This window comes from Eucyclogobius newberryi, unplaced genomic scaffold (assembly GCF_026437365.1).
Source record: "Eucyclogobius newberryi isolate DKJ021-1_F unplaced genomic scaffold, fEucNew1.0.hap1 SCAF_7, whole genome shotgun sequence".
NCBI lineage: Eukaryota > Metazoa > Chordata > Actinopteri > Gobiiformes > Gobiidae > Eucyclogobius > Eucyclogobius newberryi.
In genome coordinates this window covers 21,450,615-21,565,247 of record NW_027316389.1, presented here as the reverse complement: position 1 = coordinate 21,565,247, position 114,633 = coordinate 21,450,615, and the positions used below count along the sequence as shown (strand labels likewise).

Sequence of the window (114,633 nt, the reverse complement as noted above, 5' to 3'; positions counted from 1 at the left end):
CCTTATTGTGGTGCAGCTTTGTTTTTGAAATGAGGACAGTCAACGGTACATGTCACACTCAAGGGATTTCAGATGTGTGATCATTTTATATATTTTAGTTTTTTCAATTCACACATTCCATGAAATCATATTAATATTCGTGCTCATAATTTCTTATAAAGATATTGCTTGATGAACTCTGAACTGTTGCACTTGGGAAGGGAGATAAAGGAAGGGGAAAAACAAAAACACGTCAAATACTTAAAATAAAAATAAAAAAGCCGAAAGGCAATAAGGAAACATAAAGATGGACAAAGGTCCACTCATTAGTCCGTGAAGAAAAGTGCTGGCGTCCTCTTACTGGCTTTGCCCTGCTCTGCAACTTGTAGGGTGGCAAAATGAATATATATCTTATTCATTTAATTAGTATTACGTCAGAACGTAGCGAATACCGGTTCCGCGGAGCTTCCTTCTGATATCATCATACTAAGTGAACAATACTTGTAAAGCAACTTCTGGTGATAATTGTTCGTAAAGTAAACTAAGCATGAAGTCGACGGGACCGAAGAGACGTTACAGTCGTCTACAGTCGTTCACTAAGTCCGTGCGTAAGTGCGCACTGCCCTGTCCAGTCCGCACATCTCTGTGCCAGGTCTACTTACATCTAAAATCACCGAGATGCCTCTGCGCGGTTCCGGGGCGAAGAACTGCTCCTGGGCCACGGCCACCTCTTCCCTACTGGCGGCGTACTCCCGGGAGGCGGCGTTCTTGTTGTCGCTCATCTTGGTGACTATCCAGCGGACGAGCCCGTCGATTCCACCGGGCTGAGCGCCGCTGTTTCCGGACTGTGCTGCCGTTGCGGACTCGCTGTCCTGACCGGCTACGGGGTTGGGCTGGTCGCGGCTTTCTTGAGCACGAAGTTTGGGTTGTTCTTTGTTGAGCAGTTTGTGGACACCGTCCCTACAGTAACGCGCTGCCTGCTCACACATCCTTTTGCCGCGGAGCGCTCATGCTGCGCGCTATGGGGGAGAGAGAGAAGCCCCTGCCTCCTCCTTACATCACCGCACCAGCCCCAAAACACACCCACTGCTTTCTTTTCCTCACTATCTGAGACACACGGTTTATCCGTTTATTCTTGTCACTGGTAGAACAGAAAAACACCAAACAAGTTTACATGTGCAACGAGGAAAATCCAGCTCAAATTTAAAGGGATACAACAACAATTAAATCAATATACAACATAAGATAACATATCAAACATGAAGGGCGACACGACGGATGACTGACCTCTTCTCCACACGAAGATATTAAAAAGGAAGAGGAAGTCACGACCCTCAAAGTTATACTAGTGTATCAAGGGGAACACATGAAGAAGAAGTAGGGCTGGAGGACCTTGACAGCACAATAAAACAAATACCAGGTATGTTGAACACAATATTAAACCAAAATAATTAAGATTTTGTGTGATTATACTACAATAATACATGAACTGATTACATATGCCCGAATGCACTTACACTGTGAAAAGTAATAACGTTATTAAAAGGCAAGAAACAACATTTTAAAATAACCCGTCTCCTCCAACTGGATCCACGAGCGCAGGTTTTCCTTAAACGACAGTGCTGCCCCCGTGTGGCGGTAGCCCGCCATTGAGTAAGGAAAAAAAAACATTTTTAGGAAAGTTTTGACAACTTAAATGATTGCGTCTCTGTCCCTTATGTCTCTGGACTGTCGGAAAAACACAGAAGAATTTTAGCCAACACAAAATCCAATTTATTTTAAAACAGGCAACTTTAAGACAAAAACTGGTTCATCCTAAGGACAAGACGCTGACATAAACAGCAATGTAGTATATTCTATCCAATGCAGTGAAGTTGTAAAGAGCGTTACATAGGTGGGACTGGTCGGTGTAATCTCTCATTCATCCAGGAGTGTTCCATTGTAGAAATAGATTCAGTTCTAGTCGTCAGGATAAGACGTTTTGACTCTCATACATGAGTAATTCTCAATCTGCTGATCAAGTCTGAGAACTCACATATTTATTCTACTCTGAGTAGGCCCTGTCCACTGGGCAGAACCTGCTGATAATGGCTGTTTACAATTTTCAAACTTCCTATAAGTGATCTGTTCTTTTCTTCTGTATCTACCTCTGTATCTACCTGCGTTGCATCAATGAAATTTCCCCATGTGGGACAATAAAGGATTATCTTATCTTATCTTAATTTCACTTGAAACTACTCTTCTTTATCGATTGTAAGCGGCCTGGAGACCCCTCATCACTGAGCACCTGATAAGTATCAGAATGGCCGGTGTATGTAGGGCCTATGTGCCTATGTAATGCTCTTTACTTTAGGTGAAACTAAACAGCCACTTCACAAAAGGCATGCAAAGTCAGGACCACAGAGCACTGTTCATCTTCATCTCAAGGCCACAAACCAGTATTTTGAAGACACTGAGGTAAGATTCTTAGTAGGAGAAGAGATGGTTTGAAAGAGGAGTTGAGGCCATTTTTGTTTTTAAAAAAATCCCCGTTTAAACAGGAATGGAGGTTTGATGTTCAGTTTACTGGTCATTGTGTTTTGAGGCCATTCTGATACTAATCAGGTACTCAATGAGGAGGAAGTGACAGTCAGCTTACAATAGGATGATGGGCTGTTAGGATATAAAGAAGAGTAGTTTCAAGTGAAACTGTAAACAGCCAGATTGAAAATGACTCCAGGATGAAAGTCAAAACGTATTGTTTGTCCAGAACATAGTAAATCACTTTGAATTGCCTTCTTGTACGAATTGTGCTCTACAATTAACATTTGATTGATTGATTGATTGACTACAAGTGAATCTTTTTCTACAATGTATAAATAAAGTACATATTAGTCTATGAAGAAGGCGTTCTGCATCCTTTCAGGAAGAAGACCCAGCTGTATGGCTTGGTGTGGACCTCTGAGGGCTTACTGGAGATGGTCAGTTTGCCAAACCATGGCCCCGGACCACCTTTTGGAGGAGGGTCAAGGGACACAAGGACATTTGCACTCTTTTTGGTGAGTATTACGTCTTGTGCTTTGACTTTAAATGCTGGGTTGTTTACCTAAGAGTCAAAAAATAAGACAGAACATATACATTACTGTGCATAATAAATCATGCAATTAGGCACATGCAGTAACAATTCTACATGAATAACTCAAGAAGACTTTTGTGTGGTTGAACAGAATCATACCTGATAAGAAAATGCAGTGGTTTGCAAAAACACATTTCTGAAGGCTATCGCCAACGGTTTCCCCATACTGATGCTGTATGGCCCTTGTGGTTTGGGGGGCTGACACACTCCATGCAAAGGGAAGGTGTATTCACCTCCAGCAGCAGAGGACAGTGTCAGAAGGGCACTCACTTCTCCCAGCTGGAGAGGCTCAAAACACACCACAACACTGGCCTCCTGGAACCCAGCTACTCCAGTCACACTCTTGTCAATCAGGAAATCTGGGTAATCAGTCTGTAGCAAAGATAATTTCATTTATTAGAAGTCTAGACACATCATGCACACTTCAGGTTTTAAACTTTCCATACCTTGCAAGAGAAATCAGTCTTGGTGCGAGAAAAGTTGGTAAACTTGACATTGACTGAGTGACTGTTACCGAGGGAAGCAGTAAAGTGGACGCTTTTCTCCATGGCTGGAGGCAAAGCTTTAAGAATCAGGTCATAGTAAAAATATCCCAATTCATTACTGCTCAGAGTTAGCCGTGCTGTGGTCTCACCAACTATCAACGGCAGGTACCCAAAGCTCAGTGGGGCCTTGAAAAACACACATGCTTTTATTAACTTTTCAGACAGACAGATCACATATAAGGAACATAATACGTACTTTGGAGTGTCCAGGGACAGTGTGTTGGGGCGGCACACTGATATCAGAGCATTTGCACTCAGTATTGAAACGAACATTTGTGGCAAGAGGGTTCGTTATGTGCACTGTGGCTGAGACCGGCTGGCGGACAGCAGTTTCCAGCTCTAAAGTGGACTGAACCTCATAAGATGTGGCCTTGAAAGTGACGAGGTAAAACAGATATTCCCCAGACGCCTCATTACAAAACGTGACCTGAAGAAAGTGCAATATGACATAATTGGATCACTTATTTTGCAACTTTGAAATTAGAAGTATAAAGTATGAGATCTAACCTTAGTGTTGTATGTACCAGTCTTGTATGTGAAAAAAGACAGATTATAGTCTTGTTTGGTCAAAGCAGGAACATCAATGAACTCCAGACCACTAAAGGAAACTGTAGCATCAAGTTTGTCTGGTCTAACAATCTCCAACAAAACACGAAATCTAAGGTGAAAGGAAAACATGTCTTCATCCGAAAAACATTGCATGACTTCCAAATAGACTTGTATGACTTAAATATGACAACAATAAAATACTCAAGTTTGGTCAAATATAGCAAGATCATGTTCAAATTACAACAGACATATTCACTTTTCTCATCAATAGTTTAACGGAGTACGACAAAATGTATATTCCATTCCATTGAAGTCAGTTGTTTTACCGTTGAGGTTTCAGGAGCCAGTTCTCCACAGAGAGGAGCGCTTTGTGATGTGTTTTGGCTTGCAGCTCGTACACGATAGTGTTCTCAGCCTTGGGAGCCTCAGCGGTTCCCTCGAAGGAGTAACACAGGCCTGTCCCATCGGGGAAGGAGAAAAACAGTGATCCCTGGAGAAAAATAAGAATAATTTAGTATTGTATTATACTTACTATACTAATAAGTAGAATTGTGTAAGTAGTATACCAGGTGCTTGTTCCTCTCAGAAGTCATAGTAAAAGGGCAGTATTTGATTTCAAACATCTTATTCTGAAAAGGTTCAAGGATTATGGCAGGTGCACCTGTCCACTGCTCCCCTTCAATCACAGGTCTGATGGTGCAGCTCTGGTTTGTAGGGTTCACCACAGACAGGCTCTGGGTGTGAGAGTTACGCACTGGGCAAACAAAATTCATCACCTGCAAGTCAAGTAATTATTTAACATAAAGTATCATTCTCTGAATGTCAAATTGATGCAAAGAGATTTATTGAAATTGGAAATTTGTAATTAGTTTGAGTTGATATTGACTCTAAGTGAATTTACCTCTTTGACAGGGGCCATGACACATGAGCCAGTAACAGTAAGGGTTAAGGGTGAGCTGCAACCTTCCAAAATACAAGGCAGATTCTCAAATCTACTTTCATTGCTGAGCTGCACTGGGGCAAAGACCACTTCAAAGGGAACCTCCATCCCTGGATCAATGAAGCCTTTGGTTGGTGAAATGCATAATGAAGAGGGGAACTTCTCAGTTTTCCAACAAAACCTTGTGAGAAGGTAGAAGAAAACATGAAGTTAAAAATAGCTATGTGACATAACAATAAAAAGAGACTAGAGGAAGAGACAATGTTTAATACTTATAGAGTCACATGTCTTTGACCCCACTTAGAACAAGTGAGGACCAAAAAATGCTAAATTGTCACTTACTTCCCACCAATATCACCAGTGTTAATCATGACAATCTTTCGGCTGGTTTGACCATGTTGGACAACAGCTCCAAATGCAAGGTGGATCTGATCCAAGTGAACATCTATGCCCTGTTTGTTTGAAACAAGCACATATTATTTCACAGTATAAAATATCTAACATCTCTTTTTTACAAACACTGTAGGCTACCTGGCAGGACCCTCTAATGGACAGCAGGGGGTGTAATAAGCCTAGTGTTTCAGCCTGCAGCTCCACAGTAAACTTTGGTACATGTTGTCGGGGAAAGAACTGGATTTCTGCAGCGCATGATTCACCGGCTTTTAGGTTTAGCTGTCTAGTTGGTGACACTGATAGATCCTAAACACATTGAGGACAACAAAAAGGTTTAAGTGCTGCTGTTTTATGCTCTGTTAGTGAACTTAGTACCTTTGGGTCCAGAGGAGTGTTAGAGTTGAGGAGAAGAGAAAAACAGAGTCTGACAGTGCTGTGGTTGACCAAAACAATGCGTTTTATCGATTTTGTTCCAGGTTTCAGGGATCCAAAGTTGATTCTTTTATGTTTTTGATCCTCTACTTCCAGCTACGTAAATACACAAACAGCACTATGATGAGCCTTTGAGGTACATGATAAAGCATATGAAAGATCCACAATCAGTCGACTCTTCTCTGCAGGTTTGCACATGAGTTCAAGATGTAGCAGGATGTTGATCTGATTTCACCTTGATATACTTTTGAATAATGTACTGCATCCACATCAACTACTTTAGCTTTACTTCTTCCTCACCTTCAGCTCTATGCCCTGTCCCAGAATCTCCACTTGTCTGGTGACACAGCTGTTAAGAATAAAGTTCAGCTTCTCCTGGTAGCTGTGTGTCTCTTGAGGAGAAAATGTGATGGGAATTTTCAAGTCAGCCCCTGAAGCCAGAATGCTGGGTTGGAAGCCAATCTCCAGAAAAGAAGTGTTTTCAAAAAGGCATTGGATGCTGTGAACACGTAATACAATAATGTTAAAATGTCATGCAAAAGAATCTATAACATATTTATGGTACAAGGACCTACCTGATGTCCCGTTTGTCTTTATTTCTGATAACTAGTGTCTGTGTGGGTGAGAGCATCCCTGAACTGTGAACAAAGCACTTTCCAAAATTATGTTTGGTGAAAGAAAAGTCAAGGCATGGCGCAGTTCCTTTGCCTTTTACATCTAAAGTAAAAGTTGCTCCATCCTTCACCTGTCAGGATTCATGGATATAATATTATTTTTCATTGTGAATCTTGAACAATTGCAAATGTAAAACAGTTTAAAAGTTTTACGGGCAAGTCTGGATACATAGGGCTTACCTTGATACTCAGTCTAATATCTTGAAGGTTACAAACACTCAGAGGACAAAAGGAAAGGGATAATTGGAGCTGCTTCCCGACCTCCACAGTCGCATGCTTTGGCTTAGCATTTAAGTGTTGCACCAGGTTTCTGGGGCCTGCGACGTTAAAGGTGATGTTCAGCTCACATCTTGCAAGGTTGGAAATCAAGAACCGGAAAGAAGATTGCTCTGAAATCCCCACCTGAATTGATAAACAAAGAAATAGTAAGCAGAAACTTTACACCTAAACTTATTTTGCAAGTGATGCAAGACCCTTGATGCTGACCCTTTCGAAGTCAATGCTGTCGATGTGGTTAGGTCTCAGTTCTCTCAAACCACCACATGGCTTTTCAACTTCAACCAGTGTATCCAAGGAAAAACAGTCAGCTTTAACAGTTAGGGCAAGTGGCTCAAGCCTTCTTTTCACCTTCAGAAATACCCTGAAGCTAAAATATCCTTGGCGATTGGGTGCAAAGGATATGGCTAGAGAACACCTAGAGCATAACAAAGGTAATGTCACATTTAATGTCATGCAAAACTGACATAAAAACATGTAATAATGATAGTTTGAGGTGTAAAATCGTATATGTAAAGAGCTTGTATGTCGTGTTTTGGGAAAATGTAAATGTTACCTTCCTTTTGGTCCTAGTGAGCTACTCATGGGCTGAATGATGAGACTGGAGAGCTGATCTTCAGACAGAAGAGATGACTGCAGCACTGAGAAGTGAAAAGGCTCCTCCTCTGTGTTTACTAAATTCACTGTTTGTTCTGCCTTATTTCCTGTGCGTGCAAGACATTAATATTAAAATTAGATATGTACATATTATGTTTATGGAACCAATACCTTGATCTGCATTTGCAATTGTCCTATACATACCAACAAGCAAATCTCCAAAGTTAATCAGAGCTTTATCAAGATAGATATGTGGTTCTCTTGTTGTTCCCACAAACAGAAAAGGAACAGACACTGACAGTGTGTCAATCACAAAGCTCCATGATGATTCCACTATATCCATCTGCTCAGATACATACTCCAAGTGAACCTGCAAAGACACCGTTATCAAAGAAATATATTTACATGTTAAGTGTTCAATAGACAGCAGTTTCATTGTAACCTCTGCTTTCTCTTTGGGCTGAAGAAAACCACTCTGAGTGAGGCATCGGAACGAGCTCCCAGTTGAATCCTCACATCTCCACTTAAATGAGTAGGGTTTGTTTGTAGGGTTTAACACAAAGAAACGTCTGCAAAAAAAGGAGTATGAATGATAAAACGTTTTACATATATATATAATATAAACCCTTTTTACACTGTTTTCTTTGAAGCTTTTGTTCCTCCTTACCTTGTAGATAATGCCGATAATCCAACAGCAATGAATTCAACAACTCTTGTCTTAGGTTCTAAGGGACTTCTAAACTCAGGATTATGACTTCCACTGATGTAGTTTGAGTCTTCAAAGTCGAAATGGCAACTGGGCATTATACTGCCACCAGACACTGAGACAGAGGGAGACTGATCTTTTGCCTGCAAGTTAGGGATACTGAAGAAAAGACACACAAAACATCCAAAATAAACAACCAAAATACAGCCTGTTGCTTGAAAGTTAAAATACAAAATAACATCTACTACAGATTATTATTATTTTTATTATAACTGTTGAACTATGGCGATCAGCCTGTTTTTACCATGCTCATACTTAAATGTTAACGTTTACCTGCAGATAAGGATGCCCTCAAATTGGGATACTTCCAAGGGAGAAAAGTGCACTTTAAACTCTTGTGTGGCTCTTGGCTTAATAGTCCCTATACAGGGCTCAACAGTGAAGGGGACTAGCTCTGGGTTGATGCTCAAAAGGGACACCACACTCTCAGTTCCACTGGAAGGACGAGTCACAGCATTTGAGGACCCAAAGCTTGGGAGAGAGGTGAGATTCTCATCTATGATGCAACACAAGCACATAGCATTAACACCTTTAGATCCAAACTAAATAAATGTAAACTTGAAATAGACATTATTATGTCACTGAACCTGTTTGGCCATGATCTATTTGAACTTTCCAGGAAAATGCCAGCCCCACCTGCCCCTCATTAGATATCTGCAGTCTGTCAAAACGTTGAATTTTAATTATTGGGGTTATTTCAGCAAAATTAAACATTTAGTAACAAGTCTAACTTACTTTTGAAGCCTGGTTTGATAAAGCATAGTGTCTTTGAAGTTTATAGTGTGAGTGCCAGTGTCTTTGCCGATTATAGGGTCTTTGACGTTTATAGGGTGAGTGCTGCAACTAAACTTGGCATAGTCACAAACTGCATTGATGCGCAATTCAAGGCTCAAATTCCAGCCTTCCACCACAGAGCAGCTGGGCTCAGAATCTGTCTTTATAACCTGTATAAACAATATAGTATATATAATATAATAATGTAGTAGTCAATTGTGGTAAAATGTGAATATGTAAGAGCAGAGAACACACCTGATTTTTGGCAGGTTGTGGTGATGGTGCGGCAGAGGCTGGTTTATTGGCACTCGTCTGAATTGCATTTTGCTGGTCGTCCCAGTCCAACACCTGCTCCAGAGGCTCCTTGAACACCACCTGAGTCACTTTACATTTCAGTGACTTACTGCTCAAACTGATGGGCTGGGTGGAGTGGAATGAGACAACCACCTCTTTAGAGCATCCAGCATGAAGATGGCCCACCTGAATAAAGCACAGTCGTCTTCTGAATCTATGCTAAGTTATAAATATAATATTTGAAACACTTGTATCAATTTACCTGTGGTGAAAAGCGGACTTGGGGTCCAGCAGGGGGCCATTCAAACCTCAGCACTTTGTCTTTGCTGTGGTTGACCATTGTAAAGCTTTCTTGGTACGTCACATCGACATGGCAGTCACCAAAGTCCATAACTTCGTAATTTCCTATTAGCCAATATTTCCAAGCAATATTAATTGAATGTTCAAGAGGAATTGTTCTAAAATATATAGTTTTAATGTACTGACCATCCACAATTTCATCAGTTTCAAGTAATTGCCGTTTAATGTTCTCCAGCGAGACAATTTCTTCGCAGGCCTCACCCGTAACCAATATTGTGATGTTGTTGTATTCGCTGTCTTCTAAATACACCTTTGTATTACATTTTTGGGCCTTTTTGGAACAAAAGCTGACTTCAAACTCAACCGTCTCCCTAACATTTAGTTGGGTGATGGCTCTATACAAGGACTGAATCTGAATTTCTAAAAAAAATTAAATATAAAGCAACACATAAAATGCGACAGACCAGTTTTTTTACAGTATACATGAAAATGCACAAATACCTGGGTCAGAGCTGTTTTCAAGTATTACGGTGCTAATGGAGCTGCAGTTGTTGCCTTTGGCTGCATTGAGGGTAAACACTCCATCTTTGTCAGGCATGTCAATCCGAACCTAAATTACATCCATAACACAGTAAAATATACTATATCTTTCACGACAGGAACAGCTACATATTTAAGATAGACTCTTACTTGAGCTGGGTCATTTCCATCATTTAACAGTACAATTGATTGTGTTTTTCTTTGTCCAATCAAAGAACGTCTAAACTGCAGCAGTGAGTCACCAGTACTGTTCTTAAGGGCAGGATGAATCACACACACACTTGGCATAGCCCCTTCACCAATTACATTAAACTCCAGCATCTTGCCTTTATTTGTGTGTGTTGTTCTAAATTAAGAAGGGATACATGTTGATGAGTAAAATTGTTCTGTATATGACAAAATACAAATCAACAACTCAAAATACCTGTTGGCTCCATCTATTGAGGCCTCAAACACCCCATGGTAAATTGTCATTTCGAGCGGAGTGAAGGTGACCTCAATAAACCTGTGTGACTGGCCAGGTATAGAGAGAGATGTAGGAGACAAATAAAAGATGTCCTCATGAAGTGGTGTCTGTTGAGGGATAAAATAATCTGATTCATCTTATTTTATTTATAATGGTCAAATAGTCTCAAGGAAAAAGTTACCTTCTCCATCTTTGAACCAATAGATAAGTTGAGATGGCAAGGTATTTTGGTGTTGTTTGTAAGTTTGAAGCGTGCTTTCACAGTTTGTCCCACTAGGACTTTGTTGAAAATGAACATGTTTTCTTCTGTGACATAAATGCTCTTAGCATTGACAAATGGCTCAGAAGATAGCTGATTGCTGTTGTGACACAAAAAGTGCTCTTCAAAGATGGAGCTTGGGTCGGACACAATGCCTGAAAAAGTGATGCAGCAAAACGCCGGGTTACAGGTAATTGTGCAGTCAACAGTCAAAAGAAACAAACCAATACATTCTTATCTATGGAAGTGTTTATATAATGTGTAATATAGTGTTTTTTATGTGGTATGGATCCCACTGGTGGTCCTTGTGCTTCTTCAGGTTGTACCGAAATTTCCGCACTATAGGGCGCACTGGATTACAAGGTGCAGTGTCAATGAATGGTCTATTTTTCATATATAAGGTGCACCAGACTATAAGGCGCATTAAAGGTGGAATGGACGATTTTTTTCAGCAAATTTTTTATCATATTTCCTCGTGGCGTGGATAAATCATTAGTCCTGCCACGTATCAATCATAAAACGCACTTATCGCTCACCTCCAGCCGCGTGCGGTTCGTGCCCACGTTTCCGCGTGTCTAAGCGCATGGATCTTTCATAATATAGTTCCCTCAGTGTACAGGGCAAAATGAAGACGGAGAAAGACAGTTCGAGCTCGCGCAGAAGTGGACAGAAATCTATGGGAAACGAGACGTGCGATGCGCTCCGTTGCGCTAATAAACAAACGCACGTGTGTGTTGTATCAGTCCCCACGGGGAGGTGCGCATGCGCACTTCCGCCTGCGTTCTCAAATCGCCGAAAAATCGTCCATTGCGCCTTTAAGCTAAACTGAATGTGTACCACATAAAATCACTTCGAGGTCAGTAAGCACAACCAGAATTAAAGCTGCGCTAGCGATGATGGCTCTCGCCACCCACGCGACCGCCTTCCCGCTCGTACAGGTTTTCTGCTGCGTTTTGCTGCATACCAAACGACGCTCAGTAATTCACCGTTGATGATTGCGTAGTTTGCGGTTCAAATAGTTGTTTGTCCTGACAAATTGCAAGATTGTGCGGAACGCAGACCTGAGCAGGGAAAAAGAGAGAGAGACTCGGTGACCCGGCTGCACCCCCTCCTCCCTGTACCTCCGTCACCTAGCAACAGAGACCCACCGCTAATGCTAATGCTAATTATGTTAGCATTTGCGTCAGCATTAGCAGGAAATTAAGCTTTTTTTGAGGACGTGTTACGCGGAGACCGTAAGGAATATCATTTTTTTTGAATATTTATTAAATTTCAATGTCTCTAGATGCAAAAAGTGTTGTTTTGAGCTTGATCGGACAAAAAAAGTCAAATGTGGCGGCTTCAATTCAACATGGCTGACTATCTGTTTATCATACAGCAATGCTGCCAGGTGTGTTTTACTCGTCAAAGGTAGCTCCATCACTGTTCCAAGTTTCATGTGCCTAGGCCAAAAATAGGGAGTTTCATGTTTTTTCTTTTTTGAACTAGTCGGCACTGTTTCGAAGGGCGTTCTCGCAAGTTCCATTTTATTCGAGTTCGGGCCGAGCCGATCGAAGAATGCAGACACTCGCAATGGCTTCAGCCATTGCAAATTATCTAGTTAAAGATGACACTACTAGATGTTATTTTGCTTGTGAGGTTTGAGAATCACTGCACTTGAGTATACTTGGTACCTATCTTGTAGACTTCAGCCAGTAGCCTGTATGGTATTCCATCGGGGTGGTCCGAGGGATCACGGTCACATATGTCTATGATTAAACCCTGGTCCCAGCGTCCCAGCTGATCTCCACTACATTCAACATTGATCATCTGCTGAGACCCAGGCAACACCACTGCGGTGCAGGGGTACACAGAGAGCACCCCCATTGTCAGCCGTGTCTAAGTACAACAAATGTTCTGATGAGCATCAATGTTAACAATAACAGTAAGTGGATTTACAGTGAGGGCATACCTGTGCTGTGTTCATGTCTTTTTGCATATTCTCAGGTTTCACTTTGACACCAGGAACACTGAGTCTGCTTGAGGAGCCCAGGTGTGTTAAACACAAAACATAATACAATTTATAAGACACAAATGTAATATAGAGTAATCTCCAAATAAAAAAATCAAATGTGAAGATCTTTGATACAAATCTGTTATTGCATCTATCAAGCAGCTGTATTTACCCTGATCTCTCTGGCTGGATTGAATAGTGTGTCTCAAACACGCCAGTGTTTTCAATCATAAAGGACATGGTTTTCTTGCCTCCAAACACCAGGGGGCCAAAGTTAATGTCACAGGCCGGAGTGATTCTGTACCTGGAAGTACAAATTCAACAGTTCAAGAAAGATATAAACTACAACTTATTGTTTGTGAGATATAAAACTGACACATCAAACCTCGAGAAGACTGCTTGAATTGAAACATTGGTTCCTAAAGAGAAGAGTATTTCACCTCCTTCTCCAACATTGGGATCAATAATCTGTAGAAAAAGCATACACGATTCTTAGCACTTGTAAAACCCTCTTTATTGATGATAAGGAGAGTAAGCACCGACCTGACAACAAAGTATTTTTTGCTCTCTGATGCAGACTTCAGTCTGTGGCTTGCAGATTATCTGGACAGTTGCTGACTTGTTATGATGTATGTTATCACTTTGAGGTAAAATTCTGAAAAGGGAATCTAGATCTGGTTGATTTGGGTGTGTCCTCTCTAGTGTAAACCTTGTAAAAACATTCGGGACACACATTTTCAGGTCACAATCACAACATTTTACTGCATAACACGTACTAACATCACACAGAAAGCCTTACTTGAAAGCGATTTCATATTTTCCATGGTTGCGTATCTTGAGTGATGTCTTGGCTTCGTCCAAAACTTTAACGGTTCCAAAATCCAAACAACCTGACAATGACAAAGTGAAGAGAAAATAATGTATTGAGTCTGTGAATGTTGATCAAGCCATTGTCATGCATTTATCTTATATGTCATATTTATCATTTGGGACAATATATTTTTACCGTGTACTTTCTCATTATCTGTGAACTGGTACAAACATTCTTAAAGCTGACATCATTCCATTACATCGGACCCAACAGCTATATAAACCACAGTTAAACAGTGAGAGGACGGACTGAGGTCCAAATATAATACCAGCACCAAATAAAGACCCTGAGAACAATCCTTGCCTCTCGCAGTCTATTATAGACTAAACTTCAAAAAGTCTTGTCTTTGCGTTTGTATAATAATGAAGCAGAGTGGCAGTGGTATAGTTTATGTTAAAATTTCATGACATACATATTAGGGATAATGTATAAATTCTAAATTTGCAGTACAAGAAAAGGTTGTGTACAGTTGTGTTCTTACCCGGTTCTATGTTTATTGACACATCATAGGCCTCAGCTGAGACTGAAATATTCTCAGTTTGAACAATACCCACAATTTTCTCCACATCTGAAACCTAAATGAAACAATGAGCCAGTACTTGATGACCATAGTGATAGTGATTTATAGGTAACTCAACTAGTGGCGCAAGTCTCACCTCTATGCGAATGGCCTTCTTAATGTGTAATGGTTTTTTGGCTTTAAAGTACAAAGTTAAAGGACAAGTTGAATGAGGCGGAACAATGCCCTGATCTTGAGGCACACTGAAAAAATCCCCCAGCTCATCAATCCCCTGCAGCCTCCAGGACACAGGGAGAGCTGTCTTATTGTGCAGGTTCACAGTGCGACTGACACACCTAAGAAAGCAAGGACAAAATCATTTTGTACTCACCAATGATTTCACAATATACTATTATAGTATTAACATTTATACCTGCGTATTACAGTTTTGTCAAAGGACAGGCTTCTGGTATCAAGCTCCAACTCTGGCCGAACTCCCCAGCACGAAACATCGATAAGCAAAGGTTTACAATTATCTTTAATACGGCACACAATACTATCCTTTATTTGTCCCAGTTTAGTTGGATAGGCCCATATCATTAACTCCTAAGCAACAAAACAAACACATTAAGCACATATTCAAGATATCAATTAGATTGTACACTGGCTAATTATTTAATTGCTAAATAAACAATCTATTATCTATCTATATTATTATGATACCTGCTTCTCATCTGGTTTCAGAGTCATATCTGGAGGCTCGAGCAGATATGTTGTGGCCTGGATGTCATTTTGGAAGCTAAAGTTAATTTCAGCCTCTATTCCTGATGTGTTGTGGATGACAAGCCTTTCTATATTATCTGGGTACTTGCTTTCTTTGTATCTACAAAACAAAAACATACAGTGGAAATATTGGACAGGTTTGACTATATCAAATAACGCCATTCAATTTTTACCCGTCTCTTGTTTTGCCGCAGAGCAAGGGTCCAAACTCAAAATACCCAGGATTAATAATATATGTTTTGAGGAGGTCGACTTCTACATGTGGTGCCTTCTTACTGTATGAAAAAAGAGTCCTGGGAAAAATGGAAAACAATTATAGTAATTAAGTATACAATTTGAATATTTTTCATCTTCAAGAATCTGGACTGACATGTAGTCTTTGCTGATGGAGGGATATGCACAAGTTCCTTTACAAATAAGCTGCCATTGTGTCTGAGTACCAGCCATTTCAAAGTTAAATTTCTGCTCAAAAACCCCTGGGACTTCTGAGAAGAACCAGATCCTCAAGGTGACTTCTCCATTAGCAGGTGCAATCCAGCGGAAATTAGTCAATCTGGACATAACAACAATTGCAAAACAGAGTAAGCCAACATACAATTAGATTATCCCAAATTTAATAAGAGTAAGTTCACTATTTCTTTGCCTCTGGTTGCGTTTAGGCTGGTATTCAATGGGCAATGAAGACAGAGACGTATGTGAAGTGTTGCGAGATGACTCTGTGAGTTTTGTTTTGTCCAAGGGTCTTCTTTTGCCTTTCTGCGTTTCTTTGACCTTTCTGTCTTTTTCCTTTGGTGGCTGGGTCTCCTTGATAGTACTCTTGCCCGGCCCTTTAGTATGTGCCTTAAGCTTTACACATGGAAAGAACACACATGATTATCGGTATGTTATAATATGATAACCTTTGACAAAATATTACCTTTACTGATCGGATTGGTGAATCCTCTTCTTCCTCTCGCTCATCACTTTGCTCATTTTGCTCAGCGGGATCAAGGAATGTGAAGCACTCACTGCTTAACTGACACAAAGTTCTGTTTTTTGGAAATGGAACCAAAGAAAATGTAGCAGGAAGGGGAATAGGTGGACCACTTGGCCCTAACCCCAGTGCATCCAAAACCTGAAAAGAAAATAGACAACATAAATACAATTTTCAAAGTAATATTATGTAATTCTCAAACATCAGAATACCTCTTCTAGCAAAGGCAGTGGGTTTCTGAGGAGCAGATCTAACACACGGCAGTCTTTTTCCATCAGATTTAAAACAAGGTGTGGGATCACATGTGCTGGATTTAACTGCTCTTCAATAGGTTCAGTTGGACTGGGTTTTGGACCTCTGGATTTCTTGGTTTTGCCTTTTCCAACTGGGGTCTGAGTTAACATAGATATTGTTCAGTTGTTATTCTGATATGATGCAGTATTGATTATATGGAGTTTTCAAAAACTTTTAAATTACTGTTTTTTCAGGTGTGATCTCTTCTGGCACCTCTTCCACAGGCAATGGCACCAGCAGGACACCCTGGACACGGTCCCAGTGATGCAGAATGTGCTCCACCTGCACTTGACTTTGCTTAAATGCAAGGAACTCAGTCTGTAACTCATTCACTGGGGTCTAAAGAAATTAATAGTTATCAGAAAAGTTTGTTTACATATTCATGGTTTAAAAGTTCACAATTCAAAACTGAATATTATATATTTTGATTGATCAAAAGTCATCAAACTATCTTCCATAACAGGACAAATCATGATAATATTCCTTCCACATATAAAGTTAGCTTAAACCTTATGTCTGTCCAGCTTTTCAGTGTTCGTGGGAGTTTCTGTTGCCAATGCCTTTGCTTCTTCTGTTTGATGATTCTGGTCATTATTAATCAGCACTACATGAAAACAACAAATCATTGAATGCTTATGATTAAAAACAAAGTGATGCCCTAATATGTATATTATAATCATAGGTAAACTTGCAATTTGTAGGGCTTTCTTTCTTTACGTCTCTGGATTCACCCAGTGTCTCTCCAGAGTTCTGACGTGACATCTTTCGAGTAAATTTTTCATTGGACTGCAAGTTGAATTAAAAAATAAATATATATTATCAAATATTATCCAAAAGGTATACGGGAAGTAATGAATGCTTAGACATACAGTTTTTACATTCAGGAACTTCTTTTTCGGGGGCTCCTTCTGGTTATCCTTCTTTGAGCCCGTTTTATTACTTTTCTTCTGCTCCTCCTCTTTGAGTCGTTTCAATTCCTCCTGCTGCAGCTCTTGCTCTTTGACTAGTCTCATTTGGTCTTTTTTCAGCTTCTGTCTGTGTTGCTCAATAATACGTTTCTTCTCCTCGGGCAATGCGTCATATTCATCCTCATCCAACTCCAGCAGCCACTGCTTTTCATTTTCAGCCATCTCCAGCAGCCGGGCTTCTGACAGACCATAAAGTAGTGGCAAAATGTCAACGTCTGTGATAGGCTAATAAAAGTTTGCTTAAAAGTAATACGGTCAAGTTTACCTTCAGCATTTTTTTGTGCTTTCTTTCTGTTCTGCAGTGCAGAATAGGAATCAAACATGTTCACAACATAGATGTGTTTCCTGTTGTTAAAGGCTTTGAGGACCACTTGCAGCGTGTGTGCAACTGATGCAGTAAAAACAGACTTCAGTCCATTGACCACCATGCCACGATGACAGTCACTTGACTAGTGATACGGCAATTATGGAAAGAAAATATATAGTTGACTAGGAATTCACACAAGCAAATTAATGTATTGTGAGTACTGGATATATAAAATTAGTCTAGAGTAAATTAATAATTTCATGTTACAGTACAAAATTTAAATGGATTTATTATTTATTTATTTTTTAAACCTACTTGAAATCGTTCCGTTAAAATATCAAATAGCACATGTTCAGGCAGAAGAGTTTTGAGTGATGCCATGTCTCCTCCCTAAAACATGTTTTAATATTGTTTAAAATACATCAAATCATTAGCCATCAGTTTGATTAGAAATCATACCAAGAATAGAGTGCTCTGAGTGATTTCAGTGTCAGTTGGTTCTCCATTGTAAGAACTATCCAGGACTTCAGGCACTTCCAAAGAGGCAAGTAAAGCTATGATAATTATAACATTTTTAAATGAAGGGAACTTAGTCACTGACATAAATCTTGTAATTGACTTACATGTGTCCTCCACACTTTTTGAATACTCTGCAGCAGCCTGTTCATAGAGCTGTCTGGCAGTCATGGCTGCAGGAGAAGTCCCATTTAGCAGCGCCTCAGTCACCACAGCATCAATATTTAGTAACGCCCCGCCATAGTACTGGGCCAGAGACTCTGCTGTGCTACTTATACCTGTGCAAGAAGCATATTGGTAAACAACATTTCTACCATTGAAATAAATGAATGTATGTATTACTTTATATTTAAACATTAAAACAGGTTCACATAGTACTATCTCACTTGTATTTGGGGCTCCATACACAATAATGGCGATGCCCCTGCGGTTGAGTGCAGCCAGACTGTCTGGAGACAGGTCTACACCCATGTGGCGGGCATTGGCTCTGAAGACTGGGTCCAAGTTCAGTTGACCTAGTTCTTTACCTAAGCCCTCTCTGTTCTTTTCTGAAAGCACTGTAGGAGCAGAAGTAGACTCAGAGTGAAGAATATGTACAGTGCATATACAATAGGAAATGATAAGGCACTTTCGCATATTGAACTTACAGAATTCTGCTTTCTCCAGAGCTGTAGGAGGTCTTTTTTTTTCAAAGTTATGTGTTTGCCCGATCTGTGCGTCACATTCTGTGTCATTGTCTGCTAGAAGAGAAAGGTTTCTGTCATTTTCTTTTACAAGTGTAATTGGTAAATTTGCATTTCCCAATAATACCATTGTCTGTTGTGTTAGAAAAGTTGTGCTGGTAAAAGTCCAGCAGTTCTTGAGGAAGTCCTTCTCCAGGGATCCTTGGAGGAAGTAGCAGTCTGTTGTTCTCATCATAACCCTGCATCGAACGCAGTATCTACACAAAAGAGTAAATAGTAAATAACTTGGATAATACACATCAAGGAGAAAGAGTAGCACACACCAAAACATATTTCTTGAGGTACAGAGGCAAAACACTCAAAAATTCAAACACGGCGTCACATTCTTAGGTTGTAGATATCAAAAAAATTATTTTGTATGTTTGTTTTACTACAGCCTGAGAGTTCAATACTGTGTTTGAAATTTTAAATAATATACATCATGAAAATGAACATGCAGTTTTACAAAACACATACCTTTTCTTCTTCAAGATATTGTTTGTCAAGCTCCAGGCAGTAAAACTCAATGGGAAAGGAGCATGGATTTTTGACCTTCACCTCAGCCTCCACCTCCGGCCTAAAAGGTAGACAGGGTCCGAGCTGCAGAACTTGTGGGCTGAAGTCCAGTTTTGGCTCCTCTCCCGTACCTTGTGCTGTGATCAACAATTTCTGGTGGCTTTCAGCCACACTGACCACAAGGTTTTTGCTGTAAAACTCCTGCACAAAGAGATTCAGTGAACATATATTTAAACATATTCAGTATTTTGGTGCATGTTATTGCATGTGGTATTCCCTACCTCTTCTAATGGAGTGAACTTGACCTGAACATTGACCCTCTCACCTGGAGACAGCACACCAGAGTTGGGTACCATCTCAAACACCACTGGAGGAGGTTGTTGCTTTCGTTTGTAGAAAGGAAGAAACTTATCTACCTAAAACAAAGGAAAGAGGGTGAAATTCAGGGCTTGGATTTAATATTTCTAATAAGGTCATACCTTTTTAAAAATCGCACCGACCTTGAAAGGACTATTTATGCTTTTATCAGCTCAAGAATAGACTATTGCAATGCATTTTATGTCGGTGTCTCCCAGTCTGCCCTCAGCCACCTTCAACTTGTACAGAACCCTGTGGCGCATTTTCTAACCAACATACCCAGACGTCAGCACATTACCCCAGTTCTTTTTGCTCTCCATTGGCTTCCCGTTTCTTTTAGAATTGATTTTAAAATTGTACTTTTGGTTTTCAGAGCTCTAAATGGCCTGGCACCTCCTTATCTGGTCAAGCTTCTGTCTGCTCGTAACCCAAGCATAGCTCTAAGGTCAACAAATCAGCTTCTGCTAGACGTCCCCAGAGCCAGACTCAAGCACTGGGAGGATCAAGCCTTCTCTAAAATCTGTGATGGTGCCCCCCGACATGCGCACCATCACAGATTTTTAGCTTTTTAAATCTAGGCTAAAAACAACTTTATTCAGACTGACTTTTAACACCAGTGTTAAAAGCCAGTCTGAATAAAGTGTCATTACATTACAGATAATGTAATGATTCTTTATTTTGTAGTTTGTTTTTATTTAGTTTTGTTTTATATTGCCTTGAATTTATTGTGAAGCACTTTAGTTTTTTGGTTTTTGTAAAGGGCTCTATAAATAAAGGTTGATTGATACCTTCTTCAACTTCACCTCCTCAGCTATGCTCCATTGGCAGGTCACAGACTCAGGATTGAAGAGCTGCACTGCCTTCATCTAAAAGGAAAGGTTATCACTTATCACATTTGTGTCATAACAGAAGTCTATATTGAACTTGTGGATGGATGCTGTTAATGGCCAGGCAGATAAAATATGAATAAAAGGTTTATTTAGAATTCAAGAGCATTTTTCCCACAAAGTCTGTATGTTTTTGTTTTGTTTTTTCTTTGCATTATCAGCTGTAAAATCTTACCTGGCACATACCGCACGGGATTGTGTCAAACTCCAGTTTCTCTGTAGAAACTGTGATGGTTGGCTTGGTTACCACTGCACATAGATGCACCTGGACAGTGGGACCACCCTTGACCTTGAAAGCCACATGCAATCGGAGAGGTATAGGTGAACTGTACTATGCTTGTAAATGATCGTGATGATTACAACAGTTTTTCTGTACCTGTATTGGCAGTACAACACACACACTACCCAGGGGAAGTTTAGCTCCTTGAGGGTCAAACATTACAATAAAGACATGTGTCTCTCCACAGGGCAGGTTCTTGACTTTTTCAAACTCAATATCAAAACCTTTAACACAACGGATTACGGAACAAAAATGAATTATCCAGTACATGGTTGTTGTTTTAACTGTATTATACAACCGTAACATGGCTCACCTGTTCCAGCCAGCACCTTGTGATTAGCAGTTAGTGAGACAGTCACTGATCCATTGTTGGTGATATGCACAGTTTGGCTGAGTTTTCTGCCAAGGATCACTGACCCTAAATCTAAAATATACTCTGGGAGCAGACACCTGGAAATTCAGAAAAGTGAGGGAAATTCAGTTTTGTTGTAGAAGCCTACAACAGAGTAGGCTTCTACAAGAATATACTACGAGAATAAAGTAATTAATTCATGAGAAAAAGTCTTAATATTATGAGATTAAAGTCGAAGCCAGAAAAAAGTAATTAAATAACGAGAAAAAAGTCCTTAATTAATGAGTAAAAAGTCATTAAATAACAAGAAAAAAGTAATTCATTAATGAGAATAAAAGCCAGGGTCCGATACGTGTTTCACTTTCAGCACCACGGCCTGGATGCACATGGCGCTTGACTTGGATGGGTTGAAAGTTAATTCAAAATCCCACAATAGATGTCAATCTTTATAATGCCGGCCTTTTAGACATCACAAACAATCATTTCCCCCGTGCAGTGTCCCCATGTCCTTCTGGCCTAAGCGTGGTTCAGGTCCAGGACACTAGGCAGGACATGACTGTGCTCAGACCGCAGCATGGCAAGGGAGTCTATGAGTTTATTCGCATTAATTAATTACTTCTTTCTAATTAGTTCATTACTTTATTCTTGTAGTGCCCTGCATTTTTTGGGGGGGGGAAACAACTTTATGTTTCTGATGTGTATGTATGTGTGAACTATAGGTTCTGAGATTTTTTATAACCCTCCCACACACACATATCATTATGATTGACTTATTTCACATTACAAGCACAACCAAGTTCATATCTCTAGAGGGAGATTAAGGACAATTAAGCCATTGAAAAGAATCAGCCTGACAAGAGTCTGAACCAGGACCATGTCTGAGGGGTCCTAGACAGACCAGGACAAAATAGAATCATCTGCTCCCTGTTACGGTCTATGAAAAGGTACCAGGGCTACCTCACATATGTTGACCAGTGACACTAAAGGAGGGGTCAAATGCAGAGAACACATTTCTCAATGGGGACAATAAAGTGTTCCTTAATTATTATTTATCTATTTAAGATTTTTTTGGCCATAGACTGGACAGGGCAGCATGAAGTGGGAATGAGACTGGCAAATGACATGCAGTAAATTGTCGGGAACTTCACTTGAACTCACAATGCTGCAGTAAAAGTGCTATTCACTCAACCACGAGTTTTCTTTAACTTTAACCAAAAATCTGTTTTACACTGATTCTGCACCTGTTATTGGTCACAAGTCAAAGCTAAAACTATAGTCCTTACTTCACTTGGTATGACTGTTATCACAATGGGTTGATATTTGTTGCTATGTTGTTTGAAAATTTGTACCTACTTGCTGAGTTTGCTCCAGCTCCTCAAAAGCCCTTGTTGTTCTTTAAACTCCAGGCAGTTTGTGATCACAGATAACGCATTTTCTTTTACCAGGAATCTTTCCATTTCCATTTCAAGCAGCTCCTCACTCTGAGGCCACAGAAAAACATTCAGTGAGAGTTGCCAAACATCAGAGTACAGGGGTTTACATGAACATGTACTTAAATAATGTTAATAAATCCCACAATACAAAAATGCAGTATTTAATATTGTTTTGACTGACTGTTGGGCTATAGCTGGGCTCAGTTGCACACTCAGTTCTGTGTTCATCGTTACACCCCTCATTTGTCTTCACGGTCTCTTTAGCTTGCTTTACCAAATCACTGTGACAGTCTTGTGCTGTGGACGATCAGAAATAATCAAAGAGCAGCTGTCAAGAAGTTGTGATAAATCAATGCTTATGAAAATAATAAATATTGTTGTATTGTCATACAAAAGTTGCGTGGCAAATTCAGGATGACTCGTGGGAAAACTCCTTCTCCAATCACAGTGATCTGGTGTGGTGGCAAACAGGCCACCTGCAGCTGAAGCCTCCTCTCAAACATCTCAGGGACGCCAGGGAGGTAGAGCACACGCAGGATTGTTGCTGTGCCAGCTTCTGTGTAACCCTGAAAACATTAAAGAAACAAAACGTTACTATCAAATGTCACATGTTGTAGGTTAGATCGCATCAGTATTTATGGAAGTTATTTTACCTTTGAGGGAAAAACCAAGGGCTGGCCAGGTATAACGTTTTCATCATTTTGTTGTATGTTCTTATGATGTGAATTAATTTTCCGTGTGTTTTCAGAGGGTTCATTATTCTCAGTATTCTCCTTTTGTTCAATGCTCCAAATCTTGAAATTAAAGCCAACTTTTCCAGTATTCTTCAATATTACTTCAGCTTCTCCGACATGATCAAACAGCTGGAGAGAAAACAGAGAAAGTCTATGTAAAAGCAAAAGGCATTTGTGGATGGACTTCAAGTGCCAAAAAACAGCAATTTAGAATTATTGCTGAACTAACCCAAATCCAAAGTAAGGTCAGTGACATCTGTTGAATCTGTTTTACCCAAATCAAAAATGTATATGTCCTTGATTTGAATATAAACAATAACTGCTTCTTATTGCTTGGACAAGAGGTGAGCAAGAGGGTGTGAAACAACAAAGTGAAACCAACTGCTCAGTGACCTTTAGAGCTGATGTGCTTTCTCTGATGTCATAAGTGTTGGGTAAAAAAGACAAATCCGACTACATTGAGTGTCCAAACACTTCATCATTCACAATCAGACACATAAGCCCCACCCCCCTTAGGGTTAGGGTTAGACCAGTGTCCAATACGCATCAGTCCCCCAAGTTTGTTCAGATCTAATTAGTTTGGCCTGATATTGTTTGTCACACACGGACGAGCAATCAGATGGTGGAGGAGAAACGAGGACAAGAAAGATAACGGAACAATGTGGACTAGTTAATCCCATTTTCTCAGAATGGGATAAGAAGCATTTGCTTTTTCTCATATTTTGCAGAAAGATGAGTGTTATGAAAATACTAAATTACCTTGAGGTAAACGCTTTATGATTTATGATTGAAACTAGGCACTAGGCTTTGTTCCATTTTCTACTATGGAAGTGCATGGTTCATATAGTATATTTGCTAATTGAATTATACTGCTATCTTTGTCCTGATGTAAATAATAATAGAAATGTATGTATGTATTTGGAGCATTTATGTGGGAGCTGTTTGTATCCCACCCAAGCACAAACTGCCACCTCAGTGAGAGAAATGTGGCTCATGTTTAAACACACCAAATCGCTGTGGCAACCCCTCCTTAAAATACAGATGTGCCAAGTGAAGAAAGATGCACACAAGATTGAAACAGCTTTGAAAGTTAATGCCATCATGTATTGAGTACCTTTTGGCCAAAGTCGACACAGTTGTGGTCCAGACTAAAAGAGACTTGTGAGGCTTCTCCTTTAAGTGTGACTTTATACACAGGTCCATCCTCGACATGGCACTGAGCGACCACTTCTCTGCTCACATAATCACGGCCATAGAAAGAGAAGGCGGTCACCTGCAGCTCTCCAGGTTGCAGATGACCATGAATTGGCAGCACATCAAACATCTATAAAGAAACATAAAGCAGACAAAGACATTTATTATAATTAGGCCCGAGCGCCACAAACTGGCGAGAGGCCTATTAATAATCTCATAAGGCCGTGCGAAGCACGGCTGCGAAAGTGCGCACGTAGTGCGCACAAAATCGAGCGCGAGGCGCTCGCCCACTTCCAAACACTCCCTAACGCACTCCTTCACTCACGCACGCCCCGTGCATACTAATTAGTAGTAGGAAAATGGAACATTACCGTTGTAAACGGGCGAAGCCCGTGCAAAAGTGCGCACTAAACGAGCACTTTAAATTGAGATGACGACCGCGAAGCGGTCGTCATCCCCATATAAAGCACTCATTTGCGCTAAGTAGCTCACGAATACGTTCCCCATCTCTTGCATGTTCCGTGCATATAAACATGTAATGCAAAAATTGAACATTATTACTGTATAGAGGGCCAAAAACACAAAGTGGGCGGAGCCCACTCAAAATTAACGAAAGTACCCGTCAGTGACCAGGGACCCACACCATGAGGTAGGAAAGTGCGAGCGCTTTCCGAAAAAGTATAGTTTATGATATTTGAAAAATGGGAAACATTGTTTTCGCATCGGAATATTCTTCTTCTTTCTTTCTTTCTTCTCGGGACCAACCCCCCTATTTTTCACCCAGTGAACATTGACGAAAAGTCACAAAAATGTGCACACCTCTAAAAATCGTGCCTCTCTACATTCTGGCTATTTCCTTTTTCTAAAATTAAAAAATTGGCGCGTCAGCGCCCCCAAATGTACCAAAAATGCATTGAGAGATGGGAAATGACCCAAAAAAAATCTGATCGTAGAATCATGAAATTTGGCGCAGAGGTAGATGGTGACAAGAGAAGTAAAAAATATTATTACGGCAACGCCGTCCGCCCAACCAAATGTCGGCCATATTGCTTCAAAAATGGCTAAACATGACTTTGGAGTTTTTCCAAACTTTTACGAACTCCTCCCAGGGCGTTGGTCCTAAAAAGCTGAAATTTGGTGAAAATGCTACTGAGGAGTGGGACATCAAAAGTTATCCAAATTACATTGATACCTGTCACGGTCTCTGTGCGGCGAAGCCGCAAACTGTAGCAAGAATTTCAGAAATCTCCCAAATTTTACATTTCAGCCGTTTGCGCAGATAAAGTCCGAATTGCGTCAAATTAGAATCAGTTGTTAAACTCTTTGCCCTAAACCTACTTGAAGTGAAATAAATTCATTTGGCGCCACAGCGCCCCCTACAGATTTTATATGGAGGTTAAATTTTTAGTTTTGCGAAATTATATGAAATTTGACACACAACTCAATTTTAGAATCCCCATCAAAAAAGTCAATGAGACCCATGTCATAATTGTTATGGCGTTGCCGTAACGATGACCGAAACCTTCCATGTTATTCCAATGGGGAAATCGCCAGAACATGTTTAAACTTTAGACTTTCACAAACTCCTCTTAGGGCGTCAGCCCTATTAACCTGAAATTTGGTGAGACTCATCTTCAGGACCATCAAAAGTTATCCACATTTTTATTCAAAGAGTCACGGTGTCTGTGCGGCAAAGCCGCACATTTTGCCAAGAATTCAAAATAAAATTGCTTTTTGATGGTAAAACAAAGGGGAGAAGATGTGACAGCGTCACAGATTCAGCAGTAGGCGTAATAAAAGGACAATTGGGGCGCGTTAGCACCCCCTTCTCTTGCGGCGTGGCGGCGGCGTAGCGAGGGCCGATCATTGCCGCTTGCGGCTATATTTATTATTACATTTAGTAACAAAAACAACTAATCATTCATTCAGTCATATTCTTTTACCTATAGCAATTTAGGTGCACCTTAGATGAGTGAGAGGAAGACAAATAAAAACATAAATTTGTTAAAGTATGTGCCTACCTCCTCCACCTTGACTGGGCAGTAAGTACTTTTTTCTTCATTGTCAGTGGATACAGGACTAAATGGGGGCAATGAGACAGAAGAAAGAGTTTTCTCATTGTCTTCATTAGAAGGCCTTTTTCCATCCTCCAGCAAAAAACTCTGCTCCTCTGCCTCTCTGTAACGAGAAAATCCAAATATTTATCTTTCCTACCATAAAAGTACAAAACTGCAAAGTTAGCTAAACATTCATACAAAGGGAAAGAACGTGAATCATTGAACAATAAAAACTGAATTAGTTTGACTCTTTTCCAGGATTATTACAATAGACAGATCAATAAGAAAAATAATCAATTCAGCAATTCTTAGTTTGAGCAGTTTAACAACAAGGTTTCAACATCAAGCAAATGAAATTACCATCTAATTGTCATTGGAATATATCATTAACACATGACTGTAACAACTGAGGTAGAAAATCTTTAGTATCCACAGCCTCAGTCTTCTGGCTCTCTCATTCCCTGTTGGATCAGGGGTGCATCCATCAAGTTAATTAAACAGAGTGTTCTATAATTAAGAGGAATTTTAATAGGCAAGAGGCAGGAAACAGGTCAGGATAGATTGCATTGAAGTGCTGAATAAACATGGAAGCGAATGAAAGGGATTGAGTGATCTCAGAGCTGGCCTGACCAAGTTTGAGAGCTTGTCCACTTCACTGTATCTGGGTTCATTACATGCATTTATGTTCATTCAAGAGTTTTACAGTATGTTCTCTAAAGGCCACCAGTTTTCTATATTAACAACGTGACCAGCAGGGGGCAATGTTGCATGATTAGTCATAGTCTACTGAATCTACAAGGGACCTTGAGGAAAAAGTGAATATTGTTGGTTCACCCTTAACTAGGCATTTTACACTGTGGGTCCTTCAAGAGAGGTTTTAAAGCTAGTGAAGCTGACAAAGGAACCGATGGCACAATAGTATATGATGACTCCACAAGAGCTCATCTCCAAACAGAAATAGCCTGCTCTGATGTTCTAGACACACACATTTCTTATGTTCTTTCACCTGCATTAAGTTTCCCAAGAAAATCACCGAAAACCGACTGAAGTGCCAAATGCTCCTTCACTGCACTGCCAGGACAGAGGTGTGTGTGGATGTGAGGAGCAGAGCGAGAGTCAGAAAGATTTACAGCACAATCAGATAAAAAGATGATTTAAGATTTAATATAAAGTAAGTATAAAAATATTTCTACCACACTACAACTTCACTTGGACCCATAAGATGGTGTGTGAGTTTATTTAACGTGATGCAAAAGAGTTTGTTGAAGATTTCCATGTCATTAATTCTAAAGGCGTCACTAGATCTGTTTTACTAGCCACAGAGCGAGGCACACATTGAACACATAAAAAAAACAGAAAGCTGGAATTTTCCTTATGACATGACAGCATGACAAATCCAACTGCTTTTCAGTGATATATTCACCCTTTTTGTCGAAACCGGACCACAAACTCATTTTGATCACAGGCTCCAGAAAACATTCAATCCATTTTGTATCTTTTGTTTTTAGACCAGCTAATAAACTGAACAGACAGTGTTTGCTAATGTGTAAATTGTGTCCCCGTGGTAACCAGGGAACTGCCCAATTATTATACTACAGAGCTCACAAACATTTTATATTCTATGCAAGCGGCCATCGTATGTTGTATATGTTACTTGGCTTCAAAAAGTCTTTTCGTATGTGTACAACAAAAGATGCACTAAAGTGATTTATTAGTCTGAAACACCAGAAGAGATCATGAGTGGCCTTTGTAGATGCTTGAAGAAAGATAGGCATTGGTATTTAAGTGCATTGTTCTGCCACTATCACTCTGCCAAACAGATGGATATGTGGAGTATGGAGTAAGCTCTATTGAAAATCTCTTCCCCACAGTCTCTGGTGTAATTACTGATAGCGATGTAATTAGCTGGACATGGCTCGATAGTGCAGGTTTAGTCAGTAAGAAGACAGATTTTAGAAAGCGAGTGAGGTCTCCATTTAATTAGTAGGACAGCATTTGGTATGCACTGTTAAGGAAGGTCACAATCTGAGAAGACAGGGTGAGAAGAAGAGGAGGCTGATAAGGCAAGAGAGCAGAAGCAACAGAAGAGAGAAAAAGAGTGAGAGAGCAAAGGAAAAAGGAAACTCTGGAATGTTAAACTCTGACATGGGGGGAAAAAAGGGAAGAATAGTAATGTGTAATAGTGCTATGTGTGGACTGAAGTGATAAATCTTGTTGCAGCTATTGCATTAACTTGGTTCAAGGCCATGGACTGAGAAACTACTATAGAATTCAGTGTATATTTCTAAAGGAGTGGCCAAATCAGAGTACTAAAAAAAGCACACTGGAACACTGTAAAGTATACAATCAGTAGATTTGTCCCTACTGGAGCATTTATAATGGATTTGGCTTTCAATTTGGAAGGTTAAATCTATAGCTACTGTACTTACTTATCCCTGGGACAGTTTAAATATATGGCCAGGACCCATTTTGTTATTGTCTCAGAATCTTGTTTAGTCAGTACCACTGGCATCAGCCCTGGCTCTTTCATATGGATAGAGAAGAGTAAAGAACACATTGAGGAGGCTGTATTAATTGAATAATACATTTGCATTTGCAAAATCCTTTTTCATTTTTTGTTTCTTCAATACCAAATCACTTACACACTCCAATGCGAAAACATAAATAATATAATAAAACTATTTTGTTTTACTGATAATTTTCCTAGCATGCTCCTGAAACTTTTTATTTTCTCTTTCTCAAAGGAGTATTTTGATTCCCTATTTCAAGGCCATTTCATGATGTGTCTTTACATACCTCGGGGTACTGAGCTTTTGGTCCAGAAATGTCCAATGATACACCACAGGCAGAGGCGAGCAGTTACTTATTGTGATTTCTCTCTGAGTTTCAGTGGAGTTAAGCACACAGCCAAAATCCACTGATGTGCTTGAAAGGAACAGATTGGGGAAGTGAATCTCGCCATGCAGCTCTACAGTATCCTGCTGGGGATGTCCTCGGTACTTTATCTCAAGGAACTGAGAGAGAGAGAGAAAATACCAAGAGAAATTACATTCAATCAATATAATAATCTAGAGAAAACATATATAATGAAACTTCATTTTATTATAACATTGGAGTCCTGAAAAGACTCTCAAGCTAGGTAAAATGAAAGAGCCTCAGGCAAGACTATGAAAAATGTTACCCCATCAAGCACTCGTGACACCCGATCCTCACAAAAGCCTGGATTAAGACATACCCACAGCTCAGCGTTCTTTCCCTCATCTAAAGCCATCATCTGGAAAGAAATTATTTTAAAGAGTTGATAATCTGGCAAGAGAAACCTTCAAAAGTATGTTTTTGGTTGAATGAACTTAAATCACTTGATAACCTTTAAAATAATAGAATAATTGCATATAATACTTTAATAGATGCATTAGATGGGAAGTGAAATTGTATTTTAAATGATTTGTTATTTATATATTTGCAATCTAAATGTACCTTTGTAGTAGCAGAGCTCTGTGAACCCTGGGCCTGACAGAGGAAGAACGGCTCTACAGTTTGAAGATCCATGAATAAAGTGAGAGTTGAGACATTCTTTAGTAGCAGCCTTTTATATTGTGGCAAGATGCTCTTTCTTGGGGCCTAAAACATACAAAACTAATTATGTATATGCAGAACCTTGTCAATGTGTTTTTATGGGAGTTTACTCTGTTTTGTCAAACCTTCTCTAAGCAGAAATGCAACTGTTTGGGTGAAATACTGAGCATAGGGGCCACAAAGTAACAAGTGACATCTACAGTCATGATGTTGTCACAGGAGCCAGTGTTACCCACTATGCTGTTGCACACCAGACGCTCATGCACTTCCTAGGAAAAAACATAATGTCACATTTACTCAATGATGCAACTATTTAATGAAAGAAAACAAAAAAAACATTCTCACCATGGGAGTATTACACGATCCTGTTAAAATCATATCCACTGATTGACCGGGGAAGAGTTCCACACGAGAAGGATTTAGACTAAACACTGGCCTCTCCACTCGAGAGGACCCCCTGGACCCCTGGAGGAGCAGGTTCTTTTTCTTAGGAGGAATGATGGGGGGGAGTGAGGTTTGACTCCCTGGTTTATTTACCCTCTGGGTTTTATTCAATAAGCCATCAGTCCGCCAATACATACGGTGGGTCCTTAAACCAAGGTTGGTGAGCTTGAAGTGGTACTGGTACAACCCATGACTACAAAGCACAAGTTATGAAAATAATCAATTATGTAATTCATTGTAATTAATATAACAATTAACTTGTACCATTGTGGTATATGGTTTGTAATATGTACTTGTATCTATACATGCATATATGAACATCCTGTGTAGAGTCATATTATGTCATTATGTCACAAAACTAGGCTGTTGTCTGTGTAGATACACAAAAACAATCATCCTTTTGGGATGAGCTTACCTAAAGTGTGTCCCTAGATCAACATTTGGGGCAAAAGGCTTATCACTGACTATAGTGGTGCCAATGCCTTTTCCATACACTGAGACAATGAGAGTGCCACAGTCCTGGACAGACACTTCCAGTTCATCTTCAAAGTGAAGCGTGTCCTTCAGATGTGCCACGACCTGGAGCTCCAGCTGGCCCCCGCCTGGCACCTCCCCCTCTTTGGGCTCCACACACCAAAAGTACTTTCTCTGTCTCTGCAGAGAAGCAAATACAATCAGAGTGTCTGTGGAGTTCTACAGCATGCCCACAGAGTGGAAACAGGCATAGAGTCCAGGCAGACGTTAGACCACTGAAATGTGATGCTGGACACAATCTCAATTGTGGAGGTACTTTACTCACACTGTGCTGTCAGGCCAGAAGGACGATATTGACAAATTTAGGATGATGAATGTGTATATCAAATGACTGCATCATCAAATCAACAGTTTAGAGTGCTATGAGCCTAATTGCTTGTCTACATGAAGAAAGATAAAACCTAGAACCTACACACAAAACTGTAGATTCATCAAAATACTTCTAAACACTGAAAATGTAAAAATCAAATAAAGAAATAAAAATAATAAAAAATAAAGAAAATATTTAAATAAAATCTTCATGTGCAGTCATTCATAAGTGCCTTTGCAGTGCTCACTCTACATACCAAGCAGTAGTTCTATTTACAATTCTGCTCTATATGCCGTGTTGTTGAAATATGGAATATAAACATTGTCATTGTGATGTGGTGTGAAACAAAAAGAAAAGAAGCAGAATGAAAACAAAAAATGAAAAAACTATGTGATCTCAATAATCACATCAAACCTGCCTGATTTAACAGCTTAATTTGTATTGATTTGATGCAGCAGGTCAAATTATTTAAATCCATGCAGCAGTAAACTACAGTTTACTTCAGCTGTGCTATCTATTATTGATTGTACAAAGTCAGTTGTTGCTCATTTTTATTCAACAAAAACAGCTTTGGGTGTATAGTATGGTAAGTACTTCAACTACAAGACTCCCATGATCTCTACTCATTCGGTTTGTGTGCTGCAGTGCCAACTTATTGATCAAAATGTAATATACTTCTAACAGAATCTGCACTGTTTGTTGCGTGAGTGTGCTGGGAGAAACTCCTCAACTCACAAATACATTTTTACAACAATTAGAACGTCACAGTTTCATCTATATATTTGTTAGAATTTAAAATCAAATGCGCTCAAGACCAAGCAGACTGTGAAGCAGCTTAAAGACACAACAGTTGGTACTTACCATTAATACAGAAAAATGAGCTGGAATAGGAGACTGGTTTAGAAGTATCAGGGATTTTACGATGTCGTTCAATACTGGGATTCTGCCAAAGTCCAGGTGGGTACTCTGGACATGAACTATTGGTCCTTGCCCAACACAGGACAACACAACCTCCTATAGAAAAAATGAACACAATATGAGCAATATTGTCTGATAATGCATTGTTTAGGTATGGCTAAAATCATATTGAAAATTGTATAGCACAAAGTACAAATAGTTGTGCTGTGAGGTTGATATTGGGAAACCAATATGTCCTTTTTACAATTTTGTATAGTGTGTACTGCTGGGACTGACCAGAGGTGGCTGTGTACTGCCAAACACAGCAATTTGCATGTTACAATGCAATCTTCCCACAGCCTTTGCAATGACACATACAGGAAGGTCCTCTGAGCTGTGGGGTAAAATGACCCCTCTGAGTATGAGGCTCTTGAAATGTAACGATGAATTAGTTTCCAACTCCTGGGTCAAACAAAAAAACATGAACATAAATGAACAAAATATAATGGGACTGTATGCTACTAGACACTGTTATTAAAGGGGGACAAATTAGAAGTCTACCTGCTCTAGGACGCCATAACAAGCAGGAAGAGAGCTTGTGTTTACCAAATGTACTTTCTGTTCATAAGGGAGATCGAGGAAACAATTGTTGTAGTCCAAGAGTGGAGTATCTACTTCAAGGTATGGCACAGTACACCTGAGCATAAATACAAAAGGAGAAATGCTATTTGATGATGTTCCTTACTCAGGACTTTCCAAAATGTCAAGCTGTAAATCACAGATAATTAAAAGGTGTACGGCTTTTAAAACAATTGTTATGTTATACAGTGTTTTTTGTGTACTGATAGAAGAGCCAGCTGAAAAAATAGCCAATAGGATGACAGAAAAGTATACAAAAACACAGGTGATTGTGCTGTAATAGATCATGTTCATATTCATGTTCCAGGTGCTGTGTGTGATTATAGGAAAACAAACCTTGCAATAAGTGGCAAAGTCCTGATTTTCTCCCCAACACTCTCCACGTCTACGGCCAGTGCCAGCTCATATCTTTTGACCGTATTGGAGCACAGAGTAACCTTTACAAAAGAAACCATTTTCAAGTCATCTCGACAAACAATTATAAGTGTCAGTGAATAGTGATTCTAACCAAGGATATAATGTATGCATGATAAATAAGGGCATTGGGCATACTGTACCGTTATGGTAACTTCTGACATGACCGGAACACAGTGTGATTCAGGGTTGACAGTGAATTCTTTGGGCCTCACATGACGGTCTTTAGCTGTACAACCCTGCCACTGGCTTCTGGACTTGTCATTCACCTGTTGGACACAAGACACGCTGGGGAGGCCTAACCCATCCCCCAGCACATGCAGGGAAAATGTCATTGGCACAAATGATCTGTTGAAAAGTGTGCAAATAGCAGTTTGAGGAAACCCTGCAAAAAAGAAAACATGTTAACAAAAATGCAAGGAAGATACCTACCTACCACAGAGTTAGCCAGAACTGACAAAATGTCAGTAATAACAGACAAGAAAAACACTTACCAAATGCTACATCTCCAAAATTGAGTTCTGTCACATCAAAGTCAAAGGTTGGACCATTTACATTACCCCTGAAAAGAAACCACAAAATGTGAACATGAAACAAAATTGTGAATAGGAAAAAAATGGCAAATTTTATAACAATGACACTAGTGGAAACTAAAACATGTTTCTTGTTGTTTTGCTTCTTGCTTCATGGATTGAACATATATGAGGATTGTTGTTTTTGTCCAACACCACTGATTTCAAATTACTACCTGAATGTCAAGGTTTGAGGACGAGGCTGTCCTTTCACTGTAAGTAGCAAATCCTCTGAAAAAGTTCCCAAGACTGAACTGGAGAAAGTGACTTTAACTGTCTGGCAGGCCCCAGGAGGAACAACAGCTTCAACTGGACTAAAGGAGAAAAAGTGCCCAAAAGTGGTGTTGGGGCTGGACATCTTGAAAGGGGCATCAATCAGGCCTTTGTTGGTCAATGTCATCTAGAAGAAAAACAATATTTTCTTATTTAACAACATTTAACATTTTAACCATGGTCAAATGTGACATGTTGTAGCATACCTCATACCAATCGTTGTCACCAATGCATATATTTTTCATGTCCATCACTGTGTAATTAGGCTCAAGCTTTGGTCCCAGGCCTTCCCCTTTGACTGTTAGACATAAAGGAGACTCACGCCCTAGAGAAGTATATATTTTAAAATTATATTAATAACAATAACAATAACGTGTTACTAAGGAAATGTTTCAAAACATTCATATCAGAAGAAAAGATAGATTTGTAAAGTAAGAAATAGGTCTCCTTCTCTTTAGTTATCTTTGACCTTTGTCGTCAGGTCAGGTCTGCCTTGGAAAGCATGGAAATTAATGTAAATGTGTCCATCCGGTTAAGCAGACACAAGTGAAGCCCACATGCAAATTTACAAACAACCTTTTAACTACTTAATTTGATGTGGATTGCTTTGTGCAGCCAAATATAACATAGATTTAAGTATAAATATGTGTTGTTAGAGTGTCCCTAAAAGACATTTAAAGGCCATTAAAGTTTGCCAGTCAGACAGACAGGCAGTCTGACTCTGCATCAAACTCAAAGGGAGGATCTGATATGAGAAAAGAATTGATTTCAAGCAGAGGGGAAGAGTCGGCTGGAAGAACAAACAGTCAAAATCAAGGTGCTGGGGATTCCACAAAAAACTACAGGGATTTTCATCTCTCCTCAAGATTCACTCACTGACCTGTAATATCACAGTACAGGGTCTGCTGGTACAGAGTGGCTGCTACTGGTTTGAAGATGATGCAGAACTCTGCTGTAACATTTGGCCATATTTCACCCGCCTAAGAAAACAACAGTGTAAGAATGATAGAATAAAAACGCATCAACATGGTTCAGTTTTTTTTTTTTTTTTTTTTTTTTTTTAATGCTCCAATGACCTCTGACCCCGGTCAGGATCTTCCTTTTTCTAACTGCTTAGGTGGGTGGACGGCAGCATGAGCAGACTAACAAACACTGTTCTTAGCTGTCCTTCCAAAGTTTTGTGTTGTTATTGGCTGATTTCCTCTCTTTCTTTCACCTCTTTTATCTTTCTGTGCCTTGGGAGGCTGATTGAGTTGAGCTGAAGGAGACACTAGCAGCGGCAGCAATGTCAACATTAGCTGACAGGCCTGGGGCTCAAAGGGGACGCTGTCACAGTCTTGTTTTGTCTAATAAATATGGATCTACACAGGGGTATTGTATCAGAAAGTAGAAAGTAATTTGGCTTAAGACATTTGAGGAGGAAAATATTGTAATCTGTTGTCTTATTGAACTTTTAAAATGCCAGAACACGCTGAAATAAAGAAAATAGTCTAATTATGTAATGATGATGTGATGGAAAAAAGTAACTTATACATATACATACCATTGGCTCCAGAGTAATGGCACCTTCATTATTTGAAAGGTCAGAGAGAGGGTTCTGTGAAGTGGTGGACGGAGGCCCAGAGTGAGGGATGGCTGTAGGGTTGAACTCACTCTGAAAGCCCTCCGGCTGCTCCCTCAGGGGAAGCATGGCGCACCTGAGTACACAGCACACAGGGTAAGGGAGGTCATGGAGAAGCAAAAATTTGGCAACTGAGTAGTACTGGATAATAAAGCAAATACGTTGCAGTGTTTGTATTAGTCTTACAGTTAGGTTAAACAGGGACACCAACTGAACAGCAATACAAATAACTTGAATTGCAGAATAGTATTCTTTGTTGCCAGTGATTCAAATGAAACTAATTAACACTTAAATGTTATTGGCAATTCCATAGCATGGAGCTAAACATATTTGATAATCTTTGAAACCAAAAAATTTAAATGTGAAACTGGGAAAAGTAATGTTTTTCAAAGCATATTTATTTTCAGGGTTAATTTTTTTAATTTCAAGTTTGAATTTTTATTTCACCTTCAGATTATCAGATTTTCACCCTTGTGAGTAGTCTAATCATTTTTTTCTAAAATCAGGTCCTCTACTAGAAGCCAGGGAGCCGGAGGGTTTCAGTATCTTTGTTTGGCCTGAGTGCTCCAATTACCACGGGCACCACTTTTGCCTTCGCCTTCACCATCCATGCCTTCTCCAGCGCCTCTCTGAGCGGCTTCCCTCTGCTTTTTATCCACTACCACAATGTCTGGCTGTTTTTCCATCAACATTCTGCCAGTCTGTATCTGGAAGTCCCAGAAGACCTTGGCTCGGTCATTCTCTACCACCTTTAGAGATGTTTACCACGTTGACCTTGGGGTTCCCAGTCCATACTCCGCACTGATGTTTCTGTACACTATGCCAGACACTTGGTTATGACGCTCCATGTATGCTGTCCCTGCATCTTACACCTTGCAGTTATGTGTGGGATGGTCAGGGGCCTCTTTGCACAGCCTACACTTTGGGTCTTGTCTAGTGTGGTAGATCTTGGCCTGTTCCTGTGCAGCCATGATCAGGGCCTCTGAGCTGTCCTTCAGACTGGCTCTTTCCAGCCATTGGTAGGATTTCTTGATATCAGCCACTTCAGTTATGTTCCGGTGGTACATCCCATGTAGGGTCTTGTTCTCCCATGATGGTCCCTCAAGCACCTCATCATCCTCTGTTCCCTATTGTTTGAGACATTCACTGAGCACATCATCTGTTGGGGCCTTGCCCTGGAAAGTGGCTCTCACACTCATTAGTCCACGGCCTCCTTCCTAGTGTAGAGTCTCAGGCTGCTGGATTTGGGACCCTCCATGAATGGTGAAGAGCTTTCGTATCTTAATGTCTGTGGTCTGTATTCCTTCATTTGACCACCATGTTATTCCTCCATCAGATACCATCTGATCATCGGCAGAGCATATGGCTGTTTTTTTTCCGCCATGTTTAAAATAGATTTCTGATCTGAAAAAAAACCAAAACAAAACAAAACGTGTATGCTGGAAATAATGTACATTTTAGGATTTTATTATTTTTTATTTTATTTTTTCCAGTCTCAAAGATTACATATCTCTGTTGGCCTAGTTTGTGAATCTTGCACACTGACAATAAAGCTTTTCTGATGCTGATTATATTTCATCTGTCATTTCACTGAAATGAGACCTATGAAAATGAGGGGGAAATGAATATATACTGCACCTTCTACAAGGACTCATGTGTCAGACCCAAGAGAGATTTGGGCTTTTAAAGACTACATGGGGATTTTATAGGTTTTCTGAATATTGTCCCGGTTGTTCTATACATTTATACATGTATGCAAATGAAGTCCACCCTACACCCACCTGGGCATGTCCTCCTGCTCACAGCATCTGGGCTGTGTAGTCCAAAAGTAGCGCAGCGGGATGTGGCTGGTGTTTGTGAGGGACACGGTCTGCACACTCGACAAAGATATGAAAGTCTTGTCCAGCAGAACCAGGTCAGACTCAAGTTGGATGTCTATTTCTTCACAAGCTCCAAATAAACTGATGCAAACGACTTCACCTGTCAAAATCGAGAAGTAGACATTAGATTTACATGCAAATACACACAAATACACACTTTTAAATGACAGTCAGGCATGTTACAGTGAGATGGGAGGACGTTTAAGCTGTTTAACAACACTAAAGTAAAGTGCACCTGTCCTGCAGTGTAAGGCACAAGCAAAGGCCTAAACAGTGTAAATATTTTGGGGATTTTAACAGTGGCACAGACTATCAACAAAAATATCTGCAATGCAAAGCCCGGCTTCCAGAATTTGTAAATGAGCTGAATGAGTTTGTTGAAATTCAAATCAGATGGACTAGAGCAATATCGTGGGCAAAGTCAATTACTATTTGTATAGGATGATGGCCTAATACCGGGAATTGTATTGTATGGAATGATCATAGGGAAAAAACATTTATAAACAAAAGCTTTCATATTGGGTTGGATTGATATTAAGTTTGAATTAAAACACAAAATATAATTACATGGTCACGAAGCTTGTATGTGATTTGGAACAAATCTGAAAAAACTCCAACAGCAGACAAATCTTTTAGCCATATTCCTGCAGATTAATGAAAGGGTTGGCTTTTCTTAGCCAAAATGAACACTGAACAGCAAACAAATGCTGTGCAGTCCTTTTTCCTGACGTGAGGGGCAACATTAAAAATAAATATAGTGTGATAAGCCAAAACACTGGCCTCTTCCGCAGGAGCTGTACTTTATGATGTACAGTGTCCTACAAACTTGACAGCATAGAGACAACTATAGATCTAATTTACAGAAGAAAAGAAATCTGGCCATTCACTCTCTGGATTTACAGGTACTTCAGGGGCGATTGAGGCAAACTAGTCAGTATATGGACCACACATAAGATGAATAAGTGATGTAATCTGATGATAATCTAATCTAACTCTGAAAGATGATAAGTTTGACAAGAGTTAGATATCCACAGATAAAACGCAATACATAAAAGAATGTCTCCATGCCAGCAAAAATGCCACAGTATGTCTTGAGAGACAATTTGCTTGATTTGTTTAACATTAAAACTGATTTAAAACCTCTTTCTAGTACAGAGGGCCGAAAAAGGCTCAGAAGTTGTATGACTTGCTTCCCCTACAGCATCCTGCAGTGCGATACAACCTTAGGTAAAAAAAAAGACAGCACTTCTGAAGCATGTTTGGATTGTGTGACATGTGGAAAAGATTGTCAAATGTCAAGGTGACATCAACAGTGACTCTGACTAAACTTCAGACTTTCCTGTTTGTGAATTTTGTTCATTGGCAATTGCAATAAAACTTTTCTGATGCTGATGCTGATTCTGAGAGAGAGAGGAGAGCCAAGACCGACAATGAGTGATGGAAGGGAAATGAGCGAGTGGAACAGAGAGTCAAGAAAAGCAATTATCTTCTCAAATCCGGATGCTATGACAGTGTCTGACAGACAGGGAGCACTGCAGCTTATTGTTAATACTTTCCTCCTGGCTGTCGGCCTGACCCAGTCTTTCCCTTGGCTCTGTATTTTTGCAATTAGTTCTCTCTGTGCACAGCAAAGAGATATTTTTCAATCCCTCTGCTGTCTTTGATCGTAGCCCCTTGTATTTATCTATCCGAATTCTCTGTTCATAAAGGCTGGAGTCCCCACGGTGCTAAACTATCAAACCAGTGGAGCTGTCTACCTTTCTACACAGTGACTAAAGACATAAGTGGTATATGGTCTCAACAAGGTGTGATTAACGGAGCACAGAAGGGAACGAATGACAATGAGCAATTATATTACATCCTAGTTAAGAGTGGCTTGAATGCACATATCATATCCACATCCACACTCACGTCGGTATCAGACCAAACATTACAGTGCTTAGTGCCACATTACTTTGGCAGCAAACAAACCTGAAACATACAAGGCAGAATGAGAGAGGGGGGAAAGGTGCTAAATTAAAAATGATAGTGTCTTGATGGGCTGTAAGTGGTGTTCAGGACCCAAGCTTGCCCTCCCATTATAAATGCTTAATGCTGCTGTTCGCTATTGGTCCCACTTCTTTAGCAGGCTCTCCTGTTTACATGGCTGCACTGCAAACTGCTCTGGATCACGCACATGTAGAGAAAAAGGCACAGCAAGGCACACAGGGAAACAATCACATTAAAGAATAACATAAATCTGTTATCCACTATTTGTTTATCAGCTCTACACAAAGGAAGAGTAAAATATCATAAAACTGTAACAAGAACAAAAATCTAAATCCAAAATAGCCCCATTCATTCATTTCCCATAAAGAGGAATTAAAGTATGTCAAGGTGACAAAGCACCGATAACAGCTGATTTGATCAGCCTTCTTTCACATTTCTGGCTTCTCTGCACACCTCTCTAAAAGTGGGCGAGGCATTGCTAATTAAAAAAAACTGGTTAATTCCTGCAAACTTGGATGTTGAATTCAGCAATAGAAATCACTTTGAAGTGGCACAAGTCAGAGAAATCATTGTGTTTATAATTTACTTAATCAGCCTTTTATCAGACTTCTTTAATAACGTTAAATTTAGTTACAGCAGCATCTCTTGTTGACACATGCCATCCATCTCTAAAATGATTAAACAAACCTTGACTCTGAATAGCTTGATGCAAGTTGCAAAGTAATACAGTGCTGCAAGAACTTGCTTCAGAATATAACCTACAAAAAGAAAAAAAGTTTGATCTCTTGTGCTTTTGGCAAAAAACTGCAACCTTGGCTAATGCCTACCCCTTTCTAAACTTTATTCTTTAACCCTAATTAATCCCCAAGTGTGAAGTCCCTGTTTTAGACTTTGATGTAGCATGAGGGTAATTGCAAGGATGGACCAGGATTGCAGTAGATGTTTTGTGGATGTGTTTTTTGTACATGGCAAGTTTAAAATACAGCAATTCAGCTTTGATAAATGACACAAAAACAGATACATTATTCTACCAAATTGTTCAGGTGTTCAGTACACATTTTTTTCAATCTCATGTGGCAATAAGAATGACAGAGCAAAAACAGTTCAGTTATTCAATTTAGAAAGTGTCAAAAGAGAGTTTTCTCTTGGTGCTCTTGGTGCTAATATTTCCCCTGTACAACAGTCTCCCCTCTGGAGCCTCTGAAAATGAGATTATCAATCTCAGTGGGAATATCCTGGTTAAATAAAGGTCAAAATTATTAAATGTCCACCAATCCACATGCAAGTAAACCAGTTCCACTTACTTGCTTGATGGCCTCCTGCGTTTGTCACATGAGGGCAAAGCTATCGAACATTCCACTAAACCATTTTTTTATTGCTATTGATAAAATGTCAAGTTGACATACATTTTGCTATTATTTTATTGCCCATCTCTACTTTACCATACCTATTACTGATTTATTTTTGTCATTTACTGCAAAATCTTTAAACTCACGCAAAATTGGATAGAGATTGGAAACCAGTAATGTGTTGGTGGTTTGTAGAATGCACCACTGTCTGCTCTAGTATGTAAATAGCCAAGGAGCTACACCCAATAGTTATTTGCAAAGGGCGAAGCACAAAAGTAAATTTACAGGGAGACTCAAAACAGCATCAGCAGGATAGACAGGCTTAAGCTACAATTTACACAGATATTGATATCTGGGGAATTAAAATACAATAAAATGGTTTTCCACAGTCTCTTGAAATGTGGCTTCCAGTATTTAAAGTATTTCATTATTTCCCTCCATGTATAAGTTGAGGTTATAATAATTTCCAATACAGGACTTTGCAGAGAGATATTTGCTGGATGTACAGTGCTGTGAGAAGAATTGTTCACATAACAAGAATTGTCACAATTTTATCTATAAAGGTAATCATTCTTTGGTCCCGTCTTATTCTTTTTAAGCTTTTTAAGCGTTTTTCTCTCATTTAATTAGTAAATGTGTGATTTGGAAAAAATAGTACCGTAATCACAATTTATTTTTTTGATTTCATCTGATCTTTTCAAAAAATTTAATAAAATAGCTTTAAGTAATGATTTAATGAGCATTAACTATACAGACTTTTATTTATTTTTATTTTACTTTGTTCTAAACCACCTGTTTTACTGAAAAAGTATTGGACTTCTCGATTTAAAAAAACAAACATTTTGATGATTTGATGTCTCTGGATCTCAGTCTTTTGATCTTCAGGTCAAGGTCTCCAAATGTATATAATGGTTCCCATGTATCCAGTAATGTTTTTTTTTCTTTGTTTTTTTTTTCAAAACAATGTGATTTCTAGAGCATGTGTGCACCAGTCATATTGCATTGGAATATCAGTATCAAACCTACACTTTGACCTAAACCAGTGACAAAATCTAAACTGAAAGTAGCTGATGGAGCTGGGCAATTTCCAAACTGTGTCCTCTGTTGTGTGACACAGCCCACATACACACTCCTAGTCTAGATGCTATCTAAATTTGCTATGGTTTACAAGCAAATTTGTTTAAACACTGGTAAATGTGCATGGTATTCTCACAAAGCTGCTAACTTATTTCTAGCTAATTTGCTTTAGCTAAAAAAAAAAAAAAGGCTTCAATAAGTGGCCCTAATATGCCTTTGTACACAAAGCTAATACATAGCTAATCACATGCCTGAATAAAGCCCAAGATATAATCAAACAAAATTTGCAATGTGCAATGTTGGACACATGCTTCTTTAGAATGAAAATGTTTTTTTCCTTCATTGGGATGAAACAACACAAATATTTGATATATTTTGATAGTAGCACTGTATGTCTCACCAGTGTGGTAGTACAGCAGTAGGTCCTGTCTGTGGTCACCAACGCTCATGGGGCTAAAGGTTACTGTCACCTGTACACTATGCCCCACATCCAAACTTCCAGAGGTCGGTATCACAGAAAAAGGCCTGCAAAATAACCAAAATAATAATAATACATATCACCCAAGCCAGGGCATCATTAAATCTATAATTTAATAAATTATAACTGACTCTGTTGTTTGTAGTTTGAAGTTAGCTTTGCTGTTTCCAATATTGCGTACAAGCTGAGTCTTCTCTGTAGTGGCTTTCACGTGGCAGACGGAAAGAAGGAGCTCGTCCCGAAAGTCTAGGATGGCACGTGGTCCTATGGCAACAGCTGAGATCTCGAAGCGCTCCCTCTCAGTGACAAAAACCAGACGATGCTGATAGTCCTGGAAAAAAGAGAACAAATGTTCTCTTCAGTCTAAGACAGTGCACTGACGATAGCGCACAGTTTAACACACTTGTGATGAGATTATTACCCCTAATTTACCAATGCTACGTCTCATTTTGACCTTGTTTCTCAGCGTACTCTCTTACTGTATCAGTAAGGTATGGATCAAGGATATTGTGATGCAACCTAATGCTCAATTTTTACAGTTTTTTGCAATGTAAACGTACCTTGTTGTCCTGTGGGCTGAATAAAACGGTATAATTAGCAGACAGTCCTGGTGCAACTTTGCCACTTGCGTCCTCTGGACCAGCCACACGGAAATACTCAGACTCCTGCAGCTCCAACTTCACATATCTCGGGACCTTCACAACAAGACATCACAGACTGGATCAGCAAATCCCACACATACACCACTGAGGACTTATTCATCATCTCAAAATGATGTATTGTAGAAAGTACAAAGATAAATCTCTAATGAACGTTTTTCAGTAAAGCTTTCTTCCTGGGCAGCTCAACAACCTTTACACACGCTGATGAGCATCCACAGATGTTTCAATTTCAAAAGGCAAACAATTGCTCTTCAACAAACCAAAACAGAAAAACATATAAACTCGACACACACACACACACACACACACAAACACACAAACACACAAACACACACACACACACACATACCTTGTCCCTATTAAAAAGCTGCAGAGGTAACTTGAATGTCTCCCCGGGAGTGAAGTTTTGGAAGATGATCTTAGAGGGATACGGTTGGAAAAGTGCCTGTTCCACATCCACCAAAGAAATCTACAAGAAAAGATAGATGCATCAGAATTACAGTTTTGTTTGATTATTTATGATAATAAATAACAGATTTTTATCCAGTTAGAATTTTTTTTTGTATAATGAACACAATTCAAACTTAAAGCACCAGGCTTGTAGTCACTCTTGCCCTCAGTCTGTCACTAAATACCAGCTAAGCAGCTTTGATAGTGTATTGACCTCTGAAAAACCTCAGGAGGAATACATTTGAATGACGAGTATGCTGCTTTTCTTTTAAAGGGACATTTTTTGAGCTTTTAAATATGTTAAAGGTATTCTCTCCACATGATTTTATGCATAGAAGTATTTTTGCTTGATTCAGGCAGGTTTGAGTATTCCTGTATTGTCCTACATTCAAGGCGTGAGTACTCCAAACATTTCAGTTTTCACCTAACTTCCTTAGCTCCGCCCACTGCTTCATACTTACTTTCGATTACTTATTTATTTTAATTTAGACTCCGAGTCATGCATGCTGTGTTAAAACAAGTCACATGGACAATTCTCATCAATGAAAACACATACAAAATCTGCTAATTGCTACGGTGAAATACCACCACTAAGAGGAGGGGCTTTATTGTTATTATCAACCTTTATTTAACCAGGTAAGAAACCAGTTTTGAACAGTTGACCAATAGATCTGTCTATCTAAGATGCTTTAAATCAATATTGCAGTTTACAAATAACAAATCATAGTTCATACAAAATATATAGGGCTCATATTTCTTAATTTCTGTATCATTTAATTTCTTATTTCTTATATATAATTTAATTTATTGAGTAACTATTGAGTATTAGCTCTTGCAGATATTTATTAGTATAGAAACACATATTCGTCATTCAAGGTCCTTTTTGTAGATATGTTTCGTATGATTCTTGCTGTTGCTTTTGGTATGCCTCGATATTGTAGTTTTTTTGTGATTCATCGTCCAAGTTGCAATTTTTCCTGTCTTTTAGAGTGGCAGAATAGTATTAGTAGTTCTAGTACTTTTAGCGTATGCAGTGTTTTCATCATTTAATGACAACTGTACAGGACATGGCCATGCGCAGTCACTCGCAATGGCTTCTTGCCATTGCACAGCTTCCATTGCCAGTGAACATCCAGGGAAGGGACATTGAGAGAGTGGACTCATACAAGTCCAGTCCAGTTTGTGGTTCAGATGAACACTCAGGTGTGTTCATCTGAACCACAAACTGGACTGGACTCATAACACAGACGCACTGTACAGGAAGAGCCAGAGTCGGCTCTACCTCCTGAGGAGACTCAGGTCTTTTGGAGTGACCGGGCCACTCCTGAAGACCTTCTACAACTCTGTGGTGGCATCAGCTCTTGTACGGTGTGGCCTGCTGGAGCAGCAGCATCACAGAGGGGGAGAGGAGGAAGCTGGACAAAGTCATCAAGAAGTCCAGCTCCGTCCTGGGCTGTGCTCTGGACTCGGTGCAGGAGGTGGGGGACAGAAGGGTCCTGGCTAGATTCACATCTATGCTGGACCATGAGTGTCACCCCCTGCAGGACACTCTGTCCGCTCTGGAGAGCAGCTTGAGTGAGAGACTGATCCACCCTCGATGTGTGAAGGAGAGGTTTCACAGGTCTTTCCTTCCTGCTGCTGTCAGACTTTACAACAAACACTGCTAGCCCTGAACATGTGCAATACTGATGTAACCATGTGCAATACCTGTAAACAAGAGTGTTCTATTTTGTTTTTATTCGGTTTACTTACCTGCTAATAGTATTACCTAGTCTTGTGCTAGCTATTTTTACTTTATTTTTATTTTATTCTATTATCATTATTTTATTATCTTATTTTTATCTTCATCTTTTCATTTTTATCTATTTTATTTTATTTCCCCCCCTCCATTCCCTATTAAGATATGAAAGGAGTTTTTTTAATAAGTTTTTTGTTTTTGTTCATAAGAGTTCTTCTATTAAGAGTGTGTTTTTGAAACTTCCTATAATCTGTCCTTTCCTCCTGTTTCTACTGCGTTGTAACAACGAAATTTCCCCTTGTGTGGATATTAAAGGATTATCTTATCTTATCTTAGTTATTATAATTATAAAAACATCTGTTTTTTGACACGCTTCAGAGGTCGCATTTCTTGTCCATTGTTGTTTTTGCAGGATCCGTTGTCAAAGTTGTTATTTTCCCTTTTTATCTCTTAGAGTGGCAGATTGTGTTGTGACATCATTGTAGATTGTGATCCAAGTACTTGCAGTGCATTCAGTACTTTTAGTATTAGGGAACAATTGGTGTACAAGTTCACCGGATACCAACTGATGCCAAAGGCGAAGAAGAAAAATAATTATATCAATGCAGGTTAATTAACGCCCGTTGGGATGTTTGGGGCATACACTCCAGGGTCCCTCGCCAGCCTGGCGAAGACGAAGAAAAAGAAGAGTTGGGTCTGCGCTGTGGGCGGTCTGGAGGGACAGGAGATGGCGGAAGAGAGTGGATCGATGGTCGGTGTTCTGGACGGCGAGGAGGAGCAGCCTTTTCTGGCTGCTTGTGCCCGGAAACGTAAAAAGTCCCTTAGCTCATCCGAGGGTTCTGGAAGTGAGCAGCAGGATGAAGCTGCTGATATCGGGGGGAGCAAAGTGTGTAAGGTGATCATAAAGCTTGCACAGGATAATGCGTCCTTTAGGGAGTGGAATCCGTTCGCATTGACAACGAGTCTATATAAGCGAGAGTCCTTAGGGATGGCTCGCTGGTGGTTATGTGCAAAGACGCGGCTCAGCAAAGGAAAGCGATTGGGAGTAGAAGTCTGGATGGAAAGAACATTCTTGTTTCAGACGCTGAACGAAACACGGTCAGAGGAGTTATCACAGGCGTCCCTACGACGGTGACTGTGGATGACGTAAAGAAAAGTTTAACTGAGCTAAGGAAGTGGACGCTAGGCGGTTGAAAGTAACCCGGTTTGGAGAGAGATGTGACAGCCTGTCGGTAATGATAACACTTGAAGGGAAATGCCTGCCTAGTAAGGTGTTCCTCGGATACGTGAGCTATGGCGTCAGGCCATATGTTCCACCGCCCTTGCGTTGCTTTAAGTGTCAGCGCTTTGGGCATATTGCAGCGGTCTGCAGAGGGAAGCAAAGATGTTGTAAATGTGCAGGAGATCACGAGTATGGGAAGTATGAAAACTGAAGTGCTGTAACTGTGGGGAAGAACATAGCTCTGCCTACGGGGGATGCAAGTTTAGCAAAAGAGCTGCTGAGGTGCAGAAAATTAAGGTCTTTCAAGGTATATCCTATGCGGATGCAGTCAAGAAAGTGTCAAGTAACGAGGTTAAAGTAAATACAGAGAGACGAGCCAGCGTTGCTCACAGCCAGAGCGAAGTGAGGGAAGCCAGGGTTGCTCCCAGGAAGTGTTAAGGTTCCAAGTGTGGAGGTTTCAAGTGTGGAGGTTCCAATGTGGAGGTTCCAAAATTAAGGAGAATACCTTGGTGGTGGATAGAGGATTTTGTACTATTTATGGTGGATGTTATAAACTGTGCTGCTCAAACTCAAAAGAGAACTGAAAGGATCAGGATCATTGCTAAAGCTGCATGAAGATTCCTTGGAACAAATGAGCTTGAATGGGCAGAAATAGAAAACAGGCTAAAGGCGCTAAATGGGAGTCGGAGTGACGGAGGTCTACTTTTGGGGAATCAGAGTGATCAGAGTGAAGAACTGGAGGTGGGGGCCCCGGTCTCCTGTCCTCGCCCAGTCTAGTAGATGCACGGCTGCCAAGCAACGAATCAGTGGAAATATCAAAGCCTAAAGAATCGAGCCTAAAGAATAAAGCTGTACGGTGGAAGCGCCAAACATCAAAGAAGAAGAGGAAGATGAAGAAGAGTCAGCCCTGGAATAAAGCCGGTCGGACTCTGGAAACTGTGCTGCTCAGACTCAAAGCAGAACTGAAAGGATCAGGATCATTGCTAAAGCTGCAGGGAGATTCCTTGGAACAAAAGAGCTTGATGGAGCAGAAATAGAAAACAGGCTAAAGGCGCTAAATGGGAGTCAGAGTGATGGGGGTCTACTTTTGGGGAATCAGAGTGATCAGAGGGAAGAACTGGAGGTGGGGGTGGTCCCCTGTAATCGCCCAGTCTCGTAGATGCACGGCTACCAAGCAGCAACATCAGTGGAAATATCAAAGCCTAAAGAACGAAGCCTAAAAAATAAAGCTGTGCGGCAGAAGCGCCGAAGAAGGAGAGGAAGATGAAGATGAAGAAGAGTCAGCCCTGGAATAAAGCCAGTCGGACTCTGAAAAAGGAACGACGTGGATGGGTCTGTTGGGAGGAGCCTTTATGCTGACGATGGCGCTCTATGGGTGAGAGGGAGGAATCTCCGGTTTTACGAGGCGAAACTGCAAAGGGCAATACAGCAGGTGGAGCAGTGGACCCTGAAGTGGGGGTTTAAACTGTCCGTACGGAAGTCTCAAGTGATCTGTTTCTTCAATGGACATAGGGACGTCTCCCTTCGACTGCATGGGCAGGTGCTCGAACAGGTCAGGGAGGTGAGGTTCTTGGGGGTCACCTTTGACGAGAGGCTTAGTTGGCGTCGGCACATTGATGAGGTCAGTGGTAAATGCAAAAGGGTGAATAACTTGCTTCGTTGTCTATCCGGCCAGGACTGGGGGGCCAGCAGAAGGTCGCTCCTGGGTATTTATCGGGCCGTCATGAGGGCGGCTATTGATTATGGCTGTATAGCCTACATGTCTGCGGCTGAGACTAACTTAAAGAAGCTTGATGTGGAGCAAGCCCAGGCCTTGCGCATCTGCTGTAGGGCTTTTAGGACCTCCCCTGTCTCGGCGCTGCAGGTTGAGTTGGGGGAATTGCCGTTACGGCTCCGGAGGCTAGAACTTCTGTTGGCTTACTGGGTGAATGTGCAAGGTCATACGAGCTCTCACCCGGTGAGGGACTTTCTCAGGGTTGATGGGGGGCAGAGTGAGGCTGGCGGTATGATTTTCAGCCAGGTAGGAAATGCGAAGGCGCGGCTTGCGGGGGTTGGTGATCTGCGTGTGAGCCCGTCGGTGGCTTTGTCTGCTATAGCTCCGTGGAAGTTTGTCCCGGCTCCTGTTGATGTTAGCTTGCATGGCAAGCTTAGAGGAGTCGCTGGGAGGGCACCGCAGTTTGCCGTTCAAGCGCTCATCGATAAGCACTCAGGTGATGTGTTTATTTATACCGACGGGTCTAGGGATCCTGAGAGTGGGCGTACTGGCGCCGCTTATTTTGTGCCTGACCTGGGGCTAGCGGTCAAGAAGAGGTTGACAGATCGCCTTTCTGTTTTCACGTCGGAACTTATAGCGATACGGTTGGCGTTGGAATGGGCGGAATCTGCTTTGCAGTGTTGCGGCATTGTGGTGGCCTCTGACAGCCTTTCTGCATTGCAAAGCATTAAATCTGGGAAATCGGATTGCAGACAGGATGTGTTGAATGGCATCTTCTGTCTGATGCTCTCCCTGTCCAGGAAGGATGTGAGGGTTTCCTTCATTTGGGTCCCTGCGCATGTGGGGGTGGATGGTAACGAAATGGCTGATGCACTGGCTAAACGTTCCCTTCGGCGGCCATCAATTGATGTGGCGGTTGAGTTAAGCAAATCTGAAATCAAGCCTGTTATCAAGAGTCATGTGGTCGGCCTTTGGCAGGAATTTTGGAGCCACTGTGTTACTGGACGGCATCTCTATCACATACAGGGTAGTGTGGGTCCTTGCGGGTCTATGGGCAGGAACGCGTGGGAGGAAAGGGCCTTCGCCCGCATGAGGATTGGCCATACTGGACTCAATCACTGAGTAGGATAGGCAAACATCCGACCGGTCTGTGTGGTCACTGTCGGGTGCCAGAGACTGTCGAGCATGTGCTGATTTGCTGTGAGGCTTATGATAGGGAAAGGGCCGGGTTGGCCTTGTGGTTTCGGAATAATGGGCGGGAGTTCAATCTGCGGAACGTTCTGGCGATCCAGTCACAGGGTTTGTGTCAGGCTGTGGTTGCTTACTTATGTAGCACAGGGCTGGGTAAACGTTTATAGAGGTGGGGGGTGTTGGAGACTGAGCCGAGGATGAGGAGCAAGAGGATGTTCTAACGCGCTTGGACTTCATGGGCCTAGAAACGCCAAAGTGATGGAAGAAGGACTTCTAAAGGATAAAACGACAAAGACGTCCCATGACCTCATGGGCTTTGTAAAACAACAAAGACGTCCCATGATCTCATGGGCTTTGTACTTCCAAAGCACCGAACGTCGGAGAGGGCGAGGAGGGTGAAGAGGAGTCTCCCTGGAGTGGGGCCGGTTGGTCTCTGACACAACGGCTATTCTGGTCACGGGGACACATCGTGACCTCATGGGCTTTGTGGCGCCAGGGCAGTGGGAGGAGTGCTTTTGCGGACTACGACAGAGTCTGAGGACTACGAAACGTCTGAGGAATAAAGTCTGGCGGTAATGCAACACTCGGATGCCAACCGCCATAAAGCAACAACAACAACAACAATACGACAAAGTCTGAGGAATAAAGTCTGGCGGTAATGCAACACTTGGATGCCAACCGCCATAAAACAACAACAACAACAACAACAAAAGGAATAAAGTCTGGCGGTAATGCAACAATTGGATGCCAACCGCCATAAAACAACAACAACAACAACAACAACAAAATGAAGTCGAAAGAATAAAGTCTGGCGGTAATGCAACACTTGGATGCCAACCGCCATAAAACAACAACAACAACAACAACAACTTTTAGTACTATGTTGTATGTTCTAGTACTACATTGCAGTACTATGTAGTAGTACATTTTTGTATTTATAGAATTCTAGTAATCCTATTATTATGTGCAGTGTATTCAGTACTTTTAGTACTGAATTTAGTTGGTGGTGGATAGAGGATTTTGTACTCTTTATGGTGGATGTTATAAACTGCTGCTCAAACTCAAAAGAACTGAAAGGATCAGGATCATTGCTAAAGCTGCAGGAAGATTCCTTGGAACAAAAGAGCTTGAATGGGCAGAAATAGAAAACAGGCTAAAGGCGCTAAATGGGAGTCAACCTACTGCAGTACTGCATTGTTGTAGTACTGCATTGTAGTACTATGTTGTAGTACATTTTTGTATTTTTAGAATTCTAGTAATCCTTCTGCTTGCAGTGTATTCAGTATTTTCAGTCTTATGTTGTAGTATGTTGTTCTTGCTTAGCTTTGAAGTTGGTTGAATGATACGGAATGGAAACAATAAAAACTAATTCAACCCTATTCAGTTCTGGTCTTCTCAATTCGACACGATGCCACACTCCCCTTTTAGAATCATTTCTGAACATGCTCCGCTATGTGATGATATAAAGCATATGCGAAAATATTGTGTGTGTATTTGATTCCTTTCTGCTTTGATCCCATGGACTTTCACAATGAAGTATAAACTCAGTGGGACGAGTCTGCGCCACCGACGTACAACTACAATAGGTGGCGGTAAATGCACCTTTTCAGCCATTGAAAGTAACACAGCAGCAACAACAACAACAACAAAACTACAGTAGGTGGTGGTAATTTAACACTTGGATACCAACCAAGAAGAAGAAGAAGAAGAAGAAGAAGAAGAAGAAGAAGAAGAAGAAGAAGAAGAAGAAGAAGAAGAAGAAGAAGAAGAAGAAGAAGAAGAAGAAGAAGAAGAAGAAGAAGAAGAAGAAGAAGAAGAAGAAGAAGAAGAAGAAGAAGAAGAAGAAGAAGAAGAAGAAGAAGAAGAAGAAGAAGAAGAAGAAGAAGAAGAAGAAGAAGAAGAAGAAGAAGAAGAAGAAGAAGAAGAAGAAGAAGAAGAAGAAGGCAGTTTGTGTATAGGGCTCTCTCTTATTTCTCTATTTCTCTCTGTCTCTTTCTTCCTCTGTCTTTCTCCTTGTTTTTTTTTTCTTTTCTTTTTTACGGTATAGCGTAAAACACATACTTTGAAGACGTACAACTACAACAGGTGGCGGTAAATGCACCTTTTCAGTTGGCTGCCAACTGCCATTAAAAGTAACATCACCACCACCACCACCACCACCACCACAACAACAACAACAACAACAACAACCTCTGTGTGACAGTCGTGGACCCACAGTGGTTAAAGTGATCCACAGTGACGAGAAGAAACGTGAGTTACGCATTTCTTGTCCGATTTTTGTCATTCAAGGTTTGTAGATATTTTTTGTTGATATTTTTCGTGTGATGCTTGCTGTTGCTTTTGGTATTCCTCGGTCTTGTTGTTATTGTGGAATTTGTCGTCAAACTGCAATTTTTTATATCCATTAGTGAGGCGGAATTTCCGTTACACTTCCAGAGGTTGCATTTTTTTCTTTTTCAGGAGTCCTTAGTCGTGTGATTATTGTTATTAATTTTGGTGTTTGTCAGAATGACAAGTTAAATATTTTGTTTAGTTTACATTGCAGAGTTAGTTAGACTTTAGAGATCTCCATGGCAAAACAGTATGAATGAGTGAGTAAGGTAATGTCTCAAAGAGTTTACAGAGTGTTTTCAGGTCTTTTAAGGTTTGAAGTATTGTAGATGTTTTCCCTACTTTTAGAATTCTAGTAATTCTAGTACTTGGAGTATATAAAGTATTTTGCAGTAATATGTTGTTGTTGTTGTTGTTGTTGTTGTTGTTGTTGTTGTTGTTGTTGTTGTTGTTGTTGTATTACTACTACGTTGCAGTTTTATGTTGATGTACTACTGTATTGTAGAATTCTAGTAATCCTGGTACTGGTCTGGTCTGGGGAGAGGGAAGTCTGGGAGTCCCTGCTTAGACTGCTGCCCACATGACCCGCGGAAGAAGATGGATAGATGGATGGATGGATGTAGTACTATGTTGCAGTACTACATTGTACTACTTTTCTGAACTCTTAGAATTCTAGTAATTTAGAGTTCTAATAGTTCTAGTACATCATGGCAACTGTACAGGATACGGCCATGCATTACGCAGTCACTCACAATGGCTTCTTGCCATTGCACAGCATCTAGATAAGCCCAAGCGCCACAAGCTGGCGAGAGGCCTATCACATAATTACCATGTATCACTTTTGCATGTGAATGTCACAGTCAAAACAATGCACTCTAAAGGGTTTACCACATCAAATCTATATTATATTACTGGGAGTATTTTTACTGAATCCTGACTATATTTGTCAAAATTACCCTAAAAGTTCAACAAATTACAGAAAATGTGTGATATATTAAAAAAAAATGTTTGTGTGTCTATGGTGTCCCCTGCACCATAGTTCCATTCCTAGTTTGAGTACAGATATAAAGCCAAAAAGAGGAGGGTCTAAATATTTGCTGAAGTGAAGTCACCGCCAAAAATCGCTGCAGTGAGATATTGATTTTGGAGCACCCCAAGATGCCAAAGTAATTATTAGAACAATCTGTCATTTGACACAGGTCATTTCAAAGATTTGGATCCAATCCAGTTGCTTCACAGTAAAATGGCTTCTCCTTTAGTCCCATGTTCAAATACAAACACTGTAGTCAACAGTGGTTGAAAGTAACACTTTTTACTTTAATTTTGCTCCAGCAGAGATTTGATAAAATGGCTGAGTTCTAAGTCCCAGCATGAAATATGCTACATATATGCTACACACACATTTAAATACATTCACTTTTTTATTCTTAAATAGGCCAAATACTTTTACTTCAGTATTTTTTTTTATTTATTTTGTTGTTTGTTGCTTCTGTCTGTACTTTTACTCGCGTAACAAAATAAATAAAGGTTTGCAGTCAGTTCATAGTAAGTTAAAAGCAAATACCTTCTTCACTTTCTCTTCATCCTTCAAAACTGTTTTAGGATTTGACACTTTTGTTTTTATCATCTTGTTTTTTGATGGAATCTGTATTGTTGTCATTCTTCATGCATTAACAGCTAGGTATGCCTCCTGAACCTACAGAAAGACAAAGGAAAATGGTTATTATCTGCAGAATATTGTGTAACCTGCTAATGTTAAAACACATTTCAGATTAGTCAAAGAAAGCAGCTTTATTATTGTCTAGAACCAATGATATACACAATTATTGATTGGTTTGTTAAATAAAACTTGAACAAGATAACAAAAATAGTAAAGGGTAAATTATTTTCATTATATTGTCGATATGAAGTTAAGGGTTAATAATTAGACTGTTAACTCACGTTAACTGTTTAAGTTGTTAGCGTTAGCTAACTATTGAGCTTAGTGTCTGGTCCCAGTCCTCCCTCGTGTTGTCGTCTTACTTTCAAATGACTAGCCAAGTAAACGTTTATCTTAAGACATTTGTTATTGCATTGTTAGAAAGTAAAAAAGTTACCTTTATTTTCCTCAAAATTGTGATTGAAATGGCTTGATACATCTCAATAGCGTACTAAACAGCGCTCAATTTGTAGTTTGTTGTCCTGGAAACCTGAACACTCCAGTAAGCTGTTTTCTGATTGGCCGCAAACTATTAGATAGATAGAACGCTAAAGCGACCGTAGCAACCTGTCGTAACCACAACATCTACGCACGCACGCACGCACACACACACACACTCACACACGCACACACACACACACGCACACACACACACACGCACACACACACGTACGCACGCACACACACGCACACACGTACGCACGCACACACACGCACGCACACACACACACACACACACACACACACGTACGCACGCACACACACGCACACGCACACACACACACACGCACACACACATGTACGCACGCACACACACGCACGCACACACACACACACACACACGTACGCACGCACACACACGCACGCACACACACACACACACACACACGTACGCACGCACACACACGCACGCACACACACACACACACACACACACACACGTCGGTGTAATGTTTTATTTATATATATATATATACATATATATATATATATATATATATATATATATATATATATATATATATATATATATATATATACATATATATACATACATACGCACACACGCGCGCACACACACGTCGGTGTAATCCCTCAGTATATATACAACCACACAAATACGTGTGTAGCCTTAACAATCCTCTTGACCAATGCTTTTTTCTCTCTATTTCAGTCTGTTTCCTGCTGTCTGAGCCAGAGTACGGCTGAGTGAGCAGCCCATTCTGCTAGAAAATAGGATTTGTCCACTTCACAGAGACCGGGACCCCTAAAACCACGCCCACGCACTCAGCGTGCATGACGTCGGCACGCAGCTTGACCTCCACTCTCCTGCAACGAGTCTCCATCAGCCGCTAAACTACTGTGAAGTTGGGACGCGAAGCTTCTGTCATAAACTAAAGTAGCACAGACCGAGTGCCGTTTGTGTCGAGATGGCAGTGCCCCACTCTCACCGCAGGTACGTCTGATGATGATGAGAATGACGCGAGATGTGAGGCGCACTTGGACACATAATCATTATGGTTGTCAATGCTGCACTGTAGCCTAAACATATCAATAATATCACCAATAGGCTGTTAGAAATGTATCGACTATTTGACATTATTTTAAAATAGTCTAAAATGTACCCTACGTGGCAGACAAAACCTAAATGTTAGCGCATTAATCGGATAGCCTGCCCGTGTTTAGCTAGCTTGACATTACACTTAAGCTTATCAATCTGTTCCCAAACTAATCACCCCTCTGTTATAACCTGCTCAATGTTGAATGTAACTAGTCCAGTCTGTTAGCTTCCACAATAGACACGAAGCTGTAGCAGTAAGTTAAACTGCCTGCGCTGCACTGTGTTGTCTGGCACAAAGCTCGCCAGGCTTGTCTTTATGTTCGGGTCAAGGGGGCTTTGGTCCTCAGCAGGACCACGGACAGCTCCGAGCTGCAGCCGCTCTCTTCTCACAGAGGAAAATCCTATTCTCTTACATAAAGATCAGTTATGGAACGTGGAATTATTCAGCCTGTTATTGTGTCAAAATGTGCCTTTTATAACTCATAATCCAGGCCCACATCCTTTTATAGTATAGCTTTAATACTACAATATTTTGTTATTTAGTTCATTTAATTTTAGGTTCTTTGGATTATTCTGTCTTGCATGTGTTCACTTTTAGTTTCTGTGTGTCTTTAGTTTCCTGTTAAACCTGTCTGGTTTGATAGATTATCTATTACAACTGAGACTGCAGTTATTCATTGGCTACTGCATTTTGCAATTTTCCACCTAAATTCTAAGTATACTGTCACATGGTAGTCTTGCCGCCATGGACACCTGTGGAATAAAAAAGCAGCCACTAGAAGTGACAGCTGCCACAGAAATGTCATGTCATGTGTGGTAACAACAGCTACAACGCGTTTGCTTAGTTGTTGTTGTTTTTTATTTGAAATTGTTGCATATTATACTTAGTGGCCGTCAACAGGCAGCTAAACCATTATTGTCTGGCGGATAGAGCTATGGGACATTTTTAAACAACTGTCAAAACAAGAAGTTTCTTGTTTTGACACGTTCTTGAGACGTGTTTGGACAGTGTTACATGAATTACTCTGAAATAATAAGGATGTTTTCTTTCAATAGATTTGAAGAGTACAAAGAAACAGCAGAGTGGTTGTTGAATCAAACTGCAATACGCCCTGTAGTGGCCATCATCTGTGGCTCAGGTTTGGGTGGTTTGGCTGACAGGCTGGAGGAAAGTGTTACATTCAAATATGAAGACATCCCTCGATTTCCTACCAGCACTGGTATAGTATTCCCTTTACTCAAATGTGTTTTCAGTTTTTCTTTTCTTTTTCTTTTACATACATCATTATATTAACAATAAACAAGAGGTGTACAGTTGAATCTCAATGAAAAATAAAGTGATATACTCTTATTTTATTGCTTTCTCTCCACTGTGCAGTTGCAGGTCATGCTGGTAAGCTGGTCTTTGGAAAACTCGTGGGCCATGATTGTGTGTGCATGCAGGGCAGATTTCATCTATATGAGGGCTATAACATACACATGGTAAGATTCACTATTAACAAGTATTCTGATATTCTATCATGACTTATTCAAGGTGGGGACTGGAACTCATTGTGGAAACTGTGTGTAAAATATTATTTCCATACACAAGAAAGAATGGACTTCTTTTGTTTTTATTCTGCTAAGATATAAACCCAGACACACTGGATATGAGCTCTCAAAGCTGCTTTGTGTTACATGTTAGATTGTTCTGTACTTTGATACTTGCTGATTCAAAAGTCATTTTATGCATGTTAATAACCAACTTAAGTTGGATAACAGTTGCACTGTGCCACTGTGTCACTGTCAATCTGAGTCTGGACTTTTGTCTCTTTTTACACTGTATTTACTTCCAGCTTTCACATCAACAGCTTACTAATTTAATCATAAAACCAAGGTATTCTTTGAAATCAAACAAAACATTTGCCAAGAAACCAAAATCATAATAATTATATAAAAACAAATACGACTCATGTATCCCATCTACCCACTGAAACATGTGTGTAACACTAACTGGTTTATTCAATTTCATTCTGATGAAGAATGGGGAAGAATATCAAAATACACCAACCAGGCCTGAAACAATTAAAATTGTTTTACAGCAGGTACCTGCTCTGCAAGGGGACAGAGAAACAACAACATCCACAACAAGAGCAGACAGCCGCAAAGACTACACACAGTTACCCACATAGTTCCTTTAGGCAAAACGGGCATCAGGGTTGCCTGTCCTTAAATGGACAGAATTGTAGAGCCAGGCACAGGTGAGGAAGAAAAGTCTCTGTCCAAAGGTACCTACGTAAGTTGTAAATGTGAAATCCAGAAAATAATTTCTGAATGTTGTAGAATCAAACTATATCTTAAATCGACCTTTAAAAGCCATGGCACCGGAAAACATTTGTAATACAACAAATAATTGAAAATGCATAATTAAATTATTCTTCTATTCCAGTGATCTTGATCTTATAAAAACTTTTTTTTCCAGGTATCATATCCTGTGCGTGTCTTCTCTCAGCTGGGAGTGAAAACCCTGATTGTGACAAATGCAGCAGGAGGACTCAATGACCGCTACAGCGTTGGCGATATTATGATCATTAAAGATCACATTAACATGCCGGGCTTTGCAGGACAAAACCCATTGTGTGGACCAAATGACGAAAGGTTTCTTTTCAATTATATATTTTATTCAAATAAATGTAATTAAGTATATTCCTAGTTTCTCAAATAATATTGGAATTCAAATGTTGATGGTAAAGAAAACCTCAACATTCAGAGCCAAAACTACATAAACGTGTTTGTAGTTTTGGCTCTGGATGTTGTGGTTTTCTTTCTAATATATTTCTCACAGTCACATGTTTCTACGAACATAATGCCATATGTTAGTTACTGTGGCTGCACAAATACCCCATAAAATTCTTGAGTGATTTACAGATTTTACACTTATTCTACACAGGCTTACGTGAACATTTAAGTTTAAATTATTAACAAAACATTTGAATATCCTCCTGACTGAGGCTATAAGGTAAATAATCAGTGGTCATAAAATTGCATTGGAGTTTATATTTTGTTTCCTTCCTTCCTCCTAGGTTTGGAGTGCGTTTCCCCTGCATGTCCGATGCTTATGACCGTGAGCTGAGGGTCAAATTGAGATCTACAGCTGAAGCCATGGGGGTAACCCACTTCCTTCAAGAAGGTGTTTACTGCATGGTAGCAGGGCCCTCATTCGAGACCATTGCAGAGTGCAAACTTTTGCAGACGCTGGGGGCTGATGCTGTTGGTAAGTATAGTTTTAATGCCATGTGTTTAATCAGTGCTGTTTACTGTCATGAACAAATACATATTCAACAATTACTAAGATCAAATACATCCATATGCATTGTAGTTATTAGAGTTGTATAGGAAATAAGAAAGTGTAATGTAGTATGAAAACGAATAGTATAATATAATAATTAGGCCTATCCAATCCAAAGTACAATAGAAACAACAGAATTGTAAATAATGTTTGTGTTTTGTCCCTAGGCATGAGCACAGTCCCCGAGGTGTTGATGGCTCATCACTGTGGCCTGCGTGTCCTGGGAGTTTCTCTTATAACCAACAAGGTTATAACCGACTACGACAGTGAAGAAAAAGCAAACCACGAGGAAGTCCTGAGAACCACCCAGAAACAGACCAAGCTCCTTCAAGATCTTGTCTGTGGATTCCTCTCAATGTAGTCATAGACACAAAAATCTCCAGATAAATTAGAGAGAGTGTTATGTGAATACCATGTTGCATAGAGCAGGGTAATGAAGGTTTTGGTATCTTTAAGGTAAACGTATTAAAATAGTTGGCCCTTGAGGTAAAATTGGAAATGTTTAATGTTGAAAGGTTTGATTGTTATTAAATTTAATTCAACCCATTTTAAGAATATAAAATATAACTATTTTGTTAAAAAGAAGAGCAAATTTAAAGACTTGTATTTCTGACATCGATTTAGATTTATTTTATTAGAAGGAAGTGTAAAAGATTTATATGAAATATATGAAACTATTATAGTGTAAAAAGATGCACAATTCACAATCCAATAAGATCAAACTGTATGGGCAACTCAGAGTCGTATAGCTGTCATATTGTCACAATAGTATTCCATAAATGGTGCAGAAGAGCTGCCTTAAGTCAAAGCTCTTTGTATTATCGAGGTTGTACCAGGGACTGACTGATGTTTGAACAAAGCTGCACATACACTGAGCAACCACTGCGCTGTATGTGACAGGAATGGTTATTATACATGCAGTACATTCTTCCCTCTCCTCGATGCTGATGTGGGCCCTCTGCCAAGGCCCCTTCCATGTCTTATGCTTTAGCACTGCAAAGCAAAGGGAAACCCTTAATCAGCAGTCTACCTCCTAAACATCACCTATTGTTCAACTGGTTGCAATATGTTTTGCACTTTCTACACAAGAGGTTAGTGTGGTCTTTTCACATTGGTACAGTAGGTTTGGGTGTGTCAAAGAAAGACATTCAGTTCACACTCTATTTCCTAATTGGTTGAATGTGTTTGTGAATTGTTATTTTTGTACATTTGTCATCTAACATAGCTGATTGTCTTGTAGCTTTATTCAGGCTTGGCACCTGGTGTGGCTTGTGCCCTCTTACAGCGGTGCCTTTCTCACACGTAAAACAACTTAAAACAATCTTTGACATGACTATTTCTTTCGCTGGACAAGGCACATCGTTGTAAAGTTTTGTAAAAGTGAGTCGTCTTGGGGTTCACAGGCAACAATTTCTTAGTACTGAATAATATTTGATTGTTTTTTGCTTGGAAGGTACTATGCAATAAAGGAGTTGTCATTTTACATTTACCGACTGACAGAACTACTTCACCTACTACATACACCTCTTCTGTTTTTATATTCAGGATGAAGTTACTACAGTGAATGACTGATTTGCTCTATGCAATCTGTGTATGAATTGACATCAAACACTGCTGCCAATAAAATAATGCTGATGAAATTTTCGGTGCAGGATTTTTTTTAGTCACAAATTAGAGCAACTGTGAAATATGTGAGCTTCAACTATACACCCTGGAGGCCTATGCCAAACTTCAATCAATATGGATGTGTCAAGGTGAGGAGTAGTTTATTATCCTAACATAATGAAAAAAGAGAGATTTCACCACGAGATTGAGATGAAGTGGAAATGGTTCTTCTGTTCCCGGCTTCTCTGCGTTACATAATTCATCTACGCGCGACCCACTGTGGAGCTAAAATATTCATACAAATGAAGAGGCTCAAGCAACAACGGCAGCAGTATATACACCTATTAGCTCAAACAGCATATTTACCAAACCTGACAAAACATCTGAATATGTGTGTAGATGTAGGAAATGTATGGTTAAAATCTGTCAGTGGAGGAATAATACGTGTAGGCACAGCAAAGTATTGTAAGATAAACCATAAATATGTTCTTACTTCTATATTACTTAAACAGACTCTTCAACTATAGTGGATGCAGAAAATGCTAAATAAATAAAACATAACATCACAACTAATATTCCCACAAAAGGTTGATGTATTGGAATACACTTTCATATGAAACAAATTGCATTACCGTGTCGGGTAGCAAGTTCAGCCTTGACATAGGGGAATAGAGGCTTTGTTTTATTCAGATATTACTAAGAATAGCAGCAGAGTTCAGAAATGTGATTATGTGAATATAGTTTGTTGCAAATGGTTGAAACTGATGATGAATAAAAAGTCAATATATATAAATATTGATAAATCGATAAGATGTGGTTCTTTTGGGGACTAAAGAAGATAAACATGGGGGTTAAAAGAAGAGACGAACAAAGCAAGTTTAAGTCCCAGTCACTAAGAAATGATCAGGTTCAACATTTGTGAAATGTTCTATTATATATAGCATCATCAAATTATAGATTCTGAAACCCATCACAAAGAATAGTAAGTTTTGGTACAGAACAATATGTAATATAAAAGTGCTAGAATGCTACTCAAGTACCTGATTGTGAGAGTGCTGCTGGATACAATATCTGATCTTTTTCATGTATATTAAATATCAAATGATGCATAAAATCTGGTATTTTTAAAGGATGGACCAAAAAAATAAGAAAAAGTTCATTTGTCATGTAATATTGTCGACATAAATGTAGGATATGCAGATGTCCTACCCCTGTTGCCATGGTGACAGGAATGCGGGCTAGGTGTTATCTACTGCCCGTGTGGAGTTTTACACCCCTCAAAAGAAAGAGAGGATGTAATAGTGACAACAGAGACGCTCTGAACTTTGAAAATAACTTTTCATCAAATTACTCCTTTTGGATTACAGAGAGTAACGATCTCTCCAAGACAAACGCTAAAACGCTGAAAGACTATGCGGTTTTAGTGGTTTTAACAGACAATCATCAGATTGCAAAAATGTGTCCACCAGATGACTTTACATGTACATATTGTGATACCGTGTTTAACATGTCATTTTAACTGTTTCATAACTTGTTTTGTGGACAATTTTACCTTTTGTGTAACTCTTGTGGCCTAAAGCCAGATCTCGTCGCCTTATCAGCTCTGACCCCAGCGTGCACGCTGATTGGCTGAAGCCACGGCGCCAAAACCCCCGCGGGGAAAGACAAAAGGAAAGAGCAGAGAGTTGCAGATGAGTACCATCCGAGCTCCAGAGCGAGTTCCATCCGAGTTTCTTTCGAAGCTCGACCCTCCATCCAGGGTCCCACCAGCAAGGTCCATGAGGCCTTGGGAGCAGGCCTCGGGCCTAGTTAGCGTGAGCGATGCTACGCTACGGGACAAAGACTTTTCCAAGAGAAGCTAATTTTCCCTCCTGGAACTAAGAAACCTGTGCCCGTTTTTAAAAACGTGATTGATGCTGCATCACGCAAAATCAAGCAAGGACCTTTTGCAACTTTTTCAAGTCCACAGCCTTTTAGACCAGCCACATCTGTGGAGCAGCACGACGGCCTTTTCATTCGGGAACGCCTCAGAGCCAAGGAGAACGCCTCAGAGCCAAGGAGAACGCAGATCGCAGAACCGATCGAGTCCTTCTTTGGCCAGACAACGTCAGAGCCGAACTCCAGAGCAGGCCCTTGGACCCCACGCAGGCCCTTGGAGCCCAAGCAGGCCCTTGGACCCCACGCAGGCCCTTGGAGCCCAAGCAGGCCCTTGGACCCCAAGCAGGCCCTTGGACCCCACGCAGGCCCGTCTCCTCAGGATCACAGCTTCTGGTACCGTTCGTATGAATGCACCTCACAGGCTGAATTTCATCTTAGAGTTAACTCTTGCACACACCTAGATAGATCTAGAACCATCATGTCTAGTGTTTTCCATCTGTTATCGACTCATTTGCATATTCCTGATTCATATCTATCTGTTTAATTCTTTGGTCATTAAATCTTCATAACCCACATTTGGTTAAGTGTTCCTTCATTTCCAGAAATGGGGTCAATGTCACGGTTACGTTCTCAAACCTTTAGATCAACGAGCAAATTAATTTCTAATTAATTAATTAATCTAGATATCTGATTTTAGAGTTGTTAAATTGCCGATTATCCGGCTGGTGCCCCATTCTTCTCTTAAAAATACGATTCAAACTTACCCACACTTAGGCATTGTGTCATATTTGAATTCTTGAGCAATTCTTTAATCAATATCAAACCTGAATGCCCCGCCCCCTATACAAGTGGGTGGACATTCATAACCTTACAGTACTTGTACTAGTATGTTACCCTACATATATCTTTTGTCAACTAGAGTACTGTTATTTTGATGCTAGAAAATAGAGAAATACAATTTATTTTGCAATGTCCTCCTGTTAATACAACTGGGTAAAAGTAACAAAGCACCTCTGTTTATGTACTTGTCCAGGTTAACTTAATCATGTGCAATACTGTGACATTATGTGCGAACGATTGCAGGGATGATGCAATTGTTTCTGTCCATATAACAGCTGTAAACAAGAGCGCTATTATTATTAATGTTATCATTAAGATTAGTTATCTGTTTTTATTATACTTCTGTCCCTAATCTGTCCAAGCTGTGTTCCAACAATGGAATTTCCCCATTGTGGGACAAATAAATCTTATCTGTTACTATCACATACGGAATTTTACACACAACCTGACGGCTAAAGAGACATCAAATTGTAATGATGCAGGACAGACAGGGATGAAGATAAGACTAAAGTGAGTGGGAGAGTGAAGTGTGTTTGACTCTGCAGTCACTGCAGGTTGGCGACAAGCCTTATCTCTAATGCAATGTTGAATCTATTGTCAGTGAGCCAGTAGAGCCCAGAGCCCACTATTGATTATTACAGGGTGAAAAGGGAAGCTGAGGAAATGGAGTAGGTCTGCTGAGAGCACATTCCTAAACAACATCACTAGTGGGACACTCTTTGGATCAGCACAAAGAAAAGACAGAACTAATATCATGTACTGTCATGTAGTGCTTGGTGGTGCGGTTTGCCATTTAGCGAATGTGACTGTTACAAGTACAAAGAGAAGGGTTTGGATGGGAACATCTCTGCTGACTTTCACACGCTGTTTCCAAAGGGAGAGAGCTGCCAGCAGTGTGTCAGCACTCTTACAGCGCCAATGAGCGCCATGGAGGGTAAATCTGTGAAATTACTGCTCCAACTCTGTGCAAATGTGACAGATAAGTTCAACAGCACATTAAGATGAATATGAATAAGAGCTGTTGCTGTGTGGTCCAATAGATGCTCTAGCTCTATTGTAGTAGCCACCAAAGTTAGGTGGATATAATTAGACTGAGATGCAGTTGTTCTGAACATACTGTAGGTGGTTGTTTTCCTCTGACAGTCGGTGCCCTCTCCCATCATGCCACAGTGTCAACTGAGAAGTGGTTCTCAGAGCATGACTCAGATGGCTGACTTGTATTTGTCCTGGATGCCCTGGTCTCAGAGGAGCAGAGTCACAGTCCTCTCAGCCTGACACACTGCACTTCACCGGGGAGACGAACACACCCTAGTGCCCACGCTTTACTACTGTTTATTGTCGCACAAGCTCTGTTTGGTATACCATCTTGCTGAGACAGCAATCTCCTCACATTGAGGTAATGGAAACCTACTGCTGGCACAAAATGTATGCCTGAAGGATATGAATAAAGTCCCTTTGAAGATGGATAACTAAACAGGAAGCACAAGTTTAATAAACACCACATCAATAAAACAGGTGCTGTGAGAGGAGGTTCCTTTCTCATTTTTTAAAATAATAGTAAAACACCTGCTCAGTTTTTCTAGCAGCTTGAAATTGTAGTAGACACATGACGTCACAATACACAGAAATCACACCAATACGGATACAACAAGAAAAATATATAATTGGATTTCATTGTTTAGACAATACCAAAAAAATACACAATAGTCCACTGCTGAATCCATTGTGCTTGAGTTCCAAATATATATGTTATAATCAATGGCAAATTCAAAGGCTCAGACACAACTTTTAGTGTGGTGGCCCAGTTAGTGACACTTGCCTCTCTGTTCATTACAGTTATCATTATGCAATGTATCATTTCAGGCATGAGTTTGAGAAAAAAGGTGTGTTTTTTTCAGAAATGACATTCATTGGATGGGATCATCGCCGCTAGGGTTCTTGTGGGAAATGTAATCAGTGTGCATTCATTAAGCGGTTGGCTTACATGTGCAGACATGTACTAGTCTAACCCTTATGATAAGGTAATGCTGACGTTCAAATAGCCTATAGTCTGTAATTAGCTCTGACAAACCATGTCGCTAACCTGTATTCAAAACACCTAAAAATGTCCCTCTGAACAGTGAGGCAATAAGAGAACATCTGCACTTTGGATCCTTATGCACGAAAAACCTAAGGTCAGAATCTACAGTGCCTCTGCAAATTCTTGGTCTACGACAAACCACTGTGCTTTTCTACAAATGTGATGATAATGATGATCCTCAGTCACTGCATGTGCTGAATCCCCACTCCAAGATGCAGCACTGATGATGTAACAATAAAAGAACTGCACCCACTCCCAGGGTCCACTGCAGTGGCCAAGACGTCCCATCACACCAGCACATCACGCACACATACTTGTCCGGGACGCTGACTCAGACGGCACTCCTCGGAGGCAAAGCGCCTCCAGTGGCAGCGCAGCCGCATTACGGCTCGTGCGCGCGGGTTTAAAAGGCGCCGTGGAGCGCGCCGGTGCCACAGTGTGTTAAGGGCAGTGTGTAGAGCGCAGTGAGACTCCGCTAAAAGTTGGGATTTCGCGTTGTGTGACCCACAGCATCCTTCCGGCAGCATCATGGCAAATAAAGCACAGCAGCCTCCTCATCTGCACCTGGCCGAGGTCACTGCGTCCCAGTTCCTCGACATCTGGAAGCACTTCGACGCCGACGGTAAGAGTGACAATTCAGCAAGAAAAGTTTCACTTCTTGATTCTGAAGGACTTTTTTTTTTTGCCATTTGGCTATTATACACTTATATTTTACATTGGCATTAATCGTCTAGAAACAAGATGCAAATAAGGCAAACGAATGTGTTAAACTAGGATAACGTATATAAAAATATGGAATAATATTGTAGCCAAGATAAAGGCGTTTGTCATCATTATTGGATTTATTATTTTGTATACTGATCATATTTTGCAAAAGCGTCTTCGAAAAGGTTTGAAAAAGGAAAAAACGTGCGTGAAAGCCCTATTTCTTTAATAAGCACACGTGAGCCACCGAAATGAACTGATGTTTTATCTCTTGTACTACTGCTTTCTATTTGTGTCTTATGTTGTTTTTATGTGGTGAGCTCAAGATGAATTATTCTCGTTCAAATCCCATACAAAGTCGGACGTTTCTAAAATGAATATTTGATGGGGACCACTCTACAGCGTGTGCATTAGCGCGTTTTGAACTTTTATATTTCTCTTTGAGTGACATGCAGCTCTTTCTCAGTGTGTTGTTTGTGCTGGTGCATTCAGCTTTGGGATTAAGCTGGACCATTATATTTCAGTTCAGTCGCAGCAGATCATTTGTGAAAAAACATTGCCCTTTACACACTGGGCAAATCACGTTCATATTCACATAGGAGGAGAAGGGTATTGATTAAAATGGTGTTATTTTACAAATCAATTAGAGATTTGATTAGTATGTGTCCTGGGTTGAGCATACAGTCTCATCAGTGGCTGTTACGCAGTGAGTGACTGCAGCATCTATCGATATTCGTTTGCAATCAAAGCAGCTTTCAGCATCTGCAGCCTGTCATACCCCTCTCACAACAGGGCACAGGCTTGTGGAATATACTTCTGTGTAGAAAAAGGCAATTTTTGCAAATACTTAACTGACTGTATCACATTAAAAAGTAAAAAGAGCATAAATTGGATAGATCAACTTCCAATTGTTTTCTTTTTTTCTTTCTTATTTTATTTCAGTTCTAACTTAGACTATACAGATGCCTTAGACCGGTGATTTTTCAATCCACTTTCATCATATTGCACATTTTAGACACATGACAGGTTCTAAAATGCACGGCAAAATTAAGACAACAATAAATAATAGATACATCAATACAATAAAGCATTGCCTATAAACAATAAAAAATAAAATAAAATAAATTCAATTCAATTAATACAATACAGACAGGACTACACAACACATGGGGGGGGGCAAATGTTAGTCAATCTTTTTTTTTTGTCTTGTATTGGAACAGTTCAAGAAAATTGAAAGTTTAGATACTATCTTTAGGGATATAATGAGATAATTAGGAAACTTCAAAGTGAAAAGGTCATCTAAAGCTAATTACAATCTCATTTTGTAATTTACAGAAGCAATCATAATGATTTAGCAAATTGCGGGCTCAATTCACCTTTTAGTTCTGCAAGTTGTAATGTAGTAGACTTTTGTAAGTGTGTGTATTGTGCCGCACCTGTCAATATGCAGAGTATATGCTCCACCTATTTGCACAACATGCCTTCTGGGAATTCTAGCTTGTGTGTTTTCTGATGCTGAATCTATTCCATAGAGAAATCAAGCCGGGATGATGAGGGGGGAAGAGTTGTTTCCAAGAATAATGTGCACACAAGATGTTGTTGTTTTTTACTGTAGATCCTTCTGTCTTGTGGGGCCGAAGCGGTGTTTTACATAAATACTTTTTACATATTGTGTGCAGAGTCACTTTGCAAATCAAATCTAATGACCAGATTTGGCTGGAGATTTGGCTTGTGCTCCCAGTGTTCATTACTGGGAGTGTTCTTGCTAAAGGAGTCATAGAGAAAATGGTTATAGGTTGAAATCGAATAAACAAGTTGAGTTGTGAGTAAAAATACACATGAGGTATTGCACCCCCATCGAATGGAACTCTGTATTCCCAAAGTGGTTGGCTTTGAATCACATCTCATCTGGATTGCATGTTTCACAGCTCCCTGCACATTGTGTCCCTCTCATCTCTCTTCTGTTCCGTCAGCATGCGCTTTGTACCTCCCAATCAAAATAAGAAGATATAACATCATCTCTTTGGGTTATTATTGCACATTTGTTGTCAGTATGACCTGGCTCCAGATGGAAATCAGTGTCCCAAGCTTGTGTGCCTTTACATCAGAATAATTTGAATAGTCTGCTTTGAAAGGCAAATGCAAATGGTCTTGAAACACTTTGCAAAACTTACCAGTCAATGTTCTGAGCTTGAATCTTTGCATTGGACGCGTCTCAAAGGATGTTTGATGCAGAGTCCTAAAATGCACGGTGACCAAAAGTGTTTTTTGAGCCCTGCGTGCCTCTGTTCATTGCCTTAAGTGCTGTGTTGCAATGGGACTAAAAGCAAATGGTCTTTGTTACAGCAATGACTCATACAACGTTATATTTTCATTTGAATACTACACAGTTCTTAAACTTAAATAAACCTAAATCCCCTTGTGATCTGATTCTCGGAGGCGAGAATCACCTTAAATTTCTTTTCATTTTGGCAACTTGTATTGCCGTGTAAACAGATCCTGCTACTTTAACAAATAGTGAAAGTTGCTCTTGTAACAAGGTCTGTATTAGCTTCCTTTCAGCAGATATCTTCTCCATAGCCAATATTTCAGAATCAAACTGTTTTTAGAATTGGCATCCAAAACTCCTGCCTTGGACATAATAAATGGATACCTTTGGACAAACGGCTGGTGGCAAGGAAGAAGACATTTGAAATAAATCACATTGAAACCTAATTTGAAAAAGTACCTTTTTGACAGACTTTCAACCAAACAGGACTTATATGCTTGACAAAATGTCAATAGGCCGCTTATAGTTTAGAGCATTCAAATTAGTCCGTTTGATGTTCCACTTAATAATGCAGTTATAATGAATATATATAATAACAGCATAATGCCTAAGCCTCTTGCTTTTAAATTAAGACTCTGGATAAACATATTAACTTCAACATCTGCCTCAGATCAAAGCCCAGATGCTCCTCACTGCACAGACATAATGGAAAGCTGCATCCATGGCACATCCATTGAGCAAATCATAGCACCAGAGCATTTGCAACACTATTTTTATTGTCATTTTATGCCATTTGCCTTGTAGTTAGTCACATCTCACTCCGTTTAATTATCAAGCTGACCATTTCTCTGTGGAGCGCTAAATGTCAATAAGGCCCACAGGAGAGAGCGGGGCTTGATGCACTGTCCCTCACCCAGCACCACTTACACTCACTTCACACACAAATGTTCCATAGATAGAACAAAGCAGCTGATAGAGAGAGTGAGGAATGAGCAGAGGGACAGAGATGACAAGGAAAGACAGCGTGCTAGTTGAGGAAGTGGGATGGCATGATAATCTTTGTTGGTGTTTAATGAGCCAGTTCTGCCTTCCAGGGTTTTATTGAAGCAGTATTCACATCGTTTGGAGCCATCTGTCCAGCCCGATGAGTTGTGCTGGCTGATGGGATATTGGCACAGCTTCACAAACTACCTGTGTAAAGCAGGCTCTCTCATTTGTCCCCTGAATAAGCAATGTCAGGGCAGTGGATCACCGCAGTGAACATTAAGGCGCCACAGGAAGTGTGTGCAAGGGCAAACAAAGCTATAGAGAAGAATTGAAGCTGTCCAGAGAATTTGAATTTATTTAGTATGAGCCCAAAATGCAAAAACAGTGATAAAAACCCATGGATTACACAAATGGAGTTCTGTAAGTGTACACACAGATGGGATAACTTGCACTGCAGTCTTATTATAACATAGTTGATGGTCATGAATTAATTTGGCATGAAAAGAGACTCCAACCAAGAAGCAATGAAATATTGCACTTGTGTAATTGTGTTCATGGGTTATTATTTGACTGAATATGTTCAAATATTCCACATTGTGTAATGTGAATATTTAGTTTCCAACAGTTTCCAATGCACAGGTTCTAATCTATAAAAGCAGGGGGAGGAAGTTACTGGTAAAAGGCTCTTGTTTAGATCAATACAAAGTCAAGTTTCAATGCGAGTGTAACATCGTGACCACATGAGTTTTATGCGTGTCAGCTGCATTAAGCAAAGGCAACAGTGTACTGAAGGTGGCTCTGTGTGTTCTAGGTAATGGCTACATGGAAGGCAAGGAACTGGAGAACTTCTTCAGGGAGCTGGAGATTGCACGAAGAGGAGCAGGAGTGGTAAGCCCTGGATTGTAAAATGTGAAACAACGTTTTGAACATATTTGTGCACAAAAAAGCTTATTTGCGGGAAATAGGCATAACAGTATTGTGTCACTACAAAAGCCAAATCGTAATGGATTATGAAAGCTGGTTTGGCAACATTTGCTTGGTTTTGGCACAAATAGATAGACTATTGCACTGGACACTGCACATTAAACTGCATTGTTTGCCATTAGCAGGTGTAAACCGCACAATGACAATGTAGTAATAGCTCTATATGGACACTTTTGGGTTTTGACAATTCTCTTAAGCTGAAGTTAAATTCACACAAAAAATTGTTTTAGGGACTTGTAATAAAGCAAAAATGTCCAAACAAAAGTCCTTGGAGTACAAACTGACACTGATGCTTCCCAGAATGAGTGATTTGACTGGAAATAAGCGGGTTATAACTTTATTTTTATGTACAGCATTAGCACGGCAAGCAGCTTGAGAGTTCCCTTTTATAAGATAGTGATCAAAATAGAATAAAGAAAGAAAAAGTCCTACGCTTGGGACGCACTAAGCGTAAGGGCTATGTTCGGCGGACCGGATTAAAACGTCTGGGGGGCCGGACACCCCTGGGTTAGAGGATAAAATAGAAGATGAGATCTCAAACTTGATTTTTATTTCAGGACCCAACAAACCCCACCTTCAGAGAAAAGATGAAGGAGTTCATGCAGAAATTTGACAAGAACAAAGATGGACGCATCGAGATGTCTGAGGTCAGTATCGCTGTTATATTTATATTTAAGTGCTTATTTTCACACATTTTTAATACAATTATTTTTACTGGTGTTATATTATTTGGGTCCATCTTACAATTCGAGATCAATGATTTCCTTAAACTTTTTCTAGCTTTACATTGTGTAAGGAGAGAAAAATCAAAGCACTGACAAATGGTAAAACTGACATTTCCAGAGTCATTTTTGAGTCAGAGTCAACTTCCTCCCATCATTTTTTTTACTTTTTTTTGTCAGAGATCTTCAAAGACATTAATTTATCACAACCTAAAATTGCATTCAATGTAATAAAAGTGGTGACTTTGCTGAGGTTACTGTAACATTCATGCATAAGTTGGCTACTCGAGGCGCTAAAGACAAAAAGCTCTGCCACTCCTTATTTCTCCATCACCGCCATCTTGTGTGTTCTCACCGCTCCCATTTGCCTGTCACTTGTCTCCACAGCTGGCCCAGATTCTGCCCACTGAAGAGAACTTCCTGCTCTGCTTCAGACAGTTTGTCAGCTCCAGTGCCGAGTTCATGGCGGTAAGACAGCAATGATGACAGAGTAAAACTGATTGTCCTTAAGCTGCCTAATAAATGTTTGGTTTGATCAAATCTTTGAGACACAAGATAGTGTAAATACGGATTAATAACTAAACAACTCAACAACAAAATCAGAACTAGTTTGCCAGTCCATCTGTTTCTCCACTACGCTGCAGCGAAACTTAACTTAAAACGTAAAAGTTTCTCTCCAAATCAAAGTATTCCAAACAGAGCGTAAAGTAATATCAATGCAGTTTGTAGAACTCTGAATTGTCTGTCACATCAAGAACACTCAAGATAAGAAATCCAAACTCCACCTGCGCCTGCTTCTACTGTCGAAAGCTACAGCAGAAAAATCTAGCGCATCAAAGAGGTAAACTTCCCTGGACACCGCTTTCTGAAACATCATTTTAGACAACATGCTGTCAAAACATTATGATAGAATTTTAATTGTATACCTGTGCTGTAATGCCCTAAAAGCCAACGACATACTGTGGCATCAAGTTGTAGCTGATTCAAGTATCACAGCATGACAAGTTGCTGCAAAAGGCAAACATTTGTGTGTCAAGAACCTTAGAACAGTATGAGAAATGAGCAAAAGAAAAGAATGCCAATATAAGTCAATTTATCACGGGGCTTTCTTGGCAACACAAACACAACAAGCAGTGGAGTGACAGTAACAATAATATCACACATCTGCTGTTCTCTCACAACAGCGTATCCAGATGAAAATGTTGAATGAGGTTGTAACTAACTTTAGCACAGGCCTTTAATAATGAATGGCTGACTAGGAGTAAGAAAAAGCCCAGAGCAGAAAGGCTATAGCAGGCGATGAAAGCTACAAGCTGGGAGGGAGTCATTTATTCCACTAAATACCTCGAGAAGATAAGAAAAATGGCAGATTTCATGTTAGATGAGCTCCAACAGTCTAACGGTGACAATTAGAAACCAATTACGCCCTGGGCTGTGGCTGTGGCTGTCACTGTAGTGTAAGGATGAAGCCGGGAGAGAGAAAAAGAGAGAGATACTGGGAAAGTGGGGAGTGATAAAAGAAAGGGCAATTCGGAGTAAGCAGAAACATAGCTGTGGTTAGATTAAATTGTGATGAGCTGTTAAAAGACAGAGAGTTTGATAACGTAGATTAATCGGCCTTTGTTTCAAGCGTCGGTTGGGTTAGCGGTGACATGTTGGATAGAAAAGGTTTTTTGAAAGGGTTAGAATGAGGAAGCGTCTATTTTCAGCGTCATATATAATGAATAACAACCTAGCAACTCTCTACAGAAGGATTGGCGGAGGGGGTTGGGGTAGTGGGGGCATCCATCTTTGATAAGGAGCCGTTCTTTGGACAGAGACAGCTGCGAGATTAAAACATTCATTAAATGGTTTTCTTTGGTGCGTGCAGACCAGACCAGGATGATTGCAGTGGTCGACCTGGTCACTGTGGTCAAGCAAGACAAAGTGCACTAGCTTTAACCTTTTCTTTCCTGGTTTTTCTTTTGCAGGCATGGAGGCGGTATGATACAGATCGCAGTGGGTACATCGAGGCAAATGAGTTGAAGGTAAGGATATGATTGGTAGTAATAATTCCATTTGATTTTTGAAATGCATACTAAATAATGGTTCAATGTTGAGATTTGTTTGCTGCTAACTTAAACCCATTTTATTTGTTCTTTCTTTCCTTCCTTCACATTACAAAATAACAGCAAGACAACCCATGAATGTAACTCGTTTTAATCACTTTGCTTTATGTAGCCTGTTTCATTTTGTGACATGCAATTTTCTTCATTGTAATTAACATTGTTCGTGTGTAACTGTTCATTGTTTTGTTCATTTCACCTTTTAAATGATTTCAGTATATTACATCTTGTCAATCATCTTCCACTTGTTAAGTTCTGTATCAATAAAATTAAAAAGAACATGTTATATTTGAGTACTGCATTTAAAGTCTACACGACACGTTTTCCTGTTTTTCTAATTATGACTTAATTTGGTGTTACAGAACATGTGGTAAATATTTATCATAGTTTTATATCTGTGAAGTTTCAGTTAGTTCCATTGACAGTTTATATGCAACTGGCACAATCTTCTGACAGTTTAAACAATCATTCAACAAAATTGAGATGTTATCAGGTAATATTTATTTTTATAACTGTTGTGTAGTTCATATGGATTTTGGCCCTTGTTTACAATATGGTTTCTAGGTAACGATGGTGGAATAATCTCGACCTATGTCCTATTTGCCGCTCATGTCCAACCAGGAAGTAACATTATAAACTTTATCTTAACATTATACACATGTCAAACTGGAGACAACTAGGAAAAATGCTTAGTAAAATCTGAAATATAATCATGTTAACTACATTTTGGTGAAATATGTGTAGTCTAAAATTTGTCATTTGCACTTTAACCGTGACATAAACAATAACATTCCCCTCAAAACAGACAAAATGGAAAGAAGATTAAACAAGTTACAAAATAATCTATGAAACTTGTTTGGTGTTAAAATTTCAATAGACTTAAATGTAAATGCATTGTAATGGACATAGAATTTGTCAATTTAGAAAGTAAAACCAGTCAGTTTTTACTACAAATGTAATTCCATTCTGCCGTACTACAATAGAGCTGGTGGAGAAAATTATATTGAAAATGCATGGACTGATCACTATTTTCAATTTTCTTTTGTCTCATTAAAAACAAAATGGTACCTTCTTTCTCCTAAGTCTGAATTCTGCTCCAAACATCTGGCAGAAGACCGCTCAATTCAAAAGCATCAACCTGATCATAGACAATCAGAAATGTCTGAAAATTAGATTCATGTCAGAGCTTTAATAAATATCAACTTACAAATCCAGCCTTTGAACTAGGGCTGATCCTCGAAGCATTGAAAAGTGCACAAATGTCCTCTGCTTCTCATTTTGTGAGAACTGCTGCCCGCTCTGTTAAAGGCCCCCGTCATTATGCCTCATGCTCCTATTAGGACGCTCAGGTTGTTATGGGACCACATCGCTTTCCGCTTGAAGAGCTGCGGGGAAGCAAAACTCAGGTGTGGCTTTGGCAGAGTTCTGGAAAGTTGCAACTGAGGCGACGGGCAGCAGACGCGGCACACCATGACTGGCTCAGAGATGTCATTAGGATATGGGACTCCAGGGGGGCGGGCAATCAAGGGTAAAGGTTGGATTTCAGATTTGAGCAAATTACCCCATTCAAATGTCTAACACTGCAATGTAATATTACTACAATAATATTACGTAATCCAATGAGAACACCACCAATCTGCATTGTTCTCCCTCCATTTGACTTTTCCCTCACTGAACGTACTAGAACAAACAATCTGTTCTAAGTGTGTCATACATTTGTCTTTTAAATTAGATGCCTGTCCCAACACAACTTGAACCATTGAATCAGATGTGAGCACAATAACTAGATACTTTATGCTGCTGGACCTACATCACCTATTCAATATAATCAATAAATGCCAAAGACAAGTGCATCGTTATGTTGTAGTTTCATAATATTATCAAATGAAGAACAAGACTGGTGTAGAAACAATCTGTTGTTGGCAGACCTAATTTATTTGTTTTCCTATAATGAGCATGAACATACAAAGCTCTAAATGCTCTCTCTTTTCTCTAATGTTATGTAATGTTATGCTTCAACTGGAATCTTCCCGAAAATTAGGAGATTAAGTCCAGCAGGATGGCTTGTGAAAATGACAAAATGTGCTTTTGGCAACACGTAAGAACAAAGACTGCAAAAGGCTCTTGTCCCCATTTGTCTCTCACTTGAGCGCTGTCTCTCCCCAGGGCTTCCTGTCAGACCTGCTGCAGAAGGCCAACAGACACTATGACGACCAGAAGCTTCAGGAGTACACACAGACTATTGTAAGTATCAGACTGCAGTCAAACACGTAGTAAGAATATAAAGACATTTCCCCAGTGTTGGTGTCTCGGTCAGAGCTGACCCCACATGTTCTTCACTGTTCACTACCCAGATGTGGTCACAACTGCGGCTAACTCCTGCAGTCTGAGAAGAACTAGCCAGAGCAAAAATGAATTCGTTAAGATTCGCTTGATTTACACTGTGAGGGTTTTATGTGCTAGTAATACAGATGGGCGACATACAGATGTGCAACCTACTTTTTAAAACAGAATTTGACTGAAGGGTTTTAGCTGATACAAAGCGAGTTGTGAATCTGTATGGTATGAAAGTGTATATTATGATTGGTGTAGTTTTAATACCGCTGGTGTAGTTTAATAATCGTACACACCCAAAGCGCTAGATGTAACTATAGCTCTCTAATAAAGCTATATACCTTATTAATTGAAACCGTCCGGCTAAAGTTGTTCATTCACATTCTGTTCCTCTCTTCCTTCTCGACCGATTGTAGCTGAGGATGTTTGATCTGAATGGAGATGGGAAGCTGGGCCTGTCAGAGATGGCGAGGTAACGCAATCCCGTCTGTTCTTTTTAAATGCCTCAGTGAATTTTGAGGTCCTTTCATGTCCACTGATGCTACACGGCTCTGCTTCTCTCCCTCAGGCTGCTTCCAGTTCAGGAAAATTTCTTGCTCAAATTCCAGGTAAAACTCCCTCTGCAGAGTCCAACTGCAATGTTCAAATAGGATAACGTGTGGTAAATAAATTCTACTTCAATCTTACAGGGTGTGAAATTGACTGCGGAGCAATTCAATGCCATTTTCAACTTTTATGACAAGGTAGGTCCTCCATCTTACGCAAACAAATGAAACATACCACGTCCAGTACAATCTGCACGATTTGGAGGATAAGTCCCAAATCTCTTTCTGCATAATCAAAACAATAACATAATCCGAGTGTAATACCTCTTACAGTTCTAATGCACGTCACCTTCTTGTTCACAAAAGCTTAGTTTAGTATCGTCATTACTTGGAATCAAGAACAAGTGATAAGATTACACAGAGTAAGAAACTCTGGAGGTAGCCTATGGTTGTTTTAGTGACTCTAAGTAATGAATATACAAATCCCCTGTTTTGTTTAGGCGCTCTATGGAAATTATGTGAAATGGAGCTGGCACACCTGTCCCTTTATAAACACTGTAGTTAGAAGCCATTCATTAAATGGCAGTTTTTTCCTCCTCATTATGGTTTAGTACGACTTGAGAGGGACACGAGGACAGAAATGCACTACTTGCACCTGCTAAAATGTCTTTTTGCTCTTTTCACTCACTTGAAAATGAGAAAAATGGTGAAATGTCAAATATAAAAAAGGGACAACATTTAGTCAATGCTCCTTCCTCCTTACAGACATCAAGAATGCAGTTAGCTGTGAAAAGCACATTAAAGTTCAGGTTAGATAGCACAACTGAAGTAAAGAGGACTGAGTTTGGAACAGTCATAACATTTATGAAACTGAAATCAAAATTCATCTGATAGGAAACACACTTTGGTTATCAGACCCAAATGTATTCCGTATGTCTTTACATTCAAAGTGATGTTTCATATTCCAGGAAATAGTAACGTGTCTCAGTTTCAACACTTGATACTATCCTCTTTCTGAAAATGATATATTTGTTTTATGACGCAGGCCTATTGTATTTATTTTGTATTCATTGCTAATAGAATGGGGCGTGTATGTGTCTGTAACGACGAGTTGAGCTCTAAAGTTGTCATTTTGTTCAAGGCTAAAAATGTACAGTACAAGGCTCACAGGACCAGAGGGCAAACTGTGTGTACAGCCTTGAAAATGGCTTGACTACAACATGGTGCAGGAATTTGGGCAGATTTGCTATCAGGAGGCAGGGACAATATGAGCCAAACTGTGCACAGACTCGTTTCATCCTCAAAAAGGAATACAAATAGATCTTCACTTTATTTCCGAGATCTGGGACAAGTGAGGGTTGTGAAACAAAACTGGCGACCATCTGAACACAGCGGTCAACAGGAGATTGGGCTTAGATGAGGGCATTTTTGTGCCAGCTGTCCAATGAGTTGAACTTATTTTATGGCCCAGACCCTAACCACTATCAGGAGACCAATGATCTATTACGTAATTAGCCAAGTGGCTCCACATGAAATATTTTATGTTTGTGAATAGGGAGGTTTTTATTATCTTTTGTGAATGACCACTTATTGAATGAAGTTTAGCTAATGACAGTTCACTTTAAATATAAAAAAAAAAAAAATGTCTCCTCATGCAAGACCAGTTTAATGGGTTCCTTTGTTACAGGATGGAAATGGCTACATTGATGAGCAAGAGTTGGAGGCTCTGCTACGAGACCTATACCAGACAAACAACAAGGTTAGTGAAGATGGAACTCTGTTTAGAGCTGTGAGTTGTGAAGTATTGGGCTTCTCCTGACTTCAGAATACCTGTCACAATAATTATGTTTTCTGGAAGCCTATTCTAGATGATTTGTTTATTGGTAAAGGTTCCTGTTGAGACTTAATATTTCTGAACCTTTTATTAAAATGTACTCATGGTTTAATTGCGTATGACTTCTCCAACTTTTGCAGGAGGTGGATGCCAAGAACCTGATTGGCTACAAGCAAAGCATCATGGCCCTGTCCGATGGTGGGAAACTGTACCGCAGTGAGCTGGAGATCGTCCTGTGCAGGGAGCCAATGGTGTGAAGCTTCTCTCTCCTCTTGCAAATTTCTCTTTTGTCTCTCTGCCTGCCCAGCCCTGCCCTGCCTTCCTAAAACCACGACCACCTCCAGCAGCCTGGCAATATAAACCAGGTGCATGTGCCAAGCACACTCTGCTCCTCTGACCCAGTGTCCCTGACATGATATGAAGGAATGACAAGTGCACTATGAGCACATCGCAGCTCCTCCCCACTTCACTCTCAATTACCGAACCATGAGAAGTTAATTACTCCTACATAAGTCCCCCTGACTTCCTGTAGACCCCTGGGCTGTCAGTGACGTGCCTGACTCACAATTTCAAACTAAAGCCCCTCATTCCACATAATCGACCACTGAACCCTGACCTCCTTAACCCGGCTTAATTCTTTCCCCTTGCTCTTGCATTACATCTCATATAATATAGTCAAGAAATACTGCAAAACTGTGTTTGAATTGATCTTCTTTATTATAACTGAGTTTTACACCTATATAATTTACATGTTTGTTTTTGGCTGATACTGTCGGTTAAAATCATAAAATAAACTCTTATGATAAAACCTTTTACTGAGCACTCTTTTTAACACATCCATGATAACATTCTCAGCTGTATTTTTGAAAATCGTTTACTGTTTATGAGCTCTAAATGTTCCAGAAGAATTTATTATTAATTAATTACATTTATTTTGGCATTTCTAACTGCTAGCTTCATATTACCATTACCATTACCATTCCTACTATCTAACTTCTAAAGGTTTTAGTATGTAAGCATGTAAATAGGTTTACTCAACAGCATTTTGCATTTAAAGTGATTGTGGTTGTATTTTCATGTGTATGGGTCATTTTCACAACAACTAGGGGAAGATGAAAGAAAAGGGGTCAGTGAAGAACAGCCCTTGTTTATTCCTGACACACTGATCGGATATTGTGCACTGCTCTGTGGCAGATGAGAGTAATAGTGGCTGCTTTGCCTTGGCACAGGCTTTGACAGATTAATTTGCAGTTTGATGTCTTTTTCCTAGTTGCATAATGGAAATGACAGAAGAAACAAGTGCAGTGGTTTTGCTGATGCAGCACTTGAGGTAGCCTGTGTGTGAAATGAGCCGCTGCTCTCTTATTCACAGTATGTGGACACAACTGCATCAAATAGGCTACGTCTAAATTAAATGCATTTGAATTTAATCATATTTCCCATAATATGATGATGCAGTCATGCCACTTACAGGGAAATACCATTCACTTGGATAGAGGGGATCAGTATAACATTTGTTTGTTCTATCAAGTATATTAAATAAACCATGGTTCAGAAAAAACAGGTCAGTTTCCTACTGTAGCAACTCGTTCCCCTTAACTACTGTAAATATATGTGTTGTGGTTTGTACAGACAGAACTATTAGATCCCCCCTGCTGCAGTTTATTAGTGTTTGTCCTAAGAATCTCCCAAAATACTTCCGGGGGCATAAGCTGTTTCTGCTGAGACAGTTGGACAGAACATGATACATCTGGTAGAACCCTTGTAATTGAGTTGGCATGCTTTTAAAGGGAACTGAATAATACAGCAAGTGCACGCAATGCGCACGCACGCGTGCACACACACACACACACACACACAAACGTACGCGCGCACATGTGCACACACACACACACACACACACACAAACGTACGCGCGCACATGTGCACACACACACACACACACAATGCACATTAACGCACACTCTCACTGTGGGGCTGGTGCAAACTCACATCAATTAATCAAAAGCAGTACAAACTTGAAACACTGTTGCCTGAAGAACTATGATGAACAGTGGTGAAATAAGTACTCAAGTTTGTTACTTAAGTATAAGTACAGATATAGGGACAACACAACAACAAAAAATGTCACATAAAAGAATAAATTTAAGAATTGACGTACCAGTTAAAATAATTACTTTCATAATTAAAAGTTAAAGTAATTTCAGAGATTTTGAGATGTATAATTTTATATTTATTTATTATATTTATTAAGCATTAAAAGTAATCTTGATAAAGAATTGTGCTGATTTTTGGTCTAAGGAAGTGATTGAATCAATATTCATATCACATATTTATGCAGAATATCACCATGGCCATTTCAGGTGGTCTCAAGCCCAACAGAAAAGGACATTTTACTTTTCAGTCCTTACGTAAAAAATATCCAGTGTAAAAATTACTTAAGTAAAGTACAGATTCCTGAAAAAAATACAGTGCTTTCACTGTACAGCACGTTACTCTCTACCGCTATTTGTGAAGAAAACATCTTCTATAGCTAGAGCTCCATGTGTACTAATATAGCGCCTGCTGACAACTAATCTAGAGATTTGCTTGCTTAATCTTGTGAATCTGAGACGGACTTTAAGGTATTTAACATTGCCAGGATAAGTTTGGCAAATTCACATCCTTTTCTAAGAGTGTCCTTGTTGTATCACAAATACCAGACATCATGATCTCTGACAATGCTGGATCTTTAATTACTGTTTAGTCGAGTAGAGAGATGACTCAGCTCGCCTTAAACGGACCGCTGAACGGAGCAAACGCATTAGTGTGGGGGACAATTTCTTACGACACAGCTTCATTTAAAGCGAGATGTGGATTGATTTCTGCATGAAGAACATCTGATTGAATATGTTGATGGAAAACAATGGTCATGCTGGAGCTACTGGTCGCATGTCACTCAGAACTATGGGGTTTTTACATTAACACTGGCCATTGTTAATAGTTATGTCAAATGAGCTGTAAGCATGCCAACAATTGTTAACCGTTAAGCCCTAGAAACCTTTTTTGGACAAATTTCAGACAGTAAAAAATCATATGAATTGGGAGTTTTCTCAGCCTGTTGGTGGCCATGATCTTGATGCTAAGACGTTGTGCTTTCTGCCTTATGTTAATGCCAATATATAACATTGAGTAGCCAAAGGTAATTTCAGAGCATCATAATTATTATTCATATGACTGGTTTAGTCAAAGCATTGAGGTTTGTGCCTGGGGAAGAAACTTTAATGGAAAAACAGCAAAGTGTAATTTCGTTTATATTTTTTTATATACATTTTTTTCTTCACCTTTTGACTTCTAGATTGGTTAGGGCTAGACTAAATTGTTACTATGTTAATTATTGTTGGAGTCACTTGATTTTCTGCTTTCCATTGATATAGCTTTTGTATCTACAGATGTAATAAAGTTTGTTTTCTATTTTTTCTACAGCACATATTTGCTCTTTGATTGAATTGTGGTCATTTAATCTGAAAATGGACCATATGGATGTTTTAAGTAATTCCCTCATATTACAGAGTTATATGGCATGTTGGGATTGATGCAATTCCATTCACAAAATGGACAAAAGGCAAAAAAACCTTCGAAGTGGCTCTATCGCCCACTGGCAGTTGGAAACATGTGTGAGTGAGTGAGTGACTCAAACTCAAAGACTACACTGGACATGGTTTTCCCTATTAGGCCAATTATGTCTATGAGAAATCACAGATATCACTTCATCCGTGAAACTGTAAATCAGAGACATTTAATGCATGTACCATGTGGAAAGACAATGCTTCGTTCTTCCGAATCCGAAACTTGCTGTGCTAAATGTCAGGTCTTTAGGTAACAAATCATTATAATCAATCATTTTATTTCTTCTTACAATCTCGATTTTATGTTTGAAACATGGCTTTATGAAAACACAGGTAATCTCGTTCTAGAATCTGCTCAACCCACCTTCCAGTTTGAATCTCAAATACGTGAAATCATAAAAGGTGGAGTTGTCTGTGCAATTTTTAGGGATTATATAGTTTACACACATGTTGTTCTTTGGAGTGTTTTCATCATTTGAGTATGTATCCTTTAAATTGGAGCTAAAACAGTCTCCATCCACACTCCACCCCAGCACTGCCAGAGTTTTATAAATTATTTTACTGAGATGCTTTCAGTTGTATGCACAGACTTTCATGGTTAAATTATTACTGGTGATCTAAATGTACACATGGACAATATCTGTGACAGAAACGCTAAAGAGCTTAGTACTGCTCTTGAAACCTTGGTCTTACTCAGCATGGCCCCACCCACAGCAGAGGACACACTCTGGATCGGTTAATCACAAAGGGGGTTAGTATATCAAACGTTAATGTCGATGTTGCTCTTTCGGATCATTTCTGTGTCTTCTTTGATCTGCTTGTCACTCCTAAACCCCCAGCTGACGCAGCCCTTGTTCAGAGGAGACACATAAATGATGGCACACGAGCACTTTTCATGGATATGGTCAACTTTGGAAATGTTCTAATGCCAATGATTTGTTGAACTCTGTTACATCAAGTGTTTTGAATATTCTGGACACCATTGCCCTTATGAAGGCTAAAGTGGTTAAGAATAAGCAGAAGGCGCCGTGGAGAAATTATGATTCGGTCAGGGCACAGAAAATGGAATGCCACAGAGTGGAGCGAAAATGGCGCAAGTCAAAGCTCCAGGTTCATTACAAAATATAAATGGGGAAAATGTCTGCATACAACCAATTATTATGTTATATTTCTCTGAAATAATTGGAAACAGTAATCTCAACTACCGCATTCTGTTTGCGGCAGTAAAGACTGACAAACCCTCCAGCTCAAGTGCCGTTGGAACTTATTTCCACGTCTAAGTGCAATGAATTAGCCACCTTCTTCAAGGACAAGGTCCAGAACATTAAGAACACCTTCAATCCCACGGAGCAAATACCAATTCAACAGCCAGTTAAACACATAGCGCATAGACTCAGTTTGCACATGTGGCTGAAAAAAACTGTCCAAGACACCGTCACCAGCCTGAGTTTTTCTACTTGCTACCTTTACATGTTGCCCACTAGACTTTTAAAGGCTGTGCTGAGTAGTCTGTTAATTCCACTTACTAAAATAGTCAATATGTCACTTAAATCTGGAACATTCCTTCTACCGAGGACTGGGTGGGCATCACTGGTATGGCCTTACATTGGTTGAAGTCCTACCTTGAAAACAGGAAATACTTTGTTGAGATTGGTGACTGTGTCTGACAGCATGGCATTGACCTGTGGGGTGCCTCAAGGGTCAATCCTTGGACCCCCTCTGTTCAATATGTGTATGCTGCCGTGGGGACAGTTAATACTAAACAGTGGTGTCTCCATTCACAATTATGCAGACGACACTCAGATCTATGTTTCACTATCGGCAGGTGAATATGGACCAGTGGATTCACTCCGTCACTGCATCCAACAGATCAGTTTGTGGATGCAAAACAACTTTCTCCAGCTGAACTCAGACAAGACTGAAATCATCGTCTTTAGCCCAAAGACAAAAATAGAAAGTGTTATCAGTCACCTCTAGAGTGTTGCTCTAAAACCTACGGATCAAGTTAGATATCTGGGGGTAATAATGGACTCAAACGTGAATTTAAACTGTTAGATCAATTCAATAACATCAGCAGCTTTTTCCATCTGAAAAACATTGCCAAAATAGAAATTATAGTATATAAACCAGACTTAAAGAGACTTATCCATGCGTTTGTCTCCAGTAGATTAGACTACTGTAACGGCCTGTTCACTGGCCTCTGCAAACAAGCTGTAAAACAGCTGCAGTACATCCAGAAAGCTGCTGCTCGGGTCCTGACTAGAACCAGGAAGTACAATCACATTAGTCAGGCAGCCGAGTGTGAAGCGGCTGGGATGAGAATCAGCACCTCCAAATCCGAGGCCATGGTTCTCGACCGGAAAAAGGTGGCTTGCCCTCTTCAGGTGGGTGGGGAGTCCTTGCCCCAAGTGGAGGAGTTCAAGTATCTCGGGGTCTTGTTCACGAGTGAGGGAAGGATGGAGCGTGAGATTGACAGGCGGATCGTACTGTTGTGGTAAAGAAGGAGCTGAGTCGGAAGGCAAAGCTCTCAATTTACCAGTCAATCTACATTTCTGCCCTCACCTATGGTCATGAGGTTTGCGTAATGACCGAAAGGACAAGATTGCAAATAAAAGTGGTCAAAATGAGTTTCCTCCGCCGTGTGGCTGGGCGCTCCCTTGGAGATAGGGTGAGGAGCTCAGGCACAGGGGAGGAACTCGGAGTAGAGGCACTGCTCCTCCACGTCGAGAGGAGCCAGCTGAGGTGGCTCGGGCATCTGTTCCGATGCCCGAGCCATCTGTGCCTCCTGGGCGCCTCCCTGGGGAGGTGTTTCAGGCATGTTCCATCGGGAAGAGGCCCCGAGGAAGACCCAGGACACGCTGGAGAGACTATGTCTCTCGGCTGGCCTGGGAACGCCTCGGGATCCCCCCTGAGGAGCTGGAGGAAGTGTCTGGGGAGAAGAAAATCTGGGTGTCCCTGCTTAGACTGCTGCCCCCGCGAACCGGCTGATAAGCGGAAGAAGATGGATGGATGATTGATTTAAGGGAAGTGGTGGGCGTGGCAGTGGGCTTAAGGGGTTTTAAGATCGATTGTTGATTTGAGGCTAATGATTTAGAGGGCATAAGTATGTAATGTATATAAAATGTAAGATTTAATTTGATATTTCAGTTGAAACTCACATCAGGTCGGCTGCACATGGAGCTTGACATGACTGCTGTAGCCTTAACCACTCGACCAACGGGCAGCACGAGTTGTTACTTTTTATCATTTAATACTCTCAAGCCCCCAATGTTAGCCTTAGCAGTGCTGCCAAAAGACCACGGAAAATGTCCAAATACTGTGTACATTGTAAATTGGATGGTTAACTTTAAATTTCTCACTGAAACTATGATGCCACTTTGACAGAGGCTTGTAGGTAAAATTCCTTTCTTAAGAATGTGTGTAAAAGAAAATTAGAAATCAAATGATGTCTTTAGTCATTATACCAGCTACTTAGAAATGTTCTATTTGTAAGTGAGATATATAAAACAAAGAAGGGCATATAGAATGTCATGAGGATGCTAATAATGTGCTCATATACAGTATAGTATCACCGCTGATGTAGCATTAATACATGGCATACAAACAGCCATATTTTATTCATATATTGGTGAAAAGAACCCTCTTCATTTATTGATGCATTTTATAAATATAGCTCACATAAATTAAATAAGTAATAATGAATGGTAGAAATGGATGCCTCAACCCACATTCTAGTGTATGCCATGCTTAGAGTGAACATCAACAACAACATTTTGTCTGCATGTCTTTCCAGTGTTAACATGGTTTCCTCCCACCGTCCAAAGACTAGAATTCATCACAATTCATCAACAATAAAACTGTCAACCCCAAAATGGGATTTTGCATTACAACATCATGCTGACTTTCCACATTACTTTGACACCTGGTGGTTTCTTTTGACACAAGAAACAAAAAATGCAGGCTATTGAACAAGTGGTGCATCAGAGAGGATTCACAATATGGTCACAGATGCAAAGATTTATTTTTATTGCATTAGGTTTTAAAGTTTGGCCCTCTAATCACAAAATAGGAACATCACCCAACTGTAGCCAAGATGACATTTATGTTAATACATTAATATAATATGGAATCATATCACATTTTCACCTCCCAATAAAGCTGTTCTGACTTGAATATCAATTATCAACTCCGTGTGTATCCCGCAGTTAGCCATTTAATTCCTGTGTCTGTACTGTCCAAGTACTTAAGAATACCCTCAATTTTACAAAACACTAATACAAAAATATCATAGATGCATTTCATGCGGTTTCACAGCAGGTGAAAGGTACTGATTAATATGATAATCAATGACATATTTAGCCCTGGTTAGCAAACCATAAGTGAGTGGCTAATACAACACATCAGTCTGGGTGCGCAAATCAGCAAAACCTCCAGCTGAGTTGGTGCAGCTCATCATATTGTTAAGGTTTTTTAAGGTAAGGTTTAGAATTTAAGCTTAAATTCATCACATTATTTTTCACAAACACACACGCCACAGTCTTGAATTACATTGCAGTAAATAGCTGTAAATCAATGAAAGCCTGTAGTGATTCTGTAATTTCTCAATGAGTTCAAATGACCCACTAATGTTTATTCCATACCACAAAGTAAATATAGAAAATGCTCAGGAAGGGCATTTGAAAGGGGATCCTTCGAGGAACATGGGAAAGGAAGAAGTTCATGATCAAATTGCAGATAAAGCTGCTGATAAATTCCATTTGAGTAAATAGGTACGTTGGATTAGTTCCATTAACACAATTATAATATTAGAATAATTTAAATTGTAGTTTTCTGCTTATTTGCTGCTTTTGTTTAGAGTTAACATGTTATTTCACGATTAATAACTACCACTTAATAAGACTTAATAAGACTTAATAATCAGTAGTCACAATTTGTTACCAACTACACCACATGTGAGATGTGTGTCCTGTAGTAATCAAATCAGAGACCTCCTCCCTCCCTTTAATTTTTTATAGACAATTAGTATCACGCTGAGGCTTTCCAGTCTAACCCTAATTATACTATTCCCAACACATAATTTGCAGTGAGTGCAATGAAACTGTCTCCCAGAGAACCACAGGCACCAGAAATGAACTGACCTGGAGCTGAATGGCATTATCTACTTCTCTCCAGCTCCAAAGCTTTAAGAATCTACTGTGGTGTTTGCCAGAGGAACCATCTGTGTGCTGGGGCCACATAAGCTCGATCAGCTGTGCTCAGCCTCCTCTTTCTGCACCTTTATCTAAGCTTCAGTGATTTGGAAATGCACTGAGAAAGCAAATACATCTTCTCTTCATGGAACTTCACAAAACAATCTTGTCTTTCAGTTAAACACATTTTTTGCACTCTCTGATTATAATTATTGTGCTAAATAAAGTATTTCAAACTGTCACGTGAGAAAAAAAAATCTTTTTTTGCCTGAACCCATAGGAACATGACAAACAGATGACTCTCTGAAATCAGAGGATTCAGGAAACATCTCTCCGACAGAACTGAGGGTACAAGTTCTGATGGTAGAACCTTCTGCAAGAGAGAGGTCCATTTAACTAGTTTTAAGGTTTTAAATAAACTAGTGTTACTTTTTTCTATTTAAAAAATGTTAATGTTAAAAGTATTATAACCTTAAACGGCCATGCATCACTAGCAGTTCTCAGAACTACCACACTACTAGAAGGTTTGTCTGAAACTTCACAGTTGTCCAACAGTAATTGCACTGTGATTAGCCGTGAGCGGTTTAGAAAGTAGTGAAAAAAGGTAAACACAAACACAAAGCACATGTTTCACATTTTATTTCTAATTTTGGAGGGGTTCAAACTGAATATTTACAAAGTGTGCATGCAAAAACCGCCTTCGTGCAAAATAAAGGTCAGAAGGCAGCTTCTTTCCCAGCAGCAAAACCCAGACTGATTAAATTAGGCACCTTTTATCTGGTTTGCCCAACTAGGTAAAACTATGGCAAAACAGAGCAGTCACGTTTATCTTTTATCCGTTTATACAATTTTCCAAACACAAACCAAAACCCACAAACTATTTAGAAACCCAACTATATACATAATTGTAAACTTGACTTCCTCTCCCGTCCAGTAAGACCAGCCACTTCCAATTAAAGAGCCACTGCGCCTTGGAGGTGAAAATGGAAAAAGGAAAGTCTATTAAATGCTTTTTAAAAAATGTATTTATTTTTAAACAATTGTGCAAATGTCCTTTTTTGAATGTGTACATTTAAAAGTGCTGTGTGCTGTCAATAATGCCATGTGTACTTAAAGTGCTCAAATGGAGGTGTTACTTCTGGTAATAAGCAGCCTGATTGTTACGGCGTGTGTACAGTCTCAGGGTGCTGGATTTGGTGTGGAACGCTCCATGCATGGTGAGGGCTTGTTCTTGCCATTCAGCTGGCTTCTTTTGATCTCTTTGAGGTTGACATTTGCCTGAGGTATTCTCAGGTAGTTGTAGCAACTATTCTCAATGTCTGCTATTGATCCTTCTGGGAGTTTCCCTGGGGAAACCTGTCAGGAGCAGTGGGTGCAAGTGTAATGTGATAACACGATTGTGTGTTTTATTTTCCATGAGGTTTCTGGGGAAAAGTAAAACAGTTATGTTGCATCGTGGCCGAAATAAAGAAGAACAACATCTCAATTTCAGTCTTGTCTTTACTGGAACTTTTGGTACCGGTCATGGATCTATTGGTACAGGTACTGGTACATGCGACACATCATTTGCTTGACAACTTTCTTAACAGCCTGCACACTAGGACAAGTGCGCCCTCTGCAGGTAAACACAACAATAGCAGCTCTATTACAACTGTGTAACTGTGTAACACATTCACATAGGAGGAGCAGAATACACTATATAACAAATACAGTACAATACTCTATTTCAATATACCACAAGTTAATTGTGAAAAGTTCTCACATGACAAGACAATAACCCCAATAATTATCAGAGCGTTCAACAATTGTTTAAATGAAAGACAATATTGTTTTCTTTCAAATTATACCAAACATAGTTAAAATCATCATCTTGTAGGTTGATAACTGTGATACCACTGAAACTCTAAAGTCTATCACACCAAAAATATTAAGCTTATGGACCTTTTAAAAAATCACTGAGGCATCACCTAATTGTCTCTACGGAAGACAAGGCCATAATGTGGAACATTTCAGACAAATACATCACAAGGGAGAAAAGCATGTGGCAGGTCCTTCACCAAAAAAATTAGAGCACATTCATATTTGTGATAAGGATTAACCAACAAAATGTCCCAACCTCACCTCAAGTGACCTAAGATCGTTTTATTCATTGTTGGCTAACAGTTTTATCTTGATCTCATTTTAAGGTGATTAAAAATACAAACAATATTACAAGATGATTGGTCTGTCGTCAGAGCTAATCTTGGAGACGCTGTGTTAATCCCGCGCTGCAGATTTAGAGAAATGCCGCCACCTGCCGGAGACTCAGCGTCACATCACCGGAGTGCAGCGGTCCTAAACTGTCCTCTCTGTTGTTATTAGCTTTAAGCTTTAATTAGAAGCTTTAAGGACTTCTACTTTCTGGTGACGGGTTAGAAAGTAAAAGTCAACACTTTTTAGGGTTGAATAAAAAGGCTATGTTGTTGCTGCGTAAAACCAGTTTAGCCAGAGGCATAAACGGTTGCTTAGGGTCACTTCATGTTCATCTACATGTTTATTCTGTTCATCCTGGGTATGAAACAGTCACTAAATTTTAATAAGAAAATAAAATAAATAATTATAATAAATAATTATTATAATAATACTTCCGGTGGTAATATTAATACACTACATACCTTAGTTTACATGGGTTTTATTACTCAAGAGCGCGTTTTTCTTCTTTAGGCAACTGAGGCTAGGCCAGTGTTTCTCAAACTGTGGTTAGCTACCACTCTGCGCCCATGCCTCTGGGGGCAAATGGCTCATCTGCAGTTTGAGTATTTGTTTGATTTAGAGACTTTTCTGTTGATGTTTTTGTCATCGATGGTTTCTCATTTAGACTTGGTTTATCCTAAATAAGGCCTGATATCGCCTGGGTTTGTGGTACCAACTATTATCTTTGGTGGTAGTTGGTGTGAATGTTTTAGAGCCACTGAACTAGGCTTTCTGTAATGACCGTGGCTGCAGAGCCGCGGCACGGTCAAATAACCCAGCAGTTTCAAGAGCGACTGCCATATAGCATCATGGCTAACCCTAACCTTAACCCTAACCTTAACCTTAACCCTAACCTTAACCCTAACCCTAACCTTAACCCTAACCTTAACCTTAACCTTAACCCTAACCCTAACCCTAACTTTAACCCTAACCCTAACCCTAACCCTAACTTTAACCTTAACCTTAACCTTAACCCTAACCCTAACCCTAACCTTAACCCTAACCTTAACCCTAACCTTAACCTTAACCCTAACCTTAACCCTAACCCTAACCTTAACCCTAACCTTAACCTTAACCCTAACCCTAATTTTAACCCTAACCCTAACCCTAACCCTAACCCTAACTTTAACCTTAACCCTAACCCTAACTTTAACCCTAACCCTAACCTTAACCTTAACCCTAACCCTAACCCTAACCCTAACCTTAACCCTAACCTTAACCTTAACCCTAACCCTAACCTTAACCCTAACCCTAACTTTAACCCTAACCTTAACCCTAACCCTAACCTTAACCCTAACCCTAACCTTAACCCTAACCCTAACTTTAACCCTAACCCTAACCCTAACCCAGCAGTTTCAAGAGCGACTGCCATATAGCATCATGGCTAACCCTAACCTTAACCCTAACCCTAACCCTAACCTTAACCCTAACCTTAACCTTAACCCTAACCCTAACCTTAACCCTAACCTTAACCCTAACCTTAACCTTAACCTTAACCCTAACCCTAACCCTAACCCTAACTTTAACCCTAACCCTAACCTTAATCCTAACCCTAACCTTAACCTTAACCCTAACCCTAACTTTAACCCTAACCTTAACCTTAACCCTAACCCTAACCCTAACCTTAACCTTAACCCTAACCTTAACCTTAACCCTAACCCTAACCCTAACCTTAACCCTAACTTTAACCCTAACCTTAACCCTAACCCTAACCTTAACCCTAACCCTAACTTTAACCCTAACCTTAACCCTAACCCTAACCCTAACCCTAACCCTAACCCTAACTTTAACCCTAACCTTAACCCTAACCCTAACCTTAACCCTAACCCTAACTTTAACCCTAACCTTAACCCTAACCCTAACCCTAACCCTAACCCTAACCCTAACTTTAACCCTAACCCTAACCCTAACTCTAGCGGTCTAACCCGTCATGGTCAAATAGCCCAGCAGTTTCAGGAGCCGCGGCACAAAAAACCCATGCAGTTTCGGCCGCAGCTCTGTAGACACTCCCTTCTGTAATAGCAGGTTTAAAGAATATCCTTAATTGTATTTTATTATGTTTGAGCTGGTGTTTTTAAGATGTTTTGAAGGAGGACAGCTTTGAGGTTGCGGCCATTGCCTTGAATTCAACCTTGATCAACAACGCAGGCATCAACAAGGTGGCAGATTTTGAATGTGTTACTGCTGCGGAGATGGACAAAAAATCATTCTGTGGCTCCACTGATGATCCCCCAAAAGTAAAACATATGAAATAGCAATATTCTTAAGACTAATACGATAATAATTTACATGAAGAATTTCACAGAAATGGATGAGTAAATGCTTTCTCTTTGACACATTTTAAAGTTGATACTTGTCATACTGGCCTGTAGGCTACTGGATTTCAATTGTCATGACCTCATCAAATATTACACAGACAATACTTTTTGGTTTTAAATATTAGTCACAGAGAGAATTATATTTGAACATAAAGAGGCTTATCTTCCTCTGCTAAAGACAGCGGCGGAACCATGGGCATCAAAAGTGCAGCCGTAATCAAATAGGACGAACAGCAAATGATACCCATACAGAACCTCCAAGGTATTTGATTTATATTACAATCAGAATGGTGTATACAAAAATCTGCATTTGGCCTAAGATATCAAATTACCTTGGTAGAAAAAATATAATTCATTCAATGTTTTTACAGTTCAACGTGGCTTTTTTGCTAACATTTTAAGTCACTGTTTGGCTTTGAACCTGCATTCTAATGGCTATATGATGCTCTTTGTGGCTATATCCCCCTTTGACTGATATGGGTGGCTCAGGTACAAAATATAATTAATGATGCTAAGTGTTTGAAATACTGTGTAGTGTGATTTTAGAATATGAGTAAAACTGTTTGCTATATAAAAATCAGACACATTTACTATTATTTGTCCATTGCCCCGTTGTAAAGAAGATCAAAATACAATTTTGTACCAAGCACCACATTCACTACACGCTACAGTTTTACAGTCTTAACACACTATGTGTGGTCCTTTTTGAAGGCCCCACTGAGTCTACAGGACAGCATGTTTGCTGTCCTGTCTTGTATCGTAGAGCTGACTGACCGAGACTATGGGTCGTTTGTGAATGTCGCAGTGGAGTGGTTACATTGATGACTGAATACACATATAATCAGAAAAACGTTTTGTAGTAGGGCATTATGACCATCAATGTACACATGCACACCAAAATCTGATTATCTGATTCTGGACCTTTAGGATGATTTAAATCAGATACAAACGGCAAAATCTGATGTGTGATCAGCAAATTCATCAGTTGATTAATATAGATTTAATGTTGCTCACAAGGTTTCATTCTTCCACAAAGTGTTCTAATAATTAAATATCTCTTTTAGCATATATATATATATATATATATATATATATATATATATATTTAAATGGATTGTACTTTACTCAACGTACGTCATTGTATTTCTATTCCCATATTTTTGTGTATTAAAGGTCCCATAACATGCAAAATCGACTTTTCAGAGCTTTTAACCTTCTTACATTGCTATTTGTGCTTCATATATGTACCCAGAGTGTTTTTTGATTGATTCCCGCAGTGTTTAGCTATATTACAGACTATCTCCTTTCCTCGAATCTCCAAACTGACGGGGGTGTTCACAGGACCGCGTCATAATCACAGGCACGCGTCACCACCCCCCCCCCCCCCCTCCCCCTCCCCCCTCTCCACCCGCCTCCCGCCTATATATATATATATATATATATATATATATATATATATATATATATATATATATATATATATATATATATATATATATATATATATCTGTTCTGCGCACGCTGTAGAATAAACACCAGATTTATTTAGTCTCAAAGTAGTGTTGATCTGAAGTTCTATCGTTTCTCATTCATTCGCGCGGCAGGAGCGGCGCAGCGCCGAGCTGACAGCTGTGGGGCAAACACTACGTCACGGGTGGGCGGGGCACACACGCGCTCTGAGACTATGTCACGGGTTGGGCGGGGGAGCCAGATCGCTCTTCGCAAGGGTGGGGGCGAATATCAAACCAAGCCGTCTGCATTTCCGGGTTGGTGAGGGGGTCCAAGGTCTGGGTGATATTTCTTAACTATTATGTTAAGGGTGTTGCACAACCCTTATTATCATCAATTATACACTTAGGATAGACTACGAAACGTGAAAAAAGCATGTTATAGCACCTTTAAACAAGTGGTTGGAAAAGAGTTAAAAAACACAGTTTTTAAGCTTACAATGTACAACACCTATAGCCACATGTGGTTCGTATACAGAATCAGAAAAAGTTTATTGCCATTGTCAATGAACAGAGTTCACAAACATAGGAACTTGCTTTGGTGATTTGGTGCAACAGAAAACAATGAACAACAATAAAAAACAACCTTTATAAGTTTTTATGATGATAAAGCCATTGATGCATTTGCAATGCAAGACATGTATTTCACCTCTCCTTGAACCGACACCTTAACGTGGTGGAGGGGTTTGAGTGCCCGAATGATCCCGGGAGCTATGTTGTCGGGGGCTTCATGCCCCTGGTAGGGTCTCCCAAGGCAAACAGGTCCTAGGTGACGGGTCAGACAAAGATCGGTTCAGAAGCCTCTTATGACGACGACACGAACAAGGCCGTTTACGTCGCCCGGATCGGCGTCACCGGGGCCCCATCCTGGAGCCAGGCCTGGGATGGGTGCTCCATGGCGAGCGCCTGGTGGCCGGGTCTTACCCCACGGGGCCCGGCCGGGCACAGCCCGAAAGAGCGACGTGGGGCCGCCCTCCCGTGGGCCCACCACCCGCAGGAGGATCCATAAGGGGCCGGTGCAGAGAGATCTGGGCGGCAGTCGACGACAGGGGCCTCGGCGACCAGATCTCCAGACACAGAGACTAACTCTGGGGACATGGAATGTCACCTCGCTGGGGGGGAAAGAGCCTGAGCTTGTGCGGGAGGTTGAGCGATACCGACTAGATATAGTCGGCCTCACCTCCACGCACAGTTTGGGCTCTGGAACCCATCTCCTCGAGAGGGGCTGGACGCTCCACTTCTCTGGTGTTGCCCGCGGGGAGAGGCGGCGGGCTGGTGTGGGCTTGCTGATAGCCCCTCAGCTCAGCCGCCACGTGTTGGAGTTTACCCCGGTGAACGAGAGGGTCGCGTCCCTCCGCCTTCGGGTGGGGGACAGGTCTCTCACTGTTGTGGCGGCCTACGGGCCGAACAGCAGTGCAGAGTACCCGGCCTTCTTGGAGTCCTTGGGAGGGGTACTGGACAGTGCACCGACCGGGGACGCCGTTGTTCTACTGGGGGACTTCAACGCCCACGTGGGCAATGACAGTGACACCTGGAGAGGGGTGATCGGGAAGAACGGCTTCCCCGATCTGAACCCGAGCGGTGTTCAGTTATTGGACTTCTGTGCTAGCCACGGATTGTCCATAACGAACACCATGTTCAAGCACAAGGGTGTCCATCAGTGCACATGGCACCAGGACACCCTAGGCCGGAGGTCAATGATCGACTTTGTTGTCGTGTCATCAGACCTCCGGCCGCGTGTCTTGGACACTCGGGTGAAGAGAGGGGCAGAGTTGTCAACCGATCACCACCTGGTGGTGAGTTGGATCCGCTGGCGGAGGAGGAAGCCGGACAGACTTGGCAGACCCAAGCGCATTGTGAGGGTCTGTTGGGAACGTCTAGTGGAGCCCTCTGTCAGTAGGGTATTCAACTCGCACCTCCGGGAGAGCTTCTCCCATGTCCCGGGGGAGGTTGGGGACATTGAGTCCGAGTGGACCATGTTCTCCGCCTCCATTGTTGATGCGGCTGCTCGGAGCTGTGGTCGCAAGGTCTCCGGTGCCTGTCGTGGCGGCAACCCCCGAACCCGGTGGTGGACACCGGAAGTAAGGGATGCCGTCAGACTGAAGAAGGAAGCCTATCAGGCCACTCTGGCTTGTAGGTCTCCGGAGGTCATCGACGGGTATCGGCAGGCCAAGCGAGCCGCGGCTCGTGCTGTCGCAGAGGCAAAAACCCGGGCCTGGGAGGAGTTCGGGGAGGCCATGGAGGAGGACTATCGGTCGGCACCAAAGAAATTCTGGCAAACCGTCCGGCGCCTCAGGAGGGGGAAGCAGTGTCTCACCAACACCGTTTACGGTGCGGGTGGAGGCCTGCTGACCTCAACTGGGGATGTCGTCGGACGGTGGAAGGAATACTTTGAGGATCTCCTTAATCCCTCAGTCACGTCTTCCGAAGAGGAAGTGGAGACCGGGGACTCGGTGGCTGGCTCATCCATCACCCAAGCTGAAGTCACTGAGGTTGTTCGCAAACTCCTCGGTGGCAGGGCTCCGGGGGTGGATGAGATCCGCCCTGAGTACCTAAAGTATCTGGATGTTGTAGGACTGTCTTGGTTGACACGTCTCTGCAACATCGCGTGGCGTTCGGGGACCGTGCCTCTGGACTGGCAGACCGGGGTGGTGGTCCCTCTGTTCAAGAAGGGGGACCGGAGGGTGTGTTCCAACTACAGAGGGATCACACTCCTCAGCCTCCCGGGTAAGGTCTATTCCAAGGTACTGGAGAGGAGAATCCGACCGATAGTCGAACCTCGGATTCAGGAGGAGCAGAGTGGTTTTCGTCCTGGTCGTGGAACACTGGACCAGCTCTATACCCTCAATCGGGTGCTCGAGGGTTCATGGGAGTTTGCCCAACCTGTCCATATGTGTTTTGTGGATCTGGAGAAGGCTTTCGACCGTGTCCCTCGGGGTGTCCTTTGGGGGGTGCTCCGGGAGTACGGGGTCCGGGGCCCTTTGCTCAGGGCTGTCCGGTCCCTGTATGACCGGAGCAGGAGCTGTGTTCGTATTGCCGGCAGTAAGTCAGACCTGTTCCCAGTGCATGTTGGACTCCGCCAGGGCTGCCCTTTGTCACCGGTTCTGTTCATAATTTTTATGGACAGAATTTCTAGGCGCAGTCAGGGGTCGGAGGGTGTCCGGTTTGGGGACCACAGGATCTCATCTCTGCTGTTTGCAGACGATGTTGTCCTGATGGCTCCATCAAACCTGGACCTGCAACATGCACTGGGACGGTTTGCAGCCGAGTGTGAAGCGGCTGGGATGAGAATCAGCACCTCCAAATCCGAGGCCATGGTTCTCGACCGGAAAAAGGTGGCTTGCCCTCTCCAGGTGGGTGGGGTGTCCTTGCCCCAAGTGGAGGAGTTCAAGTATCTCGGGGTCTTGTTCACGAGTGAGGGAAGGATGGAGCGTGAGATCGACAGGCGGATCGGTGCAGCGGCTGCAGTGATGCAGTCGCTGCATCGGACCGTTGTGGTAAAGAGGGAGCTGAGCCGAAAGGCAAAGCTCTCTATTTACCGGTCGGTCTACGTTCCTACCCTCACCTATGGTCATGAGCTTTGGGTAGTGACCGAAAGAACAAGATCACGGATACAAGCGGTCGAAATGAGTTTCCTCCGCCGTGTGGCTGGGCGCTCCCTTAGAGATAAGGTGAGGAGCTCGGCCACACGGGGGGAGCTCGGAGTAGAGCCGCTGCTCCTCCACGTCGAGAGGAGCCAGCTGAGGTGGCTCGGGCATCTGTTTCGGATGCCTCCTGGGCGCCTCCCTCGGGAGGTGTTTCAGGCATGTCCCACCGGGAAGAGGCCCCGGGGAAGACCCAGGACACGCTGGAGAGACTATGTCTCTCGGCTGGCCTGGGAACGCCTCGGGATCCCCCCGGAGGAGTTAGAGGAAGTGTCTGGGGAGGAGGAAGTCTGGGAGTCCCTGCTCAGACTGCTGCCCCCGCGACCCGGCCCCGGATAAAGCGGCAGAAGATGGATGGATGGATGTATTTCAGTCATTATTATATAATGTATAGAAATACTCCTATATTACATATAGAGGAATGTTATTATAGCTAAAACAAACATTTAGTATGCAAGATACATGCTGAGTTTTTTTTTATGTTAAATGTAATCAAACCAGTATGGCTCTGGGGAGTCATGTGATGCATGTAATCCTATGCATACAAAGGTGTAGTCACACGCACAGAGGAACCAAATACAGAAGAGCAATGCGAGTTGGAAGAGTTAGAAGCTCTTTGGTTGTTTTTTGAAAAGAATGCATCACTGATATATTTAAAGGTAAATGTATATATATATATATATATATATATATATATATATATATATATGTATCTTTCAACTATTGCTATGCTGGGTTTGTGATATATTTCAATGGAAATCCATGAACTTGGGCTGCACTGCATTACAGCACTATGAAGATGGATAACCCTCCTCAGTGAATGGTGATATTGAGGAGATGAGCTTTCCGGATCCAGTGAAGTATGCCCTATTGGCAATCGCTATTGCCTTTTTCCTTGTGGCCCTTGGCATCTTGGCATGGCAGGCCTTCAGATACTGCTGTCATATGCGTACTCGTGAGAATGGTTGGTATTGGCAATACTGGCAAAGTCATTAGTATATTATTGTGAGTACTAATCGTATAAATGAAATTTCAGCCCAAGAAATATTTGATTCATCATCTGGAGAAAAGCATCCAGGGCAACAATACAGTGAGGTAAAGATTTGATCCTAAATAATTCTTCAAAGAATGTGGAAGTGGAACTTTACTTATTTCAAAATGGAAGAAATACTTATTTTATTATGTTTGTTAAGTTTTGAATGTATTTTCAAAATTGCACGAATAATGTAAACATAAACACTTGGGTTAGGGTTGGATTGTTAGACATTATAGATTTAAAGTAAATACGGTAGTAATACTATAAATTTTTCATTTACCGTAAATAAAAACAACATACCATTAGAATAAGATATGATTATTTCTAAATGTAGGGGGAAAAGTAAAACAGTAGTTTACTCAATGTAGGTTAAGTACATTTTGAGTTATCTTTCTTCAGTTGTGCAAACAATGTACAAATTCAGCTCTATTAAAAATGCAAACAAAACGAGAGGATCGTCTGGCATGGTTGTATTTTCTGCTGTATTTATCCTCCAGTGACACAGACCTGCCCTCCCCTCTCTCATGCTCAAATAGAAGCTCCAGAGAATGCAGATCGATTTAAATATTAGGATTTGTCAAGGAAAATTCAGAATTTTCATTAGGTTTAGTCTAAAATTACATTTTACATGTACTTTTTGACCCACAGCAGCTCTTAAAAAGATGCCCAATTCCATGGGAAAACCGCAGACCTGGCAACACTGTTCTTGGTCAACAAAATAATAATGCTGGATTGACATAAAGATATTTTTTTGCTAAAGGCATGAATGTGTGCATGTATTACAGGTTGACGATTCAATCATTCAACAGTTGAGTCTGTCTACGTTAACAATTTTGTCCTCAGAGTACAGCCAACTAAATGGGGACATGGAGGAAGAGCCAGTCAAGGTATTGATAAAAGTATTCTAAATTAGGCAGAGCAAAATAATATGTCTGTTTGCCGTAACCCGACCGAGCCGTCAAAATTATAGCCGACTGAAAAAAAATATCATCATTTTGTCAAAATTATGCCAAATTCTTTTATTTTTCGTATATTTTGCCGACTCACCGACAATTTTTTTCCAAAAAGCGCTGTGTTGAATAATTTTGTATCACTGGAACTCGCTAAAAATATTACAAAGCCGAAAAAGAAATGAAACTGAAAATTAACAGGAGCGGAGAACGTTCAACTCATTGTCTGTTGAAGCCTGACCCCTGGCGGTCACTGCGTGTCACACCCGCAACATGTGTGTTCAGTGTGTCAGTGTCAGACCAGACGAAGCGAGCGAAAAGAGGACGTCGACGATTCTACGACATGAAAATGGCCAAAAAATAAAATAATTTGTCCTATACAAAAATAGTATATTTGCTGGACTTATTAATTTTTTTTGTACATTTACGGTAGCATCTCTTTTGATAAATTATAATATGAACTTAATTTCATGGTTTTCACTTAATTCTTAATTCAATTCTATATACAAATTTGGATTTTTTTATGCTTTAAAGTAAAAAAAAAGAATTTACCTTCCTACCTACCCACTTGAAAAAAATTGGTAGGATTACACCAAACATACATTTAATTTTGGATATTTTTTTTGCCTTCAAAGATAAAAAAAAAAAAAATGTACCTACCTCCCCACTTGAAAAATGATGGGTCGGGTTACAGCAAACAGACAATTTATTTGGGGCAGCCTTATCTTTATTATTTTATTAAATATGGGCTTGTAGTTTCTAACTAACTGCTGCTATCAGTCACTGAACATTTAGAATAAAAGCCAGTCTTTTTCAGGTTGGAGGATTTCTGCGCTTTTCTGTGCATTTTGACCAACTGCAGTCACGTTTAGTAGTAACCATTTTGGAAGTCGAGGATCTTCAGCATCACTGGCAGAACAGCAACTTCCAAGTTTTTGTCAGGCTTCTACTACTGTGGGACAACTCTCAAGGTGCTGAGATGGAGGTTTATCAAGACATTAAGGTAACCACTTGAGTTCTCTCTTCATGTTGTGGCATTGTCAAAAGCATCACAAATCAGGTACTAGTCGATTTTAAAACTAGTATCTATTGATATATACATATGTTTTTAAATGATAAACAGGACACATTTTGAACTAATTGAACTCTTGAATGATCATGGTAACATCATGGTATGTCTGTTTTCATGTTTTGTTTTTTTAAATTATTGTAGTTTCAAAATCGAGTATCGAGCCTACTCCTTATTACTGAGTTTGAAATGACAACACTCATAAGTTGTAGTAAACAAGTATGTGGTACTTTTTCTGTTTGTAGGATCAACAGAAGGCATGTGTCTTGTGGACAGTGATCCGGGAATGGAGGTCTTGCGTCGTCAAAGACAGCTCCAGCCCTGTGTTTGGAGACCAGTTTAACAAGAAAATATAAGGCCTCATCACATCACACTCAGGATAGAGGTGCTTCAGTATTCATATAAAGCAGAGATAGATGCCTTGTCTGATTTCATGCTTCCGTTCTGCTTGTCCGTGCTCCTAGGTGAGAAACTTTGATGCATTTCCCAGACACACAGCTTTAGGGGAGGTAAGAGTACCTCTGAAAGAACTCCACATATCGACTCCTCTTGAACTACAGGAAGAACTACACATTCCCCAAAAGGTTAAATAGCACCTTTTCTTATCACTTACATTTAGTAGAGTAATAACAACCATGCAAACTCATTCATTCTTCTTTTTGTGATAACAGGATCTTGTTGGGGAACTTCTTTTGTCTTTAAATTATTTACCAACATCACAGAGGCTTGAAATAGGACTTTTAAAGGTCAAAGTGGCTACTATTACCTCAAAAGCAGGTAAAATTGTTTTTTTTAAAAATTATATTCATTCATTATGTTATTAGATTACGTGATGTGTCCCAATCTATCCCAAAGCTCTTTGTGCCAGAGTCAGTGTGACATGCAACCATTACCGGCAGAAGTCACAAAAATCTTCTCTGGTGGCTCACAGCTTTGTGACTGACGTCAATGAAGCCTTCCACTTCACAATGCCTGAAGTCCCCCTGGTGCAGTGTAAAATTTCTGTGTCGGTCTTTGAGAAGAGTGTAATGAAAAGAAAGTCACCTAAACGCCTTATTGGACAAGTGATTTTGGGGAAGGAGAATACCTGGGAGGACAAACACTGGACTCTTATGATGTGTTCAGCCCGTCACCCTGTGGCTTTGTGGCACGGAGTTCTGATATAACAATAATAATAGCAATTTACTGAATATCGCTACACTCTTCACTCCCGTTTCAGACTTGTATCTAAACAAAAGCATCGAGCTGAAAGGGGAAAAGGCTGACAAGAATAATTACATTATTTCTGTGTAACTGCCTGATTTCAGAATATCAGAAGTTGCTGTTGTTATTTTCTTTACTTTTTACAATACTGTGATTTGAAAACTTAAGATTACATTGTGTGATATTGTTTCGAAACTTCTGTAGTTTACTTATGTAAATGTACCGGTAATTTAAAAAAAAAAATTAAAACATTTTCATCATGTTATGTTTAAAAACAAACAAACCAGAAGACACTTATTTGGACCATATAATTCATAGGCACAATGTTGTCCAGAACATTCAAAACACAGAACAGTTTTCAACAAATAATTTACATAAGATAAGATAAGATATTCCTTTATTGTCCCACATGGGGAAATTTCATTGGTGCAACGCAGGTAGATACAGAGGTAGATACAGAAGAACAGATCACTTATAGGAAGTCTGAAAAACACTTTCAGTAGAAGATCTCCTATAAATAAATAAAAACTCCCATAGACAAATAAATAAATAAATACCATTTCATGTGATCCCGACAGTAATTGCACATGAATATGTGTCACGACAGCACATAGATTGCACATGAATTTCACAGTAATTGCACATGAATTGCACATGAATTCCAACAGCAATTGCACATATGACAGAATTGCACATCAGTATTAGGTTAGGTCAGTATTGCGACGGGATAACGTGACGATCTCCGGGTAAGACGACTGTTCTCCGCAGTTTCATGAGTTCTTCCTTTGTGGAAACGCGGTACGGCACCGGCCGGGGGGCGGGGCCGGAGCCGGGGGGAGGGGCCGGAGCCGGGGGGCGGGGCCGGAGCCGGGGGGCGGGGCCGGAGCCAAGACACATCGCAACGACACGACGAAAACACTCAATCCAGCCGAATAAAGTCAAAACAAGTTAATTTAAAGCGATTCCAGTGCGTGTCCCGATCGTTCGTGAAGTTCCTCTTTCATATAAACGTGTATATAAACGTGTACCGACGACACGCCGAACTTTAGCGCGGCCGGAGGGCGCGGGGGGGCTGGTGGGCTCGCTCGGAGCTAGCTCACGTCACAACAACACGACGAACGCAACGAAAAACGCTCAAATCCAGCCGAAAAAAGTCAAAAACAGTTGAATTAAAAAACTATTCCAGCGCGTGTCCCTATCGTACAGTAAAATAGAAAAAATATACTAACTATATTTACAAAATATAGGAGATAAAGCACAATAAGTGTGAGAAAGAAGAGAGAGCGTTTACACCGGGCTGCCAGCTGTACCAGCGCCTTATGACATTAGAACATGAAACATTTTTCATGCTCGGATGTATGTTTAACATGTCCATAAACAGTCCTCCTGTGCTGTCATTTATGTGTCTCCTCCGAACAACTGCAGGACCAGCGGGTGGTTTGGGAAAAACAGACAGGTCCAAAAAGAAACAGAAATGATCAGACAGAGCAACATCAACCAAATTAAGAAATATTAACCCTCTTTGTAATTAAAAGATCTAGAGTGTGCCCTCTGCTGTGGTTGGGGCCACTCACATGCTGAGTAAGACTGAAGGTTTCAAGGACAGCGTCAAAAGCGTTTCTGTCACAAATATCATCAACATGCACATTGAAATCACCTGTGAGGACCAAACCATCAAAGTCTGTGCATACGACTGAAAGCATCTCAGTAAAATCATCAATACAACTTTTGCAGTGCTGGGGAGGCTTAAAGGATACATACTGAAATGATGAAAACATACCGAAGGACAACCTGTGGGTAACTATTTAATCTCTAAAAACTGCACAGACACCTCCACCCTTTTTGTTTTCTAGTTTCAGATTCAAACTTAAAGTTGGGTGGAGCAGATTCTATCAAAATTGATTTCCTGTGTTTTTGTCAAGCCATATTTCAGTTAAAAAAACATAAAACCAAGATTATAAGAATGATTTGTTACACAAGGATTTGAAATCGAGCGCAGCAAGTTTTAGACTAGATTTAGTGGGACTGGGCCTTATCTTCACAGCGAATATGGAGAAAATTTCTCAGGTTTCCGGGCTGCCTGACTCGCATTTTGTTTTCCCATCTGTGTGATGTGACTACAGAAATAGCACTAGGGAAGGCTGTTTTTACACAGGTTCCCGGATTTTTTTATTTATTTCATTATGACTATAATTGAGTGTCTGCGAGATGTCTCGCAGACACTATATGTTCCAGTGTTTTTTATTATTATATTTTCCATTCGGCGCGTTTCAACTCCTTAACGCTTTAACCGATTTCAACAAGTTATACCTTATTACGATCGCTTTCGCAGTATTACGTGTGCTATTACTTTTGACATTGGTACTACTTGTACTTTTTGCAGTATTTGCAAAAGTATAATATTTAACCCTTTCCAGTCAAAACCTTTGGCGCGTTTCAACTCCTTAACGCTTTCACCGATTTCAACAAGTGATACCTCATTACGATCGCTTTCACTGTCTCATTACTGCTATTACTTTTGACATTTGTAATATTTGTACTTTTTGCAGTATTTACAAAAGTATAAGTATTTTGACACTTTTCCACCTTCGGTAAGTTTCAACTCCTTGACGCTTTCACCGATTTCAACAAGTGATACCTCATTACGATCGCTTTCACAGTCTCACGTTTGCTATTACTTTTGACATTTGTACTACCTGTACTTTTTACAGTATTTACAAAAGTACTCATTGTAATAAATGTGGCATTGAACACAAGTCATGTTTTCAACAAATATTAACCCTTCCACACTTCCAAACACTTTCAACACATCCAGAATTCAACACATTAGTATTTAAACACATGTAGTACTTTTACACACATGTAGTACTTTTACACACATGCAGTACTTTTACAAAAAAAGTACTTTTGCATCAAAAAAAATACTTTTACACCAAAATACTTTTAACACAAAAAATACTTTTAACACAAAAAATACTTTTTCACAAAAAGTACTTTTACACAAAAAAGTACTTTTACACAAAAAAGTACTTTTACAAAAAAAGCACTTTTAACACAAAAAATACTTTTAACACAAAAAGTACTTTTAACACAAAAAATACTTTTAACAAAAAAAGTACTTTTAACACAAAAAATACTTTTAACACAAAAAAAACTTTTAACACAAAAAATACTTTTAACACAAAAAGTACTTTTAAAACAAAAAGTACTTTTAACACAAAATACTTTTAACACAAAAAAAACTTTTAACACAAAAAATACTTTTAACACAAAAAGTAATTTTAACACAAAAAGTACTTTTAACACAAAAAATACTTTTAACACAAAAATACTTTTAACACAAAAAATACTTTTAACACAAAAAGTACTTTTAACACAAAAAATACTTTTAACACAAAAAATACTTTTAACACAAAAAATACTTTTAACACAAAAAATACTTTTAACACAAAAAGTACTTTTAACACAAAAAATACTTTTAACACAAAAAATACTTTTAACACAAAAATACTTTTAACACAAAAAATACTTTTACAAAAAAAGCACTTTTAACACAAAAAATACTTTTAACACAAAAAGTACTTTTAACACAAAAAATACTTTTAACAAAAAAAGTACTTTTAACACAAAAAATACTTTTAACACAAAAAAAAAACTTTTAACACAAAAAATACTTTTAACACAAAAAGTACTTTTAAAACAAAAAGTACTTTTAACACAAAATACTTTTAACACAAAAAAAACTTTTAACACAAAAAATACTTTTAACACAAAAAGTAATTTTAACACAAAAAGTACTTTTAACACAAAAATACTTTTAACACAAAAATACTTTTAACACAAAAAATACTTTTAACACAAAAAGTACTTTTAACACAAAAAATACTTTTAACACAAAAAATACTTTTAACACAAAAAATACTTTTAACACAAAAAATACTTTTAACACAAAAAGTACTTTTAACACAAAAAATACTTTTAACACAAAAAATACTTTTAACACAAAAATACTTTTAACACAAAAAATACTTTTAACACAAAAAGTACTTTTAACACAAAAAATACTTTTAACACCAAAAATACTTTTAACACAAAAAATACTTTTAACAAAAAAAGTACTTTTAACACAAAAAATACTTTTAACACAAAAAAAACTTTTAACACAAAAAATACTTTTAACACAAAAAGTACTTTTAAAACAAAAAGTACTTTTAACACAAAATACTTTTAACACAAAAAAAACTTTTAACACAAAAAATACTTTTAACACAAAAAGTAATTTTAACACAAAAAGTACTTTTAACACAAAAAATACTTTTAACGCAAAAATACTTTTAACACAAAAAATACTTTTAACACAAAAAGTACTTTTAACACAAAAACAAAAAATACTTTTAACACAAAAATACTTTTAACACAAAAAATACTTTTAACACAAAAAGTACTTTTAACACAAAAAATACTTTTAACACCAAAAATACTTTTAACACAAAAAATACTTTTAACACAAAAAATACTTTTAACACAAAAAGTACTTTTAACACAAAAAATACTTTTAACACAAAAAATACTTTTAACACAAAGTACTTTTAACACAAAAAGTACTTTTAACACAAAAAATACTTTTAACACAAAAAATACTTTTAACACAAACATTTTTTAACACAAAAAATACTTTTAACACAAAAAATACTATTAACACAAAAAATACTTTTAACACAAAAAATACTTTTAACACAAAAAAAACTTTTAACACAAAAATACTTTTAACACAAAAAGTACTTTTAACACAAAAAATACTTTTAACACAAAAAAAAACTTTTAACACAAAAAGTACTTTTACACAAAAAAGTACTTTTACACAAAAAAGTACTTTTACACAAAAAAGTACTTTTACACAAATTCGGCAATTTCACACAATTAAACAACTTCAACAACTTCACACTTCAACAAATTTGTACTTTCAGCAAGAATGCAGACACTCAAGCAATGGCTTCAGCCATTGCAAAATCTAGTTCTATATATTATATCTATCTTTGTCCCTTGGAAACCAGTGCGCTATAGAAAGGCTCAGTGACTGTATCATGAACATAAAAACTTGGATGGCTCACAATTTCCTACAGTTAAATGACAGCAAAACTGAAGTTATTCTGTTTGGTCCGACTAAACAAACCAAAGGCATGAGAGGAATCCTGGGCTCCCTTACCCCATCTCTGAAACCACAAGTCAGAAATCTTGGAGTGCTAAATTAAAATCAGTTTTAACTGCAGTAGACCTTGAGAAAGTCATACATGCTTTTATAACTTCAAGATTGGACTATTGCAATGCCCTTCATACTGGAATAAATGAATCATCTCCTTCAAGATTACAGTTAGTACAAAACGCAGCTGCTAGACTTCTTACCGGGACAAAGACATACAAACACATCACTCCAGTACTGGCGGCCTTGCATTGGCTTCCTGTCAAATTTAGAATCCAGTATAAAGTGGCATTGACTGTTTTTAAATCACTACATGGACAGGCTCCAAGTTGTGTCTCAAACATGCTAAATTTTTACACTCCATCACGCCCACTAAGCTATGGATCCCACACACCCCTGGACAAACCCCATACCCGCACACAGAAAGATAACCGGGCTTTCAGCAATTTTGCACTGCGCCTCTGGAACAGTTTGCCTCAAGACCTTAAATTAGCATCATCAGTGACTGTTTTTAAATCTCTTATTTTCAAAATAAAAAAAACTATTTTTTCAGACTTGCTTCAAACAGCTACTGAGCCTGTGAAAGGACTGGAATTGTATGCCACTTGTATCTTGTCTCTTGCCTGTATGTTTCTTCTGTTGTTTGTTACTGTCTGTTGTTGTCTGCTGTTTGAATCATCTTTTAATCTCTGTCTTTTTCATTGTGAACTTTTCATGTGCACTTTGGAATTGGAAATGGAAATGCGCTATACAAATAAAAAATACTTACTCTAAGTCCCGGCAATGTGTTCGCTCTTGTTCACAAGAGTCTGTTTTCCATCTTCTCCCGGACATGTTGCTGGCATCAGATATGTTGTTAAAACTGTAAACATTAAATTATTAAAATCCCTGGTTTACTTAAAAAAGTTATAATTGAAAATGTTTGGAAGACAAACACTGATTAAAAAGCAAAATAAATAAGGAATGTCGCTATAGCAAGCTGGGGCAAGCAGGAAAGCTGTAAAGCGTCTGCGCACTTCGGAATCAAGGAAAAGTCAATGAGACCCATGTCATCTTTGTTACAGCTGTAGCGATGACAGAAATCTCCCATGTTATTCAATTGGAAAAATTGCCTAATCCAAAAATATTTTGCCATTATTTTGCCATAAAAAAATTAATTCCTTTGAAATAGGGTCAACAAAATGTTCTAACTTTATCAAATATATTTTTACTGTAAGTGTGTGGAGAAGCGCCAATAATTTCAAAAAGATTGGCTTTTGAATGGGGACCAAACATTTTTTGTTCTTCCAAAAGTTCTATTTTGGCATGCCTTTCAAAAAATCCAATCAGACCCATGTCATATTTTGTACAGAGTAGACGTGGCAAGGACAGAAAACGTGGGAGGGTTGGATCATTGCTGCTTGTGCCTTTATTAGGCCCGAGTGCCACAAACTGGCGAGAGGCCTATTAGTTCCGTAAGGCCGCGAAAGTGCACGAAATCGAGCGTGAAGCGCTCGCCCACTTCCAAACACTCACTAACGCACTCCTCCACTCATGCACGCCCCGTGCATACTAATTAGTAGTAGGAAAATGGAACATTACCATTGTAAACGGGCGAAGCCCGTGCAAAAGTGCGCACTAAACAAGTGCTTTACATCGGGATGACGACCGCGAATATAAAGCACTCGTTTGCGCTAAGTAGCTCACGAATATGTTCCCCATCTCTTGCATGTTCCGTGCATATAAGCATGTAACGCAAAAAATATTATTACTGTATAGAGGGCCAAAAACACAAAGTCTGCGGAGCCCACTCAAAATTAACAAAAGTACCCTTCAGTGACCAGGGACCCACACCATGAGGTAGGAAAGTGCGAGCGCTTTCCGAAATTGTATAGTTTATGATATTTGAAAAATGGGAAACATTGTTTTCGCATTGGAATATTCTTCTTCTTTCTTTCTTCTTGGGACCGACCCCCCTATCTTTCACCCATTGAACATTGACGAAAAGTCACAAAAATTTGCACACTTCTAAAAATCATGCCTCTCTACATTCTGGCTATCTCCCTTTTCTAAAATTAAAAATTGGGGCGTCAGCGCCCCCAAATATACCAAAAATGCATTGAGAGATAGGAAATTACCCAAAAAAAAAACTGATCGTAGAATCATGAAATTTGGCGCAGAGGTAGATGGTGACAAGAGAAGTAAAAAATTGTATTATGGCAACGCCGTCCGCCCAACCAAATGTCGGCCATATTGGTTCAAAAATGGCTAAGCATGACTCTGGAGTTTTTCCAAACGTCGTACTTTTACGAACCCAGGGCGTTGGCCCTAAAAAGTTGAAATTTGGTGAAAATGGTACTGAGGAGTGGAACATCAAAAGTTATTCAAATTACATTGATACCTGTCACGGTCTCTGTGACAAACTGTAGCTAGAATTTCAGAAATCTCCCAAATTCAAAATTTCTGCCGTTTGCGCAGATAAAGTCTGAATTGCGTCAAATTAGAATCAGTTGTTAATTTCTTTGCCCTAAACCTACTTGAAGTGAAATACATTTATTTGGCGCCACAGCGCCCCCTACAGTTTTTATATGGTGGTTAAATGTTAAGTTTTGCGAAATTTGACATAAAACTCAATTATAGCATCCCCATCAAAAAAGTTAATGAGACCCATGTCATAATTGTTATGGCTTTGCTAACAATGAGCGAAACCTCCCATGTTATTCCAATGGGGAAATTGTCAGAACATGTTCACACTTTATACTTTCACAAACTCCTCCCAGGGCATTAGCCCTATTAACCTGAAATTTGGTGAGACTCATTTTCAGGGGTAAAAGTTATATACATTTTTATTCAAAGAGTAACGGTCTCTTTTGCCAAGAATTCAAAATAAAATATCTTTTTGAATGGTAAAACAAAGGGTGGAATATGTGACAGTGTCACAGATTCAGCAGTAGATGTAATAGAAGTTACGGCGTGGCAGCGGCGTGGCGAGGGCCCATCATTGCCGCACACCATGTCAAATTTTAAAATGGACAAATTTGTTGGACTTTTTTCTTTTAAGAGCCAACTCTTTGTGTCTTATGTCCAATTGTGTATTCCGTAAAAAGTTTTTTGTTTTTTTTAAAGAAAAAATATTTAGTCAATAATATTACCATATTGTGGCAATATATATATATTAATGTAAATTTTCTGCAGCCATGATGCGACTATGTGCGCTATTATGACAGGAAGGATTGCATTGCTTAAACACTTATATTCATTGTTGGAGTAAAAACTACTCAGACTAAAATGAAATATTAAAAATAATTTATTGCTTCAACTCATATTTTATGAACAGAAACCACAATATTCATTCAAAGTTACTCAGCAGCTTCTTTGCCCTGTGAATTAAAATTAAAACCGGCATCAGAAATATTGCAGAAAATAAAACTACATGAAAGAAAACACTGTTATTATCAAAGGCATACCTTGCCACTGTCCCGGGTCTTGGCTCTCAGCTTGTTAACCTGGGACTCTGCAATGTCGGCACGCTCCTCAGCCTCCTCCAGTTCATGCTGAATCTTTCTGCACTTGGACAAATGCATATTGGCTTGCTCCTCCTGTAGCATATATTATATAATTAAGAAATAAAGCATAATTATATGTTTTATGTGACAAATAAAAATATTGTGAACTTACCGCTTCCTCAGAATTCCTCTTGTAGACTTTCACCTTAAGCTGCAGCTTATCAACCAGATCCTGGAGCCTGGTGTTGTTCTTCTTGTCCTCCTCAGTCTTAAAAATGGATGCAATAGTTAGGAATTGAGAATAAAATAAGCAAATATTAATACATTTGCATTTGCTTTTGGCTTACATACCTGGTAGGTGAGCTCCTTGACTCTCCTCTCATATTTGCGGACGCCCTTAACAGCATCTACTCCACGTCTCTGTTCATTTTCAACCTCTGTCTCAAGCTCACGAACCTTCAGGTAGGATTATAATTAGTATTTTAAGATTTTTTTAATTATTAATTTGAGCAACTTTTTGATTTGGTTTTCACAATGTCAGTCTTACCCTGGACTCCAGTTTCTGGAGCTGCTTCTTGCCACCCTTCATGGCCAGATTCTCAGCCTCATCCAGACGGTGCTGCAGGTCTTTGACAGCAACTTCCAGATTTTTCTTCATCCTCTCCAGATGAGAACTGGTGTCCTGCTCCTTCTTCAGCTCCTCAGCCATCATGGCAGCCTGGTAAACACATTAGACTTTAATAATGGACTTTTACCTTTTAATCAAGTCCAAAATTATGCCTAAAAAAACCTACATCAGTGATGGCCTTCTTGGCCTTGTCCTCAGCATTTCTTGCTTCCTGAACAGTGTCATCAACTTCGCTCTGGATCTGAACCAGATCAGATTCAAGCTTCTTCTTTGTGTTCAGCAGGCTAGTGTTCTATGAAGTGAAAATAATAATAATAATAATAATAATATTATTTTGAAAATAAAAAGTGTATATATATATATATATATATATATATATATATATATATATATATATATATATATACATATGTAATAAATACTATATTTGTGTAAACTTGTACCTGAGAGTGCAGAAGTCCAACACGCTCGCTGGCATCAACCAGCTCTTGTTCAGCGATTTTGCGCCCTCTTTCTGTCTGCTCCAGAGCAGCCCTGAGTTCTTCAATTTCAGCCACCATCAGGCCGTTTCTACGCTCAACCATAGCAGCCTGTTCTTTGAGGTCTTCCTGGCCTCTGACTGCATCATCAAGGTGCAATTGTGCATCCTGATTGAACAATGTATATGTAAATCAGAGTAACATGACCAACCTGAAAAAATGCCGGACAATACCTTGAGCTGTGTCTGCACATTTCTTAACTGTTTTTGGGACTCAGCAGCCTGACGATTGGCATGGCTCAGCTGAATCTCCATCTCATTCAAGTCTCCCTCCATCTTCTTCTTAATTCTGAGGGCATCATTTCTACTTCTGACCTCAGAGTCCAGAGTGCCTTGCATGGAGTCAGTGATCCTCTGGCTGTTCCTCTTAATCTGCTCAATTTCCTCATCTTTCTCTGCCAGCTTCCTGTCAATCTCACCCTTCACTTGGTTAAGTTCCAACTGGACACGGAGAATCTTGGACTCTTCATGTTCAAGAGTTCCCTGAAATTGTAAAAAAAGAACAAAAAGAAAAACTTCTTCTCCTATACATACTTTACTTGTTTATAAATACATTTTTGGGATTCATATTCTACCTCTGCTTCCTCAAGGGCAGTCTGTATTTCGGCCTTCTCCGTCTCAACCTGCTTCTTTGATTTCTCCAATTCATGGACGCTCTTACCAGTCTCACCAATCTGTTCAGTTAAGTCAGAGATCTCCTCTATAGGGGAATAAAATATTTTGTCTTAAACAAAATCACTGTAGATGTAAATAAATCCATGCACACTGGTAAAAACTCACGCTGCAAGTTCTTGTTTTCACGCTTCATGGTCTCCAGCTGGTCAAGAGCTTCCTCATAGGAGTTCTTCATCTTGAAAAGTTCAGTTCCCAGTGAGCGGGCCTCCTTCTGAGCTCCCTCAAGCTCTGCCTGACCCTCCTCAAACTTCTGCTTCCATTCAGCCAAGACCTAAATTTCACAAAATAAAAAGAGACTTAAATATCACAGAAAATTATCAATTTTATTATACAAAAGTAGAGTCTGTACCTTGTCAAAGTTTCTCTGCTTCTTGTCTAGGTTGGCAGCCAGACCATTAGCTCTCTCCACATCAATCATGAGATCCTCCACCTCACTCTGCAGCCTCTGTTTTGTTTTCTCAAGAGACGCACACTTGGAGTTAACAGCCTCAATCTGCTCCTCAGCCTCCTGTAGGCGCTGGGCAAGCTTTTTCCTTTGAAGCGTTTGAGAGAAAATTTATAGAAATATTAAGAATCGACATTGTTTTGTTCTGTGTTGCCCCAGATTTTAGACTCACTTGGATTCCTCAAGCTCCTCAGTACGCTGGATAGCATCAGTCTCATACTTTGTTCTCCACTGAGCTACCTCGCTGTTGGCCTTAGACATGCCACGCTGAAGTTCAGCCTTGGCCTCCTGCTCCTCTTCAAACTGTTCCCTGAGCAAATCGCAGTCATGACGGGCTGACTGGAGTCCATGGGCAAGGGCGTTCTTGGCCTGTGTGAACAGTTAATGTTATGATGCTTCACAATACCATTGTCTGGTTTCAAACAACCATGTGTTTTATACCTTAACCTCCTCTTCAATCTGCCTCTTGAGCTCCTCAATCTGTTGTGTGAAGGCCTGTTTGCCTCTGGTCAGCTGAGAGACAAGGGCTTCCTTCTCTTCAATTTGCCGGCCAAACTCACCTTAGATGTAAATTATTGATTAGAAGAGTGATAATTCTTCAATCTAATTTTGTACTTGACGTTTGTCTTACCATTCTCTGTGAGGAGGCGAGCTTTCTGGGAACCCAGGTCATTGATTTGGCGAGAGTTTTCATCATTCTTGGTCTTCATTTCACTAAATTGGTCCTCAAGAGTACGGCACATCTTTTCCAGATTTCCCTAAATATTTATTTGTAAGTTAAAATTTGCATTTTTCATTGTTTGATGTCTGTTCATAAAGTAAATATCATCACACTACCTTAGCTTTAGCCACAGCCTCCATGTTGCTGGAGAGGTCATCAATCTCCATTTTGTACTCGCTCTTTTCCTTCTCAAGCTTCTGCTTGACACGCTGGAGGTTATCAATCTGCTCTCCTAGCTCAGCAACACTGTCAGCCTGCTTCTTGCGCAGAGCAGCGGCAGTGGCTTCATGCTGCAGAGTGGACTCCTCAAGGTCACGACGGAGCTTCTGGAACTCAGCCTCACGCTTCTTGTTCAGCTCAATCTGAGCAGCAGTAGCACCACCAGCTTCTTCCAGCCTCTCACTGATCTCCTCAAGTTCCCTGGACAGATCTGCTCTCTGCTTCTCAACCTTTGCACGAGCAGCACGCTCAGCCTCAATCTCTTCCTCCAGCTCCTCAACGCGGGCCTGTGAACAGATCAAAGCGTTCACGATAAAAGAAGATTAATATTGCCTTTTTTGATCCAGCCCAAAAGACGCGTCACCTGAAGCTCCTTAATCTTCTTCTGAAGCTGAGCTCCCAGAGACTGCTCATCCTCAATCTTGCTAAGAAGCTGACTGATCTCAAAGTCTTTCCTGGAGGAGAAGAAGGTTTAAAATCATGTTTTTTCATATAGCCAGAGTAATCTAATACATTTACTAAGACCTACTTCTTCAGCTTCTCGTCAGACTGCTGTTTGTCATTCTCAAGATCCATGATTGATTCTTGAGCCAGTTTCAGGTCACCCTCCAGCTTCCTCTTGGCTCTCTCCAGGTCCATACGGAGCTTCTTCTCCTGCTCCAAAGACCCTTCAAGCTGGGGAAAAGCAATTTGATATAAAAATATATATATTTCAAAGTTTCTTATTAATAACTAGAAGGGTCAAGTAGAAAACTAACATACATCATCAACTTGCTGCTCAAGCTTGGTCTTAGCCTTTGTGAGAGTGTTGACTTTGTCCTCCTCAGCCTGCAGGTCATCCAGTGTCTGCTGGTGAGCCTCCTGGAGAGCTTTCTTCTCCTTAGTCAGCTTGGCGATGCTCTCATCTTGGGAGGCCATCTCTTCAGTCAGGTTCTTCACCTTTGGGTTTTCAAAAACACACAATTAAGAATCATATTATGTCTTTGAAGTGTGTGATGTGTGGAATAAATTGGTCAAACCTTGTTCTCAGTGGCATGTTTCTCCTTCTCCACTTTAGCTAGGGTAAGCTCAAGATCATCAATATCCTTCTTGAGCTCAGAGCATTCATCTTCCAACTTCCTTTTCTTGGCTGTTAGTTCAGCATTGATCTCTTCTTCATCCTCCAACCTCTCAGTTGTCTCCTTCAGTTTGGCCTCCAGCTGAATCTTGCTTTTAATGAGACCTTCGCACCTCTCCTCAGCATCTGCGAGACCCTCAGATTCCTGAAGGACAAAACAATTGTTTGTTACTATAATGTTTCAATTTGTGGTAAAAGTTACCTGTGTACTCACAGAAGCCACTTGGAGCAGCAGATCATTCTTCTCCTGCAGAAGAGATACCATCTTTTCCTCAAGTTCCTTCTTCTTGGCAAGAGCAGCAGCCAAATCAGTGGACATCTTCTCATAGTTCTCCTTCATTTGGACAAGCTCTTTCTCAGTCTCAGCACTCTTCAGGAGGGGCTTGATCTTGTAGTACACCTTCATCCATGGCCAGTGTTTGACGTTCATGAATGAGCGGACGTTGTACTGAATGGTATAGACTGCATCTCTGTGAAATTTCAACATATTAATTCAAATGTATATCTGGTATTATAGCTAATTCCTTAGTACTTTTTGGACATGCCTTGTTGCCATCATCTTTACAAACACCGTTCTCATGAGGTAACCACGACACAGAGCCTGTGTCATGGTGACAAGTGATGCAAGTTTTTCATCTCTCATCTCCTCAAGAACACCCAGAAGACCAGCCTTGAAGAACACCTATCAACATAACACCAGCATAGTATAGTTTTTTATTTATCTACCTGATTGAAACAATCTTGTATTAATATCGTTTCTCTGTCCAAGTTGCATGTGGCAGACCTTAAGGTATGTGCTGTAAACTATATTTACTGATATTCTTACTTTTGTGGTTCCGAATCGGTACTCATCATGATTAACATCAATGGATCCAAGCAACTTCTCTGAAGCCTTCTTGTTGTCCATGAACTGACCCTCAGGGATGACACCGGCATTCAGCACCTTGTATCTTTTAAGGGAAATAACTTGTTTAGTTTGTCTTTTAAAAGAACGCATACTTTCACAAAGTTCACTGATACCTCTGTTTGAAGTCAGCATAAAGGATTCTGCTGGGGAAACCCTTTCTGCAGATTCTAATACCCTCCAGTACACCATTGCACCTAAGCTGGTGGATAACCAGGTGGTTCTCCATCAGTCCTGGAGTCAAAATAATAGTCAGCAAAGAGTTTTTTGGAAATAATTAGACAATCCGGTGTCACAGCATAATTCTTTTTACCTGGAGTCTTGGACTCATTGGGAATCAGGCAACGCACAAAGTGAGGATGGGTGCTCCTCAAGTTAGTCATCAGCTTGCCCAAGTTTTCCTAAAACAAGCATATAAAAGAAATACATAAATAAACATATAAACCTCAATTGAATGTTTTTGTGAATCTTT

At 40.0% G+C, this 114,633-nt stretch overlaps 5 protein-coding genes and 1 pseudogene across 6 annotated transcripts; 3 read left to right on the top strand and 3 right to left on the bottom strand.

Annotated features, from left to right (window-relative positions):
• Positions 1-2,854: 2,854 nt before the first annotated feature.
• On the bottom strand, positions 2,855-53,670 carry hydin (HYDIN axonemal central pair apparatus protein). The gene is made up of 89 exons (XM_072434419.1): positions 53,561-53,670; positions 43,700-43,819; positions 43,249-43,383; positions 42,820-43,019; positions 42,611-42,735; positions 37,697-37,895; positions 35,838-35,991; positions 35,175-35,274; positions 34,501-34,619; positions 34,198-34,421; positions 33,944-34,011; positions 33,593-33,834; positions 33,372-33,472; positions 32,958-33,093; positions 32,694-32,858; positions 32,361-32,513; positions 31,071-31,309; positions 30,557-30,848; positions 30,337-30,480; positions 30,113-30,256; positions 29,817-29,909; positions 29,432-29,649; positions 26,600-26,756; positions 24,499-24,708; positions 23,304-23,513; positions 23,042-23,216; positions 22,832-22,947; positions 22,571-22,698; positions 21,179-21,315; positions 20,962-21,089; positions 20,761-20,874; positions 20,487-20,564; positions 19,623-19,757; positions 19,303-19,542; positions 18,914-19,043; positions 18,751-18,840; positions 18,490-18,660; positions 18,211-18,381; positions 18,047-18,141; positions 17,903-17,977; positions 17,546-17,729; positions 17,182-17,459; positions 17,030-17,098; positions 16,822-16,896; positions 16,496-16,651; positions 16,231-16,410; positions 15,962-16,159; positions 15,689-15,891; positions 15,416-15,598; positions 15,219-15,338; positions 14,986-15,145; positions 14,696-14,868; positions 14,420-14,618; positions 14,245-14,338; positions 13,692-13,782; positions 13,436-13,601; positions 13,278-13,360; positions 13,065-13,196; positions 12,851-12,989; positions 12,573-12,777; positions 10,822-11,054; positions 10,599-10,747; positions 10,325-10,520; positions 10,136-10,244; positions 9,821-10,054; positions 9,597-9,739; positions 9,296-9,520; positions 9,002-9,210; positions 8,854-8,927; positions 8,540-8,762; positions 8,168-8,365; positions 7,943-8,069; positions 7,705-7,870; positions 7,460-7,607; positions 7,114-7,321; positions 6,808-7,029; positions 6,529-6,698; positions 6,254-6,452; positions 5,897-6,049; positions 5,660-5,827; positions 5,471-5,580; positions 5,090-5,309; positions 4,755-4,964; positions 4,515-4,678; positions 4,147-4,297; positions 3,836-4,066; positions 3,541-3,765; positions 3,194-3,466; positions 2,855-3,064 (listed from the first exon to the last, which is right to left on the bottom strand). The coding sequence occupies exons 1-89, from the start codon at positions 53,654-53,656 to the stop codon at positions 2,855-2,857; spliced, it is 14,463 nt and encodes a 4,820-aa protein (XP_072290520.1). The 5' UTR covers positions 53,657-53,670.
• Positions 53,671-54,866: 1,196 nt separating this feature from the next.
• pnp6 (purine nucleoside phosphorylase 6) lies at positions 54,867-59,080 on the top strand. 2 transcript variants are annotated; one of them, XM_072435717.1, is made up of 6 exons: positions 54,867-55,151; positions 56,313-56,476; positions 56,635-56,738; positions 57,718-57,893; positions 58,319-58,509; positions 58,752-59,080. In XM_072435717.1, exons 1-6 carry the CDS (start codon positions 55,126-55,128, stop codon positions 58,943-58,945), a joined length of 855 nt encoding a protein of 284 aa, XP_072291818.1. In that variant the 5' UTR covers positions 54,867-55,125; the 3' UTR covers positions 58,946-59,080. The 2 variants fall into 2 exon arrangements, with proteins under 2 accessions (XP_072291818.1, XP_072291817.1); XM_072435716.1 differs by lacking the exon at positions 54,867-55,151 and having other exon boundaries at positions 56,262-56,476.
• Positions 59,081-65,391: 6,311 nt separating this feature from the next.
• Positions 65,392-78,284, top strand: calb2a (calbindin 2a). The gene is made up of 11 exons (XM_072434899.1): positions 65,392-65,609; positions 69,760-69,836; positions 70,490-70,579; positions 71,042-71,122; positions 72,625-72,681; positions 74,926-75,003; positions 75,510-75,565; positions 75,662-75,701; positions 75,783-75,836; positions 77,326-77,397; positions 77,613-78,284. Exons 1-11 carry the CDS (start codon positions 65,516-65,518, stop codon positions 77,727-77,729), a joined length of 816 nt encoding a protein of 271 aa, XP_072291000.1. The 5' UTR covers positions 65,392-65,515; the 3' UTR covers positions 77,730-78,284.
• An 18,476-nt stretch (positions 78,285-96,760) lies between these two features.
• Positions 96,761-100,199, top strand: syt19 (synaptotagmin XIX). The gene is given in 9 exon segments (XM_072434418.1): positions 96,761-96,935; positions 97,008-97,066; positions 97,793-97,894; positions 98,775-98,960; positions 99,272-99,368; positions 99,371-99,411; positions 99,491-99,610; positions 99,698-99,803; positions 99,882-100,199. Coding segments are annotated over 9 exon segments (1,149 nt in total). The 5' UTR covers positions 96,761-96,808; the 3' UTR covers positions 100,193-100,199.
• An 8,500-nt stretch (positions 100,200-108,699) lies between these two features.
• On the bottom strand, positions 108,700-113,738 carry LOC140349401 (myosin heavy chain, fast skeletal muscle-like). Its single transcript, XM_072435713.1, has 20 exons — positions 113,472-113,738; positions 113,160-113,402; positions 112,903-113,079; positions 112,670-112,815; positions 112,505-112,595; positions 112,038-112,427; positions 111,832-111,958; positions 111,642-111,760; positions 111,373-111,569; positions 111,105-111,288; positions 110,861-111,026; positions 110,656-110,780; positions 110,255-110,563; positions 109,986-110,189; positions 109,709-109,834; positions 109,462-109,632; positions 109,266-109,370; positions 109,087-109,182; positions 108,876-109,007; positions 108,700-108,788 (listed from the first exon to the last, which is right to left on the bottom strand). The coding sequence occupies exons 1-20, from the start codon at positions 113,685-113,687 to the stop codon at positions 108,768-108,770; spliced, it is 3,345 nt and encodes a 1,114-aa protein (XP_072291814.1). The 5' UTR covers positions 113,688-113,738; the 3' UTR covers positions 108,700-108,767.
• Positions 113,739-113,774: 36 nt separating this feature from the next.
• The window catches only part of LOC140348481 (myosin heavy chain, fast skeletal muscle-like), a 2,711-nt pseudogene continuing 1,852 nt past the window's right edge, over positions 113,775-114,633 (bottom strand).

Coding starts and splice junctions, on each gene's coding strand:
- hydin (XM_072434419.1), bottom strand. CDS start 53,656: ATGACAACAATACAGATTCCATCAAAAAACAAGATGATAAAAACAAAA. Junction 43,820..53,560: donor ATGAAGAGAAAGTGAAGAAG/GTATTTGCTTTT, acceptor CTTTTCTTGTAG/ATTTCTTTGGTGGATGTGGA. Junction 13,602..13,691: donor AAATATGAAATCGCTTTCAA/GTAAGGCTTTCT, acceptor TGTTTTTACAAG/GTTTACACTAGAGAGGACAC.
- pnp6 (XM_072435716.1), top strand. CDS start 56,272: ATGAATTACTCTGAAATAATAAGGATGTTTTCTTTCAATAGATTTGAA. Junction 57,894..58,318: donor TGTGGACCAAATGACGAAAG/GTTTCTTTTCAA, acceptor CCTTCCTCCTAG/GTTTGGAGTGCGTTTCCCCT. Junction 58,510..58,751: donor GCTGGGGGCTGATGCTGTTG/GTAAGTATAGTT, acceptor TTTTGTCCCTAG/GCATGAGCACAGTCCCCGAG.
- calb2a (XM_072434899.1), top strand. CDS start 65,516: ATGGCAAATAAAGCACAGCAGCCTCCTCATCTGCACCTGGCCGAGGTC. Junction 70,580..71,041: donor GACGCATCGAGATGTCTGAG/GTCAGTATCGCT, acceptor TTGTCTCCACAG/CTGGCCCAGATTCTGCCCAC. Junction 72,682..74,925: donor TCGAGGCAAATGAGTTGAAG/GTAAGGATATGA, acceptor GTCTCTCCCCAG/GGCTTCCTGTCAGACCTGCT.
- LOC140349401 (XM_072435713.1), bottom strand. CDS start 113,687: ATGAACGTCAAACACTGGCCATGGATGAAGGTGTACTACAAGATCAAG. Junction 112,816..112,902: donor TTGAGCAGCAAGTTGATGAT/GTATGTTAGTTT, acceptor GCTTTTCCCCAG/CTTGAAGGGTCTTTGGAGCA. Junction 110,564..110,655: donor CTGCCCTTGAGGAAGCAGAG/GTAGAATATGAA, acceptor TTACAATTTCAG/GGAACTCTTGAACATGAAGA.